General features: G+C 41.5%; 4 protein-coding genes across 5 annotated transcripts; 1 reads left to right on the top strand and 3 right to left on the bottom strand.

Annotated features, from left to right (window-relative positions):
• Nucleotides 1-31,065: 31,065 nt before the first annotated feature.
• Nucleotides 31,066-55,567, bottom strand: edc4 (enhancer of mRNA decapping 4). The gene is made up of 30 exons (XM_041939511.1): nt 55,401-55,567; nt 53,925-54,081; nt 53,602-53,713; nt 53,132-53,231; nt 51,602-51,788; nt 51,299-51,446; nt 50,870-50,974; nt 50,501-50,613; nt 50,186-50,269; nt 49,977-50,072; nt 49,740-49,839; nt 49,257-49,437; nt 48,857-48,923; nt 48,562-48,653; nt 48,199-48,383; nt 47,538-47,617; nt 46,451-46,586; nt 46,073-46,365; nt 45,674-45,904; nt 45,140-45,241; nt 44,384-44,527; nt 43,977-44,013; nt 43,541-43,688; nt 42,962-43,117; nt 41,790-41,905; nt 41,531-41,696; nt 39,248-39,434; nt 37,798-38,017; nt 36,814-36,977; nt 31,066-33,510 (listed from the first exon to the last, which is right to left on the bottom strand). Exons 1-30 carry the CDS (start codon nt 55,486-55,488, stop codon nt 33,327-33,329), a joined length of 4,179 nt encoding a protein of 1,392 aa, XP_041795445.1. The 5' UTR covers nt 55,489-55,567; the 3' UTR covers nt 31,066-33,326.
• A 1,766-nt stretch (nt 55,568-57,333) lies between these two features.
• Nucleotides 57,334-63,643, bottom strand: nutf2 (nuclear transport factor 2). The gene is made up of 5 exons (XM_041939100.1): nt 63,599-63,643; nt 61,307-61,428; nt 60,054-60,125; nt 59,625-59,723; nt 57,334-58,277 (listed from the first exon to the last, which is right to left on the bottom strand). The coding sequence occupies exons 2-5, from the start codon at nt 61,403-61,405 to the stop codon at nt 58,164-58,166; spliced, it is 384 nt and encodes a 127-aa protein (XP_041795034.1). The 5' UTR covers nt 61,406-61,428; nt 63,599-63,643; the 3' UTR covers nt 57,334-58,163.
• A 3,978-nt stretch (nt 63,644-67,621) lies between these two features.
• Nucleotides 67,622-71,786, bottom strand: tsnaxip1 (translin-associated factor X interacting protein 1). The gene is made up of 8 exons (XM_041938580.1): nt 71,705-71,786; nt 71,340-71,480; nt 71,134-71,227; nt 69,915-70,111; nt 69,522-69,663; nt 68,529-68,704; nt 68,295-68,408; nt 67,622-67,687 (listed from the first exon to the last, which is right to left on the bottom strand). The coding sequence occupies exons 2-8, from the start codon at nt 71,418-71,420 to the stop codon at nt 67,622-67,624; spliced, it is 870 nt and encodes a 289-aa protein (XP_041794514.1). The 5' UTR covers nt 71,421-71,480; nt 71,705-71,786.
• Nucleotides 71,787-72,818: 1,032 nt separating this feature from the next.
• Nucleotides 72,819-108,692, top strand: ranbp10 (RAN binding protein 10). 2 transcript variants are annotated; one of them, XM_041938698.1, is made up of 15 exons: nt 72,819-73,081; nt 84,179-84,290; nt 87,935-87,987; nt 94,736-94,903; nt 95,046-95,068; nt 97,000-97,184; nt 98,516-98,628; nt 99,044-99,152; nt 99,357-99,505; nt 99,678-99,888; nt 102,094-102,233; nt 102,483-102,631; nt 103,686-103,797; nt 104,424-104,565; nt 105,738-108,692. In XM_041938698.1, the coding sequence occupies exons 1-14, from the start codon at nt 72,883-72,885 to the stop codon at nt 104,552-104,554; spliced, it is 1,854 nt and encodes a 617-aa protein (XP_041794632.1). In that variant the 5' UTR covers nt 72,819-72,882; the 3' UTR covers nt 104,555-104,565; nt 105,738-108,692. The 2 variants fall into 2 exon arrangements, with proteins under 2 accessions (XP_041794632.1, XP_041794631.1); XM_041938697.1 differs by having other exon boundaries at nt 99,672-99,888.
• Nucleotides 108,693-111,940: the final 3,248 nt, after the last annotated feature.

Raw genomic sequence — 111,940 nt, 5'->3', positions numbered from 1 at the left:
TGTTGGAGATTGTTACAGAAAATAGAAAGGCACTGGACAACAGCACGGCTTGTGCTGAGGAAGGTGCTGAGGAATGCAAAGCTCTATGTGTGCAGCACATCTCCTGTGGATGCAAAAGACCCCCATGAGGAATAAAACCATATTCCAAATCTATTTTCTCACTCACACTCACCTACCCATTCTCTCACTCTCATCCATTTTCAGAGCCGCCCTCTCTTACCAATTGTCTCGCTTGCCAGTAACCTCCCTCAAAGTCATAACTGAAGCATAATGCGTTAGCGACGTGTATACATCCCTCAAGTAATACATAAATAAACTAAGTGCTAAATTTAAAAGCCCTTTTGTGTTGTCATTTATATAATGCTGCGATGTTCACAGCATTTCCCTCTCAACCAGGTATCTGAGCACCGGTATTTACTTAATATAGGAAGTTAAGTTAGAGAGCACCGTTTGTTGCTCTGATATTTTAAGATAAGTGGCTGCCTGGTGGTGATTTTAAGATTCTCTGTGTGGACCTATAAGTGCTGTGCGGACAGTGGTAAGGGTGGTGGGACACCCCAGGGTGGGGTGTTTTTCAAATTCCAATATTGACAGGTCGTCCATTGGTTTCAAAGTGTGCCTTTGTGTTTGGGTGGGGGTTATAGAACTGCACCGTGAGACATTACAATCCAGCAGATGGTGGTAATGCAACAGTAATGGATGCAAACAGCCATAAAACGCAGATGAAGACGAAGAAGGCAGCAACTGTTATTGGCCATCAATGGGAACACATTTGTCCTCAGTCGTTTCTTGTCAACCTGCTGTGAGAGATGTCCAGAAAAGAAAAGCAATGATGACACAAGTTGAATGAAGAACAACAGCGGGCTCTGTGTGATGTTTGTCTCGTAGCATTTCATGAGGCTAAACACTCGTCCTGTGACTCACTGTGCCGAGGATCTTACTTTATGGAAGCAGCCTGGAGTGAATGTTGGAGGTGCAAACGATTCATGTTAAGGGAGAACATGGATGATGCAGAGCACTGCGCAAACTATCTGGAGTTTGTAGTTTTGCTCTTTAAAGGATGAGAGGACGACACAAACACCACCTTTGCAACTTGACAGAGACTCCACAGAGAGACTGGATGCACTTTAAACAAGTAGGAAAACGTCAGCGTGACTGGGTCCAAATAGTAAATACGAGCGATCCAAATTGTTACTCCAACATCAACAAGGAGGTTAAATGTCTCTTCCACTGCCTTTGAGCAGAGCAGCATGTGAGAGGGGTCCTCACAGCTCGACATCATAAAAACCAAGAACAGATCTCGTCTGTCACAGACTCGTCTCTCAGCCCTGATGCACATTCACCCGTCAAAGACGAGCACAGAGACATCTGACCCAAAGGAGACAGCTGATCTGAGAGTCAACCAGGGACCGAGAGGAGCATCTTCATCATCTACCATGCAGGAAGCTGAAGAGGAAGACAGCGTTTATCAAGACTACGCTATGTATGGGGTGAGCACCATCTCCTGGTGCTCAACATCTCTGTGACGTTTATTCAAGTAAAAGCTTCATTCACCAGCAGGCTTAAGAAAAACTAGTAAGAGTAAAAACTCAAAGAAGGACAGAAGTTAAGCTGCATTTTGGACACAAACATTTAATGATGCAGCTTTACCATGAAAAGAAAGAGACACAGACAGAGATATAGTGTGCACTGTATATATAGAGGGAGATCAGGGTCCCCTCTGCCTTCATGTCACATACACGTCATTTCAACGCACAGACTCGCTCCATCACTCTGTCATCAGGATCATCAATATGCAAACGTCATGTATAATCATGCATGCTATTACGATATCACGTCTTGATTAATGTAACGCCTTATTCGCCTGCCTTGGCAAATCTGCTCGACTTCAACTCCAGCTGGTCAAGGATCTGCAGCGAACGAAACATAAATCCCACATTACTGCAGTTTTAGCTGCTCTACAACGGCGCCCTGTCACTTATAGGATTGAATTTAAAATGTTACTCTCCCGCTTTTCCCTTTTCTTTTTCATGTAAAGCATGTTGTTACTTCTGTTTCCAAAAGTACCATATGAACAAAGTTTGCTTGCTTGTTTGCTAATAAAATAGTAAATTCGTAGATATATAATTTTATATAGACGCAGACACAAGGGTAAATTGACTTCCAAGTATGCGTATACACATGCACACACACACAAAGACAATATATGAATCCATCAGAAAGTCAGCACTGTGTTTGCTTCTGTGACAGGCGGTCGATTCAACAATTTGCACTGTGGTTTCATCACTCTGCACCAACGCATGATGCTCACAACTTCAAAAACCAAATCCTGTGCTGCAGACTACAGGAGACACGTTGTAAGATAGTAGTACACATGTTTCTACATGTTATTGTACATGCATGTAGCCACATTTCATGCCATTGGAAAAGTCTGATGAACTAGCTGCTTGACACCAGGCTGCAGCATCACGTTGCTTTGTTAAACCTGTCCACTGACAACTGCCTGACAGGAAAACACAAATAAGCAAGCAAACTAGTCGAAGCTCATAGAACGGGTGCATGTTTGTCTCATTCACTGCTCAGTAAATCATAGTTTGGATGTGGCAGAGCCAGGCAATTTGACTAAAAGATGGCTCAAAGAATGTCGGTTGATGGTGTTTGGTCCAGACTGAAATATGTCAACAATGGATTGCCCAAAATGCTAAAAAAAAATAATAATAACGAGCTGTACTTTGTGCTAATGTTTGGATGCTACTGTGCTAAATTAAGATAGTGAACACGGTAAACAATACACCTGCTGGCTCAGTTAAGCAACTCGTAGGAAAAACTCATTTATTACAGTTTTTCTTGTTTTAAACTGATTTAAGTCTATAATTTGTTGTTATCAAGTACTCTTGGAAGAATAGCCGTAAGGGCACAGTCAAATCAGTTATTTCTAAGCAAACATACAATAATCAGTAGCTGAAAACTTTATCCAACTTTTCCTCCTTTCACCAAAAACATTATTAGCACTGTACACAGCAGAAAGAATATTTTCTCACAATTGGGCCAACACTGTATTCACACTAACAAGCCACGAGCACTGCTCTGTAGAAGTTATTGCACTTGGAGACTGATCCAGCTCTGATCCTAATACGTTTGGTGCATTAGATAGTTGGCAGGAGCGAGATGTTTAATACCAACTAGGCAGACTAGCACAACTTTCCCTCTAAAGCAGAGATGAAATGAAATGAGTCTCAGAGTTTACGCAGTGCTTTTATGTCTGATGCGGCTTGTGATCAGTGATTAAATTGACTTAAATAGCGGGGAGGTCTGAGCATGTGTGGGTGCGTGTGTGTTCTCTGGTTTGATATAAATTGGTCAAATTGGCGCTTGTAGAGGTATTTTGCAACTCTCTCCCCTCGCTCCATTGCAGGGCAGGTGCTCATAAAGGGAACGTGTTTGAAAGAAAAGCTTCTCTTTTATCCCTTATATCAATCCTCTTGTCCTCATTGCTCAGTAAGCAGATCCAGCACATCTGGATGCTGTATTAAAGGTGCACTCAGTGATTATAATCCAATACAGTTTCTCATAACATAACACTCTTCCAGCCAGCTACAGGGGATCCGTTGCACCCCAACCTCTGCCTCTTCCTCTGCAGCCCATGATAGTCTCAGGAAGCGTAAATGGCATCAATACTCAAGACTCAAGATGTCGATGAAATACTGAGACTGGGAGGCTCTGTTAAAGAAGGACAATAATAAAATATGTGTAGGAAGACATACACATAAAAACACAAATCTATATCAAAAGTGCAACTCTTTTGACTATTGCACAGGTTAGGTTGAATGTGTGTGTGTTCAGCAGTCTTATGGCCGGGGGGAAATACTGTTCCTCAGTCTGCTGGTGTGTGTTTGCGAATCCTGTGTCTCCAACTAGGGCTGCTGTATGGATGTGCTGCGTCCTTTATGACCCTCAGGGGCTTCCTCAAGTACCACTGGGTGTATATCTCCAGCAGGCTGGACAGGTCACACCCACTGATCTGCTGTGCACACCACCCTCCCCAGGGCTTTGTGGTCCATGCTGGTGCAGTTGCCACGCCAGGTGGTGAAGCAGCCTGTCAGAAGGTTTTCTAGTTCCCCAGTAGAAGCGCTGAGGATTTAGGGCCTCAGGCTGAAAGTCTTTAGGTGCTTGAGGCTGTACAGATGTTGTTGGGCCTTTTGACTACAGTGGTGGTGTGGCTAGCCCATGTCAGGGATGATGTGGGCTAACTACACCACCACTGGATTAGCCTGCTAAACCACTTCACTGACAGTCATCACTGGAGCAGCCAACAGACCGGAGTCGCGCTGCCTCACGCTGTCCGGCGTCTGCTGCTGCCCTCCATTTCCATCACAGCTGGTTTTGTGGTTTGTGGTCTGTAAAGCTCACAGCCTGCCATCATGTTACTCCTGCATCGCTCCGTGTACAATGATGCAGCTAAAAAATAAAAGTGCGTCCAGTCGACTCAACTGATGACTCGAATTGAAACTAATCTGACAGAAGGCCAGGACTGAGAGAAAAAGAAAACCGTCTGCTGCTTCAGCACCATGGACAGCGCCATGGATGGTCGGGGCCATAGACTCTAACCGAAGATAAAAGATCAATGAGTCAGGCAGACTAGAATAACATATCCAACTGAACGAGCCCTCTGCCTCTGCACTCTCTCTGCTACTAGGGGGTGGAGAGGAGGGATGGCAGGTGAACAAAGGGGAAGCATTTTGTTCATTTTGCTAATGGTTGTTGCCTTGGCAATGCATGTCCATGAATTTGGGAGTCCTAGCTACTGAAGCAGCAATGCAGGGAGGGGTGTGTTTGTTTGGCTGTTGAGTTCAAATATCAACGATCTTTCTCCAGAATCGTTTCATCCACTTTTAAGTTGAGGGACAGAACAAGGAGTATTGGAAACAGTTTTGGTGGCTGCTGGCTGGTGACTGTTGGTGAATGAATATTTATCACACACGTGAGGTTGCAGGGGAGTTTATCCTAAAACACACAGGCTGCATTGACCCCGCAGTGAAATATGGCTGTTTCTCCTCGTTCTCCCCATGGGACAGTTAAATCCTTTAAACATGCTAATGAGCCTCAGTCTATTCTACTATCAGGGCAAACATGAAGTGCTGATTCAGATCATTTTGCACCAGAGGAACACTGGACTAGCAGCTTAACATCTTAATATAATGCTGTAATATGACATAAGCATGACAATTTAAGCCATTTCCCTCTTATATGTGGAGAAGAAGGCAACAGAAACTGTAAAGAATCTTAAAGTTAAAGCAAGAAATTCAAAAAAAAAAGTAATTTACCATCTTTGGACTGTAATTAATGTTGCTATCGGCTCAGCGTGCCATGATTACACTCCATACACTATGTCATCAGAACATCCGCTTCCACTTTATATGCTGCTGTAGTTGTTCCTCCGTGCTCCACGGCAACATTTCCTCCGAAAATCAATTCAGCTCCACACCAGGTCTGCACCCAGACCTGCTACAATCTAACCAGGGGGCGAACACATGGATTTCATGCTCACTAAACTGGCATATACAGCACAAATAGCTACATTACAATCACTGCAAACAGTCCTAAAAGAATATCACAACTGGTTGGCATGTATTTTGTTAGTTTGCTAACAATAAAGACACAAATCCTTCCAACTGTGTTAACCGTGCCCCCATTGACTTCCAGTCACATGCAGCTAACAAGTGGCAACCTCCAGCACCAGCCCCTCTGCAACGTGGAGCTCATATTCAAACCCACAGTGGGTGACTCCCTGCTTCTAGACTCTGGATCTTTGTACAAACTGACAGGTTTAGTTCACTTAATTGATCGGTTGCCGCTGTCGGTCAATATTTTTCGGAACAGAGGACTGATATCTTCATTGCTGTGGCTGTTCCCTCACCTTTCCGATCCACGCCGCGGTTCTCCACTGGTAATGAACTACTACAGTTTGGTGCTTGTTGTGTAAACTAGGTGTTATTCACGGCCATCACAGGAGACTGACGAAGGAAACTGCCTGGCTGCTAAACAAGACGGCTCATCTCACTCCACTCTGCCGAAATATGTATGTAAAACACAATTTGTTATTCATTTCATAAAGCTGTCAGTCCCAATCAATGAATGCATTTCTTCTACTCCAACAACTCTCAGCTGCAGGAGCTTCTATCTAGTGCATATTGTCAGTCAGCTTCAGGACTGGCAGTGCTGTACGTGGTGTATCGTTGTGAAATCAGCCACGCTGACGTACTTTCAAACAGTAGTTGTAGCTTGGTACATTCTTATCTCTGCACATGTGTCTGCACTACATCAGGAAAACAGCAGAGAAACCATGACTCCCACTGAGGCTGTGGTTAGCTAATTATTCTAATTGTTGCCTGGCTGCATCTTGAACCGCCACCTCTCGCAAAAGACAAAAAAACAAGGTGGTAGATTTAGTGACTGTTTCTGTGTTGGTGTTTTTTGCAGCTTTGTAACAGACTTAATGTCTGTAAGACTGTCCGAATGTGTCTATTACTTCAGTGCTATGGTACTGTGAGTCATGCTTATATTAGCTCAGTGGTTCCCAAGAGTTAGGACCCCCAAAAAGGACTGCAAGATACATTTGATTGTATTGTGACATTTTTAAGAGGGTCGGAAAGCAGAAGACACATTAGTATTAAACACATTAATACTGCACAGAATTATGCAGACTTTATTGTTTGCTTTTTTTCTTTTGTGAATTACTGAAAAATGTTATCTCCTCGAGAAATAATCAGAAAAACTCGAGAAAAAACTGGTAGTAGATACACTGAAGTGATGAGGGGTTGCAAGTAGGAATAGCTTCATTTTAAGGGATCACATGCCAGAAATATTGGGAGTTACTTCATTCATCAGCTGCTGAGCGACCAGCTGACAAGTAACGTCCAATCAGATTCATGTATTGCGTATGTGTATATTTATGGGGGGATTTGCTGTGATTCTTTGAAAGCTTCATCAAAGATCAGATCTTTTTTCAACTATCTGCCATAAATAATCAAAATGAAAGGAATTCGTTGACATAAGTGACTGAACTGGATCAAATGTACAACAATTTTTCTTTATTATGAAGCCACACTTGCTATCTCTGTGAAATGTGATCCCCTCACTAATGTTATTCATGCCAGGGGGACACACATACCCAGTGTGGCTATTTATCTACCTACCTGTCTATCTGTCTACAAACCTACCTACCTGCCTGTTTATTCATTCGTTATGTTCAAAAAATGCTCCATGCTAGGGCTGAGTCCACAGAGTCATTAATTTTCCATGGAGCAGCTTCACAAAGTGTCTCTTGATGACATCACAGACAAGGGTTTCTGGTCTCTTTCACACAGAAAAGTTGAAATGGCTGTATTTACAAGTGCAGCGCCGCCGGTCTCTGAGCCATTAACGCTGCACTGCGCTGCATTAGTACTGCAACATCTTCCAAACCCTCTGCTTTCACTCTGTGCTCCTCTCAGTTCACCAAGCAAATCTGCTGCATCGAGACCGTACCCGTCCTCTCTGTTCCAGAGAACACGGAGCCGTTAGCATGCCAGCCCACGGACTGCAGCGCTGAGCTGTGGTGTTCAGTGGCTGTGTGTTGCTGATGGGTATACTGTTCCTCCACCAGGTTTTAACACTATATGTCTGCGGCATCTGGATCGATAGGTGAGTGTAAGCTGCTGGAGCAAGAATCGGGAGAGAAAGCCTCTACCACAGCCACCATGCGCTCTATTCCTTTGTTCATTAAATTATTATTATTATTCACAACATATTCACAAAAACAACATCCTGTATTGTACATCCTACTAACTATCAATGGATGAAATCCCAAATTGGTGCGGGATTTACACAGCACAAGCTGCGTAATAAGGCTTTGTCTTGGCTTTAAGTTGCTGGTGCATAGCCAATTACACTGACTGACTCCTATATTTCCCACTGACAAACAAACACAGACTGCGATCAAGGTGGGTTGAAGCTCAGACAGGACGGCACCACGGCTAACAAAGGTGGACAGATCAGAGGGAGTCTGAAATGAACACCAGCCAGTACTGCTAGATTTTGGCGTAGTGACTGTCTCAATCAGCCACTCTGGCAGAAAACCAATCAAGAAGGTGACGAGTGCGAAAGATTCAATCTTAAAATGTGTTCGAAAGATTGAAGGCACTCATAACTTTGGCTGATGACGTGTACAGTTCTGGTATAGCTTGTGGATGTGTTGTATTTAATCTCCAGATACTTGTCAAAACCCTTTTTGTAACTGACATTCACACACCGTGCTGCACACATGTCGCTCAATTAACTATGACCTTCAATTAGTCATTAAAAGCAGACGATCACCCACAGAGCATTACTTTGGCACCTGATTTATTTATTTCTCTGATGAAAATGTCTATGTTAGTCAGGTGATTATTGTCAGTTTTCGACATTTAAATTAAAGACACAATAGTCTAGTTTTCATCAGTGAAATTTTAATCTTATTTTCATGACGCACATTTAAATATTTATGTCTCCTAAGCAATCGACAGGTTACTTCACACGACTTCCGACGTCCAGCCTGAAAACAACCAAAAAGCAATGTTAGTGTGACAACAAATGGCAGTGTGCTGGCCTGCATCTGCTCATGGTTTGTCCCAGCTGTTTCCTTCTTACTCCTTTCTTAATGGTCAGTGGGATTGTAGATGAATTTAGTCCAAATCTATTTCTTATGTTGCATAGCTCACATTACAAGACTGAGCACTACAGAAGCACAAGATGCAGAGTGCATTTGTCTTTCTCTTTATTTGTTGAAGTAAACTGAAACAGGCCAGCATTTCCTGCATGTTTTTACTGCTGTGATGTAGACAGTGAACTTACAGCAGACCTGTCAGCCCCCCTGTTTATCCCCGATTGTCCTGTATTTTACCCTCCTATCCCACCGTGACATGACCGCCTAATTGACGTTCCCCTCCGGCACAGCAGGTGGCAGCATGTAGAACATTAGCTGTAACATCTAGTGACAAGGAGTCATTCGCTCAGAAACATGCCACCAGTGACTGCACTTCTGCTTTCTCTCCTATCCATTTTCATAATCATCTCCTACCAGCTGACTCTGTGTCAGTGATGTGCACAGACCCTTCGAGTGATACATGAATACACTAAGTGCTGAACACAAAAGGGCTGATCCTTTTGTCTCTTCGTTGATATAAAGCAGGGATGTTCACAGCTTTCACTTTCAGCCAGGTATCTGATTCTGACCACCTGACTGTAGTCACTTCATGTACAAACTAGTTAACTCAACCCTTGTTGCTCTGATTATTTTAAAGCATGCGGTTGCCTAGTGGTGATTTCAGGATTCACTGTGCGTAGCCTTGTCTGAATGTAAGGGGTATGTGGACAGTGGTGCGGGTGGCGGGACAGCACCTTCAAATCCCAATGCTGACATGTCTGACTTAGAATATTCTTGAAGATTTAGCTCAGCCTGAAATAGAAATAGATGCCAACAAGTATTCCACAAATAAAACCTGGGAGTAAAACTTCAAGTTTAGGTGGGTTTACCCTCCACTAAATCTCCAGCCCTGCTCTGTCTCATTTCATCACACCCAGTGGCATGTAGCAGCCTAATAAAGTTGGACAGGAACAGATCAGACTCTCTGCATTTTTGGAAATATGGCGAGTTACGTCGCTGAATATGTATAAGGCTCAGTTTGAACCGCCACAGCACATGTGTAAAGTGAATTCCTCCAGAGACCGACTCTGATGGGTACAACCTCACTCTCACACAAGACGATCTAACAGCGGCAATCCTCTGAGTGGGAGCGACTGATGCACTTATCTGAGGAACAGAAAGAGAAAGAGGATGCTGGAGAGAATTTTAAGAGAAAAATGTGAGGAAAGTTAGAGGGGGCTCTGGGGAAAGCTGGGACGATGGAGTGAGAAAGAAAGGCTGGTGAGGGGAGAGGGAAGAGGGAGGAGAGGGAGGTAGTAGTGGTGATGAAGGAGAAGAAGAAGAAGAAGAAGTGGGGAGAAGAGGACACCTTGATGAGGAGAAAGACAGACAGCGGGGAGAGTGTGGAGGAGAAATGCAGCCACTCAAATTAGGTGTAAGTTTTCTGCCTGGAAGTTAAACTCGACGACGGCGAGGGGAAGGCGGGAGGAAAAGTTCAGCGAGACAGAGAGAAAGTCGATAAAGAAGTGAAGGAGGCAGAGGGAGCGACGGACAGAGAGATACGGGAAATGAGACAGAGACGGAGTCGTTCTGTTGTGGCAAATATCTGTCAGTCTCTCCTATAAAACAAAGAAGGCAGCGATGTGTGGCCATGATTGTTCCTGGTGATTTCCCTACTGGTCTCTCTCTCTCTCTCTCACACACACACACACACACACACACACACACACGCACACCATTGTGAGTGGTGACAGCACACACACTTCTGCTTCAGATTCAGTCGCCTCAGAGCAACACCGAGGTGATTAAAAAGGTCTTTGAACAAATGCCGTTCATTGAGAAATGCCTGTTTACCTTTCAAAAAGTGTGTGTGTGTGTGTGTGTGCAAAGTGGTTGGGGATCCTCCAGGAGTTTAAAAACTGAATGTGTCCCCTGCTGTACACACACACACACCTCAGTGACTGTCGCACCTCAGGAGGCGGAGGATCTAATCATTTTGGCAGGAAGCTTTTAACATCAGCGGCAGTGTTTTATTCAGCAGGCTTGCTCCCATCAGCCCCTCCGTGCATCAGGACAGCGCCTGACAATAAAACGAACGCACCTGGCCTCGTCAGGCGAGAGACGGGAGCCACGCGAAGAAGTTTTCTTCTAAAATTACAAAAATACAGCAGCTGCTTCCTGGCAAAAGCACATCTCTTCATGGAAGATAGATGACGTTTGGAGCTTAGAAGTAAAAACACTTTGGACTGAAATGAATAAAACATCCGCCTTTGCACGTTTTCGACTGTTTGGACTTCAGGACCCTCATTTGCTCGTCCTCTGTCCTTGGTCAGTTTAGGCCCAGCTGCCGGGTAATTAAAAACAAATTAGAGCGAACTTTCTCTCCAGCTCATTCCAGCTGTTTTTGATCCTCTCGCCTGATGACTACATCAGCTCCGTGGGTGTTTAACTGCAACCTGCTGAGCAATAAAGCCGGTCCTCGCGGTAGTGTAAAAAAAAGGAAAAAAAAAGCAGGAGAAACTAAAATGCTTACAAAAATGAAAACTGCAAATACTGACTGCCCTGTTGTGACTGACTCCTCTTTAAGTTACCGCCTGTGAGCAGAATCACTGCACTTATGTCGAACCCTGAGATAATGACCTTGTTTATAATCTGCTATGTGTGGCCATTTCTGATTCTACTCAAATCTTATGCAAATGTGGCCGCGTGCTCTAAAAATAATTTTCACAGCTTCTGTCAAAATTGTGCACGCTTACAATGTGTGCTTATTCATAAGGGCAGTGCAGCGTTATGAGGTGCTGGTGTGCAAGAATACACAACGTGATGTAACAGCCGATCAGAGAGCGCACAAACAGTGCTCCTGACTGCACTGCAGGCAGAGGAAACCTCATCTGCCGCTAAGCAGAGCACATTTAGTTTATGTGACAACGACGCAAAGTGGCTTTTTCCTCTAAAGGAGAGTATGATGATCCTCTCTGTCGCTCAGTCATTTTCAAAACAAATACTGAAGCATAAATCGTTGACTTTCGTAATGTTCAAACAGCATCTAGCAGTGTTGCTGTTGTAAAGTTTCTTTTTGTGTGTTCTTGCATTTAAAATGTCTCCCAGCCACCCAGGATTGACACTAAGGATTAAAACTGGCTTGACCCTGCGAGACCAGGCTGCCGGCTTGTACAGTAGCCCTCATGGTTTGTCCACAGCACATTCCCAACATGTGGCACAGAGCAACATGTGGCTTCAACTGGAGTTACATGCAGGTAACTTCTGTTTCACTTCGTCTCACTACTGAACAGGAGACTGTTCACCCTGTTGAAGTTCAGAGAGCTGCAGAAAGTCTTCTCCAACGGGCTTAATGCTGTCTTTGCTATCTCCAACAGTATTGGAGACTCGAGGAGAGATCAGCCCAGGTGAGCGATCGCAGTTCTTATTTTGGGGGTGACATTTTGCTGTGGCGCTGTTTGCTCTTCCTGCTTATTTCCTCTGCATTCCCACGCCAGGTGGGATATGTTATCCCTCCACTACATCCTGGTTCTGTCCCTGGTGAGTGTGAGGCTACTTCCAAAGCAGAACAGACCAATACCAGTTCTCTTCTGGGGACTACTGGTTACTCAATCCAAGTAGTGATACAACACTACACAACTAAACATCCTCTGAGCCATGAAAAAAATCTAAGATGTTTTTAACATTTTAAATGTTTTCAGAACCTTTTCTGAAACCATCCCCAACTAAAAGTGAGTGTGTACTTACAGCTGGCTTCCCATTAATTCCTTCATTAGTTTAAAGCTGCAACAATATAGAACATTTGACAGTATATGAAGAATAGGTCAGATGTAATGTACAGTGTTGAACACAGTTTCCTGCAGGTCATTGAAGTGTGTCAGTGTCCTTTAGCCTATTTTGTTTTGTTTTTTTAACCACAACTTTATTGTTTGATGCACACTCACTGCTCTAATCAGAACTGTAAAAATTAAAAAAGCCATGAAAACTCACTGCGCACTTCCTGCCCAGCACTAAACAGCAGACAAAGTTGGCGACTAGCTGGTGAACATATTGTAATTTAGCAGCGTCAGACTTATATTCATCAGGTGGCCAAAAACATGACTCACGGTGAAAGCTACTGTTGCTATGTCTCTGCTAGATGCATAAATAAGACACTACTTGCTAGCATGTTAGGCACTTCAACTTTATAAGGTGGTAATTAGCCTGATTTTTGAGATTTTAAGGCTCTCTGTGGGCCATGTGAGGTCATTTAAACATGGATCTGTGGCCCAGCTGAGCCGTTAACAACTCCATTCACCAATGGTCTGAAAGGAAGTGTCTTACAATCAATTAGTCCAACATTTAAGGAATTAACCCCGGCTTGCCTCCCCCTGCTTGTACCTGTGACCTCACCCTCCCCAGAGTCATTACAGCCACCAAACACTTTACTGACCTTTTTCCCATCAGACGTGAAGTATTGATTTACAATAAGATGGCACGTTTGAGGAAACAGATGCTGGTTCCTAATTTAACAGAATATAGATCACAGCGCTGGTATGTGACCACTGATGATGAGGAGTCACATTAACCTTCACACTTTCATTTGATTAGTTGAAGTCGTTTATGCCTGAGAAAATGAGATCAAATGGTTCACATGTGGAACTGTAACAGTTTCAGTCATTGTCTCAACTAATTGACAAACTGCCAAACTGTGTGCTGTGTACCCGACTGTCCTACTGGGCAAAACACTTAGCCCTACAACCTCCACCCAGGGGCACAGAGCTGTCCACAGCAATGCCAGCAGCAGATCCATGGAGTGACTGCCACTCTGCTATGGACATGAATCAGACCAACAATGATGTGAATCTGACAATACTCACACAGTCACACGGATATATACACATTCAGACACATGACCGATGTTCACAGCCCTGGCCACCGGTCGGTGCATTATTCAGCCTAAAAGCTTGTTAAGCAGAGCTCACAACAGAGCTGTAATGAAAGATTGATGTGTAAAAACAGTTTAGTTCGCCTGTGTTATGTAAAGCAATGAAGCGGCAGTAGGAAGATGGGTATGAAAAGGCAGAGAGGGAGAGAAAGAGACAAGAACTGAGAGGGAATTGCAACATAGACACAAGACGCATGGACAAAAACACTGGCAAGGAGCAGGAGGAATGGGCGGACGAGTGACAGCGAAAAAAGACGAGCAGAAGGAGATGGAGATGGAGAAAACCAGAGAGAATAAAAGAGATGGAGGAGCGACAACAAAGCATCACACAGAGAGCGAGGGAGAGAGAGGTCTCAGATGAATTAGTGTTAGGAGGTCCCCCTGAGGCATGAGCTAACATCTCTAGATGAGACACAAGCTACAACCTCCTCAGACCAAACACAAGTCAGCAGACCGCAGCGTATTCCAGCGCAGAGACAAACAGCAGATACGCTCCCTGCAGCATGATGCCGCTGCTCTGCCAGGAAAACCATCCACCTCAAAAACTGTTCAGGAAGTACGAAGGTGCTGAAAATGGTGTTAAGTTTAGTTTAGTTTTAAAACGGTTTTTAAACTTTGCATGTTCAGCACATTAGCTGCATGTCATACATGGACTGATTTCAAAGCATGTCACATTTTTATAAAACTTATTTCATGCATTATTTCAATCAGTGGTTCCATTCAATTCACAGCAAATGCCATTTACTGGGCATTATTACCATTATTAGACACTGTTTGCTAGCATGTTAGCCATTTCAACTCTTTGAGGTGATAATTAGCCTTTGCGATACCCAAATAATTACATTTTAAGGCTTTCAAGAGGTTGCAGGTGTGAATGATGGAGCCTGAGACTTGTTGTTAATGTTACACTACTGCTAGTGTATTATTGGTAGTGTAACATTAATGCTGCATAGATAGATTTATGTTTATGGACTTTAAGGACAGAGATGAGTCCTGCTGGAGACATTCAGTTTATTTTGTCTTTGTAGCATTCATAGCTTGCACAACTATGCAGCACCAGCGAGATTCAGGTTTTCTCAGCCTTTAAACATCTCAACAACTTAAACTTTACAGTTGGCACTATGAGTAAAGAATAAAGTAAGTAGTGACAAAGTATGTCAGGAGATGTAAAGTAGGGTTTTTAATTTTTTTAAAAAAGCTGCTAATATAGCGTGCATTTTGCTTGCTGTGACATACAGACCTGAAGACACATCTTTTTGCAGTTGCCTTTGAGTCCCCATCCTCATTAGTAGGACGTTTGGTTGCTTTGCCTTTTATATTTGTTTATCTATTTATTTTCATTCTGATGTGTCGTTTTTTAAATGTCTCTGTAAAGTAAAAATTGGAAGAAAAATTGGATAACCTTTTCACGGCACGCACTCTGACCTGCAGGCGGAGCACAGGTGTTACTGACATGAAGGATGGCTCAGTCTCCAGCAGTGCTCCAATAAAGCATTAGTCATGTCAATAATTATGACAAATACTTTGATAATCACTGTTATTATTGATCACGTTATTGCTGTAGTTCTCTTTCACTTGTGTGCTTCCGAGCTCCACCCTCCACTTCCTCCCCGCCTCTCTCTCTATAAAGTCAGAGGAAATGAACCATGTGGTCCCATTGATCCAGCAGCTCACACATGCATGCATACGCATAGAAAAACACAGTCACTCTCACACGCGCCGCGCCCGCCACCCCCCCCCGTGAAGAAGACAAAGTGGGAGGTATATTGTGGTGGACGGAGCCACTGACCCCCTCGTTGAGTTAATGAGCTTTTATTGACTCCAGCACCTGAAGCTGCTGCTGTAACTTATCACTGTTAGCACCTCACTCCCCAGACGCACAACACGCAGGGGAGCACGCACACACTAGCAAAAACACACACCATCTGTTTGTGTGTGGAAAGATCAATGGAGACACACACACACACCTTCAGCTCGCAGTGTGTAAACCTACAGCGACTCCTGGGATTCAGAGACAGAAGCACTCATAAACCACGCTTCAAACGCGGTTCATAGTTTGCACTTCAAATGATGAACAGCTGAGACGTACGGAAACAACACTTTGACGTCATTTGTGTCATTTCAGATCAGAATGTTGATTTAATGTTGGTTGATTCACACCGAGGCTGTTTACTACGTAGGGCACTGCATTTACTGTCTGCCATTCCACTGTGAGTGTTCAAGCTCTGAGTACCACGCTCATCCACGATATAAAGCCATCCAAGATTCCTACAAAGTGTGTGTGGCATGGACACCACTTTCTGCCAACAATCCCACAATGCAATGCAACACATTTTATTGATGCAAAAATTACTGTCTACACCTGTCAGTGATTAAACAAATTGAGGACCAGCAATGGTTTTACAAAGTGTTCCTGAGCCCATGTAGTATCATCCTTTATCCAATCATGTGTTCTAAGTGTTGAGCCTCGCTCCATCCTCGCCTGTGAACCACTGAGCCTTTCCAGGATGCTCCGTTTATACCCAATCATGATACTATCACCTGTTACCAATCAACCTGTTTACCTGTGGAATGATCCAAACAGGTGTTTTTGGAGTTTTCCACATCTTTCCCAGTCTTTTGTTGCTCCTGTCCCAACTTGTTTGAAACATGTTGCTGCTTCAAATTCAGAATCAACAGATATTTACAAAAATCAATGAAGCTGATGAGATAAAACACTAAATATATTGTCTTATATATTGTACTGTTTTCAACATATACATATTATAAGTACAAATTATAGAGGATTAGCAAGTTATCACATTCTGTTTTATTTATGTTTTACAACGTTTTTGCACTCAGGGTTGTACTGCACACTCTGTCTTTCCCCAGGCATTTCCATTACCTCCCTATCAAGGCTGCTGCATTCCAGCCACAACAACCTCTACTATTGTAGGCACCCCACATTTGTTGTACTTTAGCAAGCTAACTGCCAGCACCTGCCTGTCCAACAGAAAACAGGCCAGCTCTGCGTCACTCTTCATCCCCATCCTCTCCTTCAGTGCTAGCAGCTGGAGAAAGCCACCCCCAGAGTCCCTCTCGTTCTGGAACGAGCTCCGTCCGCTTGGCATTTCGCCTCGTTATAATTGCGTTTTTTTGCCGCTGCGTCTGCCATTTGTGTAGCTTTCTAATATTCCACCTACCACTGTTGTTCCACATGGCGAAGAAAATACTGGAAGCACTTATCAGTGAATTGTAACCCAACACAACACCATCACAAACTACAGCCTAAAATACTGATCAAACGCTCTCTGGCCCAGTTTTCACAAAGGTAAGACTTGTTGCAGGTCACTCACTATGTACATATTCATGTTTTCAAGCAAGACCTGGCTAGAGAAGCAGCACCCACACAAACATAAGGATGGAAGGCAAACAGCAACAAGCAAAGGCACACTGTTGATCGTTGGTTTACATGACAACAAACGAGCTGAACATATTTCCTTTGATTTAGTGTATTAAAAGAGAACAATAACACAAAACATATAGATATCTGTATGTGCCTCTGTGCGTGGAGAGAGAAGGACAAATAGTAGTACTAATACTGACAATAACAATAATAATATAATAAATGACATAAATAAATAAATTCATTAAAAAGAAGAAGAAAATGTGGTGGCATGTATGCACATACTGTATGTATAGAGGTAACAATAATAACAGTTTCAGTCAGTTTTATTTCTGTCGTCTATCACGAATCGTCTGTAAAAGGACGGCAGCTCGGGGGGAAATGATCTGTTTAAACAGGGTGTGCTTCAGCGATGCTTATCTCTCTCGTCACAGTGAGCTAAGAGCATCGCAGTTTCACATTTGCAGCCACTGACATGAAGTGAAATTCAAATCTTTCATCACTAAAGATGAAAGGTGCTCCCTCGCTGACTCCATTGGTCTGAAGCTTCACCTCTATTCCCTTTAGGCCACGTACGCTCGCGCGCACCGGCGCACAAACAGGCAGCTACCTTCCTCTGGAAAAAAAGAACACCTCTAATGTACACGGTATGGAAATCTGAGCCTCCACTTCCTGTCCCAGGGGCCGAACGTGCTGCGTGTTGTTATGGATCCATAAAGCACTTAATGTATACGTGTGTATTAACTACTGCACAAGACTCTTTTAAACTCTGTGGCTCAACTCACACTCAATAATTAGGTCTGTTTGTGTGTGTGTGTGTGTGATGCTGTTGTGCGATAACCTGGGGACGTGTTGATAAATGTGTTAATTTTCATCCACATTTACATTTCAGAGCACTGACTTATTAGGAGTGAACCCGTGGCTGTGCCACTTTATCAGCACATTTGCATATCTGTGTATTTACCGCCATGTGTAAGTGTTTCTGAGCCTGCGTACCACACGGACGTCTGCAGTGATTCAGACTGCGAGCTGCTTTGGCCGGTCAGCACATTTCTTTGGACTCTGCTGACCATGCCGAGCTTTGCACAGAGCATCTATTAGCCTAACATAATGTGACTGTGCGCGGATTGTTTATGTGATTATAGCATCTTTTAAGTTATTGTGGTGGCACAGGTTCTCGTTTGCAGAGCACAGTGCAGTCTGCGTGCTGCTTTCGGCTCATTCACTCTGTATCCTGCAGGTGTTGGCTTTAAAGTTACGTTCTTGCCTGCTCTTGTTACACTTTCTTTTCTCTGATATGTTATATCTGCATTCACACCAGCAATATTTCATCTCAACATCAGTTCATTTCAGTGGAACAGCCAGTTGATTTGCTCACAGGAGTGAAGCTGTTGACTAGTGAAACTACTACACTGCAAAAGGATGTGGCGAGAGATGTTTCTGTCTCTTACTCTCTCCAGCTCCCTCTACTTTCTCCTCCTTCTCTCTTTTCACTCGAGCATCTCTGTACCGAACCAGCGCCCGTAGTGGGACCTCTCTCTCTCTCCTCTGGCTCCAGATGTTTTGGATGTGGATCTTCGGCCTCCAGGAGAGTCAGCCTCGCCTCTTGTCTCTTTCTCTCTCTCTCTCTCTCCCTTGTGAGCATGTTGTCCTTGTCTCTGTCCCCCTTGTGTGTTTGTTTCCTTCTTCCAGTCTGAGTGACTGCTGTGCTGTTTTGTGTAGTCTGTCCTCCTCCAGGTCTCCGTGGTGGAAACCAGGTCTTGAAGTTGCTTGACGTCCTCTTGGAAACATGTTCTCCACATATGTACAGTCTATCTATACTTTTGTCCTGGTCCGTACTGTTTCTTCTTCTTTTTTTTTAAAGGGGAAAGGGGGGTATTGAACTACAGTGTAGGGATAAAACTGACGACTGCTGTTTAGCAGTCAGTCATGAGAGAGGAGTGGATGGTACAAATGTGCTGCCCTGAAATGACGGTTGTCGCCTATTGTCTGGTTATCAAACAACAGAGCAAGCAGTTACTATTTCACCAAGCTTCCAGCAGCACCTACACGTATTTCACGAGGACGCAAATGAATTCCCCGCAGCAAACACGCTACATCACAACAAAGACTTCGACAACAAACACACATCAGAACAATGACTCTTATTTTGCAAAGAACAATGAGAACAATTAAAAGTACGTGATGATGCGATGGTGTGAAAGACGCGGCGAGCACCTGGGGAGAAGCTGGCATTCAAGGGAAGCTGGAACCAGCTGCAGGGAATCGAGCTGCAGACCAGAGGAGACTGCAGTGCCTTTAAACAACTGAGAATGCACCACATGCTCTAAAGGTGCAAGGAGCCACTGAAGAAACTCAATCAAGGACCATGCTTCTCTTTTCAACTAACTTGCGTCTATTTCTAAAGCGTATTTGACTATGAAATACAAAGGGAAAGAACTTAGTGCCAAAGCCTCACAAATTCTTGAAGGTTCAGGTTATGTAAAGGTCACCAGTTGTTAAATTCTTGCCATGCAAAAACATTATATGTGTCTCAGCGTCTGTGTAGGCTGACTCAGTTGTGAACAACTCAGGCAGAGACAAATGTGTCTCCCTCAACCTTCACCTCTTTGAAGACTTCAGTTTGATTTTCCTGTTGGCTTGCTTTTCTCTTTCCTTTGACTGTGTCTGGTTTATCTCAACTGTCTGGTTTCTGAAGGAGTCTGCAGTTGATTGTGTTCTTTCTTCTTCTCTTAGGCTCAAAGCCCTCAGCCCTACAGCCACGAACCTGGGCTCTGTCCATTTCACCTTCCCCTCCATCCCACAGACACGCAGGCATTCATGCATGCAAGCACACACAACCAAACACACGTAGGTACGCAGGGACGGGGGCAGGCCAGCATATATGCTCATCTGCCGAGGCATGCGCATCTTTTTTTAATGTTCATGTCGCTTCCCATCCTCACGGGTTTGGAATATTTATTCAAACAACTTCCTCCCCCGTCTATGGCAGGATGCAGACAAACAAAAACATGGGAAAAATACTTTAAATGAAATAAACTGCTCAGGAAGCTGCAAAAGCAAAGTTGCAGAATACAAATAAGCAATATGAATCATCTTCAAAAAATAGCTCTGTTTCTTGAAACATTGTTATTTGCTTTTTTTTTCCAAGAGTGAAATGAGAAAATTTCTATCAATCTCTCTTTGCAAAGTATGGAGCCAGAGCCGATTAAAGCATAAAAATAAAGTTTGGGGATACAGCCAGACTAACGTCACAGTCGCACATGTTGTTTGTACGTGTTCTTGAACTTTAGACAGAGCCGGGCGGTTCCAGCTTTCTTTCTTTTTCTTTTTTTTTTTGCTAAGCTAGGCTATCCACATCCTGACTCCAGGTTTGTATTTAACACATGACATTGACGCTAATCTTCTTATCACACTCTGGAAGACATATTTCTTAAAATGTTGAACTATCGCTTTAAAATACATCTGATAATCTTTCTTTTAATGTGCTTTTATGACTATATATATATATATATATATATATATATATATATATATGTACATACATACATATATACATATATATTCACCCATTCACACGCACAAACACACACACTGATGGCAGAGGTTGCCACATCGCCTGTCTATCCAAAGCCCCCACAGCGATTCAATGCTCACCCATTCACTCAAAGCGCAGACCCCCTGATTAGTGGGCCAGCCACTCTACCTCCTGAGCCACGGCTGCCTCACAGGAGAGTGATCAATCAGCTTACATTTGTCAAGAGGCCAGAAACACAACTCCAGATGAATGCTGATGAATGCTGTCTCTGCTGGCTGGTTATATAGGCAACTGTTTGCTAACACATTAGCCATAAAACAGTGTTTATAGGTGATAAATGACTGCAGCTTTAAAACCACACCAGCGTACTGTATACTCTGCATTTGTGAACTGCAGTGGTCCACCACACTGCTGCTGCTTGCACACAGGGCCAGCAGCTGACTGTCGTGTTGCTGGGAACTGCTCTGCCCATCAGGGATAAAATGAGAAGATTATCAATCTAAAGATGCCACATAATCTGGCCATTTATTTCCCTAACAGGCTTTATCACATTTTCAGCCCATTTGCAGGGATGCCTGATTACATTTTGACTAATGACAACATCATCAGTTGCTACATGCCCCCTTGTCTTTGTTTACGCTGCTAATGCGCTCAAAGAAGTCTTACCTTGAACCTGTGTGAGAAACACATCTCCACCTCATTCGTCCTTCACAAGACAGCAGGTTTTTTTGTGTACTCCGTCTCTCCTTCTCCATTTCTGTCTTTCTGTTTCTCCCAGAAGGGTTTTATTCAAAGTTTGCAGAGTTGGAGGAGCTTCAGCAGGATCTCTTTTGTTGGCTTCGGATCTTATTAAATTGAATTGTCCGGAGACTGTGGTCACTGATCCATGATGGTTCGCCTTTTTCTGACAGGCCTGATAAATACAGGTCCTGATCTCTCTCAGTGTCTCTATTCTTCTCTCCTCCTCCTCCTCTCCATCTTGTTCTCGCTGTCCTGTCTCCATTTGCCCTCTGCCTCTCTCACTCACCTCTATAACACGTCTCTTACTTCTCTCTTGTATTGTGTTCCTGTAAACTACATTGCATTTTTTTCACTTTTATCTTTTTCTATGGCTTCTCTCAGACTGAAAGCTAATGCTCTCTGCACTCCTCCCCTATAGAACTGTGTATTTCTGTGTGTGTGCGTGTGTGTGTGTGTGTGTGTGTGTGTGTGTGTGTGTGTGTGTGTGTGGAGGAAGACTAAAAGACAAGCGCTCCACTGACCTTGGACACACAGTGCTCTCCTCCTTCCCAATAACCTTCCTATATGCCCTCTGTACACACTGGGGTATGGCAACACACACACACACACACTCATATATAGGCACATGACAAGCACACAGTGAGAACAGGATATGAATTAAATTAGACTGATTACAATAGAGGACAGTGACTCCCTCATACAGTATATGTGTAGATGCATGCGATACACTGTCTTTAAACGGTGTACGTGTGTGTGTGTGTGTGTGTGTGTGTGTGTGTGTTTGTGTGTGGATATGTGCGTGTGTGTGGATATGTATTACTCACGCTGGGGGGGGCATAAATCTGTTCACACAGTCACATTGTGGGAACTCGCGCTCCTTGTAATGTAAATCGTTAGATTTTACGGTGAAGATTTGGGTTAATGTCAGGGTGGGGAAAGTCCCCAAAAATGAAATGTAAGTCTATGTAAAGTCCCTAAAAGTGATGGAAACACGACTGTGTGTGTGTGTGTGTGTGTGTGAATATTCATGCTCAGTGTAGTTTGGGGATAAGGAGAACACACACACACACACACACACACACACACACACACACACACACACAGCTTGTTTAAATGGTCTCAATCCAAACATTTATTCGCCTGACATGTGCATACACACAAACTGTCACCCATTACTTGCATGTGCACGTGCACACATACACACACACACACACCAACAATCCCCTTTGAGGAGCTCAAAGAGAAAGTGCAGATACAGATAAAAATGTGTGTGTGTGTGTGTGCTACGTGTGTATATGCTGTTGTTGTGTGTGCTCATTGTGTTTGTCGGTTCAAAATTCAAGTGTGTCCTCAGATCATTTAAGTGCTTGTAAAAGATTTAAGACTCTGCGAGCATGTTCACTTATCCCACTGTCTGCTCATTAAACGTTTGTGTGTGTGTGTGTGTGTGTGCATGTGTGTGTGTGTGTGTGTGTGCTTGTGGCCACATATTACTGTCCTAACCATGCATATCTGCATCTTTACAACTGGAAAGCTGAGCTGAACATCACAGCACACATACAGGGAGCCTGAGGAAGAGATGGAGGGGAGGATGAAGGCTTCACCGCAGGTAGACAGTGTGTGACGAGGAGGAAAGGTAGGGGAGGCTGAAAGACGAAAACGGGAAGGAAACAAAAAACATGGAAACAGTGGAGAAATTAGGAGAAAGAGGTGGAAATTAGGAATGACTTTGTTGATTGTTTGAATCCAGAACAACAATGGCCGCTACCAATAGAAATGACTGTATAGAGAAACAATTATTGAGTGTAAGTATATTGAATGGCTATTACTGACAAAACGGCAACCATAAATAGCATTACAAATGGGTTTTGATTTCATGAAAACATGAAGGATTATTCCTTTAGAGCAGCTATAACCGAACAATCAAACCAGAGTGTGAAAGGGGTCGCCTGAAGAGAATTAGCACCTGCAGCTCCCCTCGGCTTTCCAGAGCTTTACAGTGAGTTTCACCTCATTGTTTAGCCGGCCAGCCAAAAACTTTACTGTTTTGGTTCACTCTCACTGCTCTCATAGCATCGTTTTTGGGCCACAGCAAGAAAAACAGCAGAAAGATAAAGTTACTGACCAGCTAGTGAATATAGTGGAGCCAGATGTTTCCCTCAGGAGTTGGGAGAGACCAAAAACAGAGCAAAAACAGAGAGAGGATTAAACTTATACTCATCAGGTGGCCAGAAACACAACTCCAAATGAGGTGGCCGTTGTTTTTGCTGCAGCAGCAGAGCTGGGGGCGTGGCTCAGGGCTGTGACTGTAGAGTGACATCACAACCTTACGGAAGTCTGACGCTTCATTTAAAGGCATCATTTTTGAATAAGGGCCCTGTGCATTCAGGGGACTGAGCATTTTGATATTTTCACAGTATCTATAAAGCACCTAAACCTGCTTCATAATGAAAAATAAATGGAAATCTCACTTCGTACAACACAGGACCTTTAAAGCAGGACTTACTTTACTGGATATCATGTCTAAGCTGACAGTGCTTTCAGTCCGCAGTGAGCAGAACTCTGATGCAGCGAGCTACTGATTTGGTAAGTGACACTGATGATTCAGTACACTCAGGCTCAGTTTAAGGATTGATCAGGCTGAACTGACGAAAGGAGATGACAAGTGCAGCTGCTACCTGCCTCGTCTTGTAAAATCAGGACGTACAGCGTGCATCGCCATGGTGATCCATGTTCAAAACTGTTTTCAAAAGTTAGAATATGATCTGTTATGGCGCAAGTAAATATAGAAACCACACAGTTATTGGGTGATGAACGAGGTTAAAACTATCATCATCACCATCATCATTTTCTACAGCTCATCTTTTTCAACATCTTCTTTACGGAGACAAATCAGTGTTAAAGCTTAGTCTTGCCTTTAGTTCAACAAAACTGCCATGCACTCATCACTGATGGGTGGAGGGATGCTGCAGTCTGGGGTTTGGTGGTGATGGACAAGACAAAGTGACAAGCAAACAGTAGAATTAATGATTTCTTGATTTTCAAACACACCCTGTGTGATAACACTGTTTCTCTGTCAGATTTCAACACATGTGAACACAGTCCAGGCTCATTATTCAATTCATCCTGACAATGAAGGGAATGAGAGGAGGAGGAGCAAATGTTTTCCCCAGTGGTTCAAGCGTCTCAATAGCCTTATTTTTTCCACTCCTCTATGCAAACTAATCATTCCCCACGTCTGATCTAATGAGATCACATGTCAGTTAAACAGTGTGGTCCATTAGATGTGTGCATCTTACCCCATGAGAAATCTTAAGATCCTTCTATGAAACAGAATAAATCCTGGAAATAAAGCAGCTCTGCTTTGATTTGAAACATGCGACGCAGGCTTTTTGCTATCAGATTTATCAATAGTTGTGATTCCCTGTTGAAAAGGACGAAGAGAGGAGGGAGAAGAGTAAAAAGAAGAGTTGGAGGAGATGATGAAAGAGGCAGAAGCAGAGAAGTGAGGGACGGAGTAAGTTTAAAATAAAAAGGAACAGGAGTGATGGTGTAGAGATAAAAATGACTGCAGGGACATGAGAAGTGGGAGAAACAAGGAAACGAGGTTTGCTAGAAGTAAGGGAGGAAAGAGGAGGGTGATGAAGGAAGCAGGAGGGGAAAGGGAAGGAAGACGGGGATAGAAACAGTGTGAAGTGTGGTGGACACAGCTGTGTATGTGTGTGTGTGTGTGTGTGTTCGGTGGTGGAGGCTGTGATCTCTGTGAGGTGGATGGGGAGAAAAGGGGGGAGGAGGGAGGAGGGGAAGCACAGGCCGCTTTCCACAAGACTTTTAAACCCATTTTAATGAGGAATCTTCCACGTCATGTGTCTGTGCTGCAGTTTAAAACAAAAAAACACCCCGAAAACGCTGCAGCCAACCCACTGAGAGGGAACAATTAAAAGCCAAATATAATCTCCCTTTCGCCTATGGACTGCTTTTAATGTGATTATTGGGGCGCTGATGACGCAGAGCGGAGACCTGCACCCAGGGGATCCTCTCCCTGTCTCTGGTCCCGGTACTTACAGCTTTTTGAGCAGAGACAGAGCAGACAAACAGAAAACTGATACACAACTGGTTCCATCAATGCACGCAGTATTTTTAATACCACGACTCTGAGACGAAGTTAAACGGTTGGGCATTTTGGGGAAATATGCTGATTCACTTTCTTGCCTCTGCACAGTAAATATGTGGCTGAAGCCAGTGAGCAGTTAGCTTTGTTTAGCATACACACAGGAAACGGGGAAACAGCTAGCCTGGCTCTGTCCAGGCCTACCAGCACCTCTCAAACCCACTGATTAACACCCTCAAAACAACCAAAGCGCAAAACCACCAGGCAGACAGCGGAGACTCGAGGAAATCACTGGTCCAAGCACAAAAAATAGTCCCTCGCGCTACCTAATTAGCAAGTGTTAGCATATCAACACGCTAATCTAAGACGGCAACCAGGTAAGCATCACACCTGTCAAACATCAGCACGTTAGCATCGTCCCTCTGAACATGCTAATTTAGCTCCTGCACAGTCTTAGAGAGGCAGTCGTGTGGCTGTAGAGGCTGAGTCTTCTTGCATGTAGTTTTGTACATTGTGTTCTGCCACTTCATGCATGTATAATTCTTCTGTAGGCTACCTGTGAATTGCTAATAACACTAGATTGCCACCAGAGCTCTGAAACTGAAGCAGCTAAATGGAGTTCAGCCATCGTTCATTTCATTATCTACACCTGAGTTTTCCTTTTGAGAAATAAGGAAATTTCTGGTTTTCCCCTGACCTGGATGTGTTACCCAATCAGGGAAATTTGGCTTGAGCGAAGGAAAACCGATGCTGACAGGCTCCATTTCAGGCAGCTACACAACCGCTTCACCTCATCTATCAGACGAAATTTGAATAAACCCAGGAAATCCTGGGAAGTTATCAAATCTATTTCAGCTTCTGATATTCACAATGAACCGCCTCCTTGCATAGTTAAGGACGCCACTTCCATTTGTGGCAGAGCTGCTATGCCGGAGTGTTTTAATGAGCACTTCATTGCCTCTGGTTCCCTGTTTAACCAGTTGGCGCCTTTGAAAACCCTGCCTTCTTCAGACATGACAATAGATTGTGTTTTTGATGGTCAGCCCTTTTATTTTGTTCCTTTCTCTGGTGAAGTTCAGAGAGTTCTTACATCACTTTACAACCACAGGCCTATTTCCAACTTAACCATCTTGTCCTTGAGGGATTTGTAAATGGTCAACTGAAGGAGTTCCTGAGTGCTAATAATATTTTTTCACTGTGACGGTCTGCACTCAGGAAACAACATACCAACCACATGCCTCAAGGCTGGCACAAAATAATTGATGTACCACTCTTTTTTATCAATCTCTCAGAGGTCTTTGATACAGTCGACCATCTTATCACGAAGCAACGGCTGCTTAACTTTGAGTTGTGTGAGCAGGCTGTTGGCTGGTTTGAAAAGTTGATGGCATTTCCTCCAGTGTGTGAGCCGTTGCTTTAGACTGCTCTCAACAGCCTGGGTCAGAATGTTCCTCATGCACAGTTTCATGTTTACGCTGATGATGCTATCATTTACTGCTGTGCTGCTGCCATTGCTCAACAACATGTCTTTTGTATCATTGAATCACTTTTGTCTGATCTGTAACTTGAGTTGAAGGCAAAAAGCTACATTGCTGTTGTTTTCTAATGCCAGGAAGGCATTGGCTTCTCCTCCAAACGCTGTGACCTCACGGGACAGATCAGATTGAATTTGTGTCACAGTGCAAGTATCTACATGTATTTTAATTGATGATTGCTTAACCATTAAACCTCACATTGATAACCAAGTAACCAATTTCTAATTCATAACCAAATCCTGCTTTTGCTTTGTTGCCAGGAAAACCTCTGAGGTTGTTTAAGGTTTGGTTGAGGTTTGGACGGTATGTTCTTTCCCTTGCTTGACTGTAGTGATCTGTTACGCATGCACGCCTTGGAGCTCATTGGCCTTCCCTGGCCTTGCATAGACTCACTCACTGCTACATATTCACTTAAAAATCCACCCTTGCACTGCTGCCCCCTCATCTTTGTGGGTAAATCTCAATTAAAACAAGCAAGTAGTGCTTAGGGTCAAATGATTCTCTCTTACTCTCCATCCCTAAGTTTCACACTGAAATGGGAGGACAGGCCTTTATGTTCTGTGCCCCTGCAGCCTGGAACCACGTGCAGACAGATCTGCAGCTACATCCCAATTAGGGCATTTAAAAATATAGTGAAGCGCTTGATGGCAAAATTCAATTGGAATTTGTGATTTCTTCCTTAGCTAGATCCTCTTCCTCCCGCCTGTGTGATTCTGTGAGTAGAAACTGTATATTTTGTTTTGTGTGGGTTTTAATATTTGCATGTAAGCTCCTTGAAATACTGTAATGCTGCTATCTTAGCCAAAAAGAGACTGTGTGATCTCAATGGGACGTACCTGGTTAAATACAGCTTTAATAGTACTAATAAAAGACACATTTAAGCACAACCCTGAACCTGAAGCATGATATCCAGCACAGCTGCCACCACGACTGTGTGTGTTGTGCTTTTAAGCGCCCATATTTGTGCACATATTGAGCAGATTAAACGTTCTCATGATTCTGCATCAAAGCGTTTCCTTTTCCTTCGAGAGACTTTTAGAAAAATATCTTTTTGTAGCATTTGCAGAAATATAAATACTGTGAAATTCCTCTCGTGAGACCTAAAAGATACACTGGAAAGACTTCCTACACTGGTGCACTCCTGCGTGACGCATAGGAATAGGAGCTCTGTGTCGTAAAGATCCATAGTGATCAAAGGCAGCCATAAACACTCTACCAGTAAATAAGAAAAAAAAATCCAAAGTGTAGGATTTTATTCATCTTTGCCAATTTTAATAGTTGTCTGTCTCTATTTAACAGCTTTTTGATCTTCAGATAGGGTATTTGAAGAATTTCTAACTGAGGACTTTGTCAAAGGTGACAGGAAGCACTACTCATGGACACACCAACCCACACAGCGACATCCCATCTCTCTCCCTTTCACACACACACACACACACACAGTTTGATAGGAACAAAGTAAGAGTTTCGTGTAAAAATATCAATATTAATACATAACAAGCCTATTCTTTCGCTGTGTCAGTAACATGAGGGACAGAGTGAGTGCATGAAGGAGATGACAGGCATCATCATCCTCAACAGCAGCAGCAGCAGCAGTGTTGCCCGGTCAGGCTCAGACGCAGGCTGAACGGAGTCTCCGGAGACTCTGCTGAGCAGAGGAGGGGGACAGATGCGATTCATTCATCATTTATCTCCATCGGTGGGACTGTTTTTTCTTTCCCCCCGTGGTGTCGCACTCCCACGGGACCCCCGTCCACCCCCTCATCTTCACCGCTCTGACATCGGCATGGGCTGATGATCAGTGATGATAAAGATGATGATGATTTTAAACATGCTGTAGTTTGAGGCGGAATGGATGTGGCTTCAGAAAAGCCAGTGTAATGCAGTATTCTTGTTCATTTAGCCGCTCCACACCAGTTTTACACATGACGTTCAGCTTACTCGTCAAGAAGCCTGTGATAACTCATTATTTTCTGTGGCTCTGATGGGAGCTTTCCAAAGCAGTGTGGTGTGATGGTGATGTAACCTGGGTTATCTCGGCCTGAATTTAGAAACTATAGAATTTTTAATCTTTGTTACAAGCATGTTGACATTTACCAGAAAAGGATATTTTAAGTTAAGTCACATTATGGGAAATGTAGGATTTTATTTTGTTTGTTTGCTAAACCCATTCCAGGGTGTAAAGGTCAGGATATATGCCTCTACCTCTGGATATGATACCTCTGGTGCACTGATTTTGCTGTTTCATTCTAATTTAAAGTGTCCCTTTAATTTAGCATAGTTCACTTTAATAAAGTTATACATTGAATGACATACAGTTAACTTCCAAGGTGGCAGGTGGGAACTACAAGAGGAACATTACTATCAGCTTGACAGAGAGTACCCATCACCCGCCTATCTAACTTGACTGAATCTACCACTCCCACTGTCATGTAGACGTTGCCTGACTGAGCTAAGGTCTTCCATTCCACTCCAGCTGTTCATCAGCAGCACTTTATCGTGTTTGTCAGAGCTGGAAAGATGCAGCCAGGTCACGCTCAGTGAGAATCACTACGGCAGTGTGCGTAATGATCCGGTAACCAACTTTGGGAGCAGGTATACTCCCACAGGAGCGCTCCGCCTGCTGCATCCATCACCTTCAGGCTGTTGTGTTTTTTTGTTTCATCACCTCTTCCTGATCGGGTCGCTGCTGCAGCGGCAGCACATGTTCCGCGGATGCTGGAGATTAATGTGGGAAGCTGCGGGACCCTCCAAGTTAGAGCGCGCAGAGACGCAAGTCTGGAAGACTGGGGGTCGTTGCCTTCAACAGCCGACTATCTAAATACTATCTAAAAATTTTAAAGCACTGATTGCCCAGATCTGCATCATCCGGTTACGCACAATGACTCGCAGCCAAAACTACTCCAAAAAAAAAAAAAAAAAAAAAAAACACTATACTGCAGTGGAAGTTGTGCATTGTCCAGAAATACGAGTTCTAATAAAATCACTATGCTCTCGGTACTTACTCAGCAGCAGAGCAACAGGCAAGAAGAGGAGGCACGCGGAGTTCATCAGAGATGCCATGCTGACCCGACAAGTCGTCCTCCTTCCCTCGCAAATTTCAGGTCCGCGCCGGAATCCCCAAGCTGTCCTCTCCAAAGAAAAGGCAGGCCGCACTGTCCCGCTCGCCCGCGCCGGTCAAAGTGTTTCCCTGCTGTCCTCGGTGCAGCTCTGTACTCCAGCGTGAGAGCATCCACAGTGCGCCCGCACGCTCCTCTGAAGGGGAGGGCGCGTGCGTGCTGAGGAGGAGGAGGAGGAGGAGAAAGGAGGAGGAGGAGAGTCCGCGAAAGAAAAGCTTGGTGTGGATGGACGGGTGGATGCAGTATCAGCAAAATATACATCAAGTCTTATTGAGATATTGAGAAGAAATGGCCTGGTGGTTGATGTAAGACATTATTGGATGGTTGTAGCCGGTGACCAAACTACTTTGTTCACTGTTAGGCAGCACAGTCCTGTAGCTCCCAGCTGAGGGGTCAGGCGCCCTCCAAAGGGTCTCAAGATAACTCTGAGGGGCCTGAGCTAATTCACTAGAGAGGACAGCAGGAAAAAATAGTTCTTCCACACTATTTTATTTTCATTTTTTCTGACTTGCAGCATTTCCTCGTTTGAGCATTAATTAGTTGAACAAACTCTCTGAGCAGTCTGACAAGGGAAATGTCTCTTTGGTAGAACTGCAGGTTAAAGGGTCATTAGTCAAAAATGGTAGGAGTCATTACTTTGATATCTAACAATGTAAAGTAGTTTGTAGACTTAACATATATGCATATTTATGTTTTTTGTTTTTTTTTGAAAAGCTGCTGTACAAAGTATGCATGAAGTACAGTACACTGTTTGCTTCTGAACTGTCAGTAGTAGTATTGTAAAGTAGTGGAAAATAGAAACATTTAAGTACCTCAAAATGTGCGCAAGAACAATACTTGAGTAAATGTATTTAGTTACTTTCCCCTGCTGTGAGCTACTGAAATGTCCATGAACAAAGCTGTGAATCCCCATCTTCAGGACCGCTGCTAACTTCATGTCTGGGGGAACAGACTGTCGGCCGCCAACGCTGCCGTGGGAAGCAGCTCACTGGAACTTTAGATCAGGACTTTTTTCAGGAAGTACACAACAGACAAATAAAGACAATAAATTGAGCAAGTCTTTTTATTCCAAAATGTTTAGGGTAAAAGAAACTGTAAAAGATACAACTTAACCATCCAAGCAGAGGGAAATGAACACAATGGAAAGCCAAAAAAAATTAAAAATAACGTACACAGTCATGTTTCTCACACACAGCTCCCACTCGCGGTAAAGCAGGAGTCAACCTGTACTTCTACTCAGAGGACAATAAACCAGGGTGTGTAACCGAAAGGTAAAGGTGGTCAAAACAGTGCATCTCTTTCTGCTGCATGAGCATTCAAATATGTATCCAATCAACTGGCTTGGTAGCCAAATGTTTGCAAACGAAACACACAGAATCTCCTCTGCTGTGTGAGATCAACTCCAGTTCCAGCCAAAATGACCTCTCAATGACATAAATGCTTGCAAAGGTTAAATGGAACTGCTATGGGATAACGCTTGAACATTAGTTCTCTAAAGGCTTATACGGGATCAAATGTTAAAGTAAAACATGTAGAATGCAATAAGGCACTTGCTAGACAAATCCAACTTAAGAGATTCTAAACACAGAGGTCAAATTAACAGAACTTTTATTTTACAATCAGCAAAACGGGCTGGCCACCCCCGCAAGTCAAATATGTGTGTAAATGAGCTGTACACAAATTATCATACACTTTCATCACACTTTAAAGATGAACAAAGGGTGCATTTACAACCTGGAGGCAGGCTTTTCAATGTTTGGTTAAACAGATACTACAAGCGCAGGAATGATTTCTGAACTGAAAACCTAAACGAGCAGGGTGAATTTCTGCAGTCCAACTAAGTGCTGCCTCCCACAGTCTATGAGAAGTAACTGCACATTAAGTTTACAAACAATATTTGGAACATCCTGATAAAATAACATCAGTAACCAGTATGTTTAAGAAGTGATTTATTATGTATTTTAACTAGTTTGACAACTCTTAAAGCAAGTATACAAGTCTTACAAATACTAAATGTTTATATAAAAAAGGGTCTGACATACAGAAGAAAACATGGGGAGAAGTCTATCAATTTACAGGACAGAGCTGTACACATGGACGGCTGCCAAACTCAATGCTGGTCTCCAAACATTTCAGATTTTACAGGCGAATTCTTTTCAGCCTGGAGGATCTTTGCAAATATTTGTCACATTTGAAAAATGTTATTTCTCATCCTTTAATCTTGTATCCTTCCAAAAGCCTCATTAGAATGAATTGCGGAAACAAGGCCAGGTGGAAAAAGTATAATGAGATATGCTTTTCATCCTGAACACTTCAAACACAGGAATAAATTCTATTAACTTTTCGGTAAAACAACTCAATGTGTTGATCCTCTTCAAAGCACTGAGAAAGACTTGGCCTGGCAAGGTTGTCGTCTTTAACCTATTAAGAAATCACTGAAAGGAAATATGCAACCAACATAAAATGGCTTTGGATGTTACATACTTTTGGTTGCTGGGATTAGCTTGGTTGTTTAAAAGAACTGAACTGAGGACAATGTAATCCTGCAGCAACTGAATTCCAAGTTGGCTCTAGTGAGGATGCTGGTTTGTATTTAAAAAAAAAAATGTGTCCAAGCCTGCTGTTTGCTCTTAAGGCCAAGATACGATAGATAAGGTGACATTTTGAGGCGAAACATGTCTTCTTTTAGCCTACTTTTGTTACTTCTGTTGCTTGGAAGAAGCCCCCGCATGTCTGACTGACAGGTCAGAGGAACACAAGTAGAACAAAAGAAACAGCATTGTTTGGTCTTGTGGACCACACAGCTGAACATTCTTTGAGTCTTATGCCCATTAGGATGAAATGACATCAAAGCGGTGTCAGGTACAGTGTGTCTGGGAGACGAGGATGACCAGAAATCTCAGGCTCTCTGGCTGTCCTTTCTAAGACAGTCTTATGCTTCTTGGTGGGGATAAAAGGAGGAGAGACCACCAGAATGCCTTTTGGGCAGGGGGGGAAAGCAGCAGTAACAAAGGTCTGGAAGAATCTCCGGTGAGCTTCTGAGTCGTCCAGACCATTATTGTCTTGCACTGAAGGTCTGTCCAGGGGGAAAAAAGGAACAAAAACAGATTCTATTTCCTAACTTGACACTTCACTGGTGCAGGTAGAACAGGGAGGGGAACGAGAACAAATCGAACAGGGAAAGAAAGAGCTGGATTTAGGGTTGTGTGGAGGGACAGATGGGCTTGGAGGAAACCCTCTTCTTGAACCTAGTGAGAGGTTTCAAACTCAGTCTTTAGGAGCTTTCACCTTTCACCTTAAATGAAGGACTAGTGGTTGACGAGACCCTGCAGCATCATCATCAGGCGTCGTGCCCTCTTGCTGAGCGGGCTGTGGGGGTCTTGCTGCAGGAAGGTGAAGAGCTTCGGTCTGACCTGGGCCAGCACGGCGGCCATGTGGTCTCTTGTCAGCGGGTCGCCGTGGTCCAGATTCATCACTGCGTCCTCCAAGTAGCTGGACGGGGACACGGAGGGACAGAGACGTCAGATGATGGTGACAAAAGACGACATTTGCAACCAAGCACGCATCATCTACTGTATAAGCAGGGAAGAGACTGTTAAGCTAAGAACTACAGACTTTAGCTGTGAGGGAGAGGCAGGCTGAAGAAAAACAGGCTGACAAAAAATTGAATTCTTGGGCACCCCAGTGGCTCACCTGGCAGAGCGCACGTTAAGCCTGAGTCCCTACTGCAGCAGCCCGGGTTCAATTCCAGCCCGGGCCCTTTGCTGCACATCATCTTCTCTGTCTCCCCCTGCCTTACCTGTCTCTCTCCAGCTGTCGCTACCATAACACCAAAGAAATGACAAACAATCATCTTGAAATACAGTCTATGAGTCCTTACTACAGTTGATGGCAGAGGTGTGTATAAGTAGTCATTATGTAGTTGAAGCCCCATTAGTCAACCCCTTGCTTATAACTAGTCACAAGCATCCATAAAGATATAATTCACTGTGAGTTACAGCTGTACTGTTTTGTGACTATTGATATAGTGCACCATAAAGAATGTAGTCGGAGTATAGGAGTGTAGTCATACAGCACTATGAAAGCATCAGAATTCAGCATGAATGCCACCATAATGCGCTATGGATGCAGTCTCCAAGGAAAGCGTTAGCTTAATGTGGAGTCTATGTGGAGAAAACAACATGAAAGAAGTTTCACATCTGAAATCTGAAACTTGATTCATTCAGCCATACAGGCAGTACAAGGAGAACTTGGATAGACTTTATGCCCTGCAGCTGCTCCATGGGTCAAAACACAGAGAGAAAGGCCGGCTCTATCAATGTATTAACTATCTTTTGCAGTTTGAATGTCAGGCACTGACCTTGATTACCAGACTTACTGCCAGCTCATTGTGTGAATGTGTACCTCGGTTTTTCACCCAAATATCACAGCAGAAATTGAGTCGTGCCACCGTCACCTGTGTCCTGTCCTTACTCAGACTACATTTAGCCCCTCAATTAATTGTTTTAATCAGACATCTGGTGGTCAGACTGTCCAGCAGTGCTCTATTTCTGTGCTGCTCTCCCACCCTCAGTGTCTTTATAGTTTAAATGACAATTCATCTCCAGGTTCAGAGCACTACCTGATCTCAGTCTAACATTAGAGCTGTTCCCACATCGCCAGCTGGCCCCCAGCCAGAGTTCCCTACAACACACTAATCACCGGTCCCCATAAGACTGCCAACACGCAAGGACATTTAGTGGCACTGCTCCTAACACCACAGATGCCGACGAGCAAGTTAATGTTCTGCAGGAGATACACAATGAGTTGCTGTTCACAGTCCCTCCATTCACATTTTCCTCGCATCCACTTGGACAAAAATGTGTTCTTCAAAAACAGCTAATGACCTTTTCAGGTCCCAACAACCCTGCCATTGCCTCTGTATTTCTTTGGGAGATTTCATGGATTCTAAGATACTAAGATTCAACCAGGAGAGAAAATGAAGGGTCCTTTATTTTGTGCAAAGCTTCAAAATATAATGTAGAACTGCTGTGATTCTTTCAGTATTAACAGACTTCTGTTCACTCATGAGAGCACAGAGTTTTGCTGCATGGCTCAAATGAAAATAGACATTAAAGTCGACAATAGTCAAGAAGTTTTGTGATTTATTCTATCTTCTATTCTATCTTCTGAACTCCGCTGCACCACAACCCATCCAGCCATAGCTGTGCTCTGTCATGATAATGTCTTAGGCTGAACCACACCCTACTGCCCTCATTTGTCTCTCCAGATGGCACACAGCGGCACCAGAGGGTCGTATTAGCAATAGTAGGCAGCTGCAATGTAGACGCAGCACCAGACAGGTGATCCAGACACAGAGCAGCGCTGTAAAGGGACTCTGACAGAGAAAGAGAAATGAACGAGAAGGGATGCAAGGATTCGTGAGAGAATAGGACATAAAGTGAGTGAGGTGGGCGCTCTCTGAGGAGGCACATTCACACATCCTGAGAATAAAAGCACAACATGACACGTTGCTGTTAAAAGAACAGAAAAAATAGAAAGGGGTGCAATAGTGAATGACAGACTAAAAGATGCAGGACACAGGAAGGACATAGAAAGAACAAAACTATAGAGAGCATCTAAAAATTACAAAGCTATTCACAGGATCATCTGCACTAACTGGACAGCCATGTAGCAGGGCTACAGACAGAGCGAGGTGATGGGGTCAGCAGTTTAGCACCGCTTAGCACTCAGGAGACGAGGAATAATGGGCATACAATGGAGATGAGAACGGAAGCAAAAGTTTAGGCAAAGACACGCTCTTATAACTGATCGACAGTAGCACAGAATCCAGCTTGGGGGGAGAGAGGGTGTGTTATGCAATTCAAAACATGTTCACTATTGTTTTGTGAGTAAATTAACTTAAAATTAAAGCATTTTGGGAGGAAGCAAGCTAGTACAGTTCACAGGTTTTTTATTAAACCTAGTGACATTTTCCAGCTATGGAAGTTATGCCTCATGCATCAGAAGACAGGTCTTACATCAAAACTGCAGCGGTGTGAGATGATATCCGACAAGTAATGTGAAAAGTACACAGGAAAGAATGATCGATATTGTATAATTTTCCATTGGAAACAGTGCATGTATCTCGTGTCAATAGTCAAACATCATGCAGTTAACTTTTTTCATGTGCAAAAAATACTGTTACAAGATATTGATTGATTGATCATCAGTAATTCAGAGTAGTAGTAGTAAACTAGAGAGATGAGTAAACCTGAATACTGAGAGTACACACACAGTAAAAATATACATAGTGATGCACTTGTTAAGAAAATATTTGAGGGTGGAGCTTATGTGTCAATAAAGGGGACAAGGTAAAGCGCAATAACAACCTGGGCTTCCTTCGCCATCATTCAATTATAACTGGGTTTACAAACACGAGAACATGTGGCTGATTCCGCTCTACAAGCGCAGGGAAGCCTTCTGCCTACCAGCATTCATTTATTATTCTCTAATATCTCAAAACCTTGTCATTGTCATGACAGTTCATATCTCGAAGAGAAAAAAAACACGCACACTGTGAAGCCTGCGCTGTGTCTATTGTATTTTGACTTTTAGCGTGTTCATCTACAAATACTCCACAGTGAATACACACAGACATTTTACACATTGAATGTTTGCTCTGACCTCTAAGGTGATCGGCATAATGATCAAGCAGGGAATACTGCTATGCTGTTATGATGGATGCAGGTTAGTGAAAAAGAAAATCACATCCTGCACCAAAAATGACACTTGAAATAACCTTGTTTTCCTCACCTGATTTTGAGCTCAGAGCGGGTTGTAAGGTTGGAGGAGAGCTGCTGGATGAGCGACAGCAGCACAGGCTGGCTGAGAGGGCAGGGGTGCTGACCGAAGACCTGCTGAGAGTCGATGGTCTCACACACATACAAGACCAGGTTCAGATCTGTCGCTGACAGAGCCTGGGGGAAAGTAAGAGAGATGGTTTTAAATTCAGTTTAAACTATTTTTATGAACCAGAAATTCAAATATCTCTTTCCCTGCAATAAATCCAAAAGCAAAGCATTCCTTCACAGCTGCGGTGGGTCTCTAAAGAAAGGAATAATGCAGCTTTAAAGCAAGGAAGGGTTTGACCACAAGCTTCTTTGTCCGTAGCAGCTGTGTTACTTCTAAAACTAGCCAGAGAAATATCTGTAAAGGAGTTTTGCTATCATAATTCTTGATGGCAACACAATACAATACATTTATTCAGACTACAAAACCAACAAGGTGCTTCCATGCCACAAAACCTGGTATGAAGTAAGTCAGAGATCCTAAAAAAAAGGATGAGTTTAGATATTAGATATTCTGATGTATTTTTTTTTTAAGTGTAAAGTGTCAATCCAAAAGTCGATGGGTTAAGAACCAAGCTCGATGCACATAAACATGGATGATGACAAACAGCTAGAGAGACTGAGGACGAGGGGATGGAAAAAGAGTTGCTAGTGGGCAATTAAAGAAGGTTCAGGTGCAAAGCCACTGAGAGGAAAATGCATTACGAGTGTCCGCAGCATAGCAAATGCACTAGTGGTGTGGTGTCTGCATGTGGGACTTTGTGAGGTAGTCACAGTTTGTGTGCTTTCTGAGCCTTGTAGTCCTGGTGGCTCTTTTGTGTGTGAATGTGCATGCATATGTGTATCAGTGCAGCATTACATGTTGTGTGAGGGAGTTTACATTCACTAACAGCTGAAAAATACATTTCAGCTACAGTTACACCTGGTTATGTGTGTGTGTGTGTGTTACCTGCTGAAAAGCCTGGTTGAGCTGGCCCTGCTGGAGGAGCTGCAGGATGTTGGCCTGCTGTGTCTGGTAGTCTAGGTGTGCTGTGGGGACGGGTGTCCCAGCCGCTGACCTCATTGCCTGCATGATGCTGGAGGTGACCACTGCCTGCTGCTCCTTCATTGCAAGGCTCACCTCCACTTTGACAATTCGCTGCACATGGCTAAGAATAGATTCCTGCAAACTGAGGAGGATAAGGACATAAGAAGGCAGGACAGAAAGAGGGTTTATCCTCCATATTACATGTATTTTCATCATCATCATGCTATGCTGCACTGTAGCAGGCTGGCTAAGTCAAGAAAGAAAGACCTTATATACAGTGCATACAGAAAGGTTTCAGAAAATTTCACATTTTTTCATATTTAAAGATACAAGACTGAAATATCCCATTTACACAATTATTCCGACCCTTCACTTAGTCCTTGGTTAAAGCAATGAAAAAAAAAAAAGAAATAATAACAATGGTTTCTCTCTGGCCACTGTAGCATAAAGGCCTGATTGGGGGAGTGCTGCACTGATGGTTGTCCTTCTGTAAGGTTCACACTAGAAGTAGGACGCACCAGAGCTCACTAGTAAGTGTCGTAAAGGGTCTGACTAATAATGTAAATGGGATATACATGGGATAAATAGTATCAGGGCAAAAATACTGAATGCAATATTGTCTCTATGCTGGCCAAAGTTTTGATCAGATGTACTTAATATACAAGCTATTATTTTGAAATGCAGAGTAAAAAAAAAAAAAATCTGTCTCTGCACAGTCCAGCGTTGTCATTTCCTTTTCCAGATTTTAAAGTTTTACTTTCAACTCTACTTTCTCTGTGCTCCACCCCCCAACAAATCTATAAACTCTAGAGGCCATGAAATTAATTGCAGAGGGAACAGGAGACTGGATCGAATCTATGTTCTTACATTAGCCCCAGGATTAAGCTTTGCTTGTTTCTACTCTCCAATCCATTACATACCTGCTCAATAGGCAGTGAATAAAGCCAGGGCTGCGGGCATAGCCATCTGATAGCATGCATGCACGATATTCAAACTATCTACTTCACATGTCAGTCAGTGCTGTCAGATCAATTACTGTGAGTAATATCAGTTAACAGCTGCGTTCTTTTAAAATCTGATGGTTGCAGCTCATAGTACTGAGTGGCCAATACCAGAGGTTTGTTTTTTCAGTGTTAAAAAACCAAACAACTAGCATTGATGAGAGAAGGCATGCTGTGCCTAGTTAAAGTATGATCATATTTAGAGAAATATGTAAATGTAGACAAATAAGGAGAGAGGACAGAAATTAGTGTAAATGATTGAGAGGAGATTCAATTCTATGTAAGTGTGAACACAGAACAAGGTTACAGTAACAGTTTTCCAACCACAAGCAGCCAACAGTGTGATTGATGAGGATATCCAGGATACATACTTTCCCACCATCATCTGGATCTGGTGCTGGACGTCTGCCCGGACATTAGCTGTGATGTTATTGGTCAGCTGGTCGGTGGAGCTTTGGAAGCTGTCGATCATCTGCTGAAGCTGGCCAATCATAGGGTCCCGTGCCTCCTGCTCTCTCTGCTTCCTGTTCTTCATATGGGTCTCAAGCTGCTGGATGTCTATAAAGAGAGAGAGAGTCAAAAGTGAGCAAAGTGAAATGGTGAGTGTTATTGGAGTTACATTTGTCAGGATGCCAGAAACAACTCCAATGAGAAGCTCTTATGTAAAATGTAAATCAGAAGTTGGTTGCTAAAACATTAGCCATAACAACGTGGTAAGCTGATGACACAGCAGGGCTGCTTTTCAATAGTTTATCCTGTCTGACCTTCAATTTATTGTAATAAAACACTCATGCACTACAAAACAGAAGGTTTTCGAGACAGTAGTCTGTAGTGCTCTGTTTATTAAAGCTCTTTGTTCATCAACACGTGCCTTTCTATTAAGGTTAACCTGTTGTAAATCAATCCAACAGTGTTTTCTTCAATATATAGCTTTACATTCAACTGCCACCCATGAATCTGACTCATTAGGGGAAGCAATGCATAATACATCAATGTATCACACTTCCATGTATCAGACAGACTTAACACCATGTGCCCACACCAAAGACAAAATCTGGGTATAAGCGACACCGCTGAAGGCTTGCACAGTAACTAGATGGCAATGCAGATGTTGATGCAGCATTCACAAAGTTACAGCCAATAATTACACATAAAAAACGAAACCCTGAATTTGATCATGGATTAAATTGGAACAAGCTCACAAGAGCTCACATGCTCAGACTGTTATTTTGTGCGTGTGTGTGCATGCATGTGTGTGTGTGTGTGTGTGTGTGTGTGTCCCGTACACATTATGACAGCCTTGGTAGATTTTAAAAAATATCTCGCTGCCAGCTTTGAGAGGGGGGCATGAGCACAACCTCAGAATAAATAAAGTGCGTATCAACACAAGGGGCCTGGCTCAGTCTGAAAAGGCATCATTACAAAAGTTGTCCCTGAGCTTTTTGAAAGAGATGGTTATTTAATTAGACTTCCAGATGAACAGACCCTGATTTCAGAGCTAGATACGGGAAACAACCTCCATGAAGACAGTACCAATACAAAGTGTTTCAGTCATGACACCAGCCATTGTGAGCCACCAGAACAGCCTGAAGTAGGACTGCTGTATATCACAGTAATAGTATATAAAGTAAAGTAACTATTCTGTAAATCAAATTAAGAAATGGTTTAATTTTCAAAGATTTACTATACTGTGTCGAAATGTTCTAAATGCAAACCACATCCACATGACAGAAGTCCGTTTTTAGTAGCAAGTTGTCCTTCCTTATCCTTGATTTCCTACGTAGCCTGCCCTGAATATATAGCAGAGACATTGAGGGTCACCTCACAGTGGGCACATACCATTACACAGTATATATTGTGATTTTGTGAATTGATGTTAAGGCCATTTCCAGAGCATGCAAATCGTAATTACTAATCTGACCTTGTCTTGCACTAGATCATCTCGGTCATATGTTCAGGCCTTTAAGTCAGGAGCATTTCTGCTCCTGACAGTGAAGCATGCATCAGAGTTATATTCACGGACACCACAGATAATCCAGGTTTATACATATCTGTATCTGGTATCGGTCAGGCTCTAAAGAACACCCAATCTAACCGTTTCAAAATGTGAATCTTCATATTAACTTTGAAAGGTCAAAATGACGCAGAAGTGCATTCTACTCGCCCTTTCCTCAGTTGGAAACCATAGACCAGTAACTGTCCAAGCACAACTTTCAAACACATATAGAATATCCAATATGCCTATCTGTCCAAATTTTCAACACGTGTCTTAGTCTCAAAACAGAGTATGCAGCATAAAAGGCCTATTGCTGTCAAACGATTGCGATTAGCCCAAAAGACTGATAGGAAAACAAAACAAATAACCTATTAATTGCAGTGCTTTCCAAAGTACTGCAGTCACATGCAGTGAAATATAGTGGTTCTTATGGCTGTATGCACAAATACACAGCCATATTCTTGCTATATGCCAGTTGAAAAACATACGCTAGAATATTTTCCATGAACACATAATTATGTATTTTCAAATCTAAAAAAAGTCCCACACCGTAATTCTGGCACAGTGCTTGAGAACTTTAAGTCTTGATATCTCCACTATATTTTGATATTTGCCTGCAGACAAAACCACATATTTTGATGTTTGATGGTTGCCTTACATTCCTGTGTGCCTTGTTTGAAGCTGTCATTGATCTGTTGAAACATGGACTGGCAGTTCCTTTCAAAAACGGGCAGCACGATGCTTTGGAAGGCATCTTTATAGGCTGCCTGGATGGGCCCTTGCATCGCTTCAGCTGCTGCTCGACCAATTGCGTCTGTTGTGTTCTGTAAACAAGAAGCAGGTACAGTGAGAAGGGCAGGAGACAGTAGGTAATGGTAGGATTTATGACAGGACATGATACGGGGCAAGGTGGTTACCTTTGATTTGACCACCTTACTGACATTGTCCTTCAGGGTAACCTCCACAGCGGTCAGCTTAGCAGCAATTGTATTGCTCAGGTGACCTGTCACTGGCTCCAGACTCTTTGAGATTGCTAAAGAGGGGAAAGAATTAGCACGACAGATTAGCAAGAACTCCCCTATAATTAGGCATGAGATCAAGGCTGGAGGAAAAAAGACAGGAACATCTCATCCTCAAATTACAGGGCAGGAGAGGCGAGCCAAGAAAACATCACTCCAAAGATTTCATTTTAGTGTCGCAGTCCAACACACCTCAGCTGCCTTTATTATATCTAATTCATCTTATGCCTAGGATGAGCTCATGCATTAGGATAACGCTGTAATTTAAGATAACACTGTAATTTATTGACGTACAGCTAGTGTGCACTTGGTCAATTTTTTCCATTAACCAAAACAAATTTTGCAGTGAAGATAAAAGAAAGCAAACAAAATACAGTCAGTAGACCAGATTCACTTAAACTATCAAGGGCCTGGTAATCAGGCAGTGCTTACAGGTGATTTAGAACAGGAATATAATGATCTTATCTGGCAGATTGTTATCAGCTGACTTTATGAAGTGAACAGCAAATTGGCTATGACAAAACCAATTCAAATTAAATACAGTTTCCTTGGTAATGTCCTTCTAAAAGTTTGTGTTTTATGTTACATTCATTCAGTCACGGTGGGGCACCCAATCACTTTTTAGTGCCACAGGCCTCACAACGTACATAGGATCCTAAAAATGATTACCATAGCTCACACAGTAAGGTATACATGTCTGCGCACTCATATTAAAATGGTAATTAAAAAGATATCCTGTTCATAAAACAGATAAGATCTGTACGCTTTAGTCTTGTGAACCAAGCATACATTTCAAGTGGGTGGAGGAAAGACTAAAGAAGAGAAGTCAATGACAGCAGATGGGAAACAGCAGTGTGCACTATATGCAGACTGAACAGACTGTTTAGATTCATACTTAAAAGCTTCCTTGTCTGCAACTGGCAAATCAAATGGTGCAATAACATCATAATTTTGTAGCAAGTGTGGATGAGTGTTGTTACGCAGTCCACTTGGTGCAAGCACAGTAAAGCTCTGCTCTGTTGCCGATCTTCTCAATGGCATGTGTTTTGTGAGTGTGTGTGCGCTCTCACTTTGTGGGACTGTTTTCTTCATTTCCTCTCGTAGCACTTTGTCCATTCTGTTGGTTAGCACTGAGCTGAGGGTGTGGCTGAGCTGCTGGCTGAGCTCCTCTTGAAGCTGCTGCTGCTGATTCTGACTCTCTGCCAGAACTCTCTCTAGTCTGCGTTCTGAGGTCATGAAATGTCAAGGCTCAAAGAATATGATGCAGAGGGCACATCATTAGGGCCTGCATGTGAACTTCTGCAACAATTTTGTAGGGGTTTGTCAGAAAAGGCATGTTTAGTATCAATCTGTATAAACAATTGTTTCGTGGCCTGAGGTGACCTACTGAACTTCCTTTAAGTAGAAATGATGAAGGGTAATTTCCAGCGGTCCAGTTAACTAAAGGCCCAAAGAAATATCCAGGCTGCTATTGCTTAAAGCTATGTATGAATGAATTCTAATGTATTTCTTAATAGTGCCATCACAGTTGGCCACTAAGCCCAGTGTACAAAGTGGGCTTTTTCACAGAAAGTTTCACAGGAGGTGGAAATGCAAAATGAGCAAGCTACCAAAAAAAGTTAATTGAATAAGCCCAGACTGAAGGATACGTTCTTGTTCCTGGTGGTTGGTCAGGACATGCTCTACCTGTGTCAAAACGGAGGTCTGCATGGCTTCTATCTGTCCACGCAGTTCAGTTAACTCCCTCTGCTGGCTACGCAGGAGCATCAACAACTCTTCCTGGACTTCCACATTCATCTACATGGAAAGGAGAAAATGATTGAAAAGGGAGAAAAAGTGGAGCAAAGGAAAATGCTGCTGAAAGATATGAATAACACTTAATCATTATGTTAGAGTTAGTAAGTAAAACATTTGCTTACAGATTAGAAATAGGAATTTAGAAGTATCTGCAAGCTTGATTGATATTTTCCTGCCCCCTTGTGGCCAAAAATCAATTAACTTCTTCCAGTCACCATAGCATTGTTGCAATTGATGAATATAACAGAAGCTAACCAATATGCATGGATTGTTTTGTGATCATCTTACCTGACCAGAGTCCATTTGTCTGGACTGAGACAATTCACTGAGGAGAAAGGAGAAATAATTAGCAAACACCATTAACAATAATACTCAATCCAAGCAATCAAGTATATTATTTATTTTCTTAGTTGGTGTGAGGAGCAGTGCAAATAAAACTGCACTGAACCGCGGTCTAACAGTAATTTTAGTGTGACTAATCACTTCACTCTATCAGTCAACAACCTATGTACATTCTAATGTTGTAAAAACAATATAACAAAGATTTCTCTTAATGTAATTGTTTCTAAATTAGGTTGTGCCTGTAATTATTTACGCTTCTTTAGCTACACACAACAAACTTAAGCACTGAAAAATTGTTTTTATTCCATCCCCAATTTGTTCTCGCATTCCTTCACCATCAAACATCAACATACCCATCATCTTTCCTGGTCTTCCTCTTTAGTTTTGGCGAACCTCGCGGTGAGGTCTTCCAATCCTTAACCGGTAGTCTATGAGAAGAGCGAGTGCCACAATTCCCTGAGGATGATGCCAGGCTGGCCACCTCATCATCAGGATCACTGGGTCAAACACAGAAACACAAAGAGTTATACAGCTGCTGTAGTCTATGCTGCAGACTGTGTGCTACATGCTTTGTGATCATCTTGGAAAAGGTCAGTAAAATCTCCATGTTAATGTGACTCAAATAAAGCACTGAATTTGTGTTTTGTGATATCTCCTATTAGGGCTGGTTGGTATGACGGTTTAGACTGTGTGACGAAATAAATGTGTCCACTGGCAAAGATTTGACAATACTGTTCCCACTGTGGGAGCTATCCCTTAAGCCATATTCACACACTGTCATTCAGTGTCTGCACTGCTACCCTGCTGCACAGCGAGTGAGTAGCTGTGTTGACGACATCACAAAGGGTAGCTGCTTCATACTCTTTTCTGCTTGCCTGTATAATGTTTTCATCTCTTTTGTTGAAATTACAGATACATCATACAACACTCATCATTGCAGATGAGTCTTCCTCCTGCAAAAACTTGCAGCATGACATGATTCAGTTAATTTGCCGTACTTGACATCGCACACCCTATGATTTGACATTGCTGTGTCGATACTGAAACTCTATATTGTGCAGCCTTTACGTCTTAGAGAATAAAAAGGGGAGTGTGTTTATTTGTATTACCTCTGCTCTGCTCCAGCATCCTGACTGTCGTTCTGTGTGAGGTGATAGGAGCGCCGATGGTAAGGAGAGCTCAGGTGTCTGTCCTTCGACTCCTCTCTTGAACTACAACACAGCAGATATGTGACACAAACCTCTTTTTGCAAAATGCATTTCACGTAGCTTTTGAATTTAAATACAGATATGAGAGATGAACTGACCAGGTCTTTGCCATGTCATCTCTTTGCTTGATGCATTATGCATCTGCTTGTTTATGCTAATGTGTGTCTACATCGAGCTACTTGATGTAGTTTTATATGTCAAGGCTTTTTTAACAGAGCAAAACTGGTTCACCAGTAATCATTTTTTATTATTTGTAAAACAAATTGTTACAATCCAACAAAATGTCTTTAAATGCCTGAGATGCCAATCCAGTTACAGGTTTTAGTTTTATACAAGCCATATTTTTCCAAAGTAGTGGTGAGATTTTCAAAATCTGAAAAATCTTTCAAGTAGATGTCTATGTTTTGTAATGTATTTGTACATGGGTATTCTTACCAGTCGCCAAGACCATTGTCCCTGAGACTGTTCCTGGTTTCTCTAGTGATGTCGGGTGCGGCTGGCCACGGTGTGTGGCTAACACTACCATCTGAGGATCCTCCTCCAACTCCAGGGTTCTCCTGTGATAAGGCGTTCTCAAGAAGAGATGGGGTGTGGCTGAGTCTGGGCTCTGACTCAACTGCCCCACCCACTGGCCCGTCTGCACCTCCAAGTTCGAGGGGCAACAAGCTGAGACAGAAAATACAGCATTTTTGCTCATTTAAAGGCCCATTTATTATTTTTATCTTTGAAAATGGATTTGTATACCTTGATTACAGCTTCAGAGTTGTGTATTTGTTGTGAACATGAAGTCAGCATTCATTTTTGTTATGTCATCAATGCTAGTTATCAACTTACCTGTTATTGGCTGTTCGTGGTGAGGTGAGTAGGTGCAGGGCAGATGCAGCAGAGGCCATGCTGTCTGTTTGGAGAGCAGACAGAGGTAAGGGCTCCAAGCTAGACACTAGTCCACGCTGAAGCTGCAGGGTCTGTGATGCAATCTCTGGCATGTCCTGGGACATGGCTGTGGAGGCTGAGGAGATGACGTCAGGAGAGCGGGCCCTGGTCGGAGAGGCCAGAGGTGGTAGGAGGGGAGAATCCAGAACCTGAGGGCTGTCCAGTGCAAGAGGACCACTAGGGGATGCTAAAGCCTGGAGATGGAGATGAGGAGTATAATGAAAAAAAGATCACGGCATTCAGGGTATTAAGAGGCTTGTAAAAGTAGGACAGCCCTACCTGGAGGTTCTCCAGTCCAGGCAGCAGCACAGCAGAAGCAGCTCTTGGGCTGCTGGTGGAAGTGGAGAGTGCCAGACTGCTGCTGCTGTTGTTGTTCTCTGCTCTGTTAGGACTCTGACTGATATCGTCCATAGCTCTGTGCAAGGTGACAAAGACATACTAGTACATACTGTACTCAGGGATACACGTTCATGTGTGACCAGAGGAGCAAGATCATGTGAATCTATTTGCAATATACAGAGTCTGGATGTAAAATTAACAGTGGACATGAGCTGATATGTAGCAATGGCTGATAAAGTCAAGTGTACCATTGCTAACATTAAAGAAAAAAGCCCAAGAGGAAATACACCTCACTCTGAAAATTTTCTGTCTAAGTAATTGGAATAATCTGAGCGAGCCAGCACTGAAGAAAATACACAATTATTAACAGTTATCAGGGGTTTCCACCAGTAATGGCTGTGTTGTGTTCTGGCTGCGAAACTAGCGGCCTCAAACCCCACTGGGAGCCTGCCTGCCTGATTTTACTGGCTTGGTCATTTTTCTTTGATATCTGTGCTTCTACCATGGGTAAATACGTTTTGTAGTGAAATGGCTTCTAATTTTTCTTCGTTTTAATTGTGCTTATTGCTGATGTATGATCGGGAGGCTGCACAGAGTGTTTTATTTTAAAAATTTATCAGATTCTTTACACTGTTCCTGTGTCTGACTTCCTGCCTGGCTCGATCTGCTCTGTGTAGATTGACAAGTCATGTCAAAATCAACTCAGTGCGTATTCTTTGCAGTGAGCTGCTTCTGGGACGCTACTAAAACGTGCCCGGTGGAATTCCACGTATTGTGTAGAAAGGCAGCAGTGAGCACCTGAGGGAATTTAGGGTTAAAACTTTGCACTGTTTGAAACTTCTTCTGCAACAATCTATACAATCAAATTTCAAAACTCCAACTGCATATAATGACATAGACGATCAGAGTGTTTCACGTTACCACATTATAAAATTTCAGTTGGAGATTTTACTGTACTACAGATGGTGGTCACTACTACGCACTGTATTATGACCTTATCGCTTCTATATTGCATAGACGTGCTCACCTGTTAGTTGAATCAGAGTTGCTACTGATAGCTGTCACGATGGTGAGACTGCTGGCGCTGCTTCCAGGAGATGCCGGTACCTGGAGGGAGACAAAAAGGTGACCTACCTGTAGCAAATGTAATGGATTTGTAAAACCACTATGCAATGTTCAAAACAAAACACTTTTGCTACATTTGTATCCCACATTATTTTCTGTGCCATTCTGGGATGCTGCCATAGATTTCTGGGATGGGTCACATTAATGAAGGAAATCATTAATGATGACAAATCTTTGAAGACAGGGAGACAGAGTGTGAGTTGTTCGTTGCCTCTCACTTCACACATGGATGAAAGTGAAAACCTTACTTTATCTTAGGCTGTCTGTGTTTTGCCTTCATGTAACCTCAGCTAAAGATAGAGCGGGTCTTCAGTTTGTACAGACTGTCTATTGACAGGGTCATTGGTTTGTGTCTGCTGAATGCCGATAGGTGGGAGGAGGTGCTATTCATTGGGTGAGATGTTGCAGGGTGACAAATAAAAAATGTTGGAAGCACGGCATTCTATTTGCTGAAGCTCAAGCGTTTTTGACTATTTTTTCAACTGCATTCTGATGTCAAACTCAGACATCAACCAGGCAGCCCTTAGAGAGCAGGGGTTTACAAAGTCCATGAGTGTTCCTACTGAAGTGCTTGGTGTCATGAAGGCGTCAGGAGTCATCAGCTTCGGCATCGTCCCGCTGCTGGTACCCGAGTTTGACAGGAAGTCAGTGGGAGCAGGAAGCGATGGGATCTTCCTAAGGTCGGTCTGTGAGCCACTTCCTGACTCCTTGTCAGAGCTCTGGTCAGTAAGATGGTCTGAAAACCCTGCTGGACACACAAAATGTGTGCACCATTATTTGACATCAAAGAAATCAAAAACACTATGTGGATTTTCAGCATTTTTGCACTGACACCTTTTGTAAAATTTTAAAATGTAAAATTCATCTCCATGGACTAGAATTGGTCTGCCACACCTTAATTTTAAATTCTTGAGACTGTCGCTTACCAAAACCATCCTGAGAATCAGAGTGGGGCAGGAAGACTGCTGAGCTGGAACCCAAGTTGGGCTGAAACCAGATCTGGACATCCTGCAGACTCCTGAAAACACACACAGACACACACATACAAATGTAAACCAACTCTGATTATTAATACTTATGCCCACACTCTGTTTCTCACATGGATAGCAGAGCAAATTTGGTATATATTAATCCTGACTGCCTAGCCCTAAAGCTTTAATGTGTTTTACTCAAGCCAACATGATCTTAACACTGATATCGGCATGTGGGAGGAAAACTTACTTGGTGTGAACACAGTAGAGTTTAATTTGAATCCCAGACTTGGACTCTGTGGGTCCTTGAGTGCCCTCTAGAAGAAAACATACACACATACACACACAAAAGTAATGCTGTGTTGTAGAATCAATACTGCTACACATTTAAAGCACCATGTAATTCAGATGTGAAAGCTGAAAAAAATAAAATGCCTTGTTTTAAAGATAAGTGTGTGTGTGTGTGTGTGTGTGTGTGTGTGTGTGTGTGTGTGTGTGTTGCGGTGCTTGGAATATCTACATGATTAAGAACGTGCCTTATGTTAATAGAAAGAAAATGTATGGTTAACAAGAAAACGGAATGATCAAAAGACAACAGGTGAAAAGATTTTTCTCAGTGTGCGCGTGTGTGCAGGAATGGAGGTGCACACCTGTTGTCAGGCTCTCGCTCTCCTCCTCTGCAGGTAGAACCTCTGTGTGTCGCAATCGGCTGTGGGAGACATCCCGGACACCAAAGCTGAGCACAGGGTGGGTGAGCAGGAACTCTGAAACTGCGGTGAATGTGGCCTTGCCTTTCTCCAGGTCCTGCCGCAGCTCCATCACATACAGAACCTGGCAAATAATGACATCAGCAAAGTACAAAGCTAGATGCGGGATGAAGTGGTAACGTGGGTAGCAAGGAAAATGGTCTGGTCCAGATCCCAGTCCCAGCATTCAAGAGTAGTTCTAGAAACAGTGGCATTTTTAACAAGATTAACTAAAAACTCTCAGATATGGCATTGCCCAGGAGTTAATGTAATTAGTGTTTAAATGTGTTCATGTTATGTTAATGCATTAAATTAAATTCTCTGTTCTGAATTAAATAAGCATTTGAGCAATATTATTTAAAACACAGCTGGCAACATTCTGCTGACCTTCCTCTGTACATCAGTGAGGATGAGATATTCAGCAGAGAGGTCCAGACTGGCCTTCAGACTTGGCAAAACTGATGAGTTGAACAGATCCGGAGAAAACCTGAAAAATGAAAAAATTGAATTTGTATTTAGGCTTGTCCGAAGCACCTATCTGATAGCAGTAGGGTCATGCCTCACTACACAGGACACAGCGCATAAAAAGAATTGGAACTTATAATGATAGAATAAAGCAACAACCTGATGGTCTGTAAACAGGTCCAGGAAACAGTGCACCACATTTTCAACTCCTGGTTCTGATCCGCTCCAGTTATCAGGAACCGCCAGAAAGGAACCCTTCAAAGAGCAAAACAGAACAGAGGTGACAAAGGAGAAAACTCAAAAAGCAAGAGCCTCAGATGAATATTTGCATGTCACAATTTTCAGTGTGTGGACCAGTGTATACTAACTCTGGGTCCTGCCTCTTGTGATTGTCACAGAAAAGAAGGCAGGAGAGGGGACGTCCACCATGAGGCCGCAATTCATGAAGACATCTGAACAACAGATTCGAGAAAAGTGAAAAGGTGAAGAAAAGACAGGAGGAAAACCACAACCACAAACAAAAGATCCGTAAAAGACAGACTACATCATGTACCTCATCTTTTATTTCATTCAGAACATTCAGCTATTTTTTGGTCAAAATCATTTTTATTTAAATTACCTGATAAAGTGTCAAGGCAAAATGAGAGGGTACATCAAGTCTATTTAAAGAACACCTCGCTTACCTTGGCTTGTCCTGTCCCCCTTCTATGTATATCTGCCAGAACTTGATATATCCATCATGGCTGGCTGTGGCTAACACGGTACCATCTGGAGACAGGGCCCCTTCACTCACTCGCTGGAAGAGTGCACATGAAACAACATACACAATCAGTACTGCAAGGAATCTTTGTAACAAACCCAAAATCATAAAACACAAGACTTTGTACTTTCCATAAATGTGCTTTTATTTTTTCTGATGAAAACATCTAGCGTCTATATTAATGTACATGGTTCCTCCTGTTTCAGTAGCAGAAAATCATCATTTAAGTGTACTGCATTGAATTCTTGACTGGTTAAGCACAACTGCATTGCTGTTTTATCCTGACCCCTACCTGGGTATGTCCCTTGACTGTGATGAGGCCTTCTTTTAGATCTGTGGCATCGATGGGCCAACTGCTATTGTTGGCTCTCAGAACTTCCAGGTCCCACACCTCCGCCTAGATGAAGAGGAAGATAAAATTATGGATGCAGAGTTCCCACTATTCTTTCTCCTGATATGATTCTGATACTTGAACACAAGGAGCATTGATTCCAATACCAAGGTCCTTTCATCTTTGTAAAGTTAAAATCACTGCATGTGTGTATGACCACTCCTTTTCCATTATTAATACACAATACTTCATAACCACTGTATTAGTAAAGACTGGTTATACAAGTATTTTCATTTTAGCCATGTTCAAGTTTGATTGCAAGTTGAAGAACAATTATTAAGTTACAAAGGTAATGTCTAAGACAAACATTTCTGTGTAAAACACTGGTACCCTGTCTTCATGCAGAAGGGCTAAGGTCTGGCTAGTGTCATCCTGGTTCTCCTCATTGTCATCCTGAATAAACGGGCACCAAATGAGGCGACGGTGGGAGTTCAGTGGGGTGTCTTCTGGCCGACGGATATGAACCACCACCTGATCACTGTAGGGAGGATGGGTTAAGGAAAATAGGAGAAAAGACCATTTCTTGACTAATTTGTGTCCGTGATTACAGTCAAAGCAAGTCGAGATATCACCACATAGACCTGTACATCCTCCTATACACTTCTTATCAGTTTCTCCCTTTTGTCAGGATACAGTATCTTGCTTCCAGTGCAGGTGAGCTGCCAGACCATCAGGTTGCCCGCTTCATCTACACAACCCAGCAGGGAGGAGTCAAGGTGGGCAAAAGCCAGATCTGTGACAGCTCCAGTGAAGCCCTTTAGTAGGGAGCGCTCACCAAAACTCACACTCAAGACACGAATCATCGCGTGGTTATTGGCTCCTGTGGGAAGAGGTGATCATTTTAAAGAAAATAAAACAAGAAACATGGGGTACCACAACACTCTAATTTATTTGGGTAACTACAAACTCCTGCTTTATCAAAATATCTGTTTAAGCAGGGCTGTGAGATAATACTTCAACTAGACCTGTGGCCCTCACACTCACACACAAACACACCAGGTTTCTTTAGAAAAAGTTTCTATAAAGGAAATAGCTCCTATGAAATCTGTAGACGGAGAGGTGGGTATAATCCAGAGTAACAGGGACACTAGAGAGACATATTTCTATTGTATTTGCATCTACTAATGGTGAGAGCAGCAGAAGCAAAACATAATTTCCTTCCACTGTATCCACATTGCAAGACATTAACACAGATGAAAGACAAAATGAGATGTTTATACAATGAATTCTGTTATTGCAGCTGCAATGCAAACATTTGAAAAATTCAATGTACATACAAGGTTACTGTTTTTCAGCTTCTTCAGTTTCAAAAGTCTTGATTTTCAAAATGAAAGCATTGTATGCAATGTACTTTGACCCTAAACTTGAAGCCTCTGATGCACAAACACTGAGAATGGACTTTTCAGTAAAGTAGGTGACATCTCCTATGAAGTAGTTAAACTTCTGATATAGCACATGTCTGCATAATCAAAGATTCAGGATTTTTTTAATGAGGAAGAAGGGGCAGATGTAATTTTAAGGATTTTAACTTAAGACTATTCAACTTTTTTTTTAGGAAAAACATATGAGAAACACATCATGAGTCAAAGCACAGTGTTTTGTACACATCTTCAAACATGTCTGGAGGGGATCTTTAGCCCATGTTTGTATAATTTAGCTAACTTGTGTAGGCTCTTGGCTGCTAGCATACATAACATACCTGAAGTGGATGGGGCAATGAAAGATGAGCTGTGAGATAGACAACTGAATTGATGCAAAAGACTTGCTGCACTTGTGGAAAGTGGCAGTAAGAACTGTCAGCATTAACTCTGGTGAAGTGTAATAAGACTTTTGAGTCTTTAGTTCTCTGCGCAGTTGTCACCAAGAACAGGGTCTGTGTTCATGTAACTTCAGAAACTGTCTCATTTGTTATTATTATTAAATTGTTGTATTTTATAAGATGCAACAAACAAACTGACATCAGCATTATATCTTGGCCATTGGCCACCGTGCTCTCTGCACATCAGCATCAGCCATTAAGAACCTATACTGGTGGACCACTACTTAATTTCTCTAATATAGACAGCATGACGTTGGAGCTTACTGATACTAATCTTTCACAGCACTGGGTTTTCATACTTTGTCATTTGATGTCTGAAATATAAGGCACTGCAGGACTCTCACCTCTGATGGCATAGGCCAGGAACGAGTTAGACACAGCTATCAGTCTGCCATAATAGTACTTGTGCTCCCAGTCGTACTTGGCAACAGGTTGAATCTTCACCTGAATGAACAACAAATTCACCATTCAAAATTAATTAATGCTCTCTGAACAAAGTTCACAATGACTTTTTTAACCAGGCTTTGGCTCTTGAAGACCAAAGCCATTCAAGAATCAAAAACGTTTACTTCAGTATAAATACATATTCTTTTAAAAATCAAGACTTCTCCTTTTTAGAGATTCATGGATCAGAATTTTTAAAAAACACAGTAGCGTGTCACTTGTACATAAGCCAGCTCTTAACTCTGTTGAGTCATCACAACCAGCTTGACCGTCTTACATTGTTGGTGTTGTAGGTTTCCACATTTCTGTCTTTCTGATTTGAACCCTTAATGGTCAGTGATATTTCATTGCTAATGATCTGGCTTCTGACCTGGTTGCTGCCACGAGCCTTGCTGTTGATGCTGGAATCTTGACTCGCCACAATCTCCACACTGTTGGAGGTGATGGGCATGCAGGTGGAGCCATCATCACCGGAAAGGCAGCTGAAAGTGCAGCAAATACAATTAAGTTCAATAGGGATTTTTTTTTTCTTACAGTGCTTACAAATATGCTTCTGTATTTATTAATGATTAAATTAATTAAATTAAAAAAGAAGAAAAGCATCTGTGTGCTTATATTCATTATGTTTGATGACTATGTGACAAAGTCAATCTAAATGCAAAACTGTGCAAGTGATCCCACACACCCACTCACATTATCTGAGTTTCCTGTGCGCTGATGTCTGTGGAGAGCGGTCTGCTAGATTCTGACATGGTTGACCGATCAGTGCTTCCCAGAAGGCCTGCTGCTCCTAATAACCCGTTCAGCTCTCCATTAAAAGACGGCAATCTCTGGCCATCACTTGATGCATCTGAAAAAAGACAGTGAATGCAAGGGTTTAATATATATTCTTTCTCTCTCTCTCTCTCAAGTGAAAAAGATCTACATGCATTAAGGAAGACCCGTTTGAGTAGTTTGCAACTATCTCCATCTAATTTGACATTAAATAAACCAACAGATTTAATAATCTTATTAATCATTTATCACAATACTAGAGCAAATATTTCTTAAGGCCTGTGGTTGAGGAAGGTCACATTATTTTCCATCAGAAGATGCTCATCTATTACAGAACCACCTCTCGTCATATATTTTATTATTCACGCAGAACATCAACCTTGTCCAAGGAGCTTGATTTTGGTTCTGGTAAGGTATAATGATTAAATCTCACATATAAGTTGAATAAAGTTGTCAACACCTTCAGTCACGCAACAAGAAAATAATCATTTCCTTACTTCCATCTGTATTTTCTTTTATGCATCACATGTCTCTGCTCCTCCACCGTGTATTACAATATAAATATGTGTATGTGAAAATGCTGTACCGGTGTATGCTGAAACACAACAAAATACTGCAGTACAAAGGTAAATAACTGTGGCATACAAGCAAGAGACACTGGAACAGGAGTGATTCTACGCTGTAGGACACCTGTGTTTTCTTTCTTCCAACTTCCCTAAACCCTAAAGTCTTCCTTGATCATTTTGACAGATGCGAGTCAGCTAGAAAGCTGACCGAGTATTACTTGGCTGAAGGTACCACAGACAAACCTGGAATAAGTGTATCCATAATAGCAGAGAAAACCGATCTTCTACGCAGTTATGGAGGCTCAAGCTAATGTTTGATGGCTAAACGTTGCACCTAAGTGTATCTAAAGCCACACATGACTAGATGCTATAGAGACCATTTTGAATCTATGAATCATTTTTCCTACTACTAATGGTCAATTGACAACAAAAAAGCCAGCTTTCCTAGACCAGAGAATAGACTGAGACATAAGCTAACTGTAGCTCGTAACATAACGTTAGCTAACACATGATAAAATACTAGGGACCTTTCCGACGCAGTTAGCGCTCTAACGTTACATCGAACTTGGAACATATTCGTTGCTCCGCGGTAATTAGCAAGAAAATAGTACATGTGTAAATTCATGGACATCCAAATTGTGCTTCCATGCGATGGGGTACATTTATTTTATTGATAGTGAAACTGCTACTGAGATAACTTTGCTCCAGTACAGCAGCGGGCTAAACCAACTCACGTTAGCTAAGTACCAATTTAGCTAGCTGGCTAGCATTCCATTAGCTTCTGCGGCCTAAACTACCGCAGCCGCTTTTCATTCCCGGTGCAACTTACCGGTGCCGTTCCCGGGACGGTCGAGCTTGAGGATGTCCCGGAGATGCTGGGTCGCACCCTCAATGTCTATGCTAGAATTGGACGCCATGTGTGAGGGAAAGGGGAGACTGGGATACTTTCGGGGGAGAGAATGATTTCTTGTTAGATACGATGCTGTCAATGTTCCCTTCGTTCACCCAGAGCAACCATCTAAACTTCCGTTACGTCCGCGCTGTAGGCTCCGACTCGTGTCTGTGTCGGGTCATTGGTTCCCATCTTAATTTCAAACGGGATTCACTCATATTGTACATTACAAGTCATAATGTTGCCGTCCAGTCAGAAACTAACTGATCGTTAGACAATTTGACAATGTTAATTTTTTCTCCCTTTCTCCTTCTTATTTTATTTTGTATTTATCCTCGGTCATTTTACTGGCAGCACCCACAAAAATCCAACTGGACAGACACGTTTCTTTATTTCGTATATGACAAAATACCTTGCAGCATGACAGATCTAGCCCCATTCTTTATATTTGATTAGTGTGATTGGAACTGGAAAAGAAAGAAAGGCTCGTACTGAGGTCTCCTGGAGGCACACTATTGTTCTATTGTATCCAGGATGCATTTTTGAAGAAATTCACTGCCTCTGCAGCCTGCAATTACTTTTTCTATGCCTATTCACTGAAGATATTTGAAAGAGTTTCTTCAATGACATGCTTTGAAATAGGTAAATCTACATATTTTATCAAAGATTTAAGATCCCTTATTTTTTTTTCCTTTTTGGCCATTTTAATTTTACCTACATACAGTATGTACACTTGAGATGCTTCTGAATATATCAGTTACACTTTTCATATTCTTGTATACAAATGGAGAGTTTACATGACAGTGGTATGGTACTGATGGAAAGGTTAAATGGGGATAACCATCATAATGACATTGTTGGGACAATTAAGTTTCTCAGCAAATTATATGGAATTATACTTTTTTTTAGATAAAGCAAAAGCAACATTTAACTTTTTAATGGCATAATTTCAATACAGATTCAATTACTTTGTTACTATTTCAGTTAATCAGTTTATTATTAAACACTGAAAATCAATTGTTTTTTCAGAGGGCACACTCCAGGCTCTTTATAAAGGTGCTGTATCATGAGCAAGTCAGCTGACTTGTCCAACTTGCAGACCTGCACCAGTCTGTTGTGCTCCACTCCTCGACTCTCTGAAACTGTGCTGCTACATCTTTTGAGGAAGTGATTGGTCTCTTAGGAATGAATCACAACACATCAATCATTGCGATGGCTATGAAACATTTATGCCCTGTACGATAAGATCTTAGAGTCATGCAGCCTATAGTAGTGCCCGACTATTCAAAATTACTGCACAGTGGCAACCTCTTTGAATATTTGATTAGTTATGGCTCACTAGGAATTTACAAATCAAACTTTTTCCTCTTCTGATATGACTCAGTTATCTGTCAATGCTAAGCGCAGATCCAATACCTGTGCTGTTTTTAGCAAATTTTAAATCTGTACACCTCACTGCATGGAAGTCACTGACCTCATTTTTAAGCAACATGACACGAGGCCAGCGAATGCTGTGGTGCTAAAAGCAGCCTGTCATGACATAATGATTGTAGCTCATATAGTGGACATACTGGACATCGATAAACTGCATTCCAAGTGGATTGTTGACATCTGGTCAATATACATTCCAGTTCATAAGGCCAGTATCAACTAGATTACGATCCTGCCAACCTATGGCTTATGTGCATCTATTTGACAATTCTCTTGAGCCAATTTCGGTTATAAGTTCACCCAAACTAATGAATATTCAGAAAGCAAAAATAAAATTCACTTAAAGACAACACCTGTGAGATTCACTGTGGAGAGATACATGAAGGATTAAGAAAACAATCAGCCACAGAGAATAATATGGAGAGACAAGGCCACACCATTAAGAAAGAAGTCCAGGTTTTATTGTCTATCGTGGCTGTAGTCCATGGTAACTGCCAGACGTCAGAGTGAGAGAAAGAGAGAGACAGAGAGAGACAGAGTATGCAGGATCAGAGCCAATCACACAGCAGGGTCAAACTTTATGTCCTCCATGACTCTTTGGTTTGCGAGAGCAAAGCCTGGCATTAGAGAGTGAATCATGGCAAAGTAAACAATGTAAAGGAAGATAAAACCCAGTTAAACACACTAAGGCAACACACAAGTGGCATCTAAAAACAACTTACAACACAAGAGGTCGGAGCTGAACAAGCCGACTGAACCTGAACATGGATCTACAAACCAGTCAACAACAGTGCTGAACTGAGTTGACAGCAGTAAAGTGAACAGTAGAGTGGGTTAGAATTGAGTAAAGAAGGGTGGAGAGCAGAGCAGAGTATGAGTTAATGGCGTCGGTCAGCTGTTTGTCTTTCTGGTGGCTTGAGTGTAGATATTGTAATGGGAGGAAGGGGAAGGGGTGGCTCCCCAGCGTCATGCAGATCAGCAGAGTGGCAGACAGGGGCATCTGATTGGTCGGCCGGCTCGCAGCAAAGAAACATGTTGCAGTTCTACTGGCTGGGGTGGTCTGAAAACCCACCTGGATGAGGTTCAGTGATTGACATCTAGAATCCGGTGTTTGCTTGTTTATCAAACAGGCGTAAATGAGACAGCAGGAGGGAGGGATGAGCATTCTCTCTTCTCTCCATCCTCAACTCCTCCCTGCCCTCCCTCCATACTTCATCACACAGTGCCCTTCATCATGATCGCCCCTGCCCACCAGAGTGGGGAGGGGGTTTAGCCAAAGTTGTGAATGGCCAGCCTGAACATGTCATTGGTGCACACCCATGCATCGTTAATGTTCTTCAGGATGAAACTCTGATGGAAACCCATGATGGGGTCATCATCTGCCTGCAAACACACAAACAGAAATAGCAGGGGTTAAGTACAAAGTCTGCAGTGTAGTGACATCACTTGTGGGGAAGACCGTTCAGGAAGTGAAAAGTCAAAAAATGTCACCCAGGAGTTGGGCTGCAAAAGTTGGTACAATTTCAGGCTCCAAACCTGAAATTGTACCAACTACCTGGTGAATGTTGGACTTCAAGGATATGCATAAACATGTTAAATGCATTTCCGTCCTCAAAACCTATGCTAATGCATTTTTTTTTTCTTTTTTGGAAAAGTGACATTGATATCTAGGGCTGGGTATCGTTGCAAATACCAATTCTTAAATGATACTTTTTCGATAACAATTTCATGAAATCTATTTTAAGAAAAAGAAATTACACCACACATTACGGTACAATTACTTACTTCAAAGGAGGAAGCTGTTCAAAGACCAGGGAGCAGCTGGATGAACTGTTTTTATTTTACTAAACTTGGATAACTGCACTAAAATGAAGAAACTGATGAAATACGTGTACAGTATTGGGACTATTTAAAACATACAGCTGTCAAATGGAGCATTACTAACAAACAGTAGAGGGCAGCAATATGCCATTGTAGCTTCTAGTCTGCCTAATTGAACTTGATGTTTGTGGTATTGAGAAATAGTGGCAGAGTGAGACCTCTTACTTTCTCTCAACTTCTGTCAGCTTCAGCATCTCTCTCTCCTTTTGCCTGTTAGTCTGCAAGCAACACCATGTTTGCCATCAGAACAGTCTTGGCCTTGGCACCAGGTTATCTGTCTCCGCAGTTGCGAGTAGAGGATGCACTCAATAATGAGCAGATACAGGTTAGCTCTACCGTCTCTGGTTTTTACCTTGTTTTTGTTGCATGCCTCTACAATGTGTAACGTTAGACACCAATCATCGGCATTAGAGGGTATATTTATAAGGTCTTGGCATATTTAGATACTTGATTGTTTTGAAGCAATTTGGTCCCTGGCATTAAAGAATGGAAGTTCAGTACCCAGCAAAAGTTCTGATTTTGTTTTTTTTTTTTTCCCCGACAAACAATGGTTGCTAATTGGGAATCCAGCGTAGAAAAAAAATACTTTGTCTCTGTCAGGTTTGGGTCACGGTCGGTCACTGTCAGAGTTTGAACTGAAAAAGGCACTCTACTGATCACATGCTGGAGATATTGGTAGAATCAGCCATCGTATGGACACTTCAAGGGGAACTATAGCATATTTTACACACAGTTTTAGTATGGTAACAGAAATGATTAAACAACCATATTTACTTTAGAATCCAATGTGAGATGATTTTGCTGTAAAACAGATGACACGCTCTAAAGTAAGGTGTGAATACGACTTACTTTTAGCTGTCCTATAACCATACTCAAGATGCAGCAGTCTGGAGTTGGCTGGTGGTCCTGCGCTGTTATACTATGCGCTATTTTTGTGAAGGGGAGACTCTGGCGCGCACACATAGTCACAGACACACAGATAAAAAATACATAACAGAAAGATTAACACAGGTATATCAGACATTGAAAGAATGAAGAAAGAAGTTTCCTCAAACTTATCTCAAAATAATTTCACTGAACCTTGAGAAACAAGAATTACTACAGGGCAGGGTGAATGGTTTGACTGATTACCTATATACCCAGATTGATCAGAGTAACCTGTTTTTGTGTGCATGTAGACATACTGACTGACATTGCTTGTGCATTTCTTACTTGGGCTGTCTACCACCTGTTACGTGTTACTCCTGAATATAGCACCAAGTTAACAGATAAACTCACAGAGAGTTTCTCAACAATTGCTCTTTTCCCCTGGAACTGTTGTCCTTCCCATGTAAGGCATGACGCATCGATCTGTGTGGAACAAGACAGAAAGAGGTTGGGGGAAGAGAATTAACACAGAGGAAGCCATTTATAGACGAAAGTTTCATCAAAAAAGCCACATCATACACTAGTTCTGTCCAAGCCCTGTCAAGTCAATCTGTTTGAGACTGACATGAGTTTGAGTTCTCAGAGTCAAAGTGAGAAGGTTTAAACTGAGGGTCTGATGTAGAAGATTTCAAGGATAAAACTGAAATAAAATACATAACATATCACTTGTTAGTGTATGACATCCAACTGAAACACAGATAAAAGCTATATACATACTGCTCCAAAACTCATTAAGTACCAGTATGGCCTACACATTACAGTTCATCAGTGTTTTTTACATGGCATGTACCAGTTGATCATGCTCCTGCAAAAAGGCAGCAGGCTTATTTAATCTTTTATTCAGTAAGTTGGCCTATTTCCTCTAATAATAAAAGTTAACATAGCAACTAACAATTAGTTCCATTAACAATTAAGATGCAGATTAATTGTTTTGTCTATAAAATGTAAAAAAGAAAATTGTGAGAAATGCCCCTGGTAATTTCCCAAAGATTGCTTCTTTTGTCCAAACAGCAGGACATATATGACAGAGAAAAGCAACAAATCCTCACATTTGAGAAGCTGGAACATAAGAATATTTGACTTTGGAGTTGGCTTGAAGAATTACAGAGATAGCTGCTTAATGTCAGTGAATAGACTCACTGTTTCAGCTCAAAGTGATAGATGTGTCCTTCACATCTATACATGAAGCCGGACTCCCTGACACTTATAAGTCCAAGGAATATACTAAATGTGTGAAAAAAAGGTTTTTTTTAAATCAAATTTCGATGTGTGAGAAAGAGATGATGTAGATTAATGTTTGAGCAATTAAAAATATATCACCCAACAATGTAGGAGATGGAGGATGTGGCATAACAGCCAGAAAATGTGTAGCCATCAAGGTCAGACACTGTATAGTCAATCAGTGCTGCACAGCAAAGTAATACTGTGGAAACAGCCACCAAGTTGTTCATCTTCCACTCTACAGGTTGGGTAGCTATCCTCCAATTTGCACAGGCTCATACCTGTGTTAGATTTGTTTCTGCAAAAGTTTATTCAAAGATGGAGCCATACAATGCTGGTTAAGTCTTTTCATAACTGCACAAAAGCATAGTTGCCACACTCACATATATAGATCCAAGTTGTGATCTGTCAGAGTCAAACAAGTGGTAGTAGTGCTGCACGAAGCTGGATCCTATCTGCTCCCACAGAGGCTGGTCCACCATCCTGACTCCCCCTACAACACACGCTGGAAAGATGGAGATGGAGGTCAGAAACACAGACTGGGAGCCAGGATGAAAACAGGAATAAATTGGTGAAAAATTATCTAAAAAAAATACAAAACATCAATGAGGCCACTATGCCTGTGAAGATTCTCATTCATTCAGGCCATTAGGCTGGTTGGCTAAAAAAGTATGATGATCATTTGCTCTGGTCTTCAGTCACCGGATCTCAACCCAGCTGAGAACACCTATGGGAGATCTGTCAGGGGTTCCTACTATTTTGCCCATCCCATTTACATCAGTAAAAACATTCACAACACCTCTCTAAAGCAGTTTTGACATTATTAGATAATTATAACCTTTGTGGCATCAGAGTATATGTATTCACATGTAACAACATTGGGATGAAAGCAATGTTTTAATCCAGTGTTTACCACCATGATGTATAGACGAAGAAAAGGGTAAAAGAGGCCAAAATATACACTATCCAGATTATATTTATCTCTGCTTGAACCAAAAAGGAACATGCTTAGCTCACATATTTTAGAAAAAAAAATTAAATGAAACATACTTAATACTCACAATTTAAATAACAAAAGAAAACATCGTCAGACTTACTGCTAATGGAGAAATTGCATTTACTCCACTACTGTAATTCAGTACAAATTAAAGGTACTTGTACTTTCCATTTATATAGTATTTTCTAATCATGACACCTTTTACCTGAGCTGACCCTGTTGACCCGTTCCTGCAGGCTACAGCTCTTTGTTTGTTGTTGAGATGAATAGCAGAATACCAGCATTACAGCATGCACACACAGCAATTTAGAGTGGCAAAATTATTTTGTCTAATTTAATTTAGAAGTAGTTTACTTGTGTTCATGTAATGTATGGCTTTTTAAACATTTTTATAGTTCCAGCTTCACAAATGTGAAGATTTGCTGCTTTTCTTTCCAATTAATTTAATACTTTAAATGTGTTTTTAATCATTATAAGGTTTTGGACTGTTGGTTGGGAGAAACAAGTACTTCGTGGCCTCTGGGTAATTGTGATAGCATTTCCCACTATTTTGTGAAATTTTACAAACGTAACAATCAATCAATTGATTACGGGAGATAATAATCATCAGATTCTTCTATAAGAATAACCATTAGATGCAGTCCTATACAAAACCGTTCAAAATGAGCTTATTAACAGTAAAATCCTACTTTTACATTCATGTGTGACTAATAATCTATCTATATATGTATGCTTACAAAAGTATAACAGGAGATATTTTTCTACATTGATCACTTTTACTCTAATATTTTAAGAACAGTTTTCTGATAATAATTGCACTCAATAACATTTACAATGCAGGACTTTCACTTGCACTGGCTATTTTTGACAGCGTCGTATTAGTACTTTTACTCCACCATTGTTCACTATGCAATAGGAATGTATGAATACCACTACACTGGAATTAAAAAAGAAAACAACAATGTCTAACACAGATGACCAAAACTGGCCCAGACGGACTGGCCTGTCCGCTTGGGTGACACTGACAGCACAGAAGTCATGTGCTTCCACATAACGATGCACTGCTGTTACTGGAACAATCTGAGAGCTCTGAAAAATAGCTAAGTCGAGACACCATAGCATTACTTGCGACGGGACATAGCTCCGGGTCCGCATAAATACAGTTAAGTATAGAGGAAGAGCAAAAAAAAAGCTTTTAAGAATAGAAAGCTCATTTATGGCTCGTTAACGACGCTAACTAGCTGCTACTAGCGTTAGCTTGTGAGCGGTGTTGTTAGCCTTCAGCCTGTGCTGGCAAAGACAGTTCATATACCTCGCATGCCTCTCCGCCAGCTAATGTCAGACGTCAGATAAATTATGTTTCCAGGCGTTAGCTAACTGGCTGGCCGGCGTTGGCCGTTTGACGGGCTGCTAAAAATACCTCGTCTCCTGCAAGTGTTGATGCCTCCACCGGGCCCGCGCAAACAGCACTGGAGCCCCGGAGAAGCTACCCTACATAGGCGCGCCCAACGTTAACATTCAAGGTAGCACTAAACCGGCCATGAGCAGCCAATTGAACAAATTATATTACCTCATACTTGTTCAAATGTCTGACTAAACCAGCGCGTTTTGTTTTCGCACATGTTTCCATTCACTGTTCCAAAAGAGGATTTCCTAAAAATGAGTAATAGAAACTTACCTCTAACCAACGCCGAGGCCGGCTGCACGATCACACAGTGCAGTGTCTGCTCCACTACGAGGGCACGCACTCAAGACGGTAAACTACCCGGTGAATTGTGGGTACTGTAGTCTCTTTTACAGTTGTCCACAGTTTGTTTGTATCGGTCAGTTAAAGTTTAATTGAACATCAGTTTGATTAGCTTAGGGTCGACGTAATGTTGCACACATCTGCCATATTGTGAGGTGTATGTATGTGAATGTATAAATGTTGGAGAAATACGCATCAATCAATCATCAAAAATTAGCTCCACCTAAACCAGCTACAACAGTAAAATGCTGCTTACTTACTGACTTACTGATGGAATTTTCACTGCAGAACAAGTAATTGTACTTTTCATAAAGGATACATAGTACATTTTTCTGATAATACTACAGTAAAAGTACTGTACTGGAATACAATTTTCAGCTAACATACTGTACTTTTTTCAAGAATTTTAATGTTATGCTACTTCATAGATCTAGTCCACCATATTTCAAAGGTAAATACTCCACTACATTAATTCAACAGCTATAGCTGCTTAACTACTTTGCAGTTGAAGATTTCAAGCAAAACATACAACTAATTTAGAAAATATGAAGCGCTGCAGTAGACTGAATTGATCATCAGTAGATAAACGAGGTAGTCCTAAATTGACAACAGCATTAAAGGTTCCGTTCACCTAAAATACTGAAAACAAAACAAACATGTTTTCTGACTTTCGTGTCATGCTATCAAACCATGCAGAGTGTTTTTGACAAAGTATTTTTCTGGAGAACCCACAGACCCCATTTTCACCAATGCTTCTATCACAAAAATTAGTCCCTATGAAAACCGAACAGGAGGGAAAGAGACATTTAAAAAAATATATCGGTATAATTAGCTTGACTGTTCATACTTAGGTACAGATGTACATAAGCATCATTTGTTTGAAGGAATGTTAGTCTTGCATTGAGAAACATGATTCTAAATGAAAGCTAATGTTGTTCCATATCTTAATGTGTAATAAGCTTGCTAAGTCCACTGAAAATGTGTTTCTGCTGCCCTCCAATTGTCACAAAAATCTGTTCATGCAGGCGAGACATCAGCATTTTAACATTTTCATGTTTCCTTGTCAACAATAGCATAATTCACTTTTGGTTTACTCATTATCTTGTCACTTGTCAAACTTTCAGGGAGAAGACATACTTTTCTGTCGTACATTAATCCAAGTAAAGTAAAACCGTAACAACATAAAGATCTGTCAGATCACTCTGTCTTTTTCCATTTCATTTACCATTCTTTCCCAAACCTACATTTGATTCAAAGATAACAGACAATAATAAACCTTAACATTCTGTGTGAGAAGTTAAATTATGTATACTACCTCGCCATTGGGGACAATTCAGCCACAAATTTGCCTCAGTGAAGTACATTTTTCAATGCAGCACACGCCTTGTATGAGTCCACGACTGAACTGCTCTAGACTGAAGCAGCCCAGCTCTGTCCTGCAGTCCCGCCCAGTATTGATGATGTAGTGCTGTCGATCCAGTTCGGTGGCTTTTGTTCTTGTTGTGTCTTCCATACTTGTGATTTTTGTGTTGAAGTGATTTTGGATACATTCATATGTCAAGAGGAATTCAAATTGGAATTGCTTTACCTCACCTGGCAAAATGTATTATTTCTTCTTAAACATATTCTCTATCCAGGACTGCTGGAAATATGTGACTTGCATAAAGGAATCTTTACCTTAACTTTTGAGAAGATGGGGAAGGCCTGCCTAAAGCACTGTAGCTGCTTCTCAGCAAACTGCCCAAACAGGTCAGCAATCCTACTTCTACACCAATATCTTCACCTCACGTATACTTATGACCGTCTAAATCCTTTGTCTTTCTTTATCTCAGTCTGTTCAGTGAGTGTACAGCAACAAGTCCATCAGACAGTGCAGCTATATTGACTTTTGCCAGGTCAAACGTTCAATGTATGTATGTTTGTCTGGGTCATTATGTTGAAATCACCCACCTACACCTTGTAGCCAACTGATGTTGTACTCCTTGAAACCTCAAATTTGCAGGCAAGTTTTCTTGATGAAACAAATTTTTGCCATTCAAATCACATTGAAACGTCTCTTCTTTAACAGTGAAGATAGCTCTTATGAACTGTCTTTACTCGTGTAAACTACACTACATTTATTATAGTATTCATCCCACAACTGTAACTTGTGGCCACAACTGCAGCTCAGACAAAAGATTACATAATCTCACTTTTAAAAAACCCAACTTCTTTGACATTGCTTTTCAGATTCAAAGACTGTTCTTCCAGGCTTGAACCAAAAATTGTCCAAGATGCTTTACATGTTTCCAGTGTTGCTTTATCCACTGCAGTGACTTTTCTGGTCGGCCAGGTTGCTGCTCACAATTGCTGAGGCTACCAGTGCATTTTTGACACTTTACAGTGAATTGAAGAATGTTAACACAATTACTGATGGTTCTAGTGGCAGCAGTGATTCATTAAACTTCTGTCAGTATCTACAGGTGATTTTATGGCAAATGGCTTCAAAACAATGTTCCAAACCATCAAAATAAATCAATAATAGTATGGTACACGCTTGCTCTAATTAGTCAAGAAAAAGAAACTGCTATTGTGCACTGAAGCTGGTAGACTAGCCACTTCTTATGTTCAGGAATACCCAACATTTTGGATGGTAGTGATGTTGTGATGAGTGAAATATTTGGGGTTAGGGAACAATTCAGCTGTATTATTTTACAGTCATGTGTCTTGTTAAAATCTTTTCCCAACATTTTTCTTTTATGTATGTCTAAGTGAGTGACTGTGGCTTCAAACTGATGTCTGTAAACAAAATGCAGCATTTAAAGCATCAGTTCTAGACGCTTGTTTGGTTTACACATTATACACAACGTCATAATATATGTAGTTCTAGTAAAATGACAGGACATCTTCATTGGAAAAAGGACTGGTGGACATTTTCAAACATGTCGTCAACGTGTACCATAAAAATTGCATTTTCATTTCTGAAAGGAGCTTATCTAGGATGGTTACTTTATCATTGAAGTACATACTTTAAGGACACCATTCTCCTTACCTTCTACTTGCAGATACAGTCCAAACACATAATTACATGAAAAAGGACAAATGTATCGGATGTCATTGTTTATTTTAAGTCTGTTATAGCCAATCACTATGCAGTATCACTGTACATACATTTGCAGTTGTTTAAATATCAGGAACTGTTAAAATAACGTGTGATTCCAGACTTAAGGTTCCATACATCATTTGTTCTTACGTGTGCTTGCTGGAAAGTTGGACTGCCTTCTTACTTAACATTCAATAAATGAATACAACATGGCATCAGTAGCTGGCCGGAAGGTGATTTGATGCAGCAGTTTCTTCTGATCGGTCAAGAGCTGCAGGTAAGGGCGCCACACCGGATTCTGCAAGCTGTTGGAGCATTAAACTCTAGTCAAAGTGTAGTAATAGGGCAGAGGACTATTCAAACTTTTTTTTACTGTCCGTAAAGACATGAAAATATTGTACATTGCTTCACTAACGGGACCACATTGGTCTAGGTAGCTACAATGTATGTTAATATTAAAGTTGAATTCAATGTTTTCATCAAATGAGAGCACAAAGGTCTTGCAAGACATGATTGTATCTTGTGAATAACAAGAAATTCAATTAGCCTGACAAGACAGTGAAATCTCTGCTGGTACGCACCAGGCTGTCCTCAGGGCCACCCTATATGCACATACATACACAAAAGACTCTTATGACAAGGAAACACAGACAGCCATGAATAACAAAGACTTTTATTGATGAAGTTTTTCCTTATCAGAATTGGTGTTCTAAGGACAAAGGGCGTTGGAGAATTTGTAAAGCCTTCTGAGGCAAGTTTGTGATTTTACTCTGTATGAATAAAAGTGACTTTACTTGTAAAAGTCTTTGTGCATCTCTTTATATCACCTAAACTCCTGGACAGTGACTGTGCTGCTCTCAGGAGCATCAGAGTCAATCGGCACTTTTAGTTCTTTTGGACTGAATCTGGCCTTGTCCATTGGACACACTCTCATCCACCTGGAAAACAACAAACAGCTTTTAAACATTTTGGAAAATGTACTTTTTCTCCTTTTTGGCAAAAGTTATCAGAGAAGATGAATAGTACTGTAATATTGCAACAAACGGCAAACTTTTTACAGTTTGGTTTTTGTACCAATTAAACAAACAAAAGTGTGTAATAGTAAAATAGTAATATAGTGTGTTAATTAGTGAACAGTCGGTGCTAGTGAACATATTTTGTTTATCTTTGGACAGACCTAGACAAGTTGTTTCCTGTCTTTATTCTAAGCTAAACTCCAGCTTCATATTAAACAGGCAGACATGAGAGTGGTATCTCATAAATGAGCTCTTCTCATGTAAGTCTTGGCAAGAAAGCAATCTGTGCATTACCCAACATTATCCCATTAAACAAGGTTGGTGTGACTCATTGAAAAAAAATCTGTGCATATACAGTACACTTGTCTATTTAGGGTAATATGCTAACAAATTAATTAGTTTAGCAGACAAATGGATAACACACATTTACACACTATCAGCTATGTTTTGCAGTTTGGAGACACAAGTCTATACCAATTAATCACAACATACTATGCTCACTTTCAATCGCATGGGTAATATAAAGTACCTGCACAGTGATGGGGGTGTGTGTCTTGTTCTGTATGTTGCCCCCTTTGTGGAGCTCCAACAGGGTGTCGTACTCACTCTTCAGCTGATCGAAGTCACCCTGCAGAGTCTTAAGCTGGACACCACAAAAATACAAAAACAAGACCATGGTGACAAGACTGTTAAGATTTGAATTCATGACTTCTATGTACGTGTACATGCATGTGTGCACCGCGCGTGCAGCTTATGTAGCTACATGAGCCACCTGCAGGAGGGTGTGTTTGTGTGTTTGTTCCAGGATGTCCCAGTTGCGTCGTGGCACGAAATCCCAATACTCTGCCTTCATCCTGTTGAGCTCCTCCTGGGCTTTAGTCAGGTCTACTCGACACACCTTCAGAGCAAGCTGCAGCTCAACAGTGTCCTCAGCCTCTTCTTTCAAAATGGAAACAATTTTCAGAACAAAATACGCTTAATTTTGTATATCTATATTTTAGGTATTTGGTTGAGCCTGTAATTTCTATAACATAAACATAAACAAACCACTAAAACAACTTGTCTTTTTTTTCACCTCAGTTTTAGTATGGATAAAACAAACTGGATAAAATGTGTTACTTAGTGATCTTTACAGGTGCGGTCATTGGATTTAACTGTTTTCAGTCATTATGTTAAGCTAAATGGCTGCTGGCTGTAGCTTTATCTTAAGTGGACAGATGTGAATGGTATCCATCATCTCATCTAACTCTCAACAAGAAAGTGAATACGGATATTTCCCAAAATGTTAAACTATTCCTTTAAAGATAGAGCAATTTCTTTTTACCCATTTTCAAGACAGACTTTGTCAAGGCCTGAGAGTCAGTGGCCAAGGTTTTTAATACAATACAATAAATGTGCAGATTCTGAATGCAACTAATGATTATTTCGATGATCAACAAACCTTTCTCTTATTTTCTTGATTAGTCAACTAATCACTTGTCTATAACTTGCTAGAAACTGGTAAAAATGCCCATCATATCACATCTGGTTGGAATGAGGTGATGTCTTGTTTTGTTCAACCAACAGTCTAAATCCATTTATTTTACATCATAGAAGACTAATCAAATGTTCACACTTGAAAAGATGGAGCAATAACATTTTTTAAAGAAAAAAAGAGTGATTAATAATTCATTGATTGTCAAAGTTATTTCAGATTCATGTTCAGTCAATCGCCTCATCAACAGTTTGAATAGTCGACTCATTGTTGCTGCATTACCTTTATTTTCATCTACAGGATGCTCCTCCTTCACAGAGCCTCTTGATAAGTCATTAAACTGCCAGAGCAAAAGCTTGCGGGCATCACGCTCCTCCCGATACTGCAAATACTGGTCGGAGAGTTCAGACTGCAGACGGTCCACCTGGAGAGGAATTGAAGACAGTGGAGCGGGGAGACAAGATAGTGAAAATCTACCATTGACCTCACTATCTGAACTGAAAGTTTTTTATGGATAAAAAGATCTCTTTCCGTGATTCACACTATTTGAGATAAGAACAGCCCGTAAAATAAACATTTAACAGAAGGAATTCATGAGGAAATCACAGCAAGTTATATTCCCTAAAAATTCCAACGAACTAATAAATAAACAGTGGCATACAATATGTCACGTACCACTGCCTGCACGGCCCTTTCTCTCTCCCTCATGGCCTCAATGTCCTTCTGCAGTTGTTGTTTCTCCATTTTCAACGCTCCAATCTCAACCTGCTCCTCTGCCCAGCGAGCGTGAATCTTCCTGTCGCATTCCTCTGTCACCAGCCTCAGATGGCATCGCAATGATTCCAGTTCTTGGATTTGATCCTGCTGATATGCTGAACAGATGGAAAATGAAAATGATCTACATTAAAACTATAGGGCTAAAACAATTATTTGGTTAATGAAAAGTAGTTGATGAGAATTAAGATAATTTACTGGAAGTTTATCAAATTTCTCATACTAAAAGTTCTGCTTGTTTCTCTTCATTTCATGTCATTGTAAATTGAATCTATTTGGGTTTTATGACTATTTGATAAAATAAGCTATTCGAAGACAATAATTACTTTAGTATCTGAGAAATTGTGATGGTCAATATGTTCAGCATTTTAAGGGGTAAGGGACAAATGGATGAATAGGTGAATTACCAATAAAAATAATAAAAATAACTGCCCAATTAACAAAAAGAACTGTTGCTGCAGTATGTCCTGCATTCAGTTTTTTAACCTCCACAAGGACATTTTGTGTTTGCTCTATTTGTGTGTTTGTCTTTTTTTTTTTTCTGCGACTGACTCATGGCTTTTCAGTCACTTTTATTTTGATTTTCTATTGCTAAAATATCAAATTAGAGGATTATGTAACCTTGGCTGAGTTATGCTCTCTCTGATTTCTGGCTTCATGTTTATTTCAACTGCTATAGTTTTACCATATGTCAAAATTTTCTGGCTCAATTTCTTAAATGTAACTTAACCCAATTGTGCAACTTATAGTACCAAACTACATTAATTGTTTACAAAAAGATCATGGGCATTTCTTTAAATCTCTCTGAACATTTACTTGTTGCCACCAACTATTTTATTCCCATAGTACTTTGTTAATTTACCTCTCCAGCCAGAGTAGCTCTCAGAAATGCAAGTTCAACTGGATGCTGCTGAGTCACTGTGAACCAAACGAACTTGATGAATGATATTTTTGATCATCCTCAAAGAAAGGATTTTCCGTAATTACTGTATAAATGACTCCTTGTTGAATTCTTTTATTTTATAGCACTATAGGCCACCATTCTGAAGAGGGCTAAACCACTGTAATTCTTCTTAAGAAATGAAAATGACCAGGCAGGTTTAGTCATCGAGCTACTGACCTAGGGTGGTTTCGTATTCCTTTTTGATGGCCAAAAGGAGGGGTTGGTAGGTTTTGAACTCTTTGATGAAATGACCAAAGACATGACGGTAGACCTGTGGCCAAAGCAGATTAAGATATGTGAATACTGTCTCTGACAAGGTGTGTAAGTTATTTCTTCTGGTTTTATTGAAAAGCAAAAATAAAAAACTAAAAAAAAAAAAGCACCTGTAGTTTCAGTTCCTGAAATTTGGGCTCATGGGAGCTGATAGTTTGCAGCTCCTTGTTCACATAGCTCTCCAGGTGCATCAAGAGTTGGGGCTTCCTCCCAGGGCCTGCATAAATGTAATTGCTACCTGTCCAGCACAGCTATAGGGTTTATCACACCACACACACACACACACACACACACACACACAAACAGAGAGAGAGAGAGAGAGAGAGAGAGAGAGAGAGAGAGAGAGAGAGAGCTTTGATAATTACTTCACTGTGACTGAAAGAAGGGAGACAGCAGTTGGTTAAGTGGTGCTGTGTTTTTGACATATGCCAGTAAACAAACTTGGCAGAATTTCGCCTGTACTTGGTTTGCTTACCTTTCTCACTGCAGGTTGGACAGAAAGAGCACCAACACTTTCTCTCTCTTGCCCTTCTTCTGATGTCTGGACAGTTCCATTTTGTAGACTATGGTCATGTGTAAATCAAATGTAAAATAAAAAAAAGAAGAGAGCTAAGTCAAAATTGTAGTTTAGTTATACATGGAATAGCTATAATAATAATAACGTTACTAAAGTTAGATTTTCGCTGTCTTCTTTCAATCACTTGCCTTTGTTTTTGCGACATCTCTGGCGATCAAATAAAGGCTGAAAAATAACAAAACAAACTGTTGTTCTTTTTAAATTGTTGAGTTTGGTCCGTTTACCTTAAGTTCGACTTCAGAATCACAGAACACAGCATTGTAACAGGGTTTCCATGGTAACGAGGACGGAGCACTCAGCAGGACCCATATAGTAGACCGCGGCGCGCCTAAATAGTTTTCACATTGTATAAGATAAAAACTTTCTTTCTAACCAGCGAACATGGAAACACTCTCTAAAAACCGCAGCTTTTTACACGTACATGTATAAGCCATCAACCCTGACTAATGCCAATGACAGATACCTGATAAATTAATGAACAATCCAGTAACCTACTTTCTAAATATCACAAAAAATGACAATGCAATACAGAAGTGACAGCATATAAGGTAAGGAAAACATCACAGGCTAAAATGATTTGATGCGGTGTCTTGAGGAGTGGGCATATTTTGCAAATGTTACACTTTCATATTTCAGTTGTGAAAATAACAGTGCCATTAATGCTGTAAATGGTCTCGCTAGCGAATACATTTATGTTCCACTTGCTTCCATGCATCTGCTGCGTGAGATGAACATTATAAAGTTTAGTAATGTTTTAAAAAACTGTCAATACATGTAACAACTGTCTACATTTCCTAGCTACCTTTCTCAGTGGAAGCCCTTAACCAGGGTAACCGTAGCGGAGCTCTGTAGTCGTTTCGAGACAAATTACCATAAAAGCGAGCGTGTGGCTGAACTACAGTACCCAAACGGCACTGCTCGAGCCTACAGTACATTCTGCTGCTTATCCGGGGATGTCACACCACTGCTATTTTCTCCCCTCAGTCCCTCTCACTCTCAGCCTACAGCTCCAGCGGACTGACGCGGGGCTTTGGATAGAAAGAAACCAGCAATAAGATACAAAACTGAGGCCAAAAATGGCAGAGCTTGGAGCGGGAAGCCTGCCGTTAGGGGATCCTGCTTTTAATTACCAGGAGCACGAGCTGAACGAGCGGCTGAAACGTCTCTACCCGGCTGTGAACGAGGAAGAGACCCCTTTGCCCCGATCCTGGAGCCCCAAGGATAAATACAGCTACATTGGGCTGTCACAGAACAACCTGCGGGTCCATTACAAAGGTTAGAGAGCTGGCTCATCCCTGTTGGTCTGAAAAGTAGTCACAACAGCAGAGGGTCTCAGCTCTAATCTGTCACTGTGTTGTTGCGGAGGGGGTCTCTGTCTCTCACTCTCACACACACAGTCGCTCACTCACACACACACACACACACAGTATGCGATTATGTTGATTGTGTATGTGTGCACTCCTGGTAAATCTAGTCTGAGCTGCCTCTCCTGTCCTGTAACCTTGCTTTGTTCCACAAACGAGCAGAGGAATTCCCAAATGGGTGACAGTGAACTCGCTAACCCTGACAGTTGGTCTTATTACCACCACACTGAAATGTACCTTCAACAACACGGCTCTCCTTTGTTTATTTACCGTTTATGACGTTATTTGTTTGCAGTAAAGTGACGTGTATCCGACATTCTCCTTAGTTTGTACTGGAAGGTGGCATTGGCAGCAATAACGACGCAGAGACAGGGGTCTGCTTTTAAGCTAATGGTATTTAACAAACAGGACCTAGCTAACAGCAAGCTATCTCTTAAGCAAATACAGTAGTTAGCCTTGTGGCTAACTGGCTAATGTTAGCTAACGTAGCTGTTCCTTGTGACCAATATTGCAATGAAAACGGCAGGATGAGCTGGCTATAAGATGGACCCGAGCCAAACTTATTGTGAACCTTTTACAATGTAGTACTGAGGGCATACTTCAATTGTTTAGTTTTGACTACAACAAGCACCAAAATAGAATAAAAATGGCATTGTTGTGTTTTCTCGCGTGATTTCAGTGGCTGTGTTCTAGAAGTCTTTTCCAGAATTCGTAAATCATTTTTTCCAGCCTGGAAGCAACCGGTCCAACTCCATTCAGATCTGTATGTGCCCTGAGCACAACAGCCTCATGTCCAACCTCCAGCGGGCAGCCAGCTCGTTTTCAACAGCTGCTGCGAGGGAGGAGGCCTCTGCGCATTACATCAGGCCAAATGTACCGATCTTGTAATAAATCTGTAATATCGGCAGACTCTAGCATTTTCACAAAAATAGCAACTTTGCTCGTCAGACTGTGCAGTCAATCACTCATGCTGACGGGTGAAAACTGTCAGTACGGTCTGCCAGGCCTGTCAGATGGATTATTTTATACATACAGCTCCTAAATCAAAACAAGGTGACATCTGCGTGAAGTCAAGTTCTCAGTCTTTTGCCTGCCCTGTTATTTTTCGTCAGGCGATACATCAGGCCAGACCCCCAGTAGCAGGCAAGCTAGCCCTGCATCTCAGGCTATGAAAAATCTCCATAGAGGCATTGGAAGGCCAGTTTAGGCCCTGTTGGCTGTTTACATGAGTGAAACATGCAAAGGATGAGAGGATGCAGGCAGGCTGTGTAACCCATTTTGAAAGGCTTATTTGGCATATACGTAGTAGTGGTCCTGGTGTTTGTGAATAGCAGGGAAGGCCTATTATTTGTTCAAATCAAGACTCCCAGGCAGATAGCCAGATATAACCCACAGATTATTTAATGCATAATTGATCAGGTCCCTGCTGTTGATATGAACAGTGGTAAAATGGAAACTAAGTCTACATTCTGTTTATCTGTGGTGTGGATAACTCATGATGCATCATTTTTTTTTCTGAATGATGCTGTGCTCCATGTTGATTTCTGTTAATGGTATGATTAAAAAGGATTGCAAGAAAGGTTTTTTTTTCATCTTCCATTGATTTAATCAGCGTTATTGAGATTCTTGCAGTCTGTCTTGAATTGCCCATGCACTGGTCTTAGCTGTGACAGTGGTAAAAAATGATGACTGGGCCCATGTCTTAAAAAATGACTTGTCATTTCATGTCAGGGTTATGTAGGGCATTGAGTCTTTATGTCTATGAAGAGTGCACAGATGAAGGGACACTGCACGATTGTTCAGGGATGGCATAGATAGGTCTATTCTGGACTGTGCAGGATAATTTTTCTCCTGGTTGTTTTAGCTCCTGCTCTGTTCCCTCACCCTTGTGGATTCTATGCTGTGCCAATTTTCTCTGTTCAAGGCCACACAGTGTCTACCTAGTCCTGATATGCACAGACACAGTTTAATGTGACCAGTCTCAACTGACAAATGCAAAAATAAACACTGTAACACATATAAACAAACGTATTGACTTAGTGCCAATGAATACACCAAATGAGCACTATGACAATTAAGAATAGTAATAATATGGTTAATCACTCTTATTAGGATTTCTCTGCTTTATTCTGATGCAGAGGATTTCATTGCTCTTTTAATAGGCCTTAAGAACCGATAAATGGAAAGACAAATACAGTTTCTTGACAGGTGGGGTTACATACATATGGAGAGCAAAACATAATGTATACCTAATGTACTGTAGCACCTTGTAGTGTTGTCTGTGTTTCTTGTAAGCGTAAGTTAATCATGTTGCCACAATACCAGAATTTTAGACTAGTATTAAAAAAACATAATCAATATTTCTATTGATACCATGGGAAAAAGAAAAATAGTCAAAGGTACAAAAAATTGGACAGTTTATTTCTTTTTTATTTTAACAACCTGCACACAGTGCTGGTTGTTAAAATAAAAAAAAAGAAGTCACTGAACACACACCAACACATTTGTCATAATGCTAATAGTAATAAAGTAAATATTATCATTACCATTCGTAAATGTTTTACCTGCCTTGTAGGCCTACACATTCTTTATGTCTTTGTTATTGCTTTTAGTATTATTAATTTTTTTCTCTAATGTTGCTTCACTCGCAAACACAGTACAGTGGTTAAATAACAGTGACAGTTCACTTGTTGGCTGTTGTGAAGTCCATTTCCGTAGTATTGCCTGCTTGTGCTTCTGCCTCCAGTCACATGGTGGGTTCGTTGGTGAAGAGAATACTCTAACAGCCACAGGTTGAGGACCGGTTGATTTTCTTCCCTGTTGTTTCATCAGTGCAACCCTCACTTGAAAGGCTGATTGCAGTTCTTTTTTTTTTTTTTGTAGCTTTGGTACTTTATTTACTATTGATTGTATAATTAGCAGAGATCATGCGTTAACACGTAGTATCAAAAAAATATTGATACTTCTAACAATCTAATGAGTTACTATATAGCTGACTAAATTAGAATGGCTACCATGCTGCGCATCTTTTGGTCATCCTCCAGGGCTCCAATGTGACTAAAATGTTTAAAATCTTTATCAGAATAAAAAAAAACCCACGCTCACACACACAAACATACATATATATAATATGTATATATACATATTAATAAACCACTATCATATAAACCAGATATGTGTAATGTTAATTAATATCCATAAACTAAGTAAAGATTTATTTATATAGCTCCTATCAAAACAAAAGCTACAAACTGCTTCACAAGAAAAGCAATTCAGCAAAAAATATGCTTTTTAAAGAACTTCATCACTCCCATTGCTCATTGGTCAATGTTTCTTCTACCACCTTAAATATCTGATTGATCTGTTGGTGGCTGAATTATATTGTTCAAATAGTGAAGGTGAATGACGAGCTGAAGTGGCATTAAAGGAACAATTCAACACTTTGGCAAATTCACTTATTTGCAGAAAGTTAGATGAGAAGATACCACTTCCACATGTGTGTATATACAGTAAAAATGAAGCTGCCACCAAGTGCCAGCTAGCTATGCTTTGCACAAATAGTGGAAGCAGGGAAAAAGCTTTAATTTGTTTATTCCGTACAAAAAGGAGTTGTAGAAAATCACACGTTTGTTGCCTGACTATTTCTTCGCCTGGCACACTAATTTTCTGAACTCCAAGAAGCAAGAAATTGTCGCTGCTGTCTCCACTTTTTCAAGGTATACACATCAGCGATTTCACAGAGGTGGCAGCAAAGAGAGACAGGGTGGCTGCCATTCTTGTTAACACACACAGCTACTTGCTACTGCTGTCTGTGTTGATGATGGTTGAACTTTGAATTGAACTTTTCAGCTTACTGCCAACGCTTGCTGTGTGACCATAGCAACCACAGAAAACAGGAAAATGATGTGGGAGCTAATTTTGCCAGTGTCTGAATTAGCTGAATTATGCGCCTCTTCACCAGCAGTGAACATATCAAGTAACAAAATCGATCTTGGAGCAGCTTCAAAGTTTGATTATCTAGTCTGGGCCAATAAATAGTTTATGATGTTAGCTAACCCTACTAATCATGTCATGTTGCTTACCATTTCACCTAATTCAAGCTAAAACCCATTCTGTTTGTTGTGAAAGAGAATCATTTTGGTCACTTGTTCCTGTTAGCCTACTTGCCCTCGAACCTATCCTTACAGTCACAACCCATAGATCCTTACTATCTTTGCCGGGTGTTGATATAACTGTGATATACCTGATCAGTTCAGTTGGTTTGTTTTTTTGGCCTGTAAACAATTAGCTCCACTCAATCCTACCTGTCCAGCACAAAGCAGCTGACATACAAAGTTTGTCTAACAGCCAAAAGAGACACAACCTAAAATTAATAATAATAATAGTAATGTTGTGTCTGCTGATTGTTTGAATAAGAAAATGTCCAACAGATTTGCTGCAACAACTTTTAGGGTCAATAATATGCAAATATTTAGTTTACAACATGTTGCACTGGCCCCAAATGGCCAAACATAATCAATTAATTCAGCTTTAACATTCTGCCTGTGTTGCAGCATTTTACCCCAATTCCACTGTGGATAATTAACTTACTTCTGAAATGAAACACGAGGTGCTGTCCATCATTCCAGCCACTTCACACTCAGCGTCAAACCTCCCCAAGTGATGTAGGTCACAGCCTGACAAAGCATCATCTGAAGGAATCTGACATGCAGTCCTGAGGTCACCAAAGAGGACTGGACATCCTCCAGTCCTTGGCTGCGCCTTAAAATTGTGTCCCTGAAAATCACAAACAGAACAGATGACAAGGCACAACAGAGTCCATCAACTATTGAGAAAACACTTGACAAAGTGCCAAGGATGACATCAAAGCTTTTGGTTCAGTTATACAAGGACCTAATTGCTCATAGTAACGGCCCTAGGGGCCCATAATGCCAGAGCTGCCCCTTCAGGACACGTTGGACTAGTCCAAGTCCATTGATCCAGCATGCTGCTACTTTAACATCGACAGTCAACAAAAAAGGTACCACTGCTAAACAACAAAACAATATCCAAGTACTGCTGGGATTTAGAAATCTATTGATCAGAGTTGTAGCATAGCTGTTTTTTGAGGTCTGTTGTGGCTGCATTGCATTTTCACCCAGTGGGGCTACAGAAGGAATGATTTGTATTCGCCAGTGATGTATTTGTCTATTTGATCATTTGTAGAAAATGCTTGGGACCACTATATTTAGTGATGGTTACTTGTCTATGTTATACCTACTGTATTTAGGAAGTGTATTATGTTGTGATGATACTGATGAGGCTTATGTCATTGATGGACATGTCACCTCCGCCTCCCGTCCAATTCCAGATATAGTAAGATCAGGTTGTATTTTAATCACAGAGCGGATGGTTCAGTCCCAGGATCCTCTTGTCCACAAACTGCAGTGTCCTCGAACAAGACCCCAAACCTCTAGGGCTCCCAGCCACCATTGTTGCGTGTTTTGTTTTGTGAGTGAGAGTGGCTGCCGATGATTTTAGTGCAACCAGATATAAACACACTGCATTTAGCTCCTTTTTGAATCTGCTTAATTGACTATATTGGATTTTGTTAAGATGCAACTGCCAGAGATGGAGGGTTTGCAGCCGCTTTGCCGTTGGTCTGTTGGCATTTTTTGAGCTTCTCTTCACAGAGTGTGAGATATAGTAGCAGTGGTATAGCCAGAAATTCCCAGTATCTCCAACTTGGAATAGCAACAAGTGAGGCTGATCATAGTTTTCCCAACTCAGCTGCTTTTATTTACAGTCTGAACACTATGGCTTGAACGCGGCATTAACCTCGGTTTAACGATGCCATTACATTTGTTGGGGTGTTAAGATGTTGCAGTTTAGCATTATGCTGTACATACACTGTATGATTTTAGGAATGTTGTGGACTGTTCTGGCTTTTGACAATCATCAGTAAAGATTGTTGAAATCAATTACTATGAATGATAAATAAATAAAGACTTTGAAAGCTCCAAGGCAGGTTTAAGTTGTGTATTATCGCCGGCCTGTAAAGCACACAGACTCATACACACACATGCACTAGTCGGCAGCACCAACTAACTGCCAAGCTAGCTAGCTAAATCAGAACACAGAATATAACCAGGCAGTTGAAGTTCAATGTTCCTGTTGGAGTCGGGGGAAACATCAAAGAGTATGCTGTTGCCACTGCTCAGCCAACCTGGCCTCCACGTCTTCCATCCACATGATGCGACATCAGATGCACCGTTTGCCTCTTTGCGCAGTGACTCTTGGTGTCTTGGTGACTCTTCTTCAGCCGTGCAGGTACACTGCATGACTAAGGACACCAGAAGAAGCTGAAATTTGGTCCGACTCTACAATGAGTCGCGTGGCTCAAAAATCGGGTCAGAAACGGACCGCCAGTCCAGTGAGGCCAGTCCAGTAACCCGTTTTCTTGCTGTTGATTATTTGTCTGTTGTTTAAAACCAGTACTTTTCAGGCATTTTTGTGTGACATATAACACGCAAAATGTTGCTTTGAGCCACATAGTCACTTTGTCATTTGGTTTTCAGATCTTCTATTCTGAAGTCTCAATTGTTCTTGAGCTTAAGTAACTACAACAGATATTAGAACCTCTGTGTTTCTTCCACCAATCTACCAGTTTTTCAACCAATCCTTTGTGGATTTTTTACAGAGTTTTGTTACTCCTCAGTTGCAAGGGCTAAGATATGGGCGTGAGGAAGGGGTCAGGTGACAAAATAAGCAGAACTCTTTAATTTCAGTAGCAGAGATTCTCTTCGTCAAGCCATACTAATGTTTTCTGCTTCTTCTGTGATACCCACTGTGGCAGTGTACTTGAAGACATTGTAATTGCCCCTCCCCATGATCTCTCTCTTCTGCATTGGTGACATGGTGCCAACCACTCTACTTCCGCTGCTGCCCCTGCTGCTGTTGACGGCACGAGGGAGAGGACAACGTGTAGCTATGGCCTTTGTTGCACTTGCTGTTATTGAACTGATAGATTTTGCACTTTCCCCCTGCTTGTGGTCGAGGATAGAACATGGGGTGAGATTGCTGCTTTCCTAGTAAGCAATTGTGCTGCAAACTGTGCTGTGGGGTAAGAACAGGACATTAACCTTTGATCCATGACCCCTGGTGGAGAGGTTTGATGTCACATAGCAGCTGAAAAGTGTGCAGTGCCAGTGCTGTTTCTCAGAGAAGAGTGTTGTTTCAATAGTGGTAGTGATAGCTAATGTTGTCGTAGATGGAGGTGTATGTCTCGAAAAAACTTAGTAGTTTCTCCTGATCAACTGACTGTGTGAAAAATCCTCCATAAAGTAATGTTTTTCCTTTTTTTTTTGTTATAAATGCAAAGTTTTGAATGTAGGATCTTCATTTAGAGGGTGGTGGGTGTTGTTAAAAGTAGTAGCCATTTCTGCTACCCAGCGATGCGGTTGTAAAGAGACCTGTTGGCCTACTGACGATTTCACGAGGAGCAGCTAAAAATAGACGGCATGAATGTTGCTGCAGCCACTGGACCGGACAGTCGCACACAACACACTCAGGAGCACACACATGCACAGGCATGCTGGTCACAGGAATAAACATGTCACAACATGTCTTGGTGCTACAGTAGATATGTTTTGTCATCGTATAGGCAGAATTCAATGCTTTGATTCAATATCAGTGATAACAGTATCACGGTAAGATTGCATGACATGTATCTTGTGTAAACACTGAACATGTGATCAGAAAATCATTACAGGAGTAAATTTTCCACAGAGCTTAATAAATGCAGAAGTTCAGTATAACATCAGTTAAACATAGACCAGAACGCTAAGATCAGTTTCAGTCAACAAGGTTATTTAATCTGTACTATCATTATGTATGTATGATATGTTCCCAGCTGGCTGCATGATAGTAGCTGGACCCTCCGTGTTCTGTCTCATACAGCTCATCACAACAGCCTCAAGGTGTCTGCTGACAGCCAGCGGCTTTGTTTAAGGTTACAGACTGTCTGCATCTCATACATGAGCACACGCACACACCAGAGCTCACAATGACTTTAATGCGACAGGTGAACTCAGTCAATGGTGTGATTACATGTAACAGAAAGATGCACATGTTTACTGTAGAGCCTGGATAGCAGTTATGCAACACACCTCTTTCTCTCATGACCTGGGGGATTGCATAAGCAGCCATCTGAATATAGAATGACAGTCAGTAATGATTGTTGTTCTTGAAGCTAATTGGTTCAGACACAACACATGAGCCCTATGACCCTGTGGTGTACATTTTTACCACATGCTATATGCATAGTGTATTAGTGTATGTCTTGACCTACACGGACAAAAAGTCCTGATAGAAAAAGGCCCCTTAACAAAAGTATGCATTGTTGGGAGAACATCTGATCTGAGTCTGTGTGTGACTGATCACTGACTGATTTCTTTTCTTTCTGGGTCCCAGTACATCAAGTTAAACAGTCAGATGTGATTGTCTATGTGGATTGATAAGATGTCCTAGAAAATGAAGTATGATGGGAAATGTAGAATAAAAAACATAAAGCTTGTGAAAATATAGCAGACCAGCATAGTCAAGGCCCCAAGTGACCCCCCCCCCCCCCCCCCCCACCAGTGCAATGCTTTGGCTTGTACACAGGGCAGTCAGGCTGTGGTCAGCTGGCAGGCTGTGTTTTGTAAGCCCTACCTTTACCACAGGCTCAGATTTACCAAACCTTGAACTGGTGTTTGTTGCCATGCTAACAATAACAGTGGAAAACCAAAGGCAAGACCAAATCTGTGTCATATAATTAGGTTATGATTTGAATTCATGCAACATGAGAATTTTGAAATGTAAAACTTCACAAAGTGTCCAATTAACAAAATAAATGAGGTGTTATAGCTGCGGTGCAGCAGTGAGTTGGGGCAGGGAATTTTGAGGAGGAAAAACAAGAAGGAGCAAGAAAAGAAAAATGAAAAAAGAAAGAGGAGGAAGATAAATGTGAAATACAGGAGGGTCCATCAGCAGAACTGTCCAGACCAAAATTATCATTCAACCTTGAAGTCATGTGTCTCTACCTCTTACAGCCCAGCGCCTGAGTAGATATGAGATGTTCGTCCTGCATCACCTGGCTCTTGAACTCACAACTTTTGCACCAGTGGCACATTGTGATTATGTTAAGCTAGCTGGAGAAAATCTGGTCTATTAAGTATGTGTTGACATTTGTGTTGGTAAAAGTATACACACTATAAATGATTAAGGCTGAATGGTTCATGTGATGTCCAGTATTCACAAAAAATGACTAAATTAAAGAACAAGATGAAGACTAACCCAGTTACTCCTGGCAGTTATGAACAGGCTGGCCAAGCATGACAGAAACTCAAACACAGTTGTAAAATCAGACTCAAAGTAAAACCGCTTAGGATCCATCAGCAGAACTGCCCAGGACATAATTACTTTTAATTTCTTAAATTCAAAGTATTTTTTTAAATCATATGTCCCTGATCCACACAGCACAATGCCTGAACAGCATTAGCAGTAGCATCAGTTTATTCTCCATCGCACAGGGCTCAAACTCACACCCTCAGATGCCAAGAGCAGGTCGTGATCTTGTTGAGCTGCATGCCAAGTGAAAAACCATAGACCTCAGCAATGACCGGGGCTGGATGCAGAATTCAGAATACTGTCAGAAACTGTCAAAACACTGCTTCTAACATGACATCAAACTCTTGTCATTTATTTTCAAGAACATCGGAGATTCAATTAGTGGAAACATTTGACTGCGCTGTGGGCTTGTTGTCTGGATGGTTTGTGGAGGACAGTCTGAAGGTGCAGTGTAGTGAGTATATTGCGTCAATTGAGCAGAAAAAGTTGGAGGAGATCAGTTCGATTAGTTTTATGGAGTGATGAACTTCACAGTTCTTGCCAGCTCAAAGTATGGTAACACAAACAACGGATTAGTTGTTTAATTAATTTTCAAGGTTTTAAACTTGAGACGGTTGTTGTACCACCACCATCAGGACTATTAACCCACAATGCCAGTTTGAGGAAGTTTGGCAGGGGTTCTTATCAAACGTGTGAAATTCGGGAAAGAGCAGTTGATGTGGAATTGAGTAGTTTTTTTCTTGTCCAAACATTAAAATTTGCTGGGTCGCCATGGCAACAGCTTTCAATGACAACTCACAAGCTTCCCAATATAGCATAATCAAGATCTTAAGGCTTTTCTGACCATATTTGAGGTGTATCTGGTAAACCTGCAAGGAGGAGTACGTCAAGGTATTTCCTGTAGGACCAACAGTGTCAAACTATCACCTACAGTGTAGGTGTACTGAATATTGGCATGTATGTATTTGTATTTAGACCTGGACTGTTATCAAACGTGCAATTTGTGGCAGATTGGACGATGTACAGTCAACTTAGAAAAACTTTGTTTCATGGTGAAAAAAGGTCTTTAGATTGCATTGACCCAGTTTGACCCACACGAGTCAGCAGCACCAACAAACTAACAAGCCATCTAGCTAAACGATGAACTGATGAACTGATAACGATGTGATGAATGATTATGATAATAGGAAGAATCCTTTGAAATACAGTTGTGTCCTTGCACTGGTTGGAACACAACACACACCGTGTTGCACAGAATTATGTGTCATATGATGAGACAAAGGTAGTGCACAAATGTAGGATTTATCGAGTTGCCTTTGCTTGTTTGGGAATTACCCGTAGTGAACAACCAAATATTTTTGGTTAAACTGTTTGTGTGCTCTACCAGCTTTGGTAGAGAATCAGTAATCTGATCTGTAATCAATTACAGGCCCTATATTATTCTAAAGCCTCACTTTGCTGGTGTAATAGTGTTTGAAGCGGCAGGCTAATGTCACTTAGTTACTGTTCGCTAAGTTCTCTCCGATATAAGTGAATGCCACCACAAATCTTGACAATTCATTCTCTGGAAGACTCTACTCCTCACATAAAGTAATGTTGCCATATCCTTAATGTACACCTTGTATTTCTCCTCTTGCAGGCCATGGTAAGAACCACAAGGATGCAGCATCAGTGAGAGCCACACACCCAATCCCCGCTGCCTGTGGGATCTACTACTTTGAAGTCAAGATTGTCAGCAAAGGCCGAGATGGGTAAGCAGATGCAGCTCTGTTCAGGCTTCATTGCATGGGGCCTATTGTACTGTGGTAACTTTTTCCAGCCTTGCGTCAGTAGAGGAATATTTCACTCATTACATTTTCTCTGTAGGTCTGTAACCAGCGCATGTTTTCCTTGCGTTAAGACATTAAAGCAGTTTTTTCTAGACAGTGCAGTATATACTGCAAATTGTCAGCACCAATGCGAATGCATTAATTTCATCTGTATTCTAATGTTTTCGGGCTAATTAGGCCGGTCTGTCTCCATAATGTGTCAAACACCTTTTGATTTGAGTGAACTTTCTTTACTCATCTGTGTTTGTCGTGGTTGTTTTGCAAAGGTCTGACATCCCTGGGTCACTGTGGTGGCTTGTGAATTTGTGAACTTGCTTCAGCAGCATTTCCTTCACCTTGAGTCTACATAAAAACAGCAATCTTGATATGACTGTTCCAAGTTCATTGCCAAATACAACAGTCCCTCCAAATATGTCACTCACGACCTCTGTTAGTGTCATCTTGTTGCCAATATCTGCATCAGCTGTCCTGCTCTCCAAATGTTTGACACGATAGAGAGTTTCATCAACAGTAGTAGACATTCAAACTTTTGTTCATCTGCTGTGTCAGTGAAAATAAGGATGTTACAACCAAAAATGGCAGCTTTAGCAGCAAGCCCTGGCTTGTCAAATCTGGGGGGCAAAGCCTGGCCGCCTAGGTTCTGTGTGGCTGAAAAATCAAAAGCTTCATCTTAACTGCACCAGGTTTATCTCTACGTGACATTTGGCCCAGAAACAGGAAAAGGACATTACAAACGTACATCACATGAAACCTTTTTAACCATGTTTTAGTGGATCTGGGTGATACAGTTTTAAACTAGTATCAGAGAAATCTTTCTTGTTGCTAGATTATAACGCCTCTATTCTGCAGACACTGGTGCAAAAACTTGCTTGTCCACATCTAGTTTCACAGTTTTATCTTGCTATTGCTTGTACTGATAAGTTGACTAACTGAGTGTTTCCCCAATGATTAAATCAATCCAGGCATTGTTTGCTCCAAGATAGTAGCTGGAATAGGTGACATCATGCACTGTACACGAAGTAGTTCGCAAGTTACTGAATTATCTTCAAACTGAATTCTATCTGATTTTAACAATAAGCGAATTCTTTCCCTGTAGAGGTGACAGATGTCACCAACTTGTAGTTTAGAAAAGTCAAAGTTTAACTTAAAAACAAATAAGGATAGCTTTTTGCTTTTGGTGCCATAGAGCAAGCCATTCAGTATAAGTACGGCAAATTGTTGCCCCTTCGCTAAAGCATCTGCTGGGGTTGCTGGAGTTGTTGATCAGTACCGGTGCATTCACTTTGCCAGGTGCTTAGATTCCAGCCTTTCAAAAAATATCTCAGGTTGCGTAATATTCTGTTAACTACCTGGTTCCAGTTGTGGAGCAGGTGCAAACAGAACAGAACTGTGACTGTGTACAGGACAGTCGCAACGAGGAGTGTCCGTGTGTGTAACTACTACCTTAGCTGTAAATGGGAATGACTTCCAAATCAACTTATCTGCTGGAGTTGAAACACCAGACAGCAGCACGATTGGGTAATCATCAGATCAGAAGTGGGACTTAACAGCATATTGAGGTCACGTTTAAGTTGCAACATGATATAATGACATACAGTGCATCTCACAAACACTTCTAAATGGACTTTCCTTTCATTCTTACAGTGCAGATAGAAGTGGTATGTCAGGAAATGCTGCATAACATTCCACTATAAAAACATGCACTGTATGTGTGTTTCCCAGTTATGCTCCTGAAGCTGAGCTATAAAATGCAAACCCAAATAAACCCAAATTTGAAACTGACGACTGAACTGGAACTTCAAAAACATGAGATGTCAAAACTACGGCCTGAGTTTTCAGGCTTCTCCTGTGTCACAGTTTTTGGACGTAATGTATTTGTGGAAATAGCATCTAATTTTCTGAGCGGATCCTTACCATATCAGCGGTGAATCGACATTTTCATCAAGCCTTTTGATTACTGCTGATTATCAGTTGCTAGTGATATAAGACATCTTGTTACAACAATGAACATTTGGGATGACCCAAATACACATTATAATGTAGAATGAGGGATGTAACTAGTGTTAGTTGTCTTTCTTTCATGGGGCTAGATGTGACAATGGCAAATGACTCACAAAATGCACAGCAAGAAATAGTTCTTAGACTGTGATTTGAATCAAAACATGAAGTGACATAGCCGGATAACGCAGGGTGTACTAAAGACAATGAAGGGGGGACTATCACTGCAGAAAACTTAAATTCCCTCATTTTGGCAGACACAATTTTGTCCAGATAAGTACACAAGTCAGAATTAACATCAAAGATATGTATACAATTTTCAGTTTTATCATCGATTACGCTCCACAGAATGAAACACTGAGATGAAACACCTACCAGAATAGCATTTCCGGAAATATCTCAACAACTCAATTTTGTACTCAGTATTATAAATACATTCTTGGTCTCAGAGGATGAATCTTGCTTAATGATGAAGGTCAGAGTTTTCACTAATCATCTAATAGATGGATTTGCACAAAATCTTGTAAAGACATTCATGGTCCACAAAAGATGAAGCCTCCTGATTTTAGTGATCCTCGCACAACTATAACCATTTTTGGTCCTAAGTAACTATTGGATGGATTGCAATCACATTTGGTATAGACATTTATGCCCTCCTCAAGATGAATTGCAATAACAGCAGTGATCCCTGAACTTGTCATTTCCTACCATGATCTGGTCAAAGCAGCAGCATTTAGCTAAATGCACTGCTGTGCCTGAGTACAGACTCACAGACCTGCTAGCATGGCAGTAGACTCATTGTCTTGTTTTGTAATGGCAGCCTGAATGTTGAAATCTTCCCTAGATTAACAATTGCTGAAGAAATGACATTGACTTCTTTCTGTTACTCTGAGTCACAGACCTTGGCACACTCTGACTTCAACTTATTTGACAGCTTTAAAATCATCTTCCAGGTGACTGATGTGACACCAGTGTCTTTTCCTTCTCTTAAATCCCAGATATCATTGAGGAAAACGCAGGGAACTTGTGAATAAGGTCATCCTTTCGGCTTAGACAAGAAATAATTCATTGCTGGGATTTGAGTGATGACATCAGCAAGCGCCATGGCGAGCTGAGATGATGCCAGGCGCGCTCAACTGACAATATTGATGACTCGTTCTCAATTGAGCAGAAAGGTTTTTGCTGGGCTTTCGTAAGCTTGCTTACATGAAAAGGATGCAGGCCAAGTGCTTATCCTTGTGTGACAGACTTAGGATGTCACTGTGACCCCTAAGCTTCAACTCTCGCTGTCATGTTAGATGGTACGACTCTTCCTTGGAGGCAGTTGACTCTGCCACAACAAGTCCACACATTTGGGAAATGAAAGGAGATCAAAAACAGTATATTCAAAGTGAACTCCACTTAGTGATCTTCAATGTATGATCCAGAACTTTATCTGAATATTAAAAGTTAACATGACGCCTGTAAGCTGATGCTCTGGAGTGATTACAGATGTGTTTAAGGGTGTATGCCTGCGCTACACGGTGTAAAATCTACCACAGTTTGAATTTTTCTTCTCTTGTGTGCAGGTACATGGGCATCGGCCTGTCTGCTCAGGGAGTCAACATGAACAGACTGCCTGGTGAGTAGCTCGAACCATATCAGCACAACATAACCTGTGGGGGGATAGACAGATGGACAAATTGATGAAAGCCATTGATGAAGTTAATTTTAGGGATGTTACAGTGGGCGAGTGAAATTAATTGGTGAAAGGACAGTAGAACAACAAGACGAAGCGTGTGGTTGGAGCAATCAGCGAGATGAGGTAAAATAAGGATTCCCAATGTTACTCAACATGAACAGAGTGGATGGCAAATACTTCATCACGCCAGCATCCAGCAATAACATTGGCTTGCTGGGTTGGAGCCAGAATTTCAGACACTCGGATCGGACCAGTGCTTTGGCAAGCTGAGAAGAAACCCACCCTGCAGCGCTCTCTCTGTTTGTTAAAATTTTGGTTACACACAGGACAGTCTGCACACAACAATTAAGAGGCTCTGGAGGGGCTGGCCAAACCTTGACCCTGAACTTTTCTAATTACTTATTGGCCCACAGCTCGAGACCTACAACCCCATTGGCTCAGATCACAATCAAGCATTGACAGTGCTGTGTTGTTGGTTGCTGTAGCCTTTACATCGCAGAATAACAAGGTTTCTTATTCAAATGTAAACAATGGAAAGAGGTTGATTATTAGCACTTAGTCATTGTTTTCATTCAGGCTGTAGGTTTGTTTTTTGTGCTGGAGATGCTGGATGATATCTATATAAATGTAGATGAAAGAATGAAGAAAGTGACAAGAAATAGATTTGTGGATAAGTGAAAGTAGCTGGAGAAGTGCCAGCATTCATGAGATTCAGGGATAAAAGCAGGAAAGATGAGGCTGCGTGGCGTTGCGATAGTAATTGGGGATGTGTTTTGTGGATTCAGTGTGAACAGTCTGACAGCTTCAGATGGAACATGTCAGGACATGTCACTGAGCAGTCATATGGATCAGTGACAGATGATGTTGATTTGGGTTTGTGGTCTGACCTCACCCTAATCTGACTTGAGACAAACATTGCTTCTTACTTTGTAATGATAGATTGTTCATTTTACATAGAACATATTTTTGGCCTGACTCTTACCCAACACCAAATTAAATTAATAGTTTATGCACTTTTGAATAGAGGGCATTTTTGTGAGTGTGTCTCTCACATACAAAAGGCTGTCATCCGAAGCCATTTGACAATACAATATTTGGCAAAAAATAAAACCTGTTGGTTTTTAATGTTTACTCAGTTTTGTTTGATTTATAAATTACAGAGTGTAATTTCATGTGGTCTCACATGGCCAACTATAAAACCTCCTGGATTATTGACATCTGAGTGAAGATTTGTTAATGGTAAGACCAGAACTAAGCAAAAACTTGTTAAAAAATTATTGTTAGGTTTGAAAAAATACACAAGCAGTTTAGTATTTTACTTTCCTAAAGGTGGGGCACTTATTAAAAATAGAGTGGTCAAAATCAATGCATCAGAAGCAGAGCTGTCCTGGTGTGGGTTCAAGGTGCCCTGTCCAGTATTCTTAAAATAAGATAATCCTTTATTGCCCCAATAGCAGTGAAAGTTTGTTAAAGTAGAAAAGGGGATAGTGAAGCATCACTAAAAAAAGCAAGATTAATAAGTATACAGGAAGTGAAACAGACAATGGTTGAATTCACATTATTGCACATAGGGAATATTGATATTGCACAGTTTAGCATGCACTAAGATTGCATCAGTGAATTTGTTCTTCGGTGTGTGTGGTCTGCTGGGAGCAGTGTCGATTGTAAAGTGTGACAGCAGCAGGAAGGAAGGACCTGTGATATCTCTCCTTCACACACAGCAGGTGAAGCAGGATGATGATGGGATGATAGGCCATTATTCTCCTTTCTCCCACCACCTCCACCGGGTCATGGGGACATCCCAGGACAGAGCTGACCTTCTTATCAGTCTGTCAAGTCTCTTCCTGTCAGCAGTCAAGATGCTGCTGCCCCAGCAGACCACTCCATAGACGATGGCTGGTGCCCCCACAGAGTCAAAAAAGGGTGCCCCCTGCACCCTTGGCACTATCGAGCAGATAGTCTGCTGCGGCCTTTCTCATATACTTCATTTGTATTGTTAGTCCAGCCCAATCTATTATTTAGGTAAACACCCAGGTACGTGTAGGATTCCACCATCTCAGTGTTTAGCCTGGATGCTCACTGGTATGGGAAGTCCATGACCAGCTCTTTGTTTTTTCCCTGTGTTGATTTATTCTCCATAAAACATTTGCAAAGCCAATTTTTGTAATATTTTAAACTGTGCATTGTTTACAGTCATGTTTGCTAGCTAGCTGTTTTCTCCTTCCTGCCTTTGCATGTGCACTGCTACATTAGAATAGCATGTAACTGGTGCCAGAAATGTGTAATGGGATGCCCACGTGAGTTAAGAATATAAACAAAATAGAGATACACATGCAAAAACATTGCTGGTTCCGTCATCATGCACTTGCCATAATGCAACTCAGTAGGGTCTTGCATTGGACCCTCCCTGTGTGGTAAACGTCCACTTCAATCAAACCCCGTGACCAAGTGTGCAACCTAGTCATCCTCTCATAAGTTTGTAGTCTCCATGCCCAAATGGAGATAACCCAGATGACACCACTGTGACATCATCAGTGTTGTTTTATTCATGACAAAGATTCTCCAGAGTCACAGATGACATTAGAAAAGCGTTTTCACAGGCAGAGTAACACTCATCATGATCAGTAAACTGACTTTGATTTGGAGCAGGTGACTTTGGGTGTGTATGTGTGTCTCCAGCAATTATTCATGTGTAAATAAAGTTAGATTCACACTGTGGTCATTGTGTTCACTGCCAGCATTCAGAGAATAAAGGTGCTCTATAAAGATTTAGTAAGAAAACAGGTCTGACAACAATCATCAAGCCTTTGTCTACTGTAGCATATGCAAATATTTATTGTGTGTATATCTGTATGTCATTTGCCAATAAATGGCATTGTCACGTTGGGTCATTTGTGAATGTGAGTTTAAAAGAAACTGGGAAAAGAGTTCAAAGCACAGAGGTGTTATATTTTTGTTTTCTTCATTGTCTTCCATTTTTTCAGTGTGAATAGTCTTTCTTTTTTCTGGCTTTATCTTTCTTCTTATGCCCTCAGCCCCCTGCACACCATATCCCCATACACTCAACAAACGCACACACATTCTTACACACATACAATGACATCTGTGAACGGTTCAGTGATCTCTAATGACATAGGAGGAAATGTAGTAGCCATATATCAGCCGAGAGCATGAATAAAGCCCTTTGCCTCTCCCCAACCAATCAGATCACTCCTCTGTTCTAGCCAATAACGTTCTGTGGCTTCCAGCCCTTGCTGGGGCCATTTGACCTGCTTATTGACTAGTCAAGATCCGTCCGGTGGTTGAGGTTTGTGGAATGCTGTGGACACCAGGGCAGCTAGTTCAGCAGACTCTAGATACAAACACTCACTCACTCACACACACGCACACACACAGATCATTCATTCTCCTTTCTTCTTGATTCTCATGTGTCGAATGTCACACAAAGGGTGGAATAGCGTGGAACAGCGTTGAGTGGAGGGACTTGTTTTCAAAACCTGCTCACACGTAGGTTATGAAAATATTTTTGGTCGCTACGTTTCCACTACAGATGGTCTGTAGCCCTGGTAGACAGATTACTGTTGATTGCCTTAACTCTGACTGACTCAGTGTGTTTGTGTGCCAGTGTGTGTTTGTCCCAAACTCTGGATTTGCCTGTGTGTGTCCTGGACCAACTGATTGCATCTCTGAGTGTACTTGTTTGTGTTTATCCCCGCTCGCCTGTGTGCCTGTGTGCCTGTGTGCGTTGTGCACACCTTTATGTCCATCTGCACTTGTACTGTATGTGCAAGTGAACCCATGCCTTCATTGATGTTTTTATATAAGCATGTGTGAGTGTCCCTTAACAGTACAGTGTTCTCCACTACTGACCTCTGTGTCTGATCCTGCTGTGGAGGCCTGCCCATTTCATTAGCATGTTGGAGCAGTGAGCCTGGCTTTAGAGGCAATATCCCTGTCAGCAGATTAATCTAATACCCCCCCCCTCCCCACACACACACATAGACACACATGCACACACACAAACTCACAGAAGTATATGCACATATGCACAAAGGACCGTATGGAGAGACGGAACAGTATGCGCTCAAGTTAGAAGAAACACCAATGCACGTGACATAAACACAAAAACAAGCACATTTGGGTTAATGCTTTAGTACATGCTCACAAATACACACATATACACATATACAAGTACACATCTAATATCTCGGCTCACCCACGACCTACTTTCACTAACCCTGCTTTGCTTTTTGGCAACGACAGACAGACTGTGATTGAGGAGAGACACTGACAGAGTGGCAGTGAGCTGAAGCTGAATGCCACTGGGTTCAGGTCCCTTTTCGGCCTGACCAGTACAGTGAGAGGAATTCCTGCAAAACTGGATTAGTGTAAAACTTCAGGCACAACAAGCTTGTCAACTAAAAATTGCAAGTGATTCTCTGATGTTAGCCAATGTAGTTGTTGCTTGCTGTAGAGGAACCATGCCACAGAACTCAGAGTCCTGCCTTGTTGGCAGTGCTTTGTTGTGCTGAAATCACAATGATATGATCTTTGTGGATCCAATCTGTATGTTTTACTAGACATTAGTCAGCTGGTTTAGAGTCATTGGACCAGAGTGACTGAGATCTATCTTATTTTTTCAGTTAGAGATGTTGCATTCAACAAGGGACGGAAATTGCTCTGCTCCTCTCAAAAATGCCATTCCTGAGGTTGTATTTTAGCTCTGGGAACATACAGCAATCTGTCTACTGTCAGCTCAATAAAGGTGTCAGTATATTTATTTTGGATGGGCAGAATACCGGACACGTAACCCTGTCGAGATTGCTTACAGCCTCTTTAAGGGTGGTATATAAATACATAAAGGTTATTTGAGGTCAGACTGCGCATTGACTATATTGCATGTTCATCTTACGGTTGCCAGCACCTCTTGCTCTGTGTTCCCTGCAGTACACTTTCTTAGTAGTTATTTGAGGTTTTCTCTCCTGAAAACAATGGCATGGTTAAGCACAAAATTAGAACTGAGAGCATATTAGCCTCCTCATCTTATATCTCATATTTTCAGATTGAAGGGTCATGCTGATTATGCTGTTTAAGCAATTTTAGTGGACTTGATGTTTCCTATTGTGAAGACCTAAAGGATCATATGTAAATGCATACTTCAAATGTATGGTAACTCTTTACTTCATGGGTCTGTAATTTCCTTTTATTTTTTTAAACAATTTCTGAACTGCCAAATAACCTGGAGGGTAAATCTGAGTGGTCACAGATGGTTTAATGAATAGTTTGACATTTCTTCTGTGCAATAAATGTGAAGTTAGAGTAAGGAGAAGGTTTAGCTTAGCTTACCATAAAGACTGGAAACTAGGGGAAAAGATTAGCCTGGCTCTCTTAAAGAACAAAGTCAAAGAAATCTGCCTGCTAGCACCTCTAAAGCTCACTAGTTAACACATTATATCTCATTTGTTAAATCCAAAATGTAAAAACATTTAAAGTGTTACAGGGGTTGCATCCTGTAACTACTTCTTGGCCGGACTTACTGGTGTCTTGTCATTATCCTCATGTTGCCAGGCAACGTGAGAGAGCTGTTGATCTTCTTATCTAACTCACAGGAAAGAGAAAACGCAAATTTCCCAAAATGTCAAATGAAGAGAACGGTTGAATTTTTCTGACTTTTTCTAGGTTGTATTTTTTCCTTTTAAAGTAGATACTTTGGATACTTTAAGGGAGCTTAAATGCCTCAAGGCCTGTTCACATGAAGCAATGAATAAAGAAAAACTTTCATAGAGACCATAACCTTTGACAAAGAGTCACAAACACATTCTGTTTCATTTAAATTGGTTGCGAGACTGAAAGGGCTGTGAATCACTGCTTCAGGTTACACCAGCGATTGACTGGAATTAACTAAGTGGTATTTAAACAAGAGGCTCTTTCACAGAAGACATTCTGTCACAGTAGGAAACGCTCAGGTGTGAATAATGAAATTAATGATGGCTGAATTCAATTTTCTGGTGTTGTATACTAGGACCATTACCAATGTTGTTAGTAACATCTGTGCTTTTCCTACCATGACAAAATCACAAGCTTAAATACAGTAAAGCTTTACCATATATGCATAGCAGTTTAGTGAGTAATGAGGTTTATACTCTACTCAGCAATCTGGCTGAATCAATAACTCACAGTTACACGCACGTGCACGCATTAGAGAGTTTAATGAGCAAATCATGACATCCTCATCTCTGCCCCTGTGTCTCCTGTTCCAACCTCCTGTGCTGCTGTTCCTGTTGGCAGTGACTCACCAGTTTCTTTACATAGACAAGATCCTCCTGCTGGTCATCCACAGCAGTGCACCACATGCCAAACAGTCAGAACGTGTGTGTGTGTTTGTGTGTGTGTGTGTGTGTGTACGTACATATGTGTATGTGTGAATTTTCATGAGACGCCCTCCAGGCAATGGTAGTCAGATGGGAAAATCTGAGCAGCAGAAGTCAATGAGTAACTGTCTCCTCTCTACTGTTAAAAGTGACCTCGAGCAAGTCACTTCACCCCAAATGCTCCTGTTGATTCCTGTTTATGCTGAGCAGGAAGCAGACTGGTGCTGTTAAATAACAGGCATACTGATCAGCCCTTTTTTTTCATAAGTCTCAAGTATAAAATGACAAAACTAATCCTAATCCTTGTCCTATTTTAGGATGGGACAAGCACTCATATGGTTACCATGGAGATGACGGCCACTCCTTCTGCTCCTCTGGAACCGGCCAACCATACGGCCCAACGTTCACCACAGGGGATGTGATTGGCTGCTGCGTTAACCTCATCAACAACACTTGCTTTTACACCAAAAATGGCATAAGTTTAGGTTGGTGATGGTGTTGTGTATTGTATATGAATTGATTATAGTTACGAAATGTAGTAATGGATAGTTTGTTGTCTATTGCATAATATAGCTTGAAATCATTGTCTATACTTTAACTGGAATTGTTTGTCCTTTCATCCATTAGGTGTAGCCTTCACAGACCTCCCTGTAAGTATCATTATATATGCATCATACTATTGGAGCATGATTTTCATGATCTACCAACTGAACTGTACTGGTGCTTTCTTTTCATATCGAACTCTGCATGCCTCTGTGTGGGCGAGCCATGTCCGGAGATTTTATTCTCATTCTCTTGAATGCGATATTGCAGCTTTAACTCAAGGATGAACGAATTAGATTTTTGTGATCAAAGGTCCACACGAAACGCATTTTTGACCAGAACTCAAGAATTCACAAGCTAATTCAATTAAACACAAATGTCTCATAGCATGAAATGATGAAGTGATGAAAATTTGTCTCCAGAATGTCAGAGCTCAGCCTCACTGTGACATCACAATGGGCAAAAACACTTTTCTGGCCATTATTCAACACCATAACTCAGGAACAGAAGGGCAGCTTGTGACCAGATTTCACATTTGCTCAGATACTGAATTGGTGACAGTAATTTTGAAACTGTAAAGATCTTCTGTGCTGCCGGCTTGAGAATGTTTGTGAAGCTTCCACGTTTTACAGTTTGTAGCTTATTAGCAGCAACATCCATATTTGAATTATTGTAGTCCATCACAAGCTCATTGGTTCTGCTGATATTGAGCTTCAGGTGATTGTTGTTGCACCATGTGATGAAGCTCTATCAGTCCTCTGTGATCCTCTAGAAAAATAGTCATATTGACATGTATGATCTAGTGAAATTATTCACTGCATCATACATATCAATATGGTGATAACTTCCATTTTACCAGAATACACTTATATTACCCTTATTCCAAAATAGTTGGGACACTGTAAAACATAAATAAAGCAGAATATCCTTATACTTAATAATCCTTTTTGACAATACTCAACTGAAAACAATACAAAGACAATATATTCAATGTTTCACCTCATCAGCCTCATTAATGTTTGTGAATATCTGCTTATTATGAAACTGATGCCAGCAAAATGTTTCAAACAAATTGGGACAGGAACAACAAAAGACTGGGAAAGTTGTGGAACGCTCCAAAAACACCTGTTTGGATCATTCCACAGGTAAACAGGTTGCTTGGTAACAGGTGATAGGATCATGATTGGGTATGAAAGGAGCATCCTGGAAAGGCTCAGTCGATCACAAGCGAGGATGGAGCGAGGTTCCCCTCTTTGTGAACACATGATTGTATGAAGGATGTTACTACATGAGCTCAGAAACACTTTGGAAAACGGTTGTTTTTATTCTCATTTTACACAGCGTAAATGCAGGTCCATATCTAATTTTAGCTGATGTTGGCAGCTGGGTTAGAAACTTTTCTTGTCTGTTGTCTTCAGGAACTGTAATATTTCCCTGAATAAACAGCCACTTTAACGGTTTTACCAGCCAAATAGGTTTTAAGAATAGAACAGGAACTCAAAATCACAGTTGGCAGCTGGCCACAGTGGCAGTAAGAGCAGATGGATTTACCAGCCAACCAAAACAGTGTTCACTCAGGTGTTGGTGTTAATTTTATAACTGATTGGTAGTTTTTGTGCATACCAAAGTACCCAAAGTCCAACTGAACCCTATAATCTAATGACAGTTTAGTAAAAAGCCACCTTACAGTTTATCCAATAACAGTTTTCCACAGAAACTTAACAAGCTGCAACCTGAGGCTTTCCACAACCAACATTTTTAGAACATGTTCTATGAATTTGGGTCAGAGTGCACAGTTTAGTTTACAAGCTGTAGGTAGACAAACAACTCTGCTACCACCATAAACTGACAACCAGCACACAGCCTGTTACTGTTTTATGACTGTGCAACTTTAGTACAACTTAATACTTAATAACTGGTCTAATAATAAATAAATGTTTATGCCATCCACTATTTAATAAAAATACTTAAAAATGCTTTAAACAATGCAGAAAATGACTGTTTTAACCTGGATTATTTTTGATCTTTAATCTTCCAGCCCAACTTGTACCCCACCGTGGGGCTTCAAACTCCTGGTGAGATTGTAGACGCAAACTTTGGCCAGCAGCCTTTTGTCTTCGACATCGAGGACTATATGAGCGAATGGCGGGCCAAGATCCATGGCATGATCGCCCGCTTCCCCATAGGAGAGAGGCTGGGGGAGTGGCAGGCCGTCCTGCAGAAGTAAGATTCGGTGCCCACGCCTCCGCCAACACACACACACACACACACACACACACACACACACACATGTCACTATGAGAACATGCCGTTTCTTATGATGATACAGCAATATAGTTTCATCTCAAAGCTGAGAATATGACAGTATGTAGCAGCTGAACAAAAAGAATTTAATTTATTTGCAACAAAAGCTGAAAGTGTTCAATAATAGAAAAGTAAGTTAGACATTGTTGTGACTTACCAGGTAGACTTCTATAGTGATGATATGTGAGACAGCTAAAAACCATTTCACACTCAGCACATGAAAACACAATTCCTCGCATGTAATAATCCAAAAATACATCATGCTACAAGAATATAAATGATATTGTTGATGATAATTCATTTTTAAATAAATAACATCATAAATGGTCTGTATGGCTGTGGTGTTTATGGTTTCATCACTTAAAGGATAAGACTAGTAATATTCTATATTTTTCTTACTGTCAAAAACCAACTGTCACTACGAACGAGTTCTGACTGTGTGTCCAACTTCTAATATCTTATTCCTGTGTGCCACAGAGCTGCATTGTTGTCCAAAAGCTATTAAAACACATCAGTGAGGCACACATACACTGTTCTGCCACTGAAAATACTCACTAGAAGACAAATGTGCTTTCATACGCTGCTGAAAATAGTCCCTAACAAATACAGTATTTACTGGTCGTATATCAACAACTGAAGGGGTGATCGCTGAGGTTTTCCTGTGCTGCAATTTAAACTAAACTACTATCAGAACTAAGATGTTATATATATATATATATATGAGCCCTACTGTGCATTTAGAGATGTTTCTGGTTGAGCAGCATGTCCGCCTGCTGAGCCCCTTTAATCAGCACGAGTGACGAGTGAACTTTAAATCCTTAATTACAAACCAGTTTGCCGTCTCTGCTCCATCGCTCCGGCAGCCCACATCTCCATTCTCCATATGCTCACCAAAACTTTGCTTTGCGCTCCATAAGAGAAGTTAATGTTATGGATATGATTTGGATTGTGATATCAAAAATAATCATGTTAAACGGAACGCAGTGCTGTGATATTGTTGCACCAAGCACAGACAGGCTCCCTTTTAAAAGGGCCGCAAATAAAAATTAGTGGTCTGCATGCCCTTCACTGGCACACATCCTTTACATAGCTTGCAGATAGGCTGGGTTGGCTCAGTCAGAAAGTATTGGAGATGGACTAACACATTGTTTAGTTTTAGTGCTTTCATTTGATTTGTTGACAGTATGAACATAGAATACCACCAGACTTGTCCTTTAAGTAATGACACCTCTTCCATTTTTTGTCTACAGTATGGTGTCCAGCTACCTGGTGCATCATGGCTACTGTGCCACCGCAACAGCCTTTGCCAGAGCCACAGAGACTATGATACAAGAGGACCAGACATCTATAAAGAACAGACAGAGTGAGTGAACAAACCAAGCGCACACATGGGATTTTACATTTTAATTTGACTCGTTGCAAATATTACATAGAGTCTTTAAACGGCTCCAAAGAACGTTCTGAGCTTGGTGCCTGTTTTTGCTATAATATGATACTTTGACGTTGGATTAATAGACTACCCACACTAACACTAAAGCGTTTTATTGGCAAACTTTTCTTATCATCAACTAATTCTGCTATTCATATCAGATATTAACAGTATTCCTTCGTTTTGAAACAAAAGATGTCCAGAATTAGATACAGTGGGTATCGTTTGTCGCTCATGACCTGTGGCCTCTATGAATGATGCACCGTCCTCTCTCTGATGTTTGTTGTGAAAGCATGGTTCCTCTTGATCAGTACACCGTAAATAGCAGCCTGTTTCTTTTGTCTAATAGGAATACAGAAGCTGGTGCTGGCAGGGCGGGTGGGCGAAGCCATAGAAGCCACTCAGCAGCTTTATCCAGGCCTGTTAGAACACAACCCCAACCTACTATTCATGTTGAAGTAAGTCAGCATATTTTAAAGATTAAAATAAAAGGCAAGACAAAGATGGTGTAACAATATTTTACTTGTAAAGCCAGTGTTTGCTTACCTTCTCTAATGCTGCTGTGGATGTGAAGTGCGCTTGACAAGAACGTGCAGTGCCTCTTTTTTAAAAGCGTAGTTTTCCAGTAAATACCAGTAACACCAGTATGCCTTGTCTTTTAGGTGTCGTCAGTTCGTGGAGATGGTGAACGGTACAGACAGTGAGGTTTGCTGCTTGACCATTCGCTCGCCCAAGTCCCAGGACAGTTATCCTGGCTCACCCAGCCTCAGCCCCCACCACGGAGCCAGCAACACACACCTGCACACCGGAGGTACACATGCTCGTCTCTGCTCAACTTCTGCCCGCTCTGAAGAGCAGCACACTGACACAGACACACACACAACCGCCTAAAACAGCCACCGAAAAGACTGATTTTCCCAGTCACTGTAATAAATATGTGTGTTTTTGCTGTGTTTTCCTTCCACCCACACACTAAGGAGCAGACAGTCCGACCTGCAGTAACGGGGTGACTCCCACCAACAAATCAAAGAGCCACAGTGGCGCTGGCAGCAGCAGTGTCAAATACCCCAGTGTCTCCTCCTCCGCCTCTTCCTCCACCTCCTCCTCCCCTTCCTCCGTCAACTACTCCGAGTCCAACTCCTCCGACTCCACCAAGAGCCAGCCACACAGTGCCAACAGCACCCAGGAAACCAGGTAGGAAGGCCTGTCAGTTTCATGTAGAGCAGACTGTTACAGCTACAGCTAATACAGAGGTGCGGTGTGAGGTTTTGCTAATGGTATCAGACGTAGCAGATACCTTCAATATATGGTCACAGATAGATAGAGATTTAGGCTGTGCTGTAGTTGTTCCCAGTGTTGTCACTTTTCTGTTAACAGGGTTAGGGGTTTGCCACATGGGGTAGTTTAACAATAGTAGATCATTACCACGGACAATTAAAATGTCACCAGCAATACTGGCAGCACCAATGACACTGACACTTTTTACTTTGTGTGCCACTGGACTATTTCTGGATTGAAATTGGTTTAATTGTTTAATGTGAAAACAGGAGTCATTTTGCTTTTATTCCACTTTCAGCTCTGCAAAGTTTCACTTAGAGGTCGTCCTATGTTTGTATGAACTGAGTGCATCGTTTTCTGTCAAAGGTCCTGAAAACCTATTTCCTCAAGCAGCAGTTATGAGTGATATGACTGTTTGTGTCATTTGGTCTGTGGTCTTTGAAATGGCATCACATCGTTCATTGTGCCAACCAAGATGAAGCAACATCTGAATGAGAATCTGGTTTGCAGTTTGTTTGCTGAAGTTGCCAGCCACTGACAATCAAATCTGATCAAACCACACCCACACAGACTGATGAAACAGATGAACTCAGTTTTTTTGTGTGTTAAACTCACAATAAATAATGACTAAGGATGTTTTTTTCTGAACTTTAACGAAGTATTTAATATTATAGAAAACTAGGTTTAAGTATTTTTCAGGTTCAGGTTCAGTAACATTATGTATCTATTTTGCCTTAAAATAACAACTTCAAAATCATTTTGATGGTAATCTGATTGTAAAAGGGAGAATGAGGCCTCTTTTATTCCCAGTCCCATGTGATTTACAGAGTTTTCTGATGGACAGATGGCTTTACTTGCTGCAGTAAATGCTAACTTCCATTTGCTAGTTAGCTCTGTTAGCCATGGAACTAGTGGTCCTATTAGCCGACTCTGCCCTGGGAGCTCAGCACCAGGGGAGTGTTGGGGTTTATACGATCGGCACAGGTGGGAGGAGGTTTTCAGGCCCAGGGTGAGGGGACCCAGTGAGGAATGCTGATGTGGAGTGGAGCAGTGGGGAGAGTCAGCTAACAGGACCGCTAGCTACAGAGGTAGCTGAGCTAACTAGTGAAGGGCCACAACAGTTAGCAGAGCAGCCGAAGGACATCAGAAAACCTGAGAATATTTTCTCCATAGAATATGATCCAGATCAGAGTCCGGGTCAGGGGCTGCTGTCAATCACCTCGGTACAACAGTGGTCCAAAACTGAACTGCAGTCAGACTCTTTAGGGGCATCAAGTTGCAAAAAATACCAATTCTTGCATAATTTTGCTTTAAGGATATGTTTGTGAGCATGGTGTATGTGTACTTTTTTTTTAATACATCTTATTTCAGTATCTCTGACCATCAATTCTGTAGGTGAGAACATTTTGCTCTTTAACAAAATTGCTGAATGATGCAGATGCTGCCACTGTGCTGGTAACAGCACAAAAACGTCAGTAAAATTAGGGACCAGGCAGGATTTCAGTGAATCCACAGCTGAACCCAATTGTCTCAACTACGAATGTGGAAATGAAAAATACAAATGTTGCTACAAAACTATTGTAACCATCCATTAGCTTTTGGCGACCACTGACTTCCTGTAGTTAAAGCAATTGTGCTGTGCTACGTGGAACACAGTTTTACAATGCAGTAGACTTAAAGAACATTTAATTTGTGCACCTTGATTTTAATTAGTGGTTTAGATAAAATGGTTAAACTGTCTAAAACATGTCTCAAAGCTGGCTGGGAGGTTTAAATGCTTGGTGCTTCTTGCCTCAATGGACTATGGTTTATTACTTGTAAGGCAGTATGAATAATGTTATCATGTCTCCAGATTTCAGCAGTGTAACTGATGAGTGTTATTGTACCCCACCCTTAACGTGGCCTAAACACCTCTGTACAGTGTTATCTTTAGTTACGTTGAGATTGTCAGTTGTTGTCCAGTTTGTCAAGTTAAAATGAGCTGCCTGTGACTTAATAGACCACCTGGTCACCTGGTGTATAAAACGTTTGCATCATGTTCATAGTTAGTTTGTCTGCCAACTTTTTTGTTTGTTTTTGTGTGCCTGTGGTGTTTGTGTGTGTGTGTGTGTGCGTTTGTAGTGACAGTGAGATGGAGATCGAAGCAGAGCACTATACCAATGGGGTTGTTGAGGGCTCCTCAGCGCGCATCATGAATGGCACATACAAACACGAAGAGATCCTTCAGCCAGACGACAACAGCATTGGCAATGGGGTCACAGGTACACACACGCTCAGACAAATGCACACTGATCTAAACCTTACATGCTCCTATTGGTAGGATATAAGCAACATCAGGCATCTTTCCTGCTTTTTTTGTTTTATTTCACTCACTCTTACCTTGAATTGATTCAACTTTATTTGTTGCCTGTTGCTTTTTTGCACTTTTCCTCATATTTTTTACATTCAACTTCCAACAGGATGTTTCCATGTATGTGTGTACTTTAACTGCGTGTGTCTGTGGCCAGCAGATGAGGGCTGTAGTAACAGTAGACAGCTTTGCGGAGGGAACCAGGCGGCCACAGAGAGGATGATCCAGTTCGGACGGGAACTGCAGGCACTCAATGAACAGCTGTGCCGCGAGTATGGCAAGAACGCCACACATAAGAAAATGTTACAGGTACGCACACACAGCCGCACGCACATGCACACACTCTTGATTCCAACAAACAGCTGGGCTACAACAGATTAAAGTGATGCCAAAACTGGGCTGAAGAGATTTCTTCCTTTGGCACCAGTTAAAATCCTGGTCGCAGGATTCTGTACACGCTGCAGGCGTGAGTGATGTTTGATTTAGGATGTGCTGTAATAATGCAGATAGAATCTGAACTGTCTCACAACCACTGGGCCAGTTCTCTGGTGCACAAGAGAAGGCTCGAATGACTTTGCCTTGCAAGCTGTGTCCTCTGATTCATGAGCAGCCGCCCTGAGAACAACAGAGTTGCTGGAAAAACAGTAGAAACTGCATTGGAATGATAAAGGTTCAGCCAAGGGGCTTATGTGTATTTGTTGTTTGTTAAACACACTCCGTTTTCTGATGTCATAAGAATTTTGTACTGCTTGCAAAACCTCCATCACAACACAGGCCCTTAGAAATGGACACATTTCCAAGAAGAAAATTGTTTTAATCCATCAGTGCTTCACTTTGCCCTCAGAAACGTGTGGAAAGATGATTTGAGTCCATACGTTTGCCTGATTTCAGAATTGTGAACTTGTCACATCTTCAGTCTGACATTAGAAGCGATTTCCATGGGGGAGGGGGATTCAATTTCCCCTAACCAATCGCTAGAGACCAGCATATCTCAACGCACTGGACCAATGAAAGCTCCAGGTGGTGGATAACATAGTGCAAATTGGGCAGTGCTTGGTTTTGCCTTGTCTGTTTTCAACATGGCGGCCGAGTCACAAACTTTCTCGTACTAAATCTAAACAGTACGCTAAAATATGTTTCTGAAAACATTAGAGGTGAAAAACAGGAGAAGCAGTAACAGAGTCTTGATTCATGTTTTATCATCACTGCATAATTTGACAGTTTCCACCTTGTTCCGGCGTACAGCTTGACAACAACTTGACAACAGCTTGACAACAGCATTAGTCCTGATTGGCTAATGCAGAATGCATGCACTGCACTGTTATATTCATCATCTTCTCTGTTTGTCTGTCCGTCTGTGAAGGATGCATTCAGCCTGCTTGCATACTCAGACCCCTGGAACTGCCCCGTGGGCCAGCAGTTAGACCCTACCCAGAGAGAGTCACTCTGCTCTGCACTCAACAGCGCCATACTGGGTAAAGAACAGAAGCAGACACATACTGTGTTACACTGATGCATTATGTCTTCAAACTACCGCAAACAAGAGTTTTTTTATTGTAACACCATGTGGCAGAAAGAAAGCAACTGCTTGACATTGCCCATTAGATGTACAGTGTACCTGTAATCTATATTTTACTATAATTAAACATACAATATGATCATTTTGTGCCATATTTTACATGTTTTTTGTTCCTTTTTGAAAGAGCTGGCCTTAAACCACGTTTGAAATGAATTGTGTTTTCTGTGAATTAGCTGAGGCAGAACAGCAGATATTTTGAAATTATCTGCTGCACCTTATTGTTTTTTTGTCTGTACAAGAATAAAGCTAGCCGGCAATCTCTTTTGAAGTTAGAAAATATCTGATATCTCTTAGCAGTGCAGCGAACAGAAACTGCAAATTCAAGGAACAGAGAATCTGACACGATTAGGACAAATTTAAGTATTGCTGTCGTTCCCCAAGCATAGCAGACACAGACAAAAATAATGGCAACTGTATCTTTTGATATTAAAATTTAGACATGCTTTCATGCCCAGACATGCACAGTTTGATGCATTGTGACTTGTGTGTTGCACCCCTGTCTGATTGTGTTTTCTGCTCTAGAGTCCCAAAATCTGCCTAAGCAGCCTCCGCTGATGTTAGCGCTCGGCCAGGCCACAGAGTGTGTTCAGCTTATGGCTCGAGTCCGGTCTGGTTCGTGCTCCTTTGCCAGAGTAGACAACTTTTTGCACTAGCCCAGGTCCAGGTGAGTAAACACAAACAGTAAAAGACATTAATACCACGGCCACGGATGATGCTGAGACTTTACACAATGTTGGTGTTTGGTGAGATAAAAGAAAATCTCACATTTCAGCCTTGGTCTTTCACAAAAATGTGGTTGATCTGACAATGAGTCATGCCAGTGTATCTCCTGGCATGTTGCGCAAGCCTTCTTACTTTCCAGATATATTTAAATTTTACATAAATCATCTGTCTCTCAGTCCAACTGAAAGCAAACTCAGATGTTAGCCCCCCGGTAGCTATTGTAGCTGACTGCACAGGGATTTACTTCAGGGACAACTTGCCAGCCAACCAAAGTAGCTACTCCTCTGTTACTTATTGTTGTATATTTTGCATGATTTTACTTAATCAGAGGTAAACAGATATTACAAAAATGTCCTGAAAGGCTTAAATTACTTTGTAAGGATGGTTATTGCTGTTGCTGTGTGACTCATCTGATGTAAACGGTTGCTGTTTTCAGCGTCCCTTTTGCTTTACAACGACAGCAACCTCCAAGCAGGAAACCGACACTCTTTAATGGCAAGTCATCCTAACCCTGATCTGGTCCATAACAGTACAAACACAAACAAGCTAGAAGCTGTTACCTTTTCCTTTGAGAGGATTTAGCCATTTTGATGTCTGATTTTGATGCCTGACACGAAATTCGCTATCAAATTGAAATATTTCTTGATCATCCTCATAATACTGGATAAGATTCTTTAATTTTTCTGAAGACAAGAACATAACTAAATTTCTAATTTTTGCGCTACGTGTCTAACATGTGTTCACAGCCTTGCACCTGTAAACAGACCAGTATGCAGCTAGTTTGGTTAGCTATCTTGGTTGGTCGCCAAGTGGTTAGCTAAAATAGCTAATCCAGGGGGCTAATTTCTGTGTTGATAGTGTTGATCAGAATGACAGCCAGGAGAAAAAATATCAGAATTTCCCTTTATCATTTAAAATGATGATACTTTTGGATTAATATCCACTAATCATACAGTATATGAATTAAAAGGCTGAACAATCACTCCCACACCAAATCAAAAGAACAAAGCAGAATATCATATCTGTGCTGTACATGAATATAAAAGCATGCTGTTGTTAATCATGCTTCATTCATTCATTACCTTGCTTAGATGATTGCCCGTCTCTCCACAGGTTAATGTTAAGTAGCACTGAGAGAAGGCATGTCCGGCAGGTAGTTGTCATGGCGACGGAGGAAAGAGCATGCATGTGATTGGTGTGTTTGGCTGTCCGTCAGACCGAGCCAGCGGCACAGACAGAGGAGCAGAGGAGAGCGAGAGAGAAGAAAGCCTACTTTTAATTTAGTATTATCAAATAAAGAAATGCGTGACACTATTTAAAGATAATTAATTATTATTCTGTTTATCTAGCCATTTTATAGTTCTTTTTGTCAGTTTGTTGTGCTCATCCCGGACAAAGCAAATTGTAACTCCCCTTTTTATTTTTTCTTCTGTTTTAATTGGTGGGTTTTGATTCCCTATGATCAGTATTTTACTCACATTCTTGTTGTTAACCATATCACCGACCACAATACCCACATCTGGTTACCATGGTGACCCCATGACAGTAGGTCATCTCAACAAAACCTGAGGTATAGAAACATCATCTTTAATAAGATACAGAAGACAGACAGACTCTGAGACCTTTGTCCCCTTAAAGTTTGGCACATACAAGTGTTGAAACCCATTCAGAAGGCCGAGCAGACAAGTGCTCAGCAGAGAAACAGAAAAACACCTCTGGTTGCATGGAGCAGGTCATTAGCTCTGGTAAAGGCATATACCATACAACAGTAAACAAATGTAAAATACACAGTGCTGTAGTAGTGTAATGTAATCACCCATGTAAAAAAACATAATTGAAGGGCCTCTGTGGCATCTGCCACTGGAACACTGCCAGTAACAAGGGGAGAGGTTAATGACAGGAGATTCAATTAAAATATTAGAGATGTTGGAGCTGTGGCGACCTCAGCATCCACCAATCAGCGGTGTTGTTGCAGGTGGCAGAGCTCAGCCCCAGCTGCAGCTTTAACACCTGCTCTCAGGACCCAACCTAACACTATTATCATGGTCGCCTTGATGCCAGCATCAAGAAAATCTGTATCAAAGGCAGACTAACAAGCACAATGTGCGTACGTCCAAAAGTCAAGTCACCCCTGGGGATTTCATTATTGCAGTCTTTGTTTTTTTACATCCTCCATAGCCTGACCTGCTCTGTGCAGCATGTGCGATTGGAATTTCAGATGAAGAGGTGAATTCATTTGCCAGCCAGGAAGGTTTCTAATTTTAGGGTGCACCTCATGATAATTAAATCACAGTCTTTCTTTTATTTCTTTTGATTCCAAACCACTTCAAGGTTAAACAACACTGTAGGAAAAAGACTTCTTTTGTGTTTCACTTGACTTTAGTCGTGTCAGGCTTATTTATATAGCCCAAAAACCACAGGTTTGTCACAGAGCTTCACAGTGTGTACATTAACTTGACAGAAAAATCTTTTAATTTTTCATTGTGCCAAAATTCAGCCCAACAGTGTAATTGGGCTAGTAGGTAACTTTGAATCAACTATCTAGTTGCTGCTGCTCATAAACACACTGCAGAGTAACTAGCCTTTCTTTATATCTAGCTTAACAAGGCTACATATGCTACCTACCTAGCCAGCTAACTAGCTAGGCTGGCTTGTGGGCTTGGATTTATTAGACGGCATCAAAATAAAGAGCCAGTGTTCACAGCAGCGGCTAACGCTAGCTGATTCATTCAGACTTACTTCTGCAGTGTTGGGATTGTGGAAATGTTCCTCAGAGACGGACACACAACTCTGTGAAGAGCAAAAAGCCTCAGTGTCTCTCTGTGGTGTAGCTAACAGGAGCTAGCTAGCAGGCAGCCTGCGGGCCCGAGCTGAGTTTGGATCATTTACTAAATAGTTTCACTTTATTGGCTGTTCATTATTTAAATTGATAATGTCGTGTTAATTTAACATTGGACATGTTGGCCCCTCTTTTAGAAGCACAAATATAACATCATTATCATTGTGTTTTCTTCACTTCAATTATTTTTTTAGGGGCGCACAGGGGACTTTCTGTCTCTGTATCTAAACAGATGATTGTTCATGGCAAAATCTCAAGTCCGACTCAACTGTATCCTCTTTCCATATGCATCAGCAGTTGGATTTTGATAACACTTGTTTTGCTCCATCCCTTAGCTTTATCTGAATCATTTTAATTCTTTCGTTTCTGCATCAGACTTCTTTTCTACCAAATAGCAGTGACTGAATATTGTCGGACTAATGGCAAGCTGTCACTCCAGCTGCTTTGTTGTGACCTGGCAAATGGCTTGTGGATCCACCCTGAAGTGTATATTTCCATTTATAAGAGCATTTTAAGTCTATGGAATAATATAATACTGGAGATGTGTGTATGCAATGTGGGGGTTTACTACAGGGTATGTGGTCAAAGTTTTTACCAAGCTGGTTTTTATAAAGACCTTCTGCTATAATAGGAACTCTTCTAATAACCACACATGCAAAACACACTCATGACATCTGCTTCTACAGCTGTAAAGGACTTCTGTTACACACACACACACACACTTACACGGGAAAGAACAACCTCTGTTGCATACCTGTAGGGAACGAGTCTCCCAGCTGTCCTTTGTGTTTGAGCCTGGGCTGCGTATCAGCACTGTTACCGCGCACCCTTCCTCTTATCCCTGCATAGACATAGCCACTGATGTGATCAGTGATTGTTTTAAGGAAAGGAGGGATGTGAACAGTTTTGGAAATGGGCCTGAGGCCTCTGAAGCCACATGGACTTCTTCAACGGAGGCCGGAGAAATGGATTTAGGTGTCACAGACGAGCTGTGCACAATTGACTTCTATCATAATTTTAATTTCATATTTTGACTTTTGAGTTTTAGCAAAAAATAAAAATAACAAAAAACAATTGTGAATTGAGTTACCCTCTACTTAGCATGACTTTTGAAGCCTTTAAAATGATATTTAAAAAAAAGGAAAAATGATAATTGAAAAAAAAAACTATGTACTGGAAACATGTTAAAAAAGAAATATTGTATTCTGTTTAATTTTGACAGAATTATTTTTATTAAAATACATCCATAAGCATATGACCGATCTCCTGTTTTAATTTGCTGCATTTACATTTGTTTCATAATTTTCCTCTTATACACAGGATATGCAAGGAAGGTGGATTGCAGTCTGTAAAGTAGGTGAATGACTGCCTTGTCCAGGATGTTTCTCTGATATCCACCCAAAGCATGTTTGTTTTGGCATCAGTATCAATACATCAGTGTGGAAATACAATCAAGTATCAACAACTCAAAAGTTAAAACATTAACACTCACCATGTAAGATACAGAAAGGAGTTCAAATCAGATGTTACAGTGGTAAAACTGGTGACTTGAGTAAGGAGCTGCTATTGGTGTAATGTACATTGTGCAAAGTTCTCATCGGACAGGGTTGTTGCAAACAGGATAAGATAAGATACACTTTATTAATCCCCAGCTGGGGAAATTCAGGTATTACATGCAGCAGGCAATTGTAGTTGGAAAAGAAATAGCAACAGAAATAGAGAAATACAAAATACAAAATAAAAGCTGAATATATATGTGTATTTTATACAAAGGGCTATATATGTAAAAATATATATTGCTGAAGGACCCGTATCAAGCGATATCAAGTGAAAAACGAATACATTATGGAACAACAAATGATGCGGAGACAGGTGTGTGAGGATAGATGCTTCACAATCTCATTCAGGTTTGGATGAGGTTGAAGTTTTGGAGGAGCCAAAAGAGGTCGGGACAGGAGCAACAACAGACTGGAAAAGTTGTGGAACGCTCCAAAAACACCTGTTTGGATCATTCCACAGGTAAACAGGTAGATTGGTAACTGGTGATAGTATCATGATTGGGTATGAAAGGAGCATCCTGGAAAGGCTCCGTTTTTCACAAGCCAGGATGGAGCGAGGTTCACCACTTTGTGAACACATGATTGTATCAGGGATGTTCCTACATGGAGTCAGGAGCACTTTGTAAAACTTGTCGGTAAACACAGCTCGTTTAAAAATGATTGCATTTTGTTTTTCTGTACGTTTACACGGCGTCCCAACTGTTTTTGGAATCAGGGTTGCACTTCCTGTGAGATGTCATCTTTACAAAGTGTCATGAAAGTGTGGACATGAACAGTTCTGTTGCTAACTCCTCTGACAGCGCCCTCTTAGCAACTTTCCTGCTTCTATACCCTGAACTGTCACTACCAAAAGGTTTTTTGCTTGCATCTCTTAAAACCAGGCGTAATAGCCACTACAGACCAGAAGTATGAGACTTCACATCATCTTTAAAAACAGAAAATATATATATATATATCAGCCTGTAGCAGTTATTGAAGTGAACAGTCTACCTGTTTATTTCTGTCGTACTCAACATGCCACTAGGTTTGATAAGGTAAATGAAAAATGTCCTAATTATTTATCCACAACAGGTGTTGCCTGTCAAATGTGAAGTCCTTGTGAAAATTGCATTGACCCTCCTTGCCTGGAGGCTGATTTCACAGTCATAACTGTGGATGTACAACAGGTAGTGTTTAGATGCTCATGATTTGTACTGTGTGCTGTGTTGACTGATGCTTAATATTGGCAATGCGATGCAAAGGCCTCAGTACGGATTTCTATTAATTCAAGAATTACGATGAATGTTGCTGCTTTCCGTGGACCCTCTCAGCTCATCTTATCAACCTCCTGCATTCTGGACACACCATATATTGTTAGGTTAGGTTCCTGACCTCTGATTCGCTGCCTACATCCCAGATTTCTAGTGATTCAAATAAAGTAAAAACAAAATGAAAACTCTGCATTATCTTTAGGGTAATTGTTGAGTAATTTCGTGTCCATCAGTTGACTACAGTGATGGTCTAATGGCATACAGTGTAATGGAGCATTTTCCAAAGTGAAATACTGTATAGACATCAGGGAACATACTGAATAAAGTGGTTCTGAATTATATTTTTGGCCGATGAGAATAAATTGAGGGAGCTGGGAGACGCAGACCATTTGCACATGAATGCATTACACTTGAGTATAATACAGAGCAATGCATTTGTCACAGGCCTGTTGCTGGATAGCATTTTGTGTGCCTGTCTACTTGCTTGTCATCGTCCAACAATAAAGAGCAGACATCTTATTTTATGGCTGCACCGAAGGCACAGAGTTCTCAGCAGTTCATATATGCATCAGACATTTTCCAAGATGAAGTCATCTGTCACTGCTGGTGTTTGTGTGCGGTACTGCTCTGTTTTATAGTGGTTGGACAGCAGAGGGCAGAGCGAGCTTAGGGGATATATAATCATAACATACTACGAGGCGTCCTCAGATGTGAATTTACTTTTTCATTTGTTCGTTTCATTTCATTTGACTCTGCTCATCTTCTATGTTTCCAGATAAAGGGTATACATACTGCAGTGTGGTGAATATTAGCTCTCAGGTCCTCTTTAGAATAGCTTCTTCCTGTCACTGTGGTTTTGTTCATTTACACATCTCCCCAATCTGCACCTCACATCCCACTGATAAACTCATAAAATACACACACACACACACAAAATTATACCATTTTTGATCAAGGGAAAGCATTGCACAATTTTACCATTTTTTGTCTGATGTGTGATGGATTCACATGTTAAACATAGTTATGTATAGTAAACAGAATCTGGCGTATTGTGGAAAGCGTGGAGCAGAGACTGAAGGCAGGTGAAGAAGGCCTCTGTAGAGAATCTGCAGCATAGCAGGTTAGGAAAATCAAGCTCTTAAGGTTAAGCACACTTCTAATGATAGCTAGAGACTGTGTGACCTCACTGCAATAAAGTGTGAATTTGTTTTTTCCACCTCATCAGCACTGTGAAAATTCTCTACCTGTGTAGCTGTTTAATTGAAGCCTTTTGATACAGATTGGAGCAGTGGGTGGTTCAACCTGAGCTGTGGGGAAACAGTGAGGCCAGTAGAATAAGAAGAACGAAGCCCGGCGGGACTCCACACTCTGTCGAGTGAGACTGTATTTGCAGGGAGAACGACAGCGTCAGTTGTTTTGAGCAAATGCCCCAAAGCTACGTATGCTGGCATTAAAATGGCAAAACCCTCAAGGGGCCGCAATGGTTAAGACGAGAGGAAGTGAGGTGACGTTAGAGAGCAGCATGTCCAGACAGAGGCCAGGTCGGGGTGGATGGGTGGCTCAACACAACATCAGGCTGGTTTCCCATTTCCAGCCATAGATAATGTTACGTTTTTAAAGCATGACCACAATTATGTTTATTATTGTAACCATGACAACAAAGGTCCC

This window comes from Chelmon rostratus, chromosome 6, assembly GCF_017976325.1.
Source record: "Chelmon rostratus isolate fCheRos1 chromosome 6, fCheRos1.pri, whole genome shotgun sequence".
Taxonomy (NCBI): domain Eukaryota; kingdom Metazoa; phylum Chordata; class Actinopteri; order Chaetodontiformes; family Chaetodontidae; genus Chelmon; species Chelmon rostratus.
The sequence above is the reverse complement of the archived record's forward strand: the minus strand, read 5'-3'. Positions and strand labels throughout refer to the sequence as shown.

Coding starts and splice junctions, on each gene's coding strand:
- nutf2 (XM_041939100.1), bottom strand. CDS start 61,405: ATGGTGGACCAGCCTCTGTGGGAGCAGATAGGATCCAGCTTCGTGCAG. Junction 60,126..61,306: donor CACAACTTGGATCTATATAT/GTGAGTGTGGCA, acceptor TGTTCCACACAG/ATCGATGCGTCATGCCTTAC. Junction 58,278..59,624: donor TGGTTATAGGACAGCTAAAA/GTAAGTCGTATT, acceptor GTGTGTTTGCAG/GCAGATGATGACCCCATCAT.
- ranbp10 (XM_041938697.1), top strand. CDS start 72,883: ATGGCAGAGCTTGGAGCGGGAAGCCTGCCGTTAGGGGATCCTGCTTTT. Junction 102,234..102,482: donor CATTGGCAATGGGGTCACAG/GTACACACACGC, acceptor TGTGGCCAGCAG/ATGAGGGCTGTAGTAACAGT. Junction 102,632..103,685: donor CACATAAGAAAATGTTACAG/GTACGCACACAC, acceptor CCGTCTGTGAAG/GATGCATTCAGCCTGCTTGC.
- edc4 (XM_041939511.1), bottom strand. CDS start 55,488: ATGGCGTCCAATTCTAGCATAGACATTGAGGGTGCGACCCAGCATCTC. Junction 48,654..48,856: donor CTCTACTGTGTTCACACCAA/GTAAGTTTTCCT, acceptor GTGTGTTTTCAG/GAGTCTGCAGGATGTCCAGA. Junction 47,618..48,198: donor TCATGACACCAAGCACTTCA/GTAGGAACACTC, acceptor GTCTCCCTCCAG/GTACCGGCATCTCCTGGAAG.
- tsnaxip1 (XM_041938580.1), bottom strand. CDS start 71,420: ATGCACCTGGAGAGCTATGTGAACAAGGAGCTGCAAACTATCAGCTCC. Junction 68,705..69,521: donor TCCTGTAGATGAAAATAAAG/GTAATGCAGCAA, acceptor CCATTTTGAAAG/AAGAGGCTGAGGACACTGTT. Junction 68,409..68,528: donor CCCTCCTGCAGGTGGCTCAT/GTAGCTACATAA, acceptor TGTGGTGTCCAG/CTTAAGACTCTGCAGGGTGA.